We start from the raw sequence: 144179 nt of genomic DNA, 5'->3' as shown, positions 1-144179 counted from the left end.
GGTGGGCCATAGCCCCTCCCTCTCATTTGTCCACCCCTCCCTCTGTAGTTATTTGAGTACCCGTTTCCCATTTGCATATAACCTCCCCCCGCGTGCGCTGTGTATGGTGGGGGTGGAGGCATCTGTTGTGTCATTATCTGTGCTTGCTGCATTGGCAATACCTGTTGTTGTGTTGTGTCTTGTGTCACTGTGGCCTGCATGAGTGTGGGCGCTGTTATCAGTGTTCCTTCCATGGCGTATTTAGATAACTTCTTTTGGACCAATTTCGCTTCCTCTGTCTTTCTATCTTCCTCTTTTTGTTTCATCTTTTCCTGCCACATCCTGCAGTGGTGCACTATTGTCAGTTGTATTTCTGGCCATGCTTTTGCTTCCATCCCCACTAGCTTCTTCAACTGCCTTTGTACTTGCTCCGGGAGCCCTTGTATTAGTATGTGGTAGAAAATTGCTAGTGTTTTGTCCCACGGTTCCTGCGGTTCCAAGCGCCACTTCTCCTGAATCTCCTGGATGTAATCAACAGGATCTTCATTTCACACAACTTGAGTGAGGTTATGGCTCCTGTGTCTGATGTGTCTGGGTATTTGTGACTCTTCACTGCTATCAATGTTACAGTAGTTTATTCTATCCCCTCCTACGTTCTTCCTTCCCCTCCTGTTACCCTCTTGCCCCATCATGGGTGTGTTTGCTCACGCTTCCTGCCTGCGTCCTGGGAGGTCCCTAAGTCTGCCGACATATGGGGTGTGTACAGGGGTTGGTGTTAGTGGGCGTGGTCTTTGTACAGGTGTTCGTCTTAGTGGGCGTGGTGTTTTTCTGTTTGCTTCTCTTATCTTTGTTTCTCCTGTGTTTGGTTCTCCCCGTGTCTCGCACGCCCTTGCATGGTGACTCGCAGTTAGTACGCGTTATGTATCATTTGTCTAAACTCTCCCTATTGCCATCACTTCCACTGTCGCACAAACCTTCCTCTTCCTCGCTGCAAAATCCATCAGGAAATGTCAATCCCCACTCTGTGCGTTTCCCCCCCACTGTCACTGTCCTTAAATCTATTAAGTCCACATCTGTGCACTCACCTCCTTTAACCACAGGCCCCTGTGTTGATGTTGTTGCCACCTCCTTGTCCTGGTACTTTTTTTGCTCCATGTTCCACTCTCCTACCTCCTCTTTCGTCTTTCTTCTTTTCCACTACTTCGCCACCTATTTCCGCTCGTTTCCTGTGGAGTTCTTCCAATACTTCTGCGCTCACCTTTGCTAGTATCCTTTCCTTGTCTTCTTTTCTCCCCCATATTCCCCCCTTCCCTCTTTAGTATGCTTTCTATAACCTTCCCTTCTTCATATTTACGGGTGCTTTCTGATATTATCTTCTTTTTCCCTATCATTTTCTCCCCTCTCCTCCTCCTTCCTTTTCATCTCCTTCTGTTCTGCGCGTGCCACTCTTTCTGCTATTGCCCTAATGCGCTCTTCTTCCTTCTTCCTTTCTTCTGCCTGATCCTTCATTCTCGCCATCTCTTCCTTATGTGCCTCCTTTTCCTCCTGTCTTGCCCGTGTTTCCTTCTCGAACTGCCTAATCAGTGCACTTCATACGTTCCTCAATTCTGCCAACCTTTCCATCAACAACTCTTCCTCTTCTTGTGAGTCGCCCTTCCCTCCCTTTACTTACCTCATGCCCTGTTTGTGTGTGATCCATCTCTTCCTTATTTATCTTTCTCACTGCGTCCTCCTCTTCCTCTGTTAGCGTCCCGCAGAGCTTCAGAAGCACCTGTGCTGCTATCCACTCATTTGGCCCTATCTTTGCAAAATTTCCCAGGGCCTTCCTTTCACCCCCCGGTCCTGCCGGCGTTGTGGTTGAATCTACCGTACCCGTCGCCCCCACCCTCTTTTGAGAATCATCTGTGGGTGCGTATTGTGGAGGGCTGTATGCGGGGTTGGAGTACCCCTCAGCAGCCGTTAGTTGCTGTCGGGCGGCTTCTCTAAGTTCTGTTATTGGATACAACCCCTCTTCCTCCTTCTTCACTACCTTAGCCCTGAGCATGTCCTCTGCCCCTTCTTTTTTAACTTTTGCCTCTGCTACCGCAAATGATCCTTCTGCCTCCTCCTCACTTTCTTCACTGCTGGGTGTGTTTTTGATTGCCCTACCCCCACCCTCTCCTTTCACCTTCTCTTCTTTTACCTCCTTTTCCTCCCTTATCCCCTTCTCCTCCTTTACCCCCTGTACCACAAATATTCCCGGGCCTCCTGGTGTACCAACCTGGAACATCTTCCAGGGATCAAAAACCTCTAAATGGTTTGCTAACTTTTTCCCTTTGTGTGTGTTGTGTAGGTATGTCAGCAAGTAGTGTTGGGTAAACGTGTCGAAGCTGCCGTTGGGCGGCCACAGTACCCTTATTTTGTTGTCTGTTCCTTGTGTCCATTCAATGCTGTACTTTATTATTTTCTCCTTGTGTGGTGACAATGGTGTGCAGATGTGCTGGAGTGGTGTAGTTAAAGCGCTCCCCATGTATCTCCACCCTGCTCCCGGCCCTATCCATAGTATGTGGCCATGTTACAATTTTACTTCTCAACGTCAACCCTTTATCTGGCCCCGTAAGCTGGGGACTTTTGACTGTCTGCTGAAAGGAAGAGCAATTTTAATTTTACAGTACTTTGCTTTGGTTGTTCTTTCTTCCCGATGCTACAACTATGGGCCCCTTTGGTCGTGGCGCACAAAGCCCCCTGCGGCTATGTGCCCTGTGCGGCATTCTTTTGGGCTGCCCCACCTTCCTGTGCTGCCTGTACTTGGCACACCTTCAACTTAGTTCCTCCTACTCTCCGTCTTCACTGTCTGCTCAGCCTCCTTCTTTTTCTGGTGCAACCCCTTTGTCGAGTGTGGCCGGCGTTCTACATGCACGGCCACCACCCCCTTTGGCTCCTCCCCATTTGAGTGCGGCCGGGGTTCTCTGTGCGCTGCCGCCTCTCCCCCTTGCCCCTACCCTCTCGTACCTCCTGCCCCCGACCACCCCTGGATAAACGCGATTTGGTCATTGGGTCCTATACAAGCCCTATGGGTGACGTCACCAAACTCTACAAGATACTACAAGTACGTACAATTTTAGAACCTTATGAACGCGTGCTATCCTTTTACACTTTTATTCCCTGTTAACCCCACAGCTGTCTTCCCACTACGTCTGGAGTGGAGTAATCAACAATTTACTTAGTATAATCGGACTGTGCATGCTGCGTCGCCTCGCGTGTGACACGCCCCCTCCCCAGGGGAGCTTAATCAGCCAATTATCTTAAGCACTTGGGAAACAATCTAGCTACCTCCTGCGGGAAAACATCATCTACCTAACGAGCTTCAATACTGAATTAGTAGGGATCCTCATCTACTCATTGATCTACAACGTCAATTCATAGGGAAACCACACCTCCCTTATACAAGTGTCCGCGTTCTAGACCAATCTGCACCCTCTAACAGTCACACGTGGGTGCTCGAAGCCCCACCCAATCCACTTCTTGATGATGTAGAGTACGACCCTTGTGTCTGTCCCGCTACACCTCACACCTCTATCGCAGCTCATCAGTCGAAATCAATATCCACACACTGTGACAACCACCCGCCACCCTCTTTACAATTCCTCCCCCCCTCCCGCACAACATTACGTTGCTGGTTGGGTATGCCATACTCACCAAGTCCTCATGAGCTGGGGCTGCTCGACCGCGGGCACCCCTCCAAAGCGGCTCGCCACCTCCCCTCGTCTGGACCACATCTGGACACTTGCCAACCGCAGGCGGGATACTTCTCAAGTCGGCTCCCGACGGCCAATGTCCGGATTGCTCTGTCCGGTCTTCTCGCAGTTCCGCGATGGTCCTGTAGTCCTCAAAAAGGGGGCAACGGCAGAGGGGGCTGCGCTGCCGGGTTGCATCTTTGCAAGAGGCCTGGTAGTTGCCCTTAGGTTAGGTAGATCCAAAACGGATCTCAGCAGTGCCTCCAACTTGTTGTTGTGATTTCTTGCGGGCCTCTGGGGCTGGGGAGGCCCCAAATCCTCCCACATCCCAAAAGGAGTATGAGGCACACACAAGAGCAAAGTAATTACTGCTGATTATTATAGTAACGGCAGGGATAGTTCTCAGCTCGTATGCATCCGGTGAGACTCTCAGTGTTAGTGGGGCTCGCAGGCCCTTTTTACCGTAGTATGACGCGCTACTTGCGTCACCTGGGAAAATTGTCACAAACCTAACGCCACTTCGGGTTGGCTCCCCGAGTGGTAGGGTTAGTATGGTTACCTATAGGAGAAAGGATAATTGGATAAGGACAGGTCAGGTGGTACACTTGGGTTGTCCCTAAAGGTTGCTACCCAGAAATTGTTACAAGGGGACACTTGGTGATTGGCTAACTAAAAATGGCGTCAGTGATGAGCCCCTCGAATGCTGATTGGTTCCCTCATGAGCCCCAAGCCTGGGACCATCGCCGTTCCCAGCTCGTGATGTACCTGGGGCTGGCAACAATGTGCAACTATGTGTTAGAGATGCACAATGGACAGGTCTGGCTAGTGGCTAATGTGCATGCCTTTCCCATCACTGTAGATGTCCACTTGTCGCTTCGTTGTTGCAGCCTGTGTCCCAGACGTGGGACTCCAGCGACTTTCTGTCTCGTAAGCTTGGCATCTTGTCAGTTCGGCTTGGTCATATGTGGAGAGACCGTGGCTGGAGCAGAATTATGAGCATTTGATTTGTATTTCGGCTCTGAGGAGTGCTTGGCGGTGGCAGGTGTAACCTTGGCGCTGGGAGCGCGGCATGTGGGTCGCAACATCGCGGCCTTAGCTGTGGACTCTCATGGGGGTTCGTTCTGCGTGGTCAGCGCTTTGCTTTTTCGTTCTGGGAGGATTTTCGTCTGAGAGGCTCCTGCCTGGGGACTTTTGCATCGCGGCCTACTTTGGGCCTAGCTTCTGGGTGGCGGTACACAATCCATAATAAGCGGTCATGAGGGCGACAGAGTGTCACAAGCGTCAGTAAATACATAGGGTGGCGTCTTCATAGGGATAGGTAGTGAGAAAGCATCTGCAAGCATGTATACACAAGCTCTTCAGGCGTCTTGCATTTCTGCGGTGCTGTAGGAGGCCTATGTGAAAAATAACAACAATGTGTGTCTGTGGGTGTGTCAGTATGCTGTGTCAGAGCACTGAGTATGTTCTTCGTGTGGGTTGGTGTGTGACTGACCAGTGTGCATGGTGGCACATGTGTTCTTGTCTGTTGGCTATGTTGTCATGCCATCTCTAAAGATGATGGTGTTTGTGGCTGTTGTCTAATCGAGTTGATCCATGAGGCTGACGTCAGCTTTACGAGGACGTGGTAGGGGGCAGGCTCCCCGGGTGTGTGGGCCATGGACGCAGGGAATCTGGGCATCTGGTGAGGAGGTGAATTGGAAGAACTCCTCTCTCTGGGGTGCTTGGGTCTTGATGTCCTGGGCCATGGTCTAGATGAGACTGGGGGGGAGGATATTTTCCCATTTTCCCACTTCATCTTATATTGAAAATGCTTTCTTGCTGCACACTCAGTCATCAGGAATTGACATTTTCTAAGTGTCCTTGTTTTTAAAGTATGTATTTTCATGGTTACTTTATTTTTGTCTATTACAGGTTGTATTGTCTTTTTGATATATTTTATTCTTTGAAGAAATGGCAGGCCTGGATACGAGCCGATCCAAAGTATTATGGCTCAACTATTGCTCTTTCTCACTCAACCCACAGGACCATTCTTTGAAGAACTCGGGCAGCTACTTGATTCTCTCTCCCGGTCACATCGTCTCACCCCCTTAGGTGACTTTAACCTTCCTTATCCTAACACTCTGCAGAAATTTGACCTTCAATCTTTTCTTAATAAACACGCAAACCACTCTATTGATTACCTATTCGGGCAACTCTCTTGACCTCCTCTCACAGCAACTAACACCACTGTCACGTCATCTCTTTCGGATCACTCCATTGTATCTACCACCATTTTATTATCTCTCTCTAACATAATCTGTCCTCTCTCTCCTCCACCCCATCTCCTCTCCCACACCTGCTCCCCTGTCTGCATTGGCCCCCGCCTAGCCACCCCCCTCACTCTCCTCCCTCCTGCCCATAACACCAGATAAGGTCTCTAAAGTGGTCAGCTCTATGAAGGCCTCCTCCAAACTGGTGCTCCCTTGCTTCTCCAGAAACTGTAAGGACATCATCTCCTCTCTCGCCCCTGCTCTTGCTGACTTCTGTAACCACTCCTTCACCTCTGGCTCTTTCCCTCAATCTCTCAAGCACTCCCTTCTGCACCCTCTCTTTAAAAAGCTGTGTGCTGACCACTCCTGCCTGGCTAATTATCACCCTATCTCCACTACCACTTACCTGGGCAAACTCTTGAAAAAGATGGTCCTCCCCCAACTGACCCTCCACACTGATTTTGTTGGTTACCTTCATGACTATCAATCTGGATACCTTGCATCCAGAGGCACGGAAACTGCTCTCCTGAACACCATGCTCGCAAATCTCGGCTCCAACTCTCCTGCTGTTCTCCTTCTCCTCGACTTCTCCTCTGCCTTTGACATGGTCAACCATTCCATCCTCATAAAATTTCTTCATGACACCCTCAGCATCACTGACCGGTGCTGGATTGGCTGACCTCTTTCCTCACTATCCGCCCGTCTCAGCTGCAATTGGGCCCTTTCTCCTCCACCAACATCCTCTCTACCTGCGGCGTCCCCCAGGGCTCTATCCTATCACCATGGCTCTTCAATATCTATCTCGCTGCTCTTTCTCACCTGATCCCATCCTTCTCTCCTCATTTCCACTCCTCCTAGCTCCTCATTTCCAAGGCTATGCCGACGATACACAGCTTTCCATCAAACCTCCTTCTACCTCCCTCACTTCCTCCTCTGTCATCCCTGGCTGTCAGTCCGCCATTTAGGCATGGTATGCAGTGAATGATCTCTGTCTCAATGCCAGTAAGACACAGATCCACCTCATCATGACATCTGTGCCCTCTTTGCCTCCTAACCTCTGGCCACCCTCTTTGGGCCCTCTACCCTATCATCTTGTGAGGCCAAAAACCTTAACGTCATCTTTGACTCTGCTCTCTCCTTCACCCCTCACATCATGGACCTTAACAAAAGTCCCACTTCTAGCTCCACCTCCTCAGAGGTATTCTTCCTTTTCTCACCTTCCCCCAGAATGTCACCAGAGCCCAGGTCCTCTCCAGGATGGACTACTGCAACAGCCTCTTTCTCAATATCCTTCTCTCTCCTCCCTTTGCCCCGTCCATCTAATCCAGAATAGGGCTGCAAGATATATCTTTGGCCTCATGCCGAGGGGCTGTTTCTCTCCTGCCCTAAAATCTCTCCACTAGCTCCCAGTGGCAGCAAGGATCAAATTCAAGACCCTCTTCATCATCTACAAGCCCTTCTGGTCTATCTCCAACTTTCCCTTCCTAAATACTCCCCTGCTAGAGCCCTATTCTCCTCTAATCCCATTTCTCTGACTGTCAAATGCTTCTCCAAGCAGAGAGTGTCGGGTAGGTCTCTCTCCTCGGCTGGTGCCTCCCTGTGGAGCGGCCTCCCTGCCCCTCTCACACTGGAGCCGAACCACTGTAAGCTCCGGAAACTGTTCAAAACTCTGCTCTTCTCTACCTCTTTCCCGTCCCTGCTAATCACGCCACTGCTGCCGTGATCCATGGCCTGATCCTCATGAACCTCACAGGATCTCAGGCCCTTCCTCCCAGTCAATACCACCACCCCTCCCCCACTGCACTGCCCTACGTTCCCCTGCCTGTTGGCTCCATATACCACCACTGAGTGCCTGTACAAGCACTTAGCCTGAGGCACTCCTCCTAGCTCCCTTTAGCACTTCCCACCTGGGCCCTCCTCCTGCACTTGTCTACTCCTCTGCTCCCCCTTTCCATCTCCTTCCCCTGCACTTCTCTTCAATGCACTTACACGGCTGAATGCCACAAGGCCTAGTAGGACCACAATTGTAAATATATTACGGTTGTTTGTTTTGCCACTGTGATTATTTCCCCTGTTCCCTTCTCATTTATCCTTGTGGCGCTTTGAAACACAGTTCTGTTGTATAAAGCGCCTTACAAATGCTCAATAAAATAAAATTACCTTTCCTCCCCATCTACCACTTTGTTACCAAGAGAACATTTAAACCCTCTTCTATTCCTACACTCCTCTATGATCTTCAACTTCTCTCCAGATCCTTCCTCCAATGACACTTCTTTCTCCACCTTCCAGTCCTTACTTCATGACTCCTTCTCTTCTTAATTCCCACTGCTAACTTTCACCCCTAAATCCAAGTGTCCTCAACCTTGGGTCTCCCATTCATGTGTGGTCCTTGCACTGTTTTGATACCTGCCCAGATGGGGGCCCTCCCACTCTCTAGAGGACCTGCAACTTTACCTCTCTGCTGTCTCTCAAGTCTTCTCTTGATAGTGGTAAAAGGGCGTTCTACCTTTCTATCTTTCTCTCAATGACACACACTCCAACCATCCTTGCCTTCTTCAAGTCAACCTAAAGTCACCCCTTACTCCTCTTAAACCCACAACTATTAACTCTACTCTTCCAGCTTATGTACTGCCTGAATATTTGGCTTCCAAAATCTCAACAATCAGGACATCTCTCCTCACCCTTCTCTTACTCTCTCCTACTACTTGGTTCACTCTACCTACTCTAACATCATTCACTGCCTCTATCTCACACTTCCGTTAGACCAACACTGAGGAGGTCCTTGCACTGCTGATGAAGACTAATCCCTCCTGAGCCCCTTCAGATCCTCTTGCGCATCAGCTTGTCAGACCTATTGGACCTTTGGTGACCTCTCACCTCACTAATCTCTTCCACCTGTCCTTCAACTCTTCCTGCTTTCCCCTCTACGTTCAAAATGGCCATGGTCATCTCTCTCCTGAAAAATAAAGGTGCTGATCCAAACCTGCCAACTTTCAACTAATGTTACCTTTTCCTAACTACTAAGGTGTGGTACAAAGTTGTATTTGATTGCCTTACTAGCTTCTTGAAATGCACAAACCTCTTGACCCCCTCCAAACTGGTTTCTGCTCTGGGTACTCTACTGAAACTGCTCTCATGAATTTCTCTGCTAAACCTTCCTACCTATCCACTTTGCTAATCCTCCTGGACTTATCTGCTGTCTGTGATACCGTTGATCACCCTGATCGCCTCAATACTCTCTCTCTGCTTTGGATTCATTACAAAGAACTTGCCTGGATCGAGTCCTTTCTGGCACCTTGTCAATTCCCTGTTTCCTTGAACAACAACACCTCTCAACTCACTCATCCTGTTGATGTTCCTCATAGAAGGCTTTGTCTTGGGAATCCACCTGTTAACACTGTACACTTCTGATCTCTTGGGTACTTATCTCCTCCTTTAGGTTCTTGTACCAACTCTTCACAGACACCAAAATCCTTGTCCTCCTTTCCTGAACTCTCCACTGACTTAGCTACCAAAATCTCTGGCGGTCTCTTTGCTATCAAATACTGGATGGCCTCACACTCTCTTATGTTGAACTCCTCCCAAACAGCACTGCTTTTCTTTCCTGCCAAATCCTCTCTTTCTTCTCCGCCCCGGCTTATACAGTTCCAACGTGAAATGCTTCCCTACTCCTAGAAACCTTGGTGTCCTCTACAACCATTCACACACTTTCTCTAATTTCATCTCTAAAACTGCAACAGAGGCTCGTCTCAACCTCCTAAAATCAAGAACCTACTTCCCTTCAAACTGCCAAACATCCCCTCACCAAACATGTCTTCTCTAAACTGGACTACTGTGCCAGAATCCTCTTTGGTCTTCCAAACTATGCATTCTGTCCCCTTGCCAAGATTATTAACTTGGCTACCAGGACTCTCTTTGAACTCTTTCACTTTACTCCTACTTCCTCCTATCGCCAGCAAGCTGACAGGCTAACTATGCGAAACAGGCCAAAATTAAAATAATGTCTCCTAATAGTGCATAAATCCATCCACAGTAGGGCACTGCCGTATCTATCCTCTTATCAACCCCCACAAACCCTCTTGCAGCCTTTGTTCTGCCTCCTCAACCACCCTTGTGGCACCTCACCCATCCTGTGCTTCCTCTCGCTTCCTCTCTTTGACTCTTCTTGCTCTGATTACTTGGAACTCTCTCCCCTCTGCAATTCGAAACACGGACCAAATTGATGTATTCAAAAGCAAATTAAAAGCCCATCTTCTTGACTCAGTACTTACACCTGCTGTAACGCTCACCTGATTCCCGCAGAGGCGCCGGTCTTGACTGGGTGAATGCCGTGTCTTCAAAGGTGATGTGTAACACACGGTTGGTTCCTCGGGCTGGACCTCTGTGCACTGTGTGTCTGATTCGGAGAGTAAGATGTCTGCAGATAGAAAATATGGGATTTATGAACTGGGGTTATTGGGTGCCTCTCTCCTCTTCCCTTTCTCTTCTCCTGTAGGACCCCAAAGGTTAACTATCTCACCTTAGGTAGGTGAACGCCGAGCTCTCCATCTGCCTCGGGGGCAGGGTGCCGTAACCAGTTTCTTCACTGGATAAGGGTGCAGGCCTCTTGACCTCAGAGGACTGCTGTCCGTCGTTTACTGCACGAACGGTAGGTTCTGGGCACTTCAAATGTCTTAAAAGTCTTTAAGTGCGTAAGGCGTGGCTGCTGTGGAGCGGTGCTGAGGAGCACGTGAGTATGACTTTTGACTTATGTAAAGTTCTTTTGTAATGATACCTCTTGTTTTGCAGGGTTCCGGCGATGGCGGATGGCGGGCTGAAGAGAGTTGAGGATCGAACGCGCGTGAGGAATAGAAGCGCTTGGAAGCACGTAAGTGAGCGCTTGTTGCCTGCTTCTCGATGCACACTAACTGTCTCTTTTACCTTGCAGGTACAAGTTCGGAGCTTTAGAGAAGCTGAAGGTTGCTGGGATACCCGCTGATTTCGGCGTGGGAAGGAGTGATGGCACGTGAGTAGTAAAGTTGCCCAATGTCTCTAAACGCACCTTCTTTTGTCTTTCAGATGCGGGATGCAGCGTTGAAGGCCTCCGGAGCGTGCGAAGAGCCGGTAAGCTTTTGTCTTTCAGATGCCGGAATACAGCGCAAGGCGTTGGTGACAGCCGCTGGACCGGGTAAGAGATGCGCTGCCACTGAAGACCGTAGTGCTAACCTGTTCTTTCTTTGTCTTTATAGGTGCTGCTGAAGACTGGATTCCAGGATGGTAAGCCTTTGTTCCCTTAGGCACAGGATCAGAAGACACGGTGAGCGTTCTGCTGCAGAGAATGCAGAATAACGCAAAGCAAGATTCATCCATCGGTGTGGTTTAAATAGCCTCCTGTAGTGCTTAGGTGTCTCCTTCCACGGCCTCGCCTAGGTAAGAAAAGAGTTCCTGCTTTCCAGAAGAGTTTCAGTGTTCTGAACCTAGGGAGTGGCTCCTGCCCCACCCAACAGGAAAAGTAGTCCCAAACAGAAGAGGATCAGGGGCTCAACTGGCAGGTAAGTAAGCAGCAAGGTCTGCTGCAGGTAAGTCCACCCAAGCATTATGAGCCCGGCGCTTCCAGCGCTGGGACTGGGCATATTTATGAGCCTGGTGCCACTGGCGCCAGGCAGGGTCCAAAAGGTCCCCATTGGGACTGGCCGGCACCCGGAACCAGGGTTATGGGTCTGCTTCCAAGGGAGTTGGGTAAGTCCTGACCCTTTGGAAGCAGAGATCATGACAGCACCCTCCCTCAAGGCCCCTCCCAAGCCGGACTTCTCCGGGGGTTTGGGCTTGTTAGGAAATGTTCGATGAAATCTTTTCATTAGACGAGGCGCGTGGACATATTCTGCAGGTTCCCAGGACCTTTCTTGGGGGCCGTAACCTTTCCAGGCAATCAGGTAAAATAGTTTAGATTTGGAGATCTTAGAATCCAGGATACTTTTGACTTCAAACTCGAGTTCTCCATCAACTAGGATAGGTTTTGGAGATTTAGTTAGTCGGGTTTTAGGTTGCACGGGTTTTAGTAGAGAGACGTGGAAGACCGGGTGTATCTTCATGTGAGGGGGCAAGACCAACTTGACCGCTACCGGATTTACTATGGTAGTGATTGAATAGGGACCAAGGTATCTTGGGTTGAATGTGCGTGGTCCTTTTAGAGGTAGATGTTTGGTGGATAACCAGACTTGATCTCCTACTTGATATTGGGGGGCTTCCTTCCGATGTTGGTCTGCTCCTTTCTTGTATTGTTCTTTAGCCCTTTGAAGGTGAGAAACGGCTTCCTTAAAGGCTTGGGTGATTGTAGAATGCAGGTGGTCTACTGCTGGTGTTCCAAGATCTTGGAGTGGATCCAAATCCGAGGTTCGAGGGTGACTACCGTATAAAAGAAAGAACGGGGTCTTCCCGGTTCCCGAGTGGACAGAGTTATTGTAGGCATATTTGGCTATCCAAAGGATATCTTTCCAAGTTTTTTCAGTTTGTTGCAGCATGCAGCGTAAATACTGTTCCAGAGTTTGATTGGTCCTCTCGGTTTGTCCGTCGGTTTGGGGGTGGTGGCTGGTCGAAAGTCTCACATCAATTTGAGCCGACCGACAGCAACTTCGCCAAAAATGAGAAATAAATTGACTTCCTCGATCCGAAATTAGAACCGAAGGAAAACCGTGCAGTCGGACGATGTTTTCGAGAAATTCTCGGGCCAGAGTTGCTGCTGATGGTAAGCCTTTGAGTGGAATGAAGTGCGCCATCTTGGAGAATAGGTCCACGATTACTAAGATCGTATTGTATCCGGAGCATGGAGGTAGATCGGTGATGAAGTCCATAGAAAGCGTATGCCAAGGGCGAGGTGGGATGTCAATAGGGCGTAAGAGGCCGGCTGGTTTTTCCTTTTGACTCTTGTTTTGGGCGCATACTCCACAGGACATTATAAAGTCTCTGATATCTTTTTTCCAAGACGGCCACCAGAAGTAGCGCTTGATCTTTTCCGAGGTTTTGGCCATACCGGGATGTCCTTCCATTAAAGAATCGTGATAACAGGAGATTACCTTTTTCTGTAAATCTGTGCTGGGCAGGTATAACCGTCCTTGGAAATACAATAGATTGTCCTTCACCGTAAAGTCCTTTCCCTGCAGATGCCAATTCTGTATGTCTGCTGGAGTTACCAGTTGCCTGGCTTTATCCTTAACTTCTTCAATGGATTGTGTGGCGATTACACCCAGAATTCTTTGTTCGGGAATGCTAGGTACAGGTTTAGGATTGATCAAGTGTTCTTCCACTCCCATCCGAGAAAGGGCGTCAGCTTTACCGTTTTTCGTACCAGGTCGGTAGGTAATTATGAAGTCAAACTCGGCAAAGAATAGTGCCCAACGGAGTTGCCTAGAGGATTGAGCTTTCGCGGTTTTCAAATATTGCAGGTTACGGTGATCTGTTATCACAGTAACAGTGTGTCGGGCCCCCAGAAGATAATGCCGCCAAGCCTTAAAGGCGGACTTGATAGCCAGAAGTTCCTTATCAGTAATAGTGTAATTGATTTCAGGAGGCGAGAATTTGCGGGACCAAAATGCCACGGGATGCAACTGATTGGTTACTGGGTCCTTTTGTGATAAAACTGCTCCCATGGCAAGACTCGAAGCATCAGTTTCAACAATGTAGGGGAGTTCTGGGCGAGGATGTTTTAAGATCGGTGCAGAGATAAATTTAGTCTTCAAATTCTGGAAAGCTTGTTCCGCCTCGGTAGACCATTCAAAACATTTGTTTTTCTTTAACAGGGCGGTGATGGGCTGGACTATTCGAGAGAATTCGGGGATAAACCTGCGGTAAAAGTTAGCGAAGCCTAACATGCTTTGAACACCTTTTACGGAGGATGGCGAAGGCCACTTGAGAATTGCATCGACCTTCTTTGAATCCATACGCACTCCGCTAGGTGATAATATGAATCCAAAGAATTCAACTTCAGTCACGTTGAAAACACATTTTTCCAACTTAGCGAAAAGTTTGGGTTGACGCAACCTCTCGAGGACCATTTTCACGTGTTTCCGATGTTCAGTTTCCGATGAAGAATAAACGAGGATGTCGTCAATATAGACAACGACACACACATCTATGAGCTCTCTGAGGACGTCGTTCATAAAATATTGAAAGGCGGCCGGGGCATTGCAAAGTCCGAAGGGCATGACCTGATATTCAAATAGCCCATACTTGGTGCGGAAGGCCGTCTTCCATTCATCGCCCTCTTTTACTCGTACCAAGTGGTAGGCTCCTCTAAGATCCAGCTTTGTATATATGCATGCTTTTCTGACTTGGTCCAGGAGTTCAGGGATCAAAGGTAACGGATATCTATTCTTAACGGTGATCTGGTTCAGGGCGCGATAATCTATACAAGTTCTAAGGTCCCCTTCTTTTTTTGGAACGAAGAACAAAGCTGAGGAAGCAGGGGACTTGGAAGGACGGATAAACCCATTCGCTAGGTATTGATCCAGGTATTGTCGGAGGTGAAGATTCTCAGGCTCGGTGAGGGCATAAATTCTACTACAAGGAGGGGTAGATCCAGGTATCAGGTCTATCTGACAGTCATAAGACCTATGAGGAGGTAGAGAGTTAGCTTGATCCTTCCGGAAGACATCTTGGAATTCTAGGTATTCGGGAGGTAACTGGGGAGCCTCCGAAGAAATTGCTGCCAGTGCAACATCAGGTCGAGGGTAACAAATGGAGACACATTCTGGAAACTGAACCGTTCTTGCTCGCCAATCGATCTGAGGATTGTGCTTCTCTAACCAAGGAATTCCTAGAATAATCTGGAACTGAGGGGCCTTGATCACATCGAACACGATCTTCTCATAGTGTCCATCTTGACTTACTAATGTGACTTCTTGGGTGGTATGCGTTACTGGTCCGGAAGCTATCTCCGTACCATCCACCGTAGTAATGACGTCCTTTACAGCCTTTGGACAAAGAGTCAGATTCATCCTCAATACCATTTCATGATCCACATAATTGCCGATGGCACCGCTGTCGACGTAAGCTTCAATCGCATGTAATCGATCCGGACGTTCAGGGCTAATGAGGACCATAGGTATCACGAAATGCGAGGTCACGGAACTGGTTTTAACGCTCGGCAAGAGGACCTCTATTCTTGTCGGGCGAGGTCGTTTCCCTGCTCAGAGTTTGTGACCCTGGTAACTGCAGCTCCTACTGCCTTCTTGGCTGGTTTCACCAGACAGTCTCGAAGAAAGTGCCCCGAGTTTCCGCAATAGAGGCATAATTGCAGCTGTTTTCTCCTTTCCCGCTCCTTTTGGGTTAGTGGTCCTTTCAGGCCCCCTATTTGCATGGGTTCCCCGGAGTCTGCTCCTTTGGTAGGAGTTGGTGGTTTGGAAAACACTCGAGCATCAAACTTGGAACGATCGGCCTTCCTGTTCTGTAGTCTGTGGTCTATTTGAACGACTAAGTCAATATAGTCCGAGCAGTCTTGCGGGGGATTCACTACTTGGGCTAACACATCTTTGAGCTCTCCACGTAGACCTCTATAAAACAGCGTAATCCTTTTGTCCTCAGGCCATTGGGTTTCCACTATCAGTCTGTTGAAAGACGTAATATAAGCCAAAAGGTCGTAATGAAAGGAGCTCATTGTCCAAGGCCTGCCCCAGTGAATGTCTTGCGAACAGTTTTTCCATGCTGAGCTGAAAAGCTTGAAAATCATGGAGAACCGGATCATCCTGATTAACTAGAGGGATCGACCAATCTGCTGCACTGCCACTGAGGTACGAAAGCACGAAAGCTACCTTAGCTTGATCTGTTGGGAAGGCTGCTGGCCGGCATAAGAAGTGCAAGCGGCACTGATTAATGAATACTGCAAACCTCTTTGGGTCACCAGAAAATCGTTCGGGCGGAGCCAGAGGCACATTCCTGGGTAGGTTGATCTGCACTGGGTTCGTAGAGGATGTTGAAGGATGATTTGCCCCTGATGCGGGCAACTGAGTTTGTCCGGCTTGTGACTGTAGCAATTGTCTAGCGAGATCATCTGTTCGCTCCTTGGAAATAATCAGTTCCCTTCTTAGAGCATTCGTTTCCTGGCGGGCTGCATGCACTTCTGCTCTTAGTTCCCCAACTAACTGGGCTAGCTGGTCGGTATCCGAGGTTTCCATAGCGCCTGGGTGGGAGTTTTGCGGTGGGCTTTGCGTTCTGTAACGCTCACCTGATTCCCGCAGAGGCGCCGGTCTTGACTGGGTGAATGCCGTGTCTTCAAAGGTGATGTGTAACACACGATTGGTTCCTCGGGCTGGACCTCTGTGCACTGTGTGTCTGACTCGGAGAGTAAGATGTCTGCAGATAGAAAATATGGGATTAATGAACTGGGGTTATTGGGTGCCTCTCTCCTCCTTTCTCTTCTCCTGTAGGACCCCAAAGGTTAACTATCTCACCTTAGGTAGGTGAACGCCGAGCTCTCCATCTGCCTCGGGGGCAGGGTGCCGTAACCAGTTTCTTCACTGGATAAGGGTGCAGGCCTCTTGACCTCAGAGGACTGCTGTCCGTCGTTTACTGCACGAACGGTAGGTTCTGGGCACTTCAAATGTCTTAAAAGTCTTTAAGTGCGTAAGGCGTGGCTGCTGTGGAGCGGTGCTGAGGAGCACGTGAGTATGACTTTTGACTTATGTAAAGTTCTTTTGTAATGATACCTCTTGTTTTGCAGGGTTCCGGCGATGGCGGATGGCGGGCTGAAGAGAGTTGAGGATCGAACCCGCGTGAGGAATAGAAGCGCTTGGAAGCACGTAAGTGAGCGCTTGTTGCATGCTTCTCGATGCGCACTAACTGTCTCTTTTACCTTGCAGGTACAAGTTCGGAGCTTTAGAGAAGCTGAAGGTTGCTGGGATACCCGCTGATTTCGGCGTGGGAAGGAGTGATGGCACGTGAGTAGTAAAGTTGCCCAATGTCTCTAAACGCACCTTCTTTTGTCTTTCAGATGCGGGATGCAGCGTTGAAGGCCTCCGGAGCGTGCGAAGAGCCGGTAAGCTTTTGTCTTTCAGATGCCGGAATGCAGCGCGAGGCGTTGGTGACAGCCGCTGGACCAGGTAAGAGATGCGCTTCCACTGAAGACCGTAGTGCTAACCTGTTCTTTCTTTGTCTTTATAGGTGCTGCTGAAGACTGGATTCCAGGATGGTAAGCCTTTGTTCCCTTAGGCACAGGATCAGAAGACACGGTGAGCGTTCTGCTGCAGAGAATGCAGAATAACGCAAAGCAAGATTCATCCATCAGGTGTGGTTTAAATAGCCTCCTGTAGTGCTTAGGTGTCTCCTTCCACGGCCTCGCCTAGGTAAGAAAAGAGTTCCTGCTTTCCAGAAGAGTTTCAGTGTTCTGAACCTAGGGAGTGGCTCCTGCCCCACCCAACAGGAAAAGTAGTCCCAAACAGAAGAGGATCAGGGGCTCAACTGGCAGGTAAGTAAGCAGCAAGGTCTGCTGCAGGTAAGTCCACCCAAGCATTATGAGCCCGGCGCTTACAGCGCTGGGACTGGGCATATTTATGAGCCTGGTGCCACTGGCGCCAGGACAGGGTCCAAAAGGTCCCAATTGGGACTGGCCGGCACCCGGAACCGGGGTTATGGGTCTGCTTCCAAGGGAGTTGGGTAAGTCCTGACCCTTTGGAAGCAGAGATCATGACACCTGCCCCCACAGCTAACCAGACTTGTCCCGCTCTTTTCCCCACCACATTAGCACTTAATAGTTTGAGGTCACAGCTCATACTTAGCAGGCTAGACTGCCTACCCACTAACACTGACTTGTTCTAAGTTTGTTCACTGCATTGTTCCTGGTATCTGCTCAATATACCCCTTATCAAACCCGGTCATCATGCCACTCAAACTCTCCCCATTATAAGAAGCTCACTGCCTCCCGTTTATCTGCTATATTACTTTTTGTACGCACCTTTGTGGCCACAAGAGCTTGTTTCCTTGTATGTATATATGCATGCATATAAATAAAATAAAAAATAAAAAACTAGTGCATGCACATACCAGACCAAGGCATAAGCCCACAATGGCCAACAACCATGCACTTGGAATAAAACACTGAATAATACAAGGGATATAGTTCAGTATAAGAGGCATACACAAGTGCGGCTTAAGAGATCATGCCATGAGCAGCAACATGTAAGGGATAACAACCACAAGGGTCCTGAATTAATTAGGACCTCATCAACAAAATACAATCCATAGTTTAAAAAAATGCATTAAAAAGAAAAAAGAAAAGCTTTACTTGGAACAATAAAAAGGAAATGAAACATTTCCCCTAAACACTCCTTACATAGAGTAAAATAGCTACAATAAATGACGGTTATTTTCTAGCAGCCTCCAATCCCATGCCAATATTCTAAGACTCCAACCCAACACTGTCAATTACAGCTGTATGATGTCTTCTTTCGTCCACACACTACTCAGAAAGGGGCATGCAGAAAGGACAATCGTTGGGTAATCCAGTGACATTGCTACACTTGCCATCTCTAACCCATTTCTCGCTAAAGAGGAGTTTGACCCGCACCTCATACACCCAACTGTAGAAGAAACAAGTGTACATTTCCTTCCAACATTTCCAGCCCACAATGGAAACAAGGCTCTGATGCTCATAGACACCACCAATCCCAACCCTAAATTATGTGTATAGTCACCTCACCCAAATGATATTTTATTGCCCAGATAAAGCCCTTGACCTTGCAGCATCTTGTACCCCAAACACTCAGATAACATCTGAACCCTACTCCCAGCAGCATTAGCTGCATCGGGTCCAGCTATTAGGAGGGCTTAGTTATTAAGCCTGGCCTGATCCTAGCTTCTCCCAGCCCAAGGTTTGCAAGGAGACCATTGAACCAATGGAGTTACTCTGACTTATTCCATCAGTTCATTATGGCCCCTTGGTAAAGTGCAGCCTTTGAGTTTGTCCAAACCCTCCCCCACCCAGAGCAACACCGTTGCCGGTCAGAGTAGATTCAGTGACAAATCTGAGAATGTCGTCCCTTCTCCCCTAGTGGGTGACCTTTCCCCTGGGGCCAGGGTGGTGCGTCCACATTACACTAGTCCCCCTGGGGGTGGGGCACCAAGGGCGGATCACACGGGGAAGGAATTCCTGTATGGGATTGGGGACAACCATCACCAGAGAATGCGTTATGACCCTGCTTCAATACACTTAACCCTTCTCTAACCCTAAATCCTCCTTCGCCCTCTCGAAATAGAGTTAATCGGCCTCATTATAACTTTTGCAGTGCAGGAAAAGTGCCGGTCATTCCATGACCGGCACTTTTCCTGCACTGTAAAACTATAAATTTGCCGGTGGGAGTCCCTGATTTACCTCCAGCCAAGAGTCCTATGGGAATGGGGATTTACCGTCCTTTCCGCCACCTGTAATATCCCGGAAATTCCAGTTTATCAGGCGGCGGAAATGGTAGGTCAGTTTGCCAGTATCCTGCCAGAATTACCGGCGGGATCCCAGCAAATTTATGAGGCCCAATGTATTTTATTGCCAATTCATTCAATCTAACATACATAATAAGACTGAAAGACCAGAAAGGACAAAGGATTAAACCTAAGGTTTTGAGACTGATACTGTGAAGAAGATCACCAAGAGTCCAATGATTTCTCTAGAGAAGCAAAATGAGCGGTCTTGCTTCTCAAAACAAGTGATTGGCCGAAAGCAGTACAACTATCCAATGCAGGATTTTGAAAGCAGCTTCGTTGAAATGCGGAAAGGAGAGAGCAGTCCTCTGAGGAGGAACAGTTGAAGCTGTGCAGAGAAACAGCAGACACTAACCGCAAGTGTAGCTGTACCAAGAGGAAAGGGAGAACCCAATCATAGTCCGCCAGGAGAGGACTACTTGGGTTGCTGCTGAGTGAATCCTCTAGGCACCACAGGCTCTGGCGAAGTGCGGAAGAAAGACAATGCGCAGCCAAGAAGCATTGGAAGACTGCAGAATTGCTGCAGACCCTGCTGGAAGCCAGAATGCTACCGGAGCCTCGCAAAGGGACGCAGCTGCTCGGGAACCGCTGATACCTGCGAGAAGGAAGAATTCATATACGCAGGGTGCCCAGTAGGTGCTGGAGGTCTGGAGAAGCAACTGGGTGAATATAAATTCAGAAGTAGAGGGTCTGAGACCATGAAGGAGTTTTATACTTGGTAGGAGAGTGAACCAAACAGATACAATACAGCATTGCGAGTCTGGGACCCGCACCCAAATAAGAGAGAGAAAAAGTGGATCTGCGACCCTGACTGAGTTGTTTACTTGGCAGGAGAGTGAACTAAACAAATACAATGCAGCAGTACGAGTCTGGACCCGCACCCAAATAAGAGATCGAGAATAAGGGGATCTGGGACCTTGACTGAGTTGTTTACTTGGCGGGAGAGTGAACCAAACAGATACAATGCAGCAGTGCGAGCCTGGGACCAACACACAAATAAAAGGTCAAGAATAAGAGTGTCTGGGACCCTGAATGCAAACGAAGCAAAGCAGGAAGAGTTGTATTTTTTCGCAGGAGATTGAACCAAGTGGATACAACACACCAGTGAGAGTTTGGGACAGGTACCCACATGAGGAAAAGAGGGTCTCGGACCCTGTGAAAGAGCGAGAAACAGACCATGCAAAATCCTGGCTTGGCAGGAGAGTCAACCAAGCCGTGTAAAAAAAAAACTGCGAGTCTGGGACTCACAACCACATGAGAGATTGTGAACAAGAGTTTAAGGAACCCTGGATCTGACCAAAGGAATCCAACTTGTGACAGTGAACTTTGCCAAGTTGCTACGAAAAAGGGGCACGAACAAAAGATTCATTACCTATTATATAAGAGAAAAGGGGCTAAAGCGCCTTATAGGGATCACCAAATGATAGGAGGAAGTCTAGGGGAAAGGAGCCCAACCCTAGCATTGGAAGCCTGTATTTTGGAACATTGTTTTGCATCACTTTTTATTACCAGAGAGACTTTTCTGTTGGTTGAAAACACTTTACTTTGGGAAGAGATCATCCTTGCACAGTTACTTTAGATTGTTCGTGTTAGGGGCAGAGGTAGGTTTTGAAACACGACATTTCAGTTTCGGATTCCTGACAATTTCACAAGTTTTCTTTGAGGTAGGGAATCCCCTCCTAGCTTTAGAGATAGAGAGGCAGTTTTCCAACCCTTTCTTAATAAATAAAGGTTTATACCCAAAAACATGCCACCATTTTGTCCGAGCCTTACTGCCCTTAGAATTCCCTGTGGTAGATAAACCGATCTCTAGCTGTAGCAGAGCTTGTGGCGTAGCTCGCCTCACTCCCAACGTGCTTCTTGAACTTCCTTTGGTAGGTCCGGAGCGGAATTAATTGCCCAAAAAACAGCTGCATGTACTAACGCAGCAAATGCCTTTATGGTATGGTATGATATGATATGGCATTGGTAACGCGCCTATACACAGGTGTTTCAAGGCGCGACGAGGCAGGGAGGGGGATCAAAGGGAAGACAGACAGCGATCCTATTAGGCCAGGTGTCATTCAGATTGCCGTTATAGGTGTCATTATAGACATGGTGGGCTCCATGTCACCAGACCCCCATTTTGCTGAGCCACATCCTTTATTCTATGCTCCAGCAATTTTAGTTGTGTATGCGATTGGCTTTGGAGCTTTCAGCCGTGCCTGGGTTCCCACATACCTTGTTGTTTCCCTTGTCACGTGGCAGTAGGAAAGAACATTTAGAAAAGGTGCGGTGGCCATTTTGCATCGCATCAAATCTTCAGATAAGATCAGAGACCTCACTGTATGATCTTATTTCCTTGTGCATAGGAGCGATGTGTCAAAGTAAGCAATAGCAATACCAGTGGGTACATTGACATCTACAATCGCTAGTTAATGAAGTATAGCCAGCTTATTCTGCAAAAGAATATGTCTCTTGATTTAATGTACTTTTTTTAAAAAAAGAAATCTTGTAAAGATAGAATACTCGTATGTGTAAATTTAACAAAGCAATGATGTTAGGGGTTAACACCTTGGGTTTGTGGGGCTATCCGTAACAAGTCGTACTGAAAGGATCGCATTATTTATTATTTATTTATTTTATTTATGTTCTTGATTATAAAAAGCACTAAAACAGACAAGCTAAAAGGCTCAATAGCAGAATGTGTGTGTGGTGGATCGTGAGATTTATAGAGCTGAGAGGAAATGGGAACCTTGGAATATTCATTCCTGCTCTACCGCACATTAAAATGTGGATCCCACCTGGACGCAGCCGAATCATTATTTTGCCATCCATTTTCTGTTCGAGCATGAAATGTCTCTTGAGGACGGACAAGAGTACTCCAGGAGAATCTCATGCGAATCTTCTTGGGATCAGATTAAAAGAAAACACAATCACTCAGGCCGGTCGCGGGGAAGGGTGGTGCTTGAATGACGTGCTGGTTGCAGCGGTGGGCTATAAATCCACAGGGCTTAAAAGGCGCACATCTGGAATTCTGATGCTGTGATGTCCGACGGAAGAGTGGCAAAACAGATGCTGGTCAGCAGCATTATGCAGCTGGATTCCTCGCTTGCCAATGTATACTAAAACGCTTGCGGCATAAGATGGACACGTGGGCTATTCTGTTCGGCGGCTACTGTGCATGTCAGGGAGCTCAAGTGACGTCAGTGGTGAGGATTCGACCTCCAAACCCAACTGTGTATCTGTTCTCTGGTTGTCAATAGAGCACAGCGAAGTCTTCTAAGGGTACACTTTAGCCAAGCCTTTTTTTCAAAGCAAGAACCTGGCCAATCGTGCAGCAGAGCTCTGTAAAACAGAAGAAATAATATAGAAGAAAAACACACATTTGTTTTCGAAAACACTGTAAAACAATTTAATGGTGAATACAAACCTTGAAGCTCCCGTTTATTAAAATCTTTATATTCAATTGTAAAATCGGTGTGTCACAAACGAATACTTCCAAAAGCACATACATTATGACCTAGTAAAGACATCCTAGCATTTTACAAGTTTCTGCAGGACATGGTTTCTATAAATCTGTAACCATAATATAATTCATAAAAACATCTTCATATTTCCTTCCCACAGTATCGTTAGTATACATGGTGCTCCTTTTTGGGTGCCGTGTAATTACATTTACACTTTTGTGTAAACAGGTAGTTGCACGTCAGTCTGGCTCTCAGTGGCTGTGGTACAGGACGATCGTCCGTGGCAGGACAGTAGCCTTTTCTCTGCTCTCTAAGAAGAAAGAAAGACAGTCCCAATGCAGCATGCCTCAGGACACAGGGGGGGCAGGTCTGCAGGCACTTACAGGTACCGGCACCACAGCGGGGCGACACAGGGAACGCAAATGCTCGCAGCATGGCGCACTCTCATAAATTGTGCCCCAGAGGAGTTAGGACAATGACGGGAGAGAGCCCAGGACCACAAGTGTCAATTCCCAAAGTCTTGAGTTTCAACTCTGGACGGCAGCGCTCCCATACGATAACCCAGGTTCGAGCTGGTCAGTTCACTGGATGGCCCAGGAACACTTCCGAAGAGGCGCTTTGTGAGGGTAAGCAGGAGGTGCCGAGAGTAGTTGCTCCCACTACTCCAAAGGGTTGAAGAGCCCTTCTCCGTGGGCGTAGCGAATCCCCAGTCAGAGCTAACTCCTGAGGTGGAGGAGGTTGTGGAGGTGTGTGTTGACTCCTTGGACCAGATTTTACCGGGGAGGACTCCCGGCAGGGGGACTTGAGGGACTCCTAGACAGAGCAGGGCCTAAGGTGTGGGCGGCAGTCTCTGTTGAATTTCCGATACCAGCGTTTCCAGCGTGGTCAGAATGTCCAAAGACATGTCCCTGGGCTGAGGCGTGGAAGGAAGGGGAGGTGGAGGCTCTGGACTGATGCACCTCTTCTGGTGAGGTGGTGGACTGGGCTTGCCTCGTGGCGACCCACCTCCAGACAAATGTCTCTGACCCAATTCGTGGTCCGAATAATAGTCTACGGGCCAATTGTCATTGCCCTCTTCAGAACTCATATAAATCTATACCCATCTACCGAGGTAGCCCGCAGTTCTGTACCCTTCTTAGGAGCTTTACCCTTTCCCTTCTCTGGGGAGGAGCGTACAGTGGAGCTGCACATTCCAGGGGTCTTCACCAGAGCTGCGGCAACAGCTTCACATCGTGGCGGTAGGGACCCTTGAGGGGCGACCGTCACCATTACTGTGGACACCACCTTCATGGCCAGCCGCCCCTTTGATGAAGTACTAGTGGTAATCGACGATGTCGTCGACGAGGTGGTAGCAGGAGCCTTCAATGACATGGTCATGACCGATGATGACGTTGATTTGGCCGATTGAGCTGCCGATGCTGATGCTCAGGAGGACCGCAAAGAGCTGCCTTTGGATCTCTCCTTCATTGCCTTGTCCGCCGATAGTAAGCAGAGTTTTGCAGGCATAAAGGTCTATCTCTTAGAGGGAGCATCCCTCACTGGTAGGATCGCCGTTGGTGACGGTGACCTTGCCCTTCCCAAGCTGGGACCCGTGGCGAACCCAGTCGGGTCAACGATGTGCAGCTTGCCTTCCTTAGGTCCCCCCAAGGGTGGAGCATCCTCAAAGCATCTCAACCTCTTTTCTGAAGGAGTTTGCTCTTGGGACCGGCCGATCCTGAGAAAAGTCTAACTATGTTCCGAAGCCGAGTCAGAGGTCTTGCCCGATTAGAGCCACGCTGCCAGCCTGCTGTAGTGATCCTTCTTTGTCGAAAATCCATGGCAGACCTCGCACTCCTCATCGTGGTCCAGATGCAAGGATTATAGACATTTATGCTGCCGATCTTCGATGTGCACATTCCTCAATCCACATATCGCGCAGAGTTTGAAGAGGCATCTCTTCTCCTCGTTTATAGGGGAAAGGTGCAAACTAGGCCCAAGCCTGGTCCTTATCCTAACTTGATGAAAGATCCATGATTTAGTGTGATCTTCACTGACAGTGGGCCCCCGCTGCCGGTAGTCGACTTCCAGTCAAACAAAGATACAAAAATTTGCTGAAAACTTGAAATATGATAAAATAGCTCAGAGAGTACTAAGAGGACTCCCAACACTGAAGCGTGCAGTAACGATCTGAAGATGGCCACCATATGTGGAGCTTAGTGAGAGAACGGTCATTGGATGGGGGCAGTATGACCCAGAGGACAGTGATTGGTTTAGATGAGAAATACAGTTTCCAAGCTAAAGTTAAACCGCTTTTTTCTTTTTACGGAGGAAACCCAGCCAAATGACAGGGAACATTCACGAGCATGTGAATCCATGCCAGACCCCATGCTGGAGAACAAATGTTAAAGATCAAACAGAAGAGGGCTGAGACCTGGGGGACACCACAAGTGACTAAGTTGGGGCAAAGCGGAAGGGAGGGAAGGAAACAGACTGATGCCTGGATGAGAGAAAATCTTGGAACCAGCCCAGGACAGATCCTGAAATGCCAATCTCCTGGAGCCTAAGCAGAAGAATGTCATGGTCTATTGAATCAAAGGCAGCCGACAGGTTCAATAATATCAGACCTGCAATGCCGCCCTGATCTCAAATTGTTGGGAGTGCAAAATATGATGGTCATCTAGGTACGATCTTAGAAGTTTCCAGAAGTTTCATAAACGTTGGGAGCAAAGAGATCAGACGATAGTTTGAGGCTAGAGAAGCATACAAATTAGGGTTCTTTAAAAGTGGCAGTTCTATGGCATGCTTTAATGTTGTCGGAAGTTGACCATAAAGCAGTGAGGAATTAACGGCCTCCACCAAAATATCCTTCAAGGACATTGACATATTTTTCAATCTTGACAGCGGTATGTCAACTGCAGGAGATGCTGATTTAAGAAGTAAGAGGGCCACAACCACTTCTGAATAGTCAACATGGCTAAAAGAAACAAAGGATGAGGTTTTAACATTTACCTCTCTCTGTGAGGCATTGGAGGCTGGAGAACAAGAGTGATCAGAAGCTAAAACGTCTACTCTAATCTTCAATATTTATTCAGGGGAAAAATTGGACAGTGGGTCACACCGATATTGTGAGGCTGGTATCACAGTCATCACTCTGGGTGTCAGTAGATCTGCAATTTGGAAAAGTGGTAAGAGGCTTGCACATTTTTAAATGAAAATTTGAGGAAAGCTAATTGCTTACCCGACACTTGCGCCCTACGAGCAGAGGCAAGTGGGATGCAAAGTTTTTGGGTAAGCCAAATGGCCAATGGCCAAGCAACTTTGCAAGACCATTTTTCAGGGGCAAGGTATTAGACTGCTTCAGAGCAGGCAGAAGCAGTGTTAAAGGAGGAGAAAGGGGCAAAAGACCCTCTGCAAACAAATAGTATTTCGAAGTTATATGATGTGCTATTCTATTTATAACAATGGCATTGTAGTCGCATGTTTTTTTAAAAAAAGGGACTATGTTTTAAACTCTTTTGGAGTAATTATATGAATCTGCTGTATTCTAGATTATGCATGCACTTATTTGCACGTACCTATATGGTGGAGCGTAGGAAAAGTTTACATGCGCACAATATTTCTCTAGCAATATGTGCGTAATTTACAGTATGCATGCACAACTAATTAATGCTTGCACATGCATGTGTAGATTGCGGCAGTGCTCATCTTAAAATCAGGAACATCAGGTAAGTGTACAAACAAACGTGGTGTGTTGCATTTGCTTCCTTTTTTCTATTATATAGTGTTATGTTCGTAATTTACATAAAAATGCGGTCATGTGCAGCAGCGAACATGCACTTCATGTTTGTATAGTATGATTATTGTTGTCCTGTGCGTACAGGGATTAGTTTAGTGTCATTACAGTATATAGGAGCTCTGGTAAGCCAGAAGAAGGACTCGTACCAGAGGACATGGTAAGTCTTTATTTACATTTTTCTTTTTTTAAATGCCTCGCTAACCCTATTGGTAGAGGGAAATTCCCTGCCTAACAAACTAAACTAAGGTGCTTGGTGTCAGTCCATAAGAAAATAGCCCTCTGTCCAAAACTATCAGCTAACTGCCCCTACCACTTATGAAATCGAAACAAAATAGCTGGAGTACCCTGTACTTTTGGGCTTCTTGAATAAGTCTCTCCAGGTATTCCAGTGACCTTACCCGGGATCGGGATATAATCGTCTAATAGTTTTAACAAACAGTTCTTGTCAATCACTGCATGGTTACCAATGTTCTCTACGGTGTCCAGTCAACTGGTCGACAACAAACTGGTCGACTGCAATTTGGTCGACACCATTTGGTCGAATGCCAAATGGTCGAATTTTTTTTTTTTTATATATATATATATATATGTGTTTTGTGGGTTTTCGTGTGGGGAAAAAAAATAAAAAAGAAAAAAAAGGGGGTTGGGGGCGGGACCCCCCAAAAAAAACCAAAAAATGGGTAAAAAAAAAAATTCGACCATTTGGCATTCGACCAAATGGTGTCGACCAAATTGTCTGTCGACCAAATGTTTTCGACCATTTGACTGGTAACCGTTCTCTACAACACAAACATTCTTAAGTTCCTGGAGAAACAAAATGTCTAAGAGTTTTTAGGTGAATGGGTATTTCCCTGATCCCTCTTCTCCATGTATCTGAGCTTTTTATCACATTCAGAAACTGTGTGCTTCTATGCTTCCCATTTACATGTTTCTCATTTCCTTCCTGAGGATATCTTGGTTTGGTTGACTTTGTGGTTTGAATAGGCTTTCTTTTCTCCCACTTGCCTTCTCTACTTTCCAGGTCTCTAGTGCCTGGGCAACCTGCATACCTGGTATCATGAAGAGTCTTCCCCAGGTAATGCCCATGGCTTTTCGCTCGCCTTCTATGGATGCACGCGGTTTTTGCTCTTGGCTTTTCTGGATGCTCACGCTTGCCTCTGCTTTTACGCTGGGAATGAAGTCGATTTGTTCAGTTCCGCAGTTCAGCGTGGTATTCAAATCTGCTCCATGAGTGAAGGAGTCACTCTGCTCTCTTTTCCTGATCTTGGCTGCCATTCAGGGGCTACTGGCCTACCACATTTGTGGTATGGTCGCACCTCCAGGTAAGTGTTGGTGTGCTTTGCCGTTCCTTTGCTGATCTGGCTCCACTCTGGGTCTGCACAGCGGCGTCTTAACCTGATGTGCGCTTCCTCCTGCACCATCACTGGCTCTGCAGTTCAGGACAGCTCCACCCCTCGGCATCACTACGTCAGAGTGTTGCCTCTGAACGTGTTCTCTTCTTCACTCCGGTTTCACTAGCTCTAAATTCTCATAGCTAAAACGAAAGTGGGAAGATCATATGTCATGGGATATTAAACGCATAGAAAGTTCCACATTCTTTGAAGTAAAAGACGTAGTAGTTTCATCCACATCAGCTACTCCCATGCAGATATCTCCCAGTGATGTCCCGCTTTCCCAAACCCCTAGGCATGGTTTTGCTTAGCGGGCTCACCTCCATAGCCTCAAACCATGTGGCTCCCCCTAGGTAAGAAGGGATGAAGGTTTCAGATTTGTCACAAAGCACAATGTTTGTATAGCAAATTGGGGATACTTCACATTTTACATGCGTGTAAGTAGTGTTATATACCTAATTTACATGACGCATGTGCTTGTAATTATTGGTTTGCGCAAGGGTGTGGGTATTAACAGGTGCTCAAGCTAAAGAAGTTGTTGCAGTTTATGTAAAATGGACCAGATGTTATAAAAGAGGTTGCATGTATACATTTATGTAGTTGTGTGTTCGAATACATTGCATTTCACTTGTGCATATGTATAGTGTTGTGTAAATAATTTACATGATGCATGCCCATGTAAAGCAAATCATGTGTACCTTATATTTTGCATGCATGTACATATAGAGTTATGTAATCAATTTACATTAAGCAAGAAATTGTAATTGTTTTGCACATGTATATGGGGATTAATAAGTGTTCAAGTTAAATACGTTTTTAGTTGCAGTTTATGTAAAATGGAATAGGTAAGTGTTATAAAAGTGGATGTATAAACACATACATTTATGTACTTGTGTGTGAAATACGTGAAAAGGTATTATATTAGTTTTTTTTAGGACAGTGCCAACATACCGGATGTAATCTTGTTACCCTCTGAAGGAAATCATTGAATATACAGGAACGGAACAGAATTATGTCACCAAATAACAAATGATTTAGGATTACTTGAAAAAAAAGTGTGATGCATGGTACTGCTAATTATCTGAAATTTAATTGTGCTAGAATAAATGAAAATAGCGCAGTATATATATACATTTTCTGATTCCACATGGCCTACATTGTATATTTCACCACAACATAAAAGGTCAAAATGCTGCCATTTTCAGAGTTGATGGAGTACACTTAACAAATTAGGGCAATCGTTTATTTTTAGGAAATATTATTTAAGTAATGCATTGCAGCGATGGGCAGGGACTTTACTTGTGTGCTGTAAAGTGAGCTGCTTTACTTTTATGTGTTGTACACAGCACCTTCACCAATGTTTTTATCATAAAGTTTTATGTATTTCGTTGCTTTAGTGTATATCGTAATGTGTGCGCATTGGCAGCGTGTATGTTGCATGTGTATCAAAATGTTGCCTGCATTTTGTTGCTTTACCATGTGTGTTGGTTTGATACATGGCGTTTATTGTATGTTGTAATGGGGTGTACTTCTGTTGAGTTTTTAAAAATGTTGGCTGCATTTTGTTGTTTTACTGTGTATGCAGTTTTGGTTTATGACATGTGTTCTTGTACTATGTATGCAGTTAGGGTATAGGTTATTATGGCTGCATTTTGTTGCTTCACTGTTGTACTGCGTATGCAATTGGGGTGTGAGGGTCTGGTGTTTGTGTGGTTTGTGAAATGTTGTGTTCTTGTACTGTGAATGCAGTTATGGTGTATGTGTATGGTTTGTATCTTTGGCATCCGTTGTTTGTATATTTTAATTCCAAAAATGTTATTGCTGTTGTGCATGCTCCATATATAGATGATTTTTTTTTTTTTTTTTTTTTATAACGCGCCTAGAATGGTGGAATCAGTTCTGTCTCGGAGGAAACATACTTTTCATACTAGCCACAACGAAACTTATGGAAGAAACTGTACTAAAGCTCTCTCGGGACAACCAGACCTGGTCAGAGAAGGGCACCTTGCCCTAAAACAATCAAACAATCAAACATAGGATGAAACTGTCTTGGCAAAAATGTGCTTCTTCTATACGTGAAGGGTTTGATACAAACCAATCAATTAATAAAAAATAAATAACACGCAATAGCCCACAGGCATCAGGGCGCCCATTTACAACGAGACATTTCAGAAGTGAAGTGATAAAAATACATAAGGGATCAGAGAAGCGCCTTTATTTAAATAATAAAGTTTTCAGGTGTTTCCTGAAAACCAGAGGTTTTTCTTCCATGCGCAGGCCTACTGGAAGGGCGTTTCATATGTGAGCAACTTGAAAGGGGGGAGACCTGCCCTTGCCACTTCTTGTTTTAACGCAAGGGACAGAGAGCAGTTGAGCCGTGCCGGATCGTAAGGATTTGCTGGGTTTGTGTCAAGTCAACGTTTGTTTTAGGTATTGAGGGGCATTACCATAAAAACATTCACAAGTCAAAGAGAAAGTTTTCAATTGTATCTTTTTTTCCACTGGTTACCAGTGGCGTTCTTTCCGGAACTTGGTAATAACGTCCCTTTCTTGAAATTTTGCATAGGACTCAGTAGTTCTAGGGGCCCCATTTCTACATCAAGTACATTTTGACAGGTGGAAACGCCCCATGCTTCTGGCCTTAGTCCTGCCGTTTTTGATATGGTTTTGATATAATTTAATATAAAATTGATGTCAAAGATATCGATTTTATATCAAATGTATTTCTGCATATAAAGTGTTTTAGTAGATTGATATGAAAAAAGAAATAAAGTGATATAAACTTTATATTAAGATATAATTTGAACATAAAATGTCTATAAAAATGTGTCTGGGAGTGTCCGTATGCAGACTGTGAGGTTTTGTTGTGGTAACACAGCAATGACACGGGAGTGATTTTTTTAAAAGAATGATATCATTCTAAGCACAGTAGCTGATGTCATAATTTTATAACACTTTTTATATAGATTTAATATAAAAAGGAGATCTCGTTTTTTAAGGTACGCCATCATAATTTTAAAATGTGAACAATAGAATTGAGCTGTAAATAGGTTTGGGGGGGTTTTGGTATTTTAAGGTGAATACAATCTAAATAAAAATGCCCCCCTAAGGATCCCAGATCCTGAATTTCAGACAATTGACAACATCCTTAGGGACCTTCTCTGGGGCGGCAGACATCCAAGAATCGCCCTGGTCACACTGCAGCGATCAATCTGGGGGGGCGGAATTGGACTACCGCATGTCAAATCATGTTATTGGGTGTCCCAGATGGCGGGTATTAACGATACACTACACGGCGACCGAGATCTGCTCAACATACGGGAAGAAATCATGGGGCTGTAAGGCACGACCCCACATTTTTTGCAGACCCCCAACACCCTAATCAAACCCCTCCCATGTCCAGCAGATGCCCCACAATGCTCCCCACAAGAATGTAATGTTCTCCTGGAACATATTGTCACGAAGGTCACACCCACACTTGATCAAGCAATCACAGCATTCACATCCTCAGAGTTATCTAGCTTCAAGAGGAAATGGGAAGGGGATGTGGGGCCCATTGACCCAGAAGACTGAACAATGGCTATGATGCAACCAAGTGAAATCGTAATTTCCCCCAAGCTCCAATTGATACAGCTTAATATTTTTCACAGAATATACTATCCTAGAGTTGTGCTGTTTGGCTGGAATAGAGCAACCAGCCTTAACTGCCAACGTTGCGGACACGGAGAAGGCACATTCATTCTCATCTTAAGGGATTGTCCCCAGATTCATAACTTCTGGCAGTCATGCTGCAGCTAGCTATCAGAAGCACCAAGCATGGAGGTACCTATGGACCTTAAATTACTATTGTTGGGTATCTAGGGGGCTGTGAGCGTTGGACGACATGAGAAACTCTTCCTGTCCACTACAATAGGCCTGATCAAACTTAACATCACCCAAAAATGGGGGGCTGCGGAACGCCCCAGCTCTGCACAATAGATCTCCGATGTGAATAGGTGTGCGTCCATGGAACTCTGTATTTATACTACACGGGGATGCCCGGCAAAAGCCGCTAAGATCTGGCATGAATGGGAAGAGGGGAAAAGATGAACTACAACTAATCTAATCAAGTAATTAATTATGTAATTTCAAAATCCTGAGAATATTGGGGATAAACGTTCAGCACTGCTTCCTAATAATAATAATCAACTACATAACCAAATGATGACAAACTAATGGAATGTTATTGACCGTTTGTATGACGTGTTTTAAAAAGAAAAGTAATAAAATATAGTTTAAAAAAAGAGTGGGGATCTAATGCTGCACAATGTTTGTTGACTTCAAAATACAGTCCTGGGCAGTTATAAACAAAATGGCAGAGCAATGGTTGGTTTCACAGCACCTAGACATACATTGAAACAAATAGATCCGGACAGCACTTGCTGCAGTTAAATGAAGAAATGGCCATGGGCCTGGAAAAAATTGCATCTGTCCTTTAAAACACATGGCAGGTTTGTCATTTTAAACACAATGGGGCTCATTCCAAGTATGCCGGTCCGGAAAGAACGGTGCTGGTAAGCTTACCAGCACCGTTCTTTCCGGACCGGCATACTATGAGTCAGCATGCCGGAGCCGCTGTGTCGGACAGGGCAGGCCCTTCCGGACACAGTGGCCACGGTAGGCAGACCGTCACGGCAGCACAGCACCGCTAATAACATGCCGGTGCTTCCGTGGTCCCATTCCCATGGGAATGGGGACTTATAATTTACCGGCGCCTGACTTTCCGGAATGCCGGGGTTGTAATACCCCGGTTTTTCTGGCAAGTCTCGCACCAGTAAATATTTACGGGTCTGGCGGCAACCTGCCTGCAGTACCGGCATGGATACCACCAGACTCGTAATGAGCCGCAATGGGCCTCGTTATGAGTGTGCCAGTCTGGAAACAACGGTGCCGGTAAACCTACCAGCACCGTTCTTTCTGGTCCGGCACACTACGACTCTGCCTGCAGAGTTTCACAGAAGCAACGGCACCATTGTTAATTGTGCCGGTGCTTCCGTGGACCCCATTCCCATTGAGTCTTATGGTACTCCATGGGAATGGTGACTTACAAAATTACCGGCGCCTGACATCCTGGCTGCCGGGGTCGGAATACCCCTGTGTTACCGGGAAGTCAGGCACTGGTAATTAATTACGAGTCCGGCAGCAACCTGCCAGTTTTACCGGCATGGTTACCAGCAGCCCCGTAATGAGGCCCAATGTGTCTTTGTTTTAAATGAATACTCACACACATGTGGCCGGAATGGTTACACATAACAGCTGAGACAGTGTTTTTATCTATGACGCTACCATCAGCTGTGAATGGGAAGAAATTTGGTGCGTCACTTAGCCGGTCAGCTGAGTTTTCTGTTTCAGTCATAGGGTGATGCAATGTTGAAACTCTGACTTTGCAAAAAGCACATGGGGTCTTGGGTGTGTGCACATGATGTGTTATCTATAAGCAACAGAGTGTTATGTTGAGCATATTTCTGGCTTGTAACGATGCATATAGTTATATGTTTTCTGGATGATGAGGGCTGGGTTAAAGTTTTTGCAAAATTTGTCATATGGAGACCTCTGACAAGAGGCGGTGTGGGTCTAATGAAGGTCTTTAAAAGCAGACTTTGGACGGCAGCCAAAATATCGCTGTGGGATCTGGGGAGAAGCCTGAGACCTGCTTCTGCTCCCCTGCGCTGAGGAGTGAAAGCCCTATAGGAGATGCCCCCCTTTTTCACAAAGAAAGAAAAAATAAGGTAAGATGTAATTACATTCACATTTGAAATTCATGGCATAATGGTTTCAGCAATTTTATGAGGATGTTTATATTTGAGAGCCTATTTTGATGTAGGAAAAAGGAGAGAGATATAAAATTGTTAGCCAGTGTTACACGTGTGAATATGTAAGAAATGCATTTGTGCAGGCCTGCATCTCTATATGTGTTAGCTGCAGGGTGCTTTTTTTAATGATTTGATTAAAAAATGTAGAGCTCTGCAGTTTTGCATGCTGGCTAGTATAATGTGTAGAGATATTGATTGATTGATTGCTTATTCATTATGCGCTTATACACAAGTGTTTCAAAGCGCAACCATGCATGGGAGGGGAAGCCATAGGGAAGACAAGACAGACGATCTTAATAGGCATGGTACATTCAGATAATGCGAACAGAGCAGGAAGTGCAAGGGGGAGTAAAAGGGACCAAGTGCGCCCAGTCCGGTCAGAAACATGGGTTAAGTGCAGGGAGATACCACTCTCATGGGAAGTAACCCAGTGCAATAGAGTGCTGTGGCAAGTACAAGGCCCAGGCCCAGGGGCAAGTGCAGGAGACTGGCGTGGAAAGCTTGGGACTTGTGAGGCTCTGAAGGTACCCAAGACAGCCAGAAGTAGAGGAGAGAGCGCGAGAAAGCAGAAAGAGGTGATTAGCAGGGGGGAGGGCAGAGTGAAGGAGGAGGCGAAGAGGAAAGTCTTGAGTAGTTTCCGTAACTTAAGGAGATCAGGCTCAAGACGGAGAGAGGCAGGGAGGCTATTCCAGAGGGAGGCACCTGCAGTGGGTAAAGATCTCTCCTAAGTCTCTGCTTAGAGAAGCGGCTCACCCGCAGAGAGTTGGAGGACGAGCGGAGGGCTCGGGAAGGAGAGTATTTAGGAAGAGAGCGTTGCAGATATATGATAGGTTATTTATAACACGCTTAATACCCAGAGGTTTCTAAGCGCGGAACTGGGGATCGAACCTGTGTCGTCTTGCCTCAAAGGCATGCTACCGCTGAGCTATCCTCCCGAGACAAGAATGGACCCAGGCCCCAGAGAGCCTTGTGGACAATGCAAACGGTCTGGTAACTGTTTATGGCGCAGCTACTTATTCAGTCAGCATATAATTATTAAAGCATGTCAATATTTTTTTAAAAGAGCCCCTGACGTATGTGTGGGCTAATAAATAAGAATTAAGTGAATAAACACAATACAACTTTATACAGTATTTACAGGTCACCGATCCCCCAACAGGAAAGAGAAAAGAAAAGGATAGACAGGAGCTGGGGGACGGAGGAGACAAGGAAGCGAGGAAAAGTGACCGGAGAACCAAAGGAGAAGAAAAGCGGGAGAGAAGAAAGAGAGAAAGAAGAAAAAAGAAAAGAAAAAAAGGGGGTCCCGGATTTCACACATAAAGGTCATTGAAGACATTCCAAATTCCAAGGTACTTGTCTGTTTTTTCAGTCTCTGATAGCTTGTCTTCTCTCTACATGAAAGGCATCAATTGTCACCCTAGTAACACTCTCGCAACACTTCAGAATCAGTCTTTTTGCTATTAGAAGTGCTCTGTAAAACCAGAAACGTTGGGCAACGGATAGTTGAATATCTACAGGGAACAATCCAAGAACACATGACCAAGGGGAGCGAGGGAGTGAAAGGTCGAGTATAAGTTCCATGCGCTGTAAGACCTCTCAAAAACGTGCAACCTTGACACAAGAACAGAACATGTGTAAAAAAAAATCCCCAACCTCTGTTTTACAATGCCAGCATGTGTCCGCTTGGATAAGCTTCATTTGCAAAGGTGACCAGTATATGCCATAAACTATTCTTTGTTGAGTAAACCTCAAATTTAGATCAACTTTATACCTGGATGGTCCAGCACAGATTCTACACCAGTCCCTATCTCCCATTTCAGAACCCAGTTCTAGAGAGCACAAAGTATTGCCTCGCTCTGAAGGAGCACTACTATTTGCTTGCGTTAGTGAGTTGTATATAGTGGAGGCCGAGCGTGAAGAGCTCTTGGAAAGATGCATTAGCTGTGGGATATCATGTAGTGAGGCGTTTAAAGGCGCTCATACGTTCGCAAATACCTCACAGAGGACATGATAACGGCCAATCTCAGAAGCGCCAAGCTTATATTTGAATCTAAGAAAATCAAATGAAAGCCTTGAAGTACCATCATGCACTTGCCCTAGTCGCCAGCAGTCTGCCAGGAAGGCCATGAAAGAGTACGATTGTTAGAGTGCAACGCCGGATTCTACCAGATAGAGGAATTGAAACACAGCAACAATTTGACTCCAGAGTCTACGCAGCACTTTTTCCAGTCTTTGAACATATGTCTGATAAATGGGCTAGATCTATCAGGTGCTATTCTCTTTTCCATATTGAGTAAGCAGTCCAAAGGGACTGGCTGAACCACACTCTTCTCTATGCATACCCAATTCGAGCAGATAATAGCATCCTCCCTCAACCAAAAGTGTAAGTTACATAAGGCAAATGCTCTATGATAAGATATAATAACAGGGAAGCCAGAGCGGCCCCAGCGTACCGGCTTTACAAGTATGTCCACTGGGATTCTAGCCTTTTCCCCCTGCCCCTACAGGACGTTACGAAGAACTTTGTTTATATCTTGAATCAGGTCCCCTGTCAAAGGCAATGGCAACGTACTAAATACATAAAATAACTTCGGAAGAAGGGTCATCTTAATTACGTTTATTTTCCCTTTTAACTTGGATATGTTACCCTTAATATTTATGATTTCTTTAATTACAATTGCCAACGGCTCCATAAAGAGAGCAAATAGATGTGGGGACACAGGGCATCCCTGTCTGGTTCCCAGACTGATTTGGAAACTGCCCGATAAGCACCCATTCACTGCAACCCTGGCTTCTGCATCTTTATAGAGGGCAGCAAATAGTTTCAGGAAACGAGGGCCACAGTTCACTTTAATTAGCACTTGACGCAGATACTCCCAACTAACTCTATCTAATGCTTTCTCCACGTCAATACTAATGGCAGCATAGGGTTCTAAGTTCAAGAGTCATTTTTCAGGAATATAATATCTGAAAGTTCCCTCAAGTTGTCATAACCTACCCATGATGATTCCTGTTTGGTTTTGGTGGATTATTTTCGGGAGCAGGGGGTTGATCCTTATCGCAAAAATCTTAGCCAGGAGCTTGATGTCAGCGTTCAGGAGAGAAATTGTTCTATAATTACCCAAAAATTGTTTTGTTTTTACCCAGTTTGGGGATCACAGATATATCACAGCTCGCATAGAGTCGGCTAACTGTTCAGATGTGATGATCTCTTTAAAAAGCTCTACCAATAATGGTGCAAGTGAAGAGCAAAATGTTGCATGAAATTCAATTGGGAAACCGGCAGGTCCTGGGCACTTTCCAATCATCAAAAGGTTTATACCATCTGTCATTACCTGTACTGCAATCTCCCTGTCTAAAAAGAACATATCATTGCTTAATTTTGGAATCAAAGTCGGATCTAAGAGTCTTAAGATCTCATTGATTCTTGTTCATCCCTCATTGCAGTATAAGTACGCATAAAACTTCCTAAATTCTTCACAAATATCTTCATTTCTCCTCATGGATATGGATATGGATAATACTTCCCTACCACACTCTCTTCCTCTTAGTCTGTTAGCGAGCAGAGCGCCAGCTTACCCCCTTATCCCAAAAAGCTTGTCCAGTATAATATACGTCTTTTTCAACGTTTGCATGAATTATACCATCTAATGCACGCTTGGCTTGCAACTTAGCGGATATAGACGCATCTGTGGGCGCTGCACTATGATCTTCTGTTTTACGCTTATAAGTAGATTCTGCTTGCACATACTCAGTCTATGCCCCCTTTTTCTTGTACGAGGCATAACTGATTATCTTGCCATGTAGATGTGCCTTCAGCGCATCCCAAACTATACGTAAATACAGAAATGTATTTCAACAACTGGGTAATCGCACAGCTGCTAGGCTCTCTGGCTGTGGATTGTAGTGCACAGCAACAGCTGTCCATGGTTTGTACGGATAGTGCTGTGGGTGATTCAGCAGATCCTGAATGTTTTAACGACCCAAGGATGGAGTCCAATGTTTATGTTGCATCAGCAAGGTCTGATGGATTTCTGGAGGGTATAACGCCACAGAGTTCTTTTGTAGATTCATCACTGGGCCCGGTTGGCTCTGGAGTCTTGGCAACGTCCGCTGGAATGTCTGGAGGCCTAATGAGTGATAAAAAAAAGTCTTTAAGTCCCGGGAGGACTATTATGGTTTTTGTGCTATCCCCGCATTGAATCGTGAGTATCTTGGAAATGGGCTGACAAATATTTCTCTAACAGGGGGTCTGATCAGGTAAGCTGCCCCTCTGAGTTCTACCAGCTCTTGAAGCCTTTAAAAATGTCGGCAGCCCTTGGGAAAAATGGAGGTGCTCTGGTTTTAAACCCTGATTAAGGAATTATTCCCCCATCGATGGGGCGCTCAAGGGCTCTGGCGGATATCACAGGGCTTTTGAATGCCCAAATAGCTCCTGCCATTACGGGAGTGGGAGTTCCTTATATCAACACCATCATTAAACCTCTCTCTCACAGGCACAAACTAGACAACCACAGGGGCATGGTACTAAACACCCACTAAAGAAAAATGGCTCCAGGGGGGCAATCAGTACAAACAGGTCTGCACAATCAAGGGCTGGCAAAAGCGAAATGATTGTGATTAATGACAACGAAACCAATGCATCAAGATATGCTTTGGAGAATGTATGTGTTGATAGTTTTAAAGATGTGAATAATATTGTCAGCTTGGGCAATGCTACAATTTTAAATTACCTAACGAATGCATCAATAAACCCTGTCGACAACTCATCTACGCATCCTTCATCTTTGGAGCAGGGCACATGCCATTGCAGGTGGACAGCCAGGCGGTGGTGAATGAGTTTAGTGTGGGTTATGTTCAACCGGGTGGTGCAGCTGTTATTCATTGTGATACATTACTTGAGCTGGAAGCGCTAATAATAACTATGCAGATGAATAGGTCACAATTCACTAACAACCCAACACATCCAGAGTTTTCATACACTATGGGCCTCATTACGACCCTGGCAGTAGGGGGTTAACGGGGCCGGTAGAGATGCCGGCCCCTATAATCCCTACCTCCTCATTACAAGGTCTTCTCGCGGGACCCGCTAAGGACGCCTGGTAAAACAAGGCGTCCTTAGCGGGTCCCGCGAGCAGATCAGGATGCTAACAATGGGCCCGTCATTAACGGGCCCGTTGTTAGCCTCATCCTCATTCCCATTGAGCCCTATGGGGGCTGAAATGGGAATGGGGATGTACCGGGTCAGGGTTCCCTGAATGGGGAAATACCGGGCCCTCCAAGGTCAGAATGGCCCGGTAATTCCCCATTCAGGGAACCCGGGCCCGGTACCTAGAATGGGGGTAGCCATGCCGCAAAAAGCAGCATGGTTACCTCCAGGGTCGTAATGAGGCCCCATGTCTACTAGCAACCATTCACTCCTTGAGGCGATTCTCAAGAATACTGCCATTGATAATAGCTCTGATGAAACAGGCACATGTATCAATAGTGTTGAGAGTCAAGATGCTGATTCCCCCCCCTATTATTGTTGCGGTTGCTATCCATGAGGCGGCTGGGTACAAGGATGGGGAGGTATACAATGCGGTTGTTAGTAATACTATTCCTGTTGCTATTCGAGAGGCGGTTGTAGATAACAAAGGGGTGGCCTACATTGATAATGCTTCTAATACTACTTAGGATGATGTTAAAGAGGAGGCTGGGAAAAGTGATGGGGAGATGAACAATGCTGATATTATTAATATTACAAATGAACAGGCAGTAAGTGTTCACCCACGGGTCCAAGTTCCTGCTGAGTTTGCATCAACATTGCACAGTAACAGCGATACAGCTGTTGAAACACCTCCTAATAACCCCATCCTAATTCTGGATAGTGATACAGACACTCAAAACGGAAGAGGTCATAATGTGTGGTCAGGGAACAGTGTTAACATCATTAACACTTCAAATGACCTTGGCTCTAGTGTTATTATCGTAGACAATGCCGAGGGTGCATACAGGTATACAAGTGTTATTGTGTTTTGGTTTTCAGGAAACCTTCCGCAAAATGCAAAACATACAGTTAATAAGAATTTTAAAAAAACAATCTTGGTTTGTTCAAAGGAATAAAAGTTAACATATATGTCAAACACAAACTTCCTTTTCGTAGTCCATAAAGAAAATAAGAAAGAAAAGATAATTGCAGTTTACAATTAAAATCGATTCCATTCAGAAAGCGAACACCTGCAATAATCAAAGAGCTATTAGTTCCCCACATCAGTCTACACCAAATCAGTTATTTGGATAACTTGGATGAAAAGATCTCCTGTTCCTTGACAGAAGCAGTCTGTCTGATTGCACTCAGTGCTTCACAATCTAATATCCAGTGTTTCAGAGTTTCGGTGACCTAGTGAAATTTACAGAAACAGCAATTTAAGGGAAGCCCCATACCATGAGTAGGCTTTGACTATTTAGACAGAGCCTCAATGGTCAACCTCCAATCGTTCAGAAATAGTTTGAATGTTACCTTTTCTGGATTCTGAGTTCCATGTCTGATGAGCCAATTTCTTCCAGTAGTTCCCTCATACAAGTCCTAAACTTGTTCACGGAAGGAACTATCCCCTTTGCAGCCCTAGATTGAAAATCTACAAATAGTGAATTTGCCGGACGTCTCAAAAACTTGAAATATATCAAGAGTTGTTTCCATTGACATTGAGCATGGAGAGAAATTAGTTTAAGTTCATGCCGAATTACTGCATTTGTGAACTAATGATGCTAGGTCCAATACGTTCTTCCACATCAGTCCTTGCAGGCAAACAAGATGCCATGTCAAGCCTGGAATAACAGGACCAGTTCTACCTTGCCCAGGTAGTATTTGACAGCTGGTAAAATTGAAAAGCCACACTCGCTCCTAAATATGTGTTGTATATGGGACCTCAAGGGATACAAGTTGGCCTTTAGTGATTCTTTCCACATCTTGACTCAGGATACATAGGTCGAGTTATACCCCAGGTAGTGGATAGAGTCCACCATCTCCACCTGGCAGGTGCCCAATACCCAGCACTTCACTGAAAGACTTTCTGCCATTTGAAAAAACAACCACCTTGGACTTACTCACCATTCACCACTAGATTGTTAGACAGTGCATACTCATAACAAATATTGAGTTTACGTTGGAGGCCTTGAGCTGTTCTGTCAAAGATGACAATGTCATCAGCAAAAGCCAACCAATGAATGTCAAGATGGCCAAACCTAACAGGAATCAAACCCTGGGCACGCCAAATCTCCTCAATATAGCTAAGATTTGCATTGAAAAGTGTTGGAGCCAGGGTACAGCCCTTCATGAACCCCACCTTCACTTTTATATGACCAGTGACAGCACCATCCTGCTTAAGCAGACTCAAAGTGTTGAGTCACGATGGAGCGAGGCAATCAGCTGAACAATTTTCAAAGGAACCATGTATTGGCATTTTGCGATAGATGTTTGGTCAGTGTAGCATTGAGGAATGTACCAATTTCTTGATGAAAGCCCACCTCAAAGCATGAAAAAGTAGCATTTTGAGTCAGGGATATGTTAAGATCCCTTAAAAGGAGAATGGAAAGCACTTTACTGGTGGAGTCGGTAAGAGCAATGGACCTATAATTCCCAGGGTCCATGACATTTCCTTTTTTGAGTATTGGAATAACAATAGACTCATTCTAAGATAAAGGAGCCTTGCTGGTAGCATATATCTCGTCAAAGTAGGAGTTAAGAAAACCAGCCCAGAATTTTGGGTCCTGTATTTTTTTTTTTTGTTTGTTAAAGGTGGTGGACCATCAGGACCAGGGGCTTGAAGTTTATTTATGGCCCATCATATATCCACCATTGCCCAAGGTCAGGGCTCACCACAAATAAGTTTTTCAAAGACACTAGGATAGCCAACAGCCGTAAGGAGAAGGGTACCAAATTTGTTAACATAGTACGAGACCCATATGCTTTCTTGTATGGATTCCACAGTGGAGTCAGATACAGAATCCTGAATTTTATTTATGCAGGCCCAAAATGGTCTATTAACAGAATTAAGAAGTGTCTTCATCATGAACTAGTTATCTTGCTGAGAGATCATATTTAAGTACTTTGACAAGGTTCCTATATCTGGTGACCTCCTTAGTCCTACATCTGTGATATTCATAGTCAGATAGTCCCAAGCCCCCTCAGTTGCTTTATTGCCCATCTCCTGTGTCTCTTGGACGCCCTCATTCTGGAATTAAAATGATTATGAGGGACCAACGGTGGGGGATTTCTGCCAATGGAGGCCACAATTAGGCCCTCAACAATACATTTGTTCAGAGGACTCTCACCAGTAGTCCATAGCGAGTCATAACCCACAAAACTGTCATCCCTTGTTTTGCAGACCTGGATCAAGTAACCTGTGAGCAGTCCATAGGTCCTCTTATCCCATCTACAGGAGAGACCGTTAGTAGTAGGTTTAGCAGGAATCAATAAGGGCAAACTGACACACCTGCAGATGTCAAAATGGAAACATTTATGATTAAGTGGTCACTGCTCCCAGGATCCAGCAAACACATAGAGGTACACCTAGACTTTAAGGAAGAAGACACAAAGTTCTAGACCCACAAGGTACTAGAACCCCTGTGACAAGTATAAACAGGGGTGCCAGGTGAAAACAAGCCTCAATAAGCAAGAGATCACATGAGGTCATGAAAGAATCCCATTCTATGCCCTGCCTAAGGTTGATGGAGCAATAACGAGGTGTGATAGATTTCCCATTTTGAAGCTGACCTTCAACACAATAGGCATTGTAATCACCCCCCAAAATCATAGCATGCTGTAGTCCATTTTCCAACCAGCGGTCGAATAGACTAGTGGGTAGCTTCTGAAAATCCTGGATAATCTTTTTAGTCAGATTCCAGTAGACTGTGATCAACAATACATTTCCTGTGCCACCCAAGAAACAAAAATGGACTGCCAAAATGCCTTCCGACACATACCATAATGTAGAGGAGGATGAGATATTAACATCAATGGCAATAGCCATACCCCCACTGGGATGCCCCGCGTCACTGGTTGTAGCTGAACAAGAGAAAGGGGAATAACCATCCATCTCAAAGCTCCCCATACACATGCTTTCTTTAAAAAAATATGTTTTGACAGTTCAGTTACCATACACCAGTCCCACTTTAAATTAGTAACACCACAAACAATCCAGGATAACAGCCTAAGATTGCGTATGCTATGACTGTGAACATCTAGCACCCAAAGCTACAAAGGTTTTCATAGCAGCCTTGATTCAAGACCAATCTTGATTTTCCTGGGGTCTTTTATCTGTGCCTAATTCAGTCTGCATTGTAGCCAAAACTCGTGAAGTGACACTATCGGAAATAAATGCAGATTGCTGGAGAGGGATCAGGTATTTTTTAAAGATTTCGTCATTTGCTAATTGATATGATTGGTTATTTATAACATGCTTAATACCCAGAGGTTTCTAAATACGGACCCGGCTATCCTCCCAAGAGGCAAATATCATAGCATAGAGTGTGGAATATGACTCTCTGTTCCCATACTAGATTAGAGACTATATTGGAAAAGAATTTGGAGACCATCCGGTTGCTGCCATTGGTAGACAGAGAAATGGAGTCCATATCCTCAGAAAGAAGTGATCTTAGTCAGGGAATTTTGGTAAATACATCTAAAACACTTGTCCTGTTCAATGTTTGCTTCGGTCGCCCTTCCACCCAATAAACCTAAGAGAAGCAGAATCAACTTGATTGGTGAGTGACTCATACAAGTGTTTTTCAAAAGAACAAAAAGGGAGAAGACACCAGCAGATTGGGAAAAAGTCATAAAAATTAGATAGGGAAGCCACCTTTAAAACAAAATTATAAGAAATTGCTTAGCATTGTCAAAAGTTTAAAGCCGTACCGCAAAAAGAAAAAGATTATACAATCTATGGTTCGAAGCACTTTTGAAAATGTGGAAGAGGCTTTTTTGACAGCAATAAAATATTTCAGGGGTGATACTAACACCTTAGCGGTGGAGGAGGCTTGTGAATTAGCCATGGGGTTGCAGTCAGATATGACAGTAGCTGAGTTGTTCAACAAAACAATCAGTTACAGAGGGGCCTTTGCTGCATCTTATGAAACATTCACAGATGTGCAGCCCGCTACAGCGCTAGACATTGTTTCAGCTATTGAACACACAGTGTTACGCTCACCTGGTATCCACGGGGCGCCACACGATACTGGATGGAGGTCTAAGCGCTATCCCGGACCCCTCTCTGCTTGGTTATGTGCCAGACGTTGGGTAGCGCCTATAACAGGAGAATGGAGAGTTAAGATACTGGTCATGTGATGGGTGGACTCCCACCTCCCCTCTGGTCCAAATCCCCTCCCTTGGGGTTATTGCTCACCCTAGGTTTTTGTGCGTTGAACTCTCCGTCCTGCGTCTCTGTGCAGGGGCGTGTGGTTGGTGCAGGCGTTCCATGGACCTAGTTGCTTCACTGGTCCGTGTGCCCTTATGTCAGGTCCAGACTGGCTGATTACTCCGACTCTGCTTGCTGTCTTCCAGGTGAGTTATAATGTCTTTTCCGTCTTTATTCTGTCTCTTTCATTCCCTCCGTTTTATCTGTCTTCTTGGCTTCTTGCTCCACTACGCTGTTCCCTAACAAGGTCTTTTTTTTTCACAGGGATGGTTGCGATCTCGGAGTTGCCGCGCCGATGGCAAAGACCACAGTGAGTTATTGATGCACGGAGCGCTGCGCTGTTTATTGGTTTTAATTGCTAACCTGTGTTCTCTTTCCTTCTTTGTACAGGTTGCGGTGATTTTCCGGAATGATGAGCGATCGAAGCGCTGCTTGCCCAGGTAAGTGCTTTGTTAATGCTGACCTTGTTCCTTCTCCCTTGCAGGTTGCAGCCAGGACTCGCTGCTTGCCCAAGTAAGAATTGTTATTAATGCTGTACTTGTTTCTTTACCTTTGAAGGTTGCGGCGAATTCCGGAGATGGGCAAGGTAAGCGAAGCACAGGATGGATTCAAGGCCGGTTACTTCACAAGTAAGTGTTCTTGCTCACTAATGCTGTTCTTGTTCTTCCAGGCTATTAATGGAATCCAAATCTAGGGATTCGGGATGGGGCCGAAGGAGAAGCAGATTACCAGGAGCTGGACACGGTGAGCGTTACGCTGCAGGAGGGCAGAATAACGCAAAGCATGTTCTGCTGTTTGGGTGCGGTTTAAATAGCCCAGTTAAAGGAGTTCCAGGCCATGTAGTTCCAGGCCTAACCACACCCAAAACACTAGACCACATGGCTTGGTTCTAAAGAACCGAGCTGGGTAATAGTCCTCCATGTTGGATTAAGGTCCAAAACTGGTATTGCTTTATTCCTGATAATGAGTCTGGCGCCAAAGGCACCAGGACTGACTCCATGTATGTTTATGATGGAGTTTTAAGGCCCTTGGGGCCAGTGTGAAGGGCTTTAGCCCCACTGCTGCCAGGGGCTGTTATACCTGAGGGGGTCAGGGGCATGGATCGTGACACACAGCGCACTAGCCATCGTGGCATGTTCAGTGCACTTTCTAGCCAATATCCCACAAACATTTGCGTGGCCTAGTATATCCAGATCTCTGTGAACACCCGATCCTGAACTAACCCAAATACCAGACAAGCACAAAAAGCTATGACTATCAAATAATGACTCCCTGCAAACCATCCCTACTACAAAACAAAAAACACTCAAGAACACGCCCACACAGCCCCCTGCTCCGGGAGACCGAGTAAAATCAAAAACACAGATACTGCCAGAGCCATTGTTACAGAAGAGCAAATTATTCAAAGCGGAGGTGGATATTTGTTTCGACGGAGCTCTAAAAACAGAAGACAAACATTAAAATGGGCAGGTTCGAGCTCAGAGGTGCCGTCTATTTAAAATCTTAAAAAAGCCCGATTAGTTATACTTAGATGCGATCGGCCTAGCACACCACAGGCACCAAGCCCCCCAGATAGCCAATTCACCAGTTTATTTGGAAAGGGTGCACACTTATCAAAGAAGTAATAAAACATTCTAGGCCATAGAGCATTATTAGGAGTTTAGACTTGTGAACTTGAACCACTTGCACTCCCTGGGCCATAGGCTAACAGTCATAACGGATCCTGTGGAAAAACTGGTCCGTCATGTATTGGAAACTGTTGGGCCTGATGATTTTGTTCAAATAAGAAAGGTGCTGAGGGTTTAAACAGACCATTGTTTGCAAGGCAATTACCTTGTAATACTTTCTACGTTTTGTAGTTTTTGGAGAATTTGTGGACGCTTCAGCAGAGTAAGAATGAGATTTTGTGTTTTGAACCACTAAACATTGTGGCGCTAGTGTCCAGGCCACACTCCTATGGTGCTTACAGCTCCTTTGAGCAAAATTCTGCACAGCCACATCATAAAATCCAAAGGCAGATGATTGTTAAGGAACAAGTTACTTACCTGTAACTGTTGTTCTCCAGCATGGGTCCGGCATGGATTCACATGCTCATGAATATTCCCCGTCATCAGGCTGGGAATCCTCGGTAAAGAAAAAATCAGTTTCAGTTTCGTTTCTGAACTGTCTTTCTCCTAATAACCAATCACTGGTCTCTGGGTCATACTGCCCCCAGCCAATGACTGCCCTCTACCTAAGCCCCTCCTCTGCAGCCATCTTCAGATTTGATAGCACGTAAAGTGACAGTAGGACCAAGAGAAGAGCCGCAGAGGGGTAGGAGGGAGGGTTTGCATGTGAATCCATGCCAGACCCATGCTGGAGAACAACAGTTACAGGTAAGTAACTTGTTCCTTCTCCAGCATGGGGTCTGGCATGTATTCACATGCTCATGAATACAAGAATACATAGCGTACACACATGCACAACCACGGGAGGTGGCAAGGCTCAACATTAAGCAATTACATCAACTCAACATTAAGCATCTCTTACCCCTTCACCAGGCCCACCTTCAGGCGAACAGGTTGCACAGCACTGCTTCGCCGACTCTGGACTCCTCCCTGGAATCCCGGTCGACGCAGTAGAATCTCGTGAAGGTGTGCGTCGACCTCCACGTAGCAGCCCTGCAGATGTCCAGCAGGGGCACACCAGATAGGAACGCTGTGGTAGCAGTGATCACTCTGGTCGAATGGGCTCTCAGACGGCCGGGCAATAGTTGGTTTGCCAACCGGTGACAGTGCATGACGCAGCCAGAGAGCCATCTAGAAATGGAAGCCTTCGAAAGGGCCTTCCCTTGGTTCACAAGTCCAAAGTTCACAAACAGCTGTGATGTCTTCCGAAAACTCTTCGTGCGGTCCACGTAGAACTTCAGCGCTCTAGCTACATCCAGCGAGTGCAAAGTCCTCTCGGCCGGCAACGAAGACGAAGGGAAGAAAACAAGCTCCGGGCCGGTGCCTTCACCAGCGGGAACGATTGGAACAGTCCCTTCATGAACTCCTTCACCAGGCAATGGGACCACAGGGATGAGCGCCCCGGAGTTCTGATGTAGCGGGAGATAGCCGCCAGATGGATCTTGATGGAGGCATGGGCCAGTCCCGCCTTGGCCAGCGATAGCAAGTACGGCAGCACTTGAGGGGCCGTAATCCGCAGAGGGTTAATCTTCTGTGCCCGGCACCAGACAGAAAACCTCTTCCATTTCTGTCCATAGCACTTGAGAGTTGAGGACGCCCTGGCCTTTGCAAGCACCTCCTTGCAGTCCGCCGGGATATCGTACCCTCCAAACTCTAGTGCTACAGGAGCCAGGCCTGCAAGTTCAGCGACCCCGGGTCGTGGTGAAGGATTGCGCCTCCTTCTCTGGCGAGGAGATCCGCGTCCGTCGGCCGTTTGACTGGGGGGGGGACGCTGACATGTCCAGAAGGTCCGGGAACCAGGATCATCCTGCACCGGGAACATCTGAGTTGATGAGTCGCAGCAGCAACGGCAACGGTGGGAACGCATACAGGAACAGGCTGTCCCAGGGGAATGAGAAGGCATCGCCCATGCTCCCCGGCTGGGGAAACCTGCTGGCAAACCTCCAGCACTTGGTGTTCCTCGCCGTCGCAAATAGGTCGATCTGGGGATTGCCCTATTGTTGGAATAGCAGGTTCACGTGATCCTGACGCAAGTCCCACTCGTGGCACGAGCGCAACTCCCTGCAGAGTGAGTCGGCGATGGTGTTCTTTATTCCTTCCAGATGGAAGGGTACCAGAAACATCCCTTGGGCGACGGCCCAGTGCCACAGATCCTGGGCTTCCTTGGATAGGGTCGGGGATCTGGTGCCTCCCTGCTTCCGGATGTAGAACATCGTGGTGGTGTTGTCGGTGAAATTCCTTACCACCTTGCCCTTGAGGGACAAGAGGAAAGACCTGAGGGCCCAGAACACCGCTCAGAGCTCCAGGACATTGATGTGTAGTAACCTCTCCTCCGGGAGCCAAAGGCCTCTTGTGTGGAGATCTCCGGTGTGCACTCCCCACCCCTCCAGGGAGGCATCCGTCATCACCGTCTCCTGATGTACCGGGGTCTGGAAGTCCATACCCGCCGGCAGATGCGTGCGGGTGCTCCACCAACGGATCACTTGGCAGAAGGTCTCGTTGAGCGGGATCCTGTCTTCGAAGCTGCCCACTGCCTGCATCCAAAGGGCATCTAGGAACTCTTGCAGTGGACGCATCCACAGCCTGCACAACCGCACGAGGTAGATGCAAAAGGACATCATGCCGAGAAGGGACTTGATGGACCTCACCCTGGCCACGTCCATGGTCAACAGCTGTTGTACCTTGCCCAGAATGGCATTCGTCCTTTCCTCCGATGGAAAGGCCAATCGCGCCACTGTGTCAAGCCTGGCTCCCAGGAACAGGGCGACTTGAGACGGTACCAAGTGGGATTTCGCAAAGTTGACCGAAAATCCCAGATCCATGAGCAGCTGGACGGTCTTCGCTGTGTGCCCGACGGCGAGTTGTCTTGTCTTTGCTCGGATGAGCCAGTCGTCCAGGTAAGGGTAGACATGGATCCCCTGCAGGTGCAGCCGCACCGCCACTGGTCCTAGGCACTTGGTGAATACCCTGGGCGACTTCAATCCGAAGGGAAGGGCCTTGAACTGGTAGTGTCGCCCTTGGACTATGAATCTGAGGAACTTTCGATGTCCTTTTAGAATGGGGATGTGAAAGTAGGCATCCTCCAAGTTCAGCGACGATAGGAAGTCGCCTTCCTCCAGCTGTCACAGCACGTGCTGGAGGGTGACCATCTGGAACTTCTGGGACTTGATGTACTTGTTTAAACGACGAAGGTCCGGGATGGGTCGCCAGCCGCCGGTCTTCTTTCAGTATCGTGAGTACACTCCAGAGCCCCGGAGCCTCTTTGGGACGAGCTTGACGGCTCGGCTCCTTTCTTCAGCATCGCCCCTACCTTCCAGCAGCAGTTGAAGAATGTGGTTTTCCTTCCTGGGCACGAGTGGAATGCGGGGGCACTTCTTTAGAAACTCGATGGTGTGCCCGCGGGCCGGGGCATCCAGCACCCATCGGTCAGTGGAGATGGACTCCCACATGCTGATGAACTTCGTCAGCCGGCCTCCCACTGGGGTGCTCAGGTGGGAGCCCGACGCTACGGCCGGTTCAGTCCTGCTTGGCAGCGGCCTTGCCGTCTTGGCCTCCTTGGCGACGACGATGAGATCCTCCTGACTTGCCGCGTCCTCTATAGGCCTCCTGTGACAAGGAGCGGGCTGCCTGGTGGTATGTCGAGGAGCCGCCACCGAATCCTTTAGAGGCACCTTGCTTGCCTCCGGAGTTCCGAAAGGGTGGCCGTCATTGCTGCAACACTTCCAAGGCCCGAGCCGTCTCTGTGTCGGCCTGATGGCCTGCAGTGACTCGTCCACTGTCTTAACAAAGAGGTTGTTCCCGTGGAAAGGCCTGTCCAGAACTCTGGTCTGCACATTGTGGCGGAAATCGGTTGCCTTGAGCCAACCACGCTGGCAAAGGCAAACACTGTTGCCCATCTGGTGAAAACCGGTGTCAGCAATGTCCGTGGCTACCGTTATGGTGTGTTCCGACACCACCTCGCCTTCCTGTAGGATCTCCAGGGCCTCAGCCCTCTTGTCGTCCGGGAGGAAGTCCAGCAGGGGAGCGATCTTAAACCACAGCTCCCTGTCGTAGCGGGCCACAATCGCGAGGGCGTTGGCCGCTTTAATCGTCGCCACCGCCGACGAGATGACCCGCTGTCCCATGGCATCCAGTTTCTTCCCCTCGCTGTCCGGGGGGGAGGTCGAAGTTGAAGCTGTCGCCTCTGCCGCTTTCTTCTTCGCCGCCGCGGAGACGACCGAATCCTGGGTCGGCTGCGCCCTAAAGCACATGTGGGCGGAATCCAGGACCCAGTACTTCTTCTCGTACCGGTCTCTCTTGGCAGGAGTCCTGGACGGGTTCTTCAGGAGCCACAGCCCCTCATCCCAGATGTCATCAAGTAATGGAACCGAGAGGACCGTCTTCCTCTAGGCCTCACGCCGTTGATAGAGGAAACCTTCCTTCTTCTGTTCCTCAGGGCAGAGCTGGAAGAGCTTGGATGCCCTGCCAATCATGGCATGGAAGGAGGCAATTTCGTCGGGCGCGGAGGCCCGAGAAGGTGGTGATGGAAGGCCCATCCCGTCATCATCCGTCCCCGTCATGGCCGTCTCTGTTCCTGTGTCATCCCTCGGATCAGGGGAAGGAGATGTGGGCTGCAAAGGCTGAAAGGGTGGGGGGAGATGAATTCTCCTCCGCTTGCTTGGAGGGCTTCCCGACGATCTGGGTTCCGCTTGATCGTCCATTGGGGGTAAGGGCAACCTTGTCCTTATCTCTGTACACAAGGCCTGGATCGCCATCCAGATTGCTCCCGAGTTGTCCTGTGGCCCAGGTACCGGCTTCGACGGACGTGACGGTTGGGAGTGGACACCTCCAAGGGCTCCTCATCGGCACCACCGTCGCTTTCTACGTCCGCCTCGTCGGGATCCCTCCCGTGGGACCGGACCTCCTCCAACTTCTTGTCCAGGATCTTCGCGACTCCAGCCAGCTCCTCCTGAGAGGCTGTATCTGTGTCCGTGATGGCCACTGGGCCCCCCCTCTTTTTCCACCGGGGTTTTCACAGGGGTCTTATCGATGGGTTGAAAAGAGGATTCCCTCAGCGGTGGCAGGGAAACTCTGGGCCCAAGGTCGCCTCCACTGGGGTAGCCTCCACAGGCTTCGCCAGGGCCGCCACGACTCCCTCGATAGAGGCTTTAGTTGGGTGAATCAGGGCCTTCACGACTTTGGACGCGCTTCAGGCCTTCACCTTGGGGGGAGGGTCACCGCCTCACTCCCCCTCGGCTGTCTCCGTCGGGATCAAGCTTACCCGGGTTCTCTGATTTCCACTTCCCCAGAGCGTTGGCTCGTGGTTGATGGCGTCGGTGAAAGTGCGCCCTGCCTGGCAACTGAGGAGCCCGACCGATCAGCATTCCCGGTGCCCGCAGACTCGCTGTGCTTTGCCTTTTGTTGGGCGCCCGTCGCCAGAGCGCCCTCAAAGCTCTTAGAAGACCGCTCGGACATCTTCTTCTCACCTACCGCTGGGCTCTTCCCTTCCAGCCAGTTGGTGAGGCAGATACGCCGATCCTTCATAGTCAGTTCCGACATGTTCTTGCAAAACGCACAGTCCTTCTCCACGTGCATTTTGTCTTTGTGAAGGCAGTAGAGGCATCTGGAAGACATTCTGCAATCTGCATCCAGGGCAGCTCCTGAACAGCTTGGATCTGGGTGTTGTGTTTCCTTTGTCCTGGGCCATGTCCATGCGGGGAAGGCCTCAAAGATCTTCCGGAATCCACCAAGAAGTGAAACTCGATGAAAACTTCGCCCTTGAGGGGCGTAGAAAATTCCGAAACGGGTCCCCGTTGATCGGAAGTAGTAACGGTGGAGCTTGAGGCTCGATTGACCGAAAAAATGAGATTAAACTCTTTGAAAAATCACAAAACGCAGTAAATAAAACGCAGTAAAAAACGCAGTAAAAGCTTGAGAGCTATAGCACGAGGACTCCCAACACTTGAACGTGTGGTAAAAATCTGAAGATGGCTGCCAGAGGAGGGGCTTAGGTAGAGGACAGTCATTGGCTGGGGGCAGGATGACCCAGAGACCAATGATTGGTTATTAGGAGAAAGACAGTTCAGATACAAAACTGAAACTGATTTTTTCTTTACCGAGGATTCCCAGCCTGACGACGGGGAATGTTCATAAGCATGTGAATCCATGCCAGACCCCATGCTGGAGAAAGTTTGATTACAGGCCCTTAAATATCTGCCTGGCGTCTAGTCTCATAGGTTTAATCGAACCATGGAGCATAACAGGCGCTGATATACGTGCGAAAGCTCTGCAAGTACACGCAGTTTCTCTTTGAGGACTATTTTGGTAGACCCAAGATACATTACTTTAACTATGGGGTGTGGCGCTATTTCCAGCTAACGCCTAAAACAGCCAGAAACACTTTGTATGTTTTAAATCACTGCAACCATTTCTATGGTATAATCAAATTAAAAGGTTTCCAGGGGGCTAAACATCTCTGTCAGCACTGCACCACATTTCCAAAAACAAACAGACGCAGTTGTCAATATCACTGTCGACTGTGTTTAAGAGAGGCGTGTCAAACACATGAGGAAAAAACATAAAAATGTCCTCACTGTTACACATTCGCAAGGTCTCAGAGTTATCTAGACACGCATATTCAGAAAGCGGCATTGTGGGCAGACATGTGTGATCCATGCATTGACTGCACAACGTGGCAAAAATGAGTCTCACAACTATACCGGAATTATCTGTACTCTGTAGGGTGTGAAACGTTTTGGTTGTCAACCCGGTTAAACACTTGTGTTACATAACATCAGGTTGACCTCAAAATAAAACCGAGAACTATGTAGAATGACATGGAAGCTTGCCAAGAGAATGTAACCCACCAACCGAATATATCTATGCCAGACATCTAACAGGAGACAGTCGTTGTCTACCTTTGTAAGCACTTTTGTAACAAGCACATTTATGGGCCACCACCTTTCTAGCACATAAATCTAAAGCCTATGATGGATACTTTATGTTGCTCCAGTTGGTTTGGGAAAAATCTATCAATAAGGGGGCTAAACTGATGGCCATCTTTGTGGTACCTCTACAAATACGCTTTATTAATTCCTTGAGCTTTTTATCCATGAAACTCAGCAAGTTTCCAAAAGCTTTTAATTTTCCCGGTTCAAAGGGTTTCTTTCCCCATCTTTTCAACACATCTGCTAACCAAAACTACATAGGCAGATGCCAACCTCAGACCAGTATGGCATTCAGCACATGAGGCCTAGCGAGAAAGATCAGCTCATGACATGGTATAAGGCAAATGAGCATAGTGTGTTTAACTTTCGCCAAGAGTTAAAGGCCTATTGTCAAGATGTCAACATTTTAAAACAAGCTTGTAATTTGTTCAGGGATGGAATCCTTCAGATGACTCGTCGTGAAACACCTGTAAAGGGTGGAATACAGCATGCCCTAAATGGCGGTGGTGAAAAATGCTACAGACAATACTGTTTGGACGGCTTTGCAGTAGTTCAGGGAATGGAAACAGCATATGAATTTAACAGATGATTTTTATCACATGCTCATGAATATTCCCCGTCATCAGGCAGAAAGTCCTCGGTAAAAGAAAAAACAGTTTCACTTACAAACTGTATTTCTCCTTTAAACCAATCGCTGTCGTCTGAGTCATACTACCTCCATCCAATGAAAGCCCTCTCCCTAAGCCCCTCCTCTGGCAGCCATCTTCAGATTTGGTAGCACATAAGCACATAAAGTGGCAGTATGACTAAGAAGAGCCACAGAGGGGTCAGAGAGAGGGTTCGCATGTGAATCCATGCCAGACCCATGCTGGAGAACAATAGTTAAAGGTAAGTAATTGTTCCTTCTCCAGCATGGGGTCTGGCATGGATTTGCATGCTCATGAATAACAAATACACAGCAGTACAACATTACGCAACCAGGAGGCAAGGCTTAACAGAAGCAATTAACTCTTATCTCCGGCCCAGACTCACCTCAAGCAAACAGGTTGCATAGCACTGCTTGGCCGACTCTGGACTCCTCCTTGGAATCCCTGTCGACGCAGTTTTCTGTATACTGGGGAGCTCTGAGCCTACCCTGAAATGTCCTGTCATTTGATTAACTAGGCTTACTTGATTTAGGGTCGATTTTGAACAAGTGATCCTTAATGCAGGGGTTCCCTGCTCATTAAGGAATTGGGTATGCTTGTTGTGTTGATCTTCTCTCATACAGTCAGTTCTCAGATTTTGGCGAGTACTACTCTCAAGTCGTTGTAAGGATGGTCTTTTTTGGTTACACATGCGCATAATCTCTATCTGGAGTTTGATGATTGACGCTAAATTCCTGAGACAGTATAAAACCAAGTTGATACAATTCATCTCTTGCCAACGATAAAGTATTCATAATTACTCCTGATTGGATCCATGTCCTCACCAAGCTCAAATGTGCATCTTGCACATATTCGACTTGTGTTATATAATGTACCTAGAGATCTTCAAGCAAATGTATACCACTAAATATATTTAGGATGCTTAATTATTTAGGGTGTAGTGCGGAAATGTTAAGGTCTACATTGGAGCATTAATGAATGACAATATTTTTGTAAGTTGATTAGGTTTTTTGGTTTATCCGTAGACTGCTTTGGGGTTTGATGATCTAGTTCATTCAACTCTGAATCAAATTGCTGGATTCATATCTTTTTATCTTCACACAGAGTATTAGTAAATATCATGCTCGAAAAAACACTATATGGATTGTGCAGTGCTACAGTTTGTTTCAGGATCTTTTCCAATTGCATTTTTCCGTTGTTCTAATGTTAGAAATTTGGCTGTATTTTGCCAATCTTTGAGCGTTTTTCATTCAGGTTTATTCTGGCTTTTTTGATTATCCACATTATTTTCACTGGGCCTATCTGGTTTTACAGATTAAGGGGAGTTGGACACAAGGTCTCCTTGATTCAACTGTTCTGCAGCTTGTATGAGGATATCTAATGGCTTCCTATCTTCATCAGTTTCCTGTAGCTCATTCAGCATCAGTTTTGATCTTCGATTTTCATTATTTATTGTTAGTTCACTAGTTTTTTTTTTTTTTTCATGCTCCTTGTATTTGAATAAAATCTCTGTTTCTCTGGAGTTGTTAATTATTTAATACATTTTCAGGATCCTATTTTCATTAATTTTGGGCGGGCTTTCTGATTCTTAGATTTTAATTCTAATTTAGCTGCTGACCCCTTCACTTTGGCTCTTTGAAATATCTTAGACAACGTTTTTGTGGGTTGCGGAACAAGTGTAGGCACTGGTGTATTTTGTTCTTTTGTTCTATTCGTCAGTCGGTCAGCTGCAATAGTATATCTCCTTTTCACTATTGGGTGTGAAGTTTATTATAGAACATTTTCTGCGCCCGGCTACCCCTGGGTTTTGGAGCGCATTATCAAATAATAAACTAATTGGGCCTCTGGAGGAACAAACGTTTTAAGGTTACTTATGCATTGTTCAATTATTAACGACAAGTCAAATTTCTTTTTTTCAGTACATGTTTCAGCGAGTTCAGTAGACATTCTTGTCATAATGTCAGACTGCACATTAATCTTGTTATCCAGGGTCTCATATAATTTCGCAAATGACAGAAGGGCGGTGTTCATTGCCCCAAGGGTAAGATCTAGGGAAACTCCAGTTCTTTTCTCAAAATTGCAGGTCTTTGTGGTGTCGGATTGACATATGAGGCTGAACATGAGGAAGTGTCTAAAGATGAACTATACATAATAGGTGATTCCGATAAATTTAAAGGCTGCAGCAGGTGAGTGACGTCACTCAAATTTGGAAATTGGGTGTCAGGGACTTCAAAAGCGATTTGTTTCAGATATGTGCTATCATTGGTATAAACATTGTTGGGTAATTCCAAAACCTTTCTGTTTAAAATCGTTATCTGAAGTGGGGCTTGGTGCATCCCTAACAACTTTAGCAGGGGTGTTTTCCAAGTACAGTTGGGCCTTTTCATGGATTTGGACTATAGTCATGGAACCTTTGATCGATGTCGGGCCCGTGGTACTTGGAGCAGTTGAGGTTTTAGCACATTCGCCGGCTCCAGTTCTTGAGGTATAGTTTCATGGGCAGTTATCATCTGTGTATCTGAAATATGGTTAAAATCTATAAGGGGTGTATTGTTGTCCAAAACTTAGAGTGCTCCTGATTTACAGTGATTTGGTTATATGGAGTCAAAGCTATAGGTTCTTCTTTTCTTGTTTTTTTGGTGGTGCAAATATTTCTAATATCTACTGTTAGGGATTTAGCACACCTCTTTTCTGTGAGGTTTTAGACAGACATTTTATGTAAACCTTTTCCATTTCCTCTGTGAGTGTAGCCGGTGTGATCAGCAATTGAAAAGTTTTGTATTTAATCATCATTGCCGATTTTAAAGTATAGGAATAGCTCATGTGCCTTTCCCCCTTGCTTAGTGTTGCATAGTAAACTGGGAGCGTTAGAGCTACTAACTGTTTGAATATTTGAGTTGGATTCTAAGGGATCTTACATCTCACAGACGATACCCTGCTTAACAGCTCGTAACACGTGGTCTCAGGAAAAACTTTTTTCTATTTTTAAGCAATGCTATCGCAATGTTTCTTGGAGAATTAGACACTAGCATAAATGAACAGGTCACATCATCACATATACATTTATATCAACACACAATATCTAGTATATGTAATATCACAAAAAACCAGTAGCAGTAACGTGGAAATTGTCAAAATGTTGCACACTGGCATCCACAGAGTGTGAATAAATGTTTTGGGGATTGGGACAATGATGAGGGCTTAAAAGTAGAACAGGTGGTTAATGCAATATGTGGTCTAAAGGTTAAGAAAGCTAGAGCTAAGGTGAAAGTTAATGGGTGTGATGTCAAAATGCTGGTCGACAGTGGGGCTGACTACACCCTAATCAGCCGACACTCATGAGAGAACAAGCTATCTTGTTGTGTGTTGAAAGCGGCCAAGGTTAAGGCTCACACTTATGGAGAGAAACCCATTATCATTGGGGAGTTGTGTGCCAATTTGACATTCAAAGGGATGAATACTGTAAATTGGGTGTTTGTTAACGATATTGGTGGAAATTTGTCATGGAGCCGTCGGGCTGCTCTGGGAAATAAGCTTGATCCCAATGTATCTGAGCAGATGTACACTAACACAAGGAATGAAGTATCAGAGATTCAAGAGTTGGATGAGAGTGAGGTGCCGAAGTGGACCAGGGCGCATTTGAGGACAAGGTAGAAATGTCTCAAAAGACTTCATTCATAAAAACAAACTAAAGAGGGACACAATTCCCTCAGCTTCTAAATTACATTAATTGGCCAAGAGATAGAAGATGAACTGGAGGATGTTTAAAAAAAAAAAACTTTTAGTACTGGCATGTTGACAAGACGGGAAGATCTTATTTTACTTAAAACAATACATTGTCAGGCATTTCATAGGAATATGGTATGCCAACCAACACAACATTGGGGATGTATTAGGGGGGAAAGGAGGAGGGAGGGGGGAGACAGGGAAATAGGTGGAGCTTGATAAGTCCCTTTAGCGAGGAGTTACAGCCCTCATGTCTCTTGTCTTGTCTTCCTCCGACAATAAGTATGATCTGAGGGGAGGCCATATGCCTTTGAGCCTCGAGGTGACGTAGGTTCACTGGACCCCTCTGACGTAGGTTTCTTCACATTCTTGTGTGCTGATCAGGTCTCGCATCCAGCACTGGTGTGTTGGGGGGTCTTTTGCTTTCCATTTTCTGAGGAAGTTCCGTTTGGCTACTGCACCCCTCCACTACGAACAGTCCACGGGTCTTGGTCGATGCCTTCCCTATGTCTCCCAGTGGGTACTTCAACGGGGTGGCAGTAATGTTTGTGTTTAAGATCAAGTCAATGTCTTTGCCACTTCGTTCCATTAGTGTTTAATTGGGGGACATTCCCAATACATGTGCAATGGTGTGGCCTCAAGTGGGCCGCATTTAGGGCATGTCTGTGGCTTGGAGGGGTCGTACTTGGAGATTTGTTTGGAGGTGTGTGTAGATGATTCAGGATTTTGAATTGGATGAGTCTAAAGTTTGCGCAGAGGGAGATGGTTTTGGTGTATCTGCAGTAGTTTGTCCATTGTTGTTCTTCAATCTGAATATTTAGGTCTTTCTCCCATTTAGTTTTTATATCATTCTTGGATGGTGTGTTGGCCTGTGTTATCCTGTATAGCATGGAAACGCTGGCCATGAATCCTTCTTCAGTGAGGATTTCCGTAAGGAATTTGTGGGTAAGGGGGGCTTCTGGAAAGGTCGGCCATTTTTTGTTTGCAGGCGGCTTTTAATCGCTGGTAATGCAGGGTTGTGGACAGGCCTTTCCCTGTCCTGTTTTGGATTTCAGACAGCTTGAGGAAACGACCCTCTGGGAAGAGGTCTCCAACTTTGGCTTGTTTTTCAGGGTCCCAGGATGATTGTATAGTGCAATCCATTGTAGGCTCCAGCCCTGGGTAGTGCCATAGGGGTGAGTGTGGCCAGTATGGAATTTTGCATCCTACTCTTCCGAGGATCTGTGCCCACGCTCGGACTGTCGATTCCATTGGGTCGGCGAGTGTTTTTTCTCTAGGTACCTTAGCAAACATCATACTGCAGAGTTCAATGGGAGATGTAGTGAATTTTTCTGTGTGAGTGTGTGCACATTTTTCTACAGTATTGGACCAGTACTTTGCAAAGTGTGCCTGTGCCGAGTAATAGTATAGTTGAAAATCTGGGGCTGCCAGGCCGCCAGTGTCGTAAATTTCACATAGTTTGGACCAACTCATTTTGGGACTCCGTCCTGCCCAGACAAAATGTGTGGCGAGTTTTTGTAGAGTGTCGAAGAACTTTCTGCCCGGCTAGATCGGGATTCCATTGAAAATGTATAGTAGTTTTGGTACTACCAACATTTTCAATAGGGCTATGCAACCATAGAGGGACAGCGGCAGCCTGTTTCCATGCATTGAGTTTGGTTTCCAATTGCGCGAGATAGGGGGGCATAGTTATTGGAAAACAAGGTTTGTATGTCCGGTGTTATTATGATGTCCAGGTATCTTGCAGTGGTGGGAGACCAACGCAGACCCTCCATGGCTACGGTGTGGGTAGTGGAGACGGTCAATGGGATTATTTCGGACTTGGCTTGGTTGACTTTGTATCTGGAATGTTTGGTGAATTCAGCTATATCTCACAACACGGGGCGAGATGGGTGTCTGGATTCCTGATTGTATAGCATCGTATCGTCCGCGTAGAGGGAGATGAACTGTGGGGATCCCATAACTGGAGAGGATGTTGAAGGAGGGGGTGATTGGGCACACAGATGCTTCAGAGTAGGTCAGCCCAATAGTAGTGGTAAGGAAGAACAACAGATCCATTAGGTTGTGTTTTGACCTTTGAGAAGTCCATAAGAATGTGGTTACTGAGAGGTTTCTACTTCCTAAAATCTATGAACTAATTGCGGATTTGGCTGACTTTAAAATCCACTCTCTTCTCGATTTGAGATCTGCTTATCATCAAATGTGCATGCATCCTGAATACTATGATATACTTACATCCATCACCCATGTTGGTTTGTTTAGATGTTTAAGGATGCTGTTTGCGTTTTTCTTGGTGGCCAGTGTGTTCCACAGGATGATGCACAATGTGCTTGGTGATTTGGCTGTGGTGAAGTTCTACCAGGACGATATCCTTGTGGGGGCAGGGACAGAGTTGATAACAATCCCAAGTTAAGAGCTGTTTTGGAAAAGCTAGGTGATGTGGGTCTTACCTTGACACTTGAAAAATGCAGGTGTCGTAGGGATTCTGTGCCGTATATAGGATATAACTAGTCGGCGCAAGGAGTGCGGCCAAACATTAGCACTGTCAAAGCCATTACCAAAAGGGCTCCACCCAAGAGTAAGGCAGAAGTGGATACATTTTTAGGTTTAATGGAGTATTACTCGATATTTGTGAAGGGTCTGGAAGACAAGACCACAGCTCTAAGGAAACTTATCAAAAAAGGGGTAAGGTTTGAATCTCCTTCCTGTGACAGTGAATTTGTGCTGGTCAAGAAGGGATCCAGTTCTTCAGGGTTTCAGGGAAGGTATGAGGATTGTTGTTTATACTGATGTGTCTGAGTTTGGACCAGGTGCCATACTGACACAGGTGTATGGGGGAGCTGAACACATTGTTGTGTTTGCCTCACGGAAACTCAGGGAAGTTGAATCTTGCTACTCCATTATTGATCAAGAGGGTTTCGCAGTTGTTTGGGTCATTATTAAGTTTTGGGTGTATTTTTCTATGGGAGACCCTTTCTGATTCACACTGATCACAAGCCTTTGGTGTCTATCTTTAATTAGAAGGGTCTGGACAGGGTCTCGAGGTGCATCTCAAAATTGATCACCAAACTACAAGGTTTGGCCTGCATGGTAGACCATGTTCAAGTCAAGGACAATGTGTTAGCAATGTTCTATCTAGGAATCATGTTGTTGAAAATTATGATTTTAACATGCCAGGATAGTATATCATCAAAGACATCTTCTCTGTTGAAGAAAGTGGTTGGCAGAGTGTCAGGAAGATGTCGTGTATCATGAAGTCCAGTGTCTCATACAGGGCAGGTGAAAGAATGATGAATGGGCTTCATGCAAGGATGTAAGGGAATTCAGGAAAATGAAGGATGAATTGTCATTGGAAGGTGAGTTGATGTGTAGGTGACAGATTGCTGGTCTGGAACTTCATGAGAGAAACTGTTGACTTGGGTCACAGTAGTCATACAGGTATTTTTAGGACTAAATCCTTGCAACCATTGCCTATATGTATGTATGAATAGGTTCCTATAATGATTTGTTTCCGTGAGAACATTCTTTAATACATTAAGTAGTTCATAATAGTTCTCCCAATAGCCCCTAACATCTTGTTTCCAACATTATAAACTCAAATAAAATGTGTTTATTAATATTAATTTAATATGTGATGTCATCAGTGATGTCATTAATGACATTTGTGATGTCAACTTTCATGTCATGGGTGTTAGTCTTAGCAGTGCACGGTGGTGGCGCACGTTATAGTTGCTTAGCATACCATAACTAACGAATTTCTGGGGGTTTTCAGTTTTACTTGTAACCATTAACGCTTTTTCATTGAATTTCATAGGTTAATAGTGCAACTTAACCATAGCGCCCCTTTAACAAAGATTTTTCAGTGAATTTCATAGGTTTTTATTAGTGCAACTTAACCATAACGTCCCTTTAACAATGCTTTTTCAGTGAATTTCATGGGTTTTTACCAGCGCACGCTAATTTCCTACAATTTACTAATACTGGGGGAAGCATGGCTTGAGCAGGAGAAAGAAGGGAGTGCAATGGAGTTGTATTATCAAGTGATGCTGAATAGCAGATCTAAAGGCATCCTTGAGGACACAACTTGACGTTGGATTATTGCACCAGGATTTGCGTAGCTTGGCAGAGTGCACTATCACGTTGGAGACATGGCTGAAGGAGAATGCAGGCACACTCCGGGACACACAAGTGGATGTTAATGTTCTGCAGCATAAGGTCAGCCTTCTCAAGAACAGAGTGGAAGAGGCAGAGGAAAGGGCCTGGAGAAATAATATCCGCATAGTAGGCCTGCCTGAGGGAGGAGGAGGCGCCGACCCGACGACGTACATAGAAAACATGCTGCTCCAGGAGATTGGGCCAGGGAACCTCACACAAGGTTTTACAATAGAGAGAGTGCACAGGGGGCTAACTAGAAGACCGCCCCCCGGGGGCACCCCCGAGACCGATTATTGCTAAGGCCCTGAACTATAAAGATCGGAAAAAAATACTGGCTTATTCCCGGCAAGGGGGAGAACTGAAGAGAGCCTCTGCAGAACTGGTTGTCTACCCCGATTATACATTTCAAGTGCAGAAAAACAGGGCGCAATTTTCAGCAGCTAAAGCTAGACTTCGTACGGCCGGACTGAAATACATATTGACCTACCCAGCACGACTTAAGGTCATATACAAAGTAAAACTTGGTTTTTTGATCTCCCAGAGGAAGTGCAAGCATGGATGGGCAGAGAGAGGATAGGCCCCTGCGAAAGGGGAGGAGACGGCAACCGAGGAAGGTACAAAGGATGTCCCACTCAACTGGAGGCGAGTGTGAACTAAGGTACTTTAGATGGAGGCACAACTTATTGCTTCCAGAGAACTGCAATTGAATTCCCATACTAAGACCAAAAGGCTCTATAAGGGGGCAATTTCCCTGTAAACTAGGTCCTAGACACTTGTAACTGGTTTTGCTTTATATGTGGTGGGCTTATTAGTAGTCGATGCTGTACAACAAGGATGAGGAAACTGAGTCCACGGCTCTGCCTGCCACACCCTCAAAGTTCCATTCTTTGAGGGCACTTGTTATTGTGCCCATCCATTTTGCACCAGCCCCAGGCAGGACTGGCAGGGGCGAATGCAGGTAGCGGATATGTCACGACCTTAACCCCACCAAGGGCTCACGGGGCCCTAAGGACCTTATTCGGATCCCCTCGGATGCCTTGGAGCCAGTCCTGGCGCTGTTGGCATAGGAGACGATTGCTGGGACAGGGTTTCTATGAACTGAGGACAAGCATGACCGTCCCCATGCGGAATACTGGAGAACTGCATTCTGCGGTCTAGCCTTCAGCGTGGGGCCCGCCCCAAAGACACCTGGGATACTGCCTTGCTATTTAAACCGCACCCGATCAAGGGCACGCGCTTTGCGTTATTCTGCCTAGCAGCATGACGCTCATCTTATCCTGCCCTCACCTGCTCTGCAGCATCCATCTGTGTCAAACTCTTCCAAGGCAAGAACCATCCCCATCCTTACCTGTTCTGCAGATTCCATCGGCTTCAAACTCTTCCAAGGCAGAGCCATCGCCATCCTTACCTGCTTAGCAGCACTCGTCTGGTTCAATATCATCCGAGGCAAGATTCATCGCCATCCTACCAACTCCACTGGTCGCCCGGAAGGCGAACATCTTCAAGACATCTTCATCTCGTTGGACTCTTGGGAAACATCTTCCCCCAGGTCCGCACGACCTACAGAACAAAACCAAAATCACAGGTTAGCCACTTGCTAGGACACTTCCAGCGCCGCTTGGTGTTCTTCTTACCTGTCCTAACCGGACTTCGACTTCCACCGCAGCGCTTGCCACCTGCAACAAGAAGCGAAAAAGACAATATTGCAAATTCAACTAAGGACTTGCTTGCATCTAAAGACATTGCTTTCGCCAGAAAGACTTACCTGAAAGAAGGATTTGCAGCCGGTCTGAACTCCGGCCCTCGTCAGTGAAGAAACTCGGCGGAACGGTGCCACCTTTCGACGCGCCCCTGCCCAGCGCGGCAGGACAGAGAGCGCACCTTTATAGAGAACCAGGACAGGCGAAGGGTTCCCGAGAGCATTCCAGCTATTCGAGAGGCGCCCCCGAGGACCAACAAGGTGAGCGTTACACAATATGCCTGAGCAAGAGTACCATAGCTGGGCAGTTGTTTTTAGTTGGGGAAGTTCAATGAGAGAAAGGGTTTCCTGCATGTATGTTGAATGAGGTAAGCAGTTGAATGGGGTAAGTAGCACAGTATTCCGGGAAGGAGCACTACATGAGAGGCAAGGGATGCCAACTGCAATGGCAGAGACGGATGGCAGATCAGAGGGGGATGGACACAAATGGCAGGGACTATAAATGTACTTACCTGGAATGTCAGGGGAGTGAATGATTACATAAAGAGAAACAGAGTGTTCTCATATCTTAAGAGATGTAAAGTGGATATTGCTTTACTACAGGAGACACACCTCAAATCGGAAAAACAAGTAATATTAGTGAGTAAATGGAAAGGGCAGGTATTCGGATCCCCGTATTCCACCTATGCTCGGCGGTCATAATATGGCTAGCGCCCTCTGTACCCTTCAAGGTTACCCATACTAAACGGACAACGCGGGCAGCATGGTACTAGTACAAGGCCTTTTAGAACAAGCAGACACTTGCCTGGTTAACAGTATGCCCCCAATCACAGTGCCGCCAAGCTTTTTCAGACCCTATACCCACGACTAGGCTCTTATCGGGACAGCAATATGATATGGGTGGGGGGACTTTAATTGCACTTTAAACACAATCCTGGATAAGTCACATACCAAATGCACCAAACTGGCTCCACCTGCCAGAACCCTGCTCCTGGATTCCTTCAATTTGGAAGACGCCTGGAGAGTTCTGCATCCAGACGCAAGATATTCACACTTCTCATCTCCACACGCAGTACATACAAGAATAGATATTTTTTTTTTGTGGGTAAAGAACTGGTACATGAGGTCACGAATGCACAGTATAAAGGTAGGGTTTTATCGGACCGCCCCCCATGCAGCCTACAGTGGCAATATGTTCCCCCAGGACCCCAATATCTACATGGAGACTCCTTAGTGAATCACTGAGATCTCCCATTTAGCGATTGCATTGTAGAATGCATTACTGAATATGTCTCGCACAATCTGGGAAGTGTACCTAGTGCAGATACTTTCTGGGAGGCATTGTTAGTGGAGTCACATAGCAGGTTCCAGCAGTGTCCAAGCAAATATCAATAGCAATGACTGAGGATACTAGAGCAGTCTAGGGTGCAACATCCAGACAGTAAAGAGAAGGCTAGGGATCTAAAACAGAAGTGCATGGTTTGTTGGGAGAGGCTGTGTAAATACAGCTGTGCTAGATACATGGAGAGGCAGCACAAAGAAGGCGATAAGTCTGGCCGATTGCTAGCATGGTTATATAAGAGAGAAGTGCATCAAGACCCCATACACTCGATAAATAAGGGACAAGGGAGCTCATGCTATACACAAATCGGGATTAATGAGGCATTTTGTGAATATTATTAACAACTGTACCGAAAGGGTCCCCCAGTGTCAACCACCCACTGGGAGGAGGTGTTAGATGAGATTGAGCTACCAAGATTGTCCCGGAAGGAAAGAGACAGCCTGGAAGGGCCTATAACCCTAGAGGAGATACAAAATACAACCGGGGGTTTGCCGACGGGGAATACACCAGGTTTTGATGGACTACCCAGTGAATTCTATAAATAATATGCACAAGTATTGGCCACCCATTTGCTTCGTACCTTCCATGATTCATATGAGGCAGGGGTTCTCCCACTGAGCCTGAGGGTGTCTGTTGCGATACCTCTCCTCAAGCCCCACAAACGCCTGACAGAATGTAGTTCCTACAGGGCCCTATCAATACGTAATCAGGATAACAAGATACTGACGTCAATACTAGCAGCTTGGATGAAAATTGTGATACATAAACTAGTGCAGCCGGATCAGACGGGCTATGTCCCAGGCCGAAGCATGGCCTGGAACCTGAGGAGACAACATCTGAGGAGATATATAGGACAGCATCCTGGGAAACTCCATGCACCATAGCCACATTGGATGTGGTGAAGGCGTTTGATTCGGTGAGGTGGGACTGGCTGTATGCAACCTTGCGTAGATTTGGACAGACGTATGTTAAAGAGGTCCAACTAGTATACAACAGGCCGATAGCTAGTGTTAAAACGGGCAAATACATTTCAGAGGCACGGGCATTGGAGAGGGGTACGAGACAAGGATGCCCTCTATCGCCACTGTTTTATGTCCTGGCTATGGAGTGAATAGCCCAGTGCCTCAGGGCGAAATACAGGGAAGCAGGAGTTGAAATAGATGGGGTCAGACATTTCATATCCCTATATGCTGATGACACATTATCATATAGTCCGAATCCGAGGGATAACCTATAGCTGCTGTTGGAGGCCATGGCATTTTTTGCAGAGTTGTCAGTGATTACAATTAATACAGATGAATCAGCATTATTCCCGCTAGCGGGACTGAGTAAAATAGAGCACGGGCGTTGCTGGTGCTTGACCTGCAGTGGAAAGTGTGCATGTTTAGATATCTGGGGGTTAACATGTACCATGACCCAGCTGACGAACACACATACAACACACTACATGCCCTGGAAAGTATCAAGAGCTCCATGAAGTTCTGGAATAAATTGCCTCTTTCAATGATGGTAAGGGCGGCTTTGCTAAAAATGGTGGTATTGTCCAGACTGGTACATTTTTTTTTGTGAACGTCCTGTTGCAAGTATCTAGGCCCTTTTTTAAGACCTCGAGGGTATCAGCAGAAGCATTCTGTGGCAAAATGGGAGGAGTAGAATAGCGTGGTAATCACTATATAAGCCGCATGCTGAGGGTGGTATCACGGTCCCGCACTTTGAACTCTATTACATCACCAGGCAACTGCAATTCGTAGTAGATTGGCTTAGCGAAGACCCTACCCCCGACCCATCTATGTTACAACCTACTGGACTGTGTCATAACTTAAAGGCGATATTGTGGTTCAAGAAACCTTGCAGGGGCCGATGGTCACACCTGGTGTCCCAAGGGGTGAAAATCTCGGACAGAGCCCTGGCATTGATGGGGCTGGCAGACCCAATATCAGCACAGATCCCTCTGGTTTCGGTAATGTCGGTGTCATCCCAGGCTAGAATTGGAATATGCACGCATTGGGAAGCCTACGGGGTGGCCACCATAGGGGAAATATTACAAGATACTGCTTTTGTACCATTCTTAGAGTCTGCAAGGCAGATGGGCATGCACACAGGCCAATATATGCTACATAGTACTATTAAGAGAGAGGTTTACGTAGTTGGCCTTCATATAGCCACATTGGATTATGGGTTTAGCTAACGGTGGACATACTATATCATGAATATATGATCTCCTACTGACTAATGGGCCAGCCTCTCCACTGTTGATAAAGGGTAAATGGCAAGCGGATTCAGGGGAAAACTTCACGGAAGCGCAATGGGTACGAATAGCAGGATACCACAAGGTGGTGTCACGAAATGCGAGATTACGATTAATACAACTACTAGTGACGCATAGCGTGTATATGACCCCTCAGCGGATATCGAGGTTTCCAGGGGCAGCAGCACGGGAATGCCCCAGGTGTAATGCGATGGATGCAGGAATGCTTCATATGTTTTGGGCATGCACGGGTGGCAAACAGACTTCAAAAAGAAGGAGTGGAATTCGATGCAATCTCCCCGGGTTCATGTTTGTTGAGCTGCTTCTTACGCCCCCAAAGACCGGAAACATGTTACTAGACTAAAAGACCCAAAGTATATTCTAGCCAAACGTAGAATTGCTATGACATGGAAATGACATGGAAATCGTTCAAAGGTCATGGCGTGGAGGAGTGGTGGAAGGGGAACGGCGGAAACTGTGGCATGGAAGGGGGCAATACAGCGGGACTATGTAGAAGCCCTGGGGGAATTAGGGAATGGGAGGTGTTATTGCATTCTCTGTTCAGACACGGAAGAAACAGATGCATTGACCTTAGAAATAGCCCACAGGGCTCCTGACTGTCAGAAAGTAGGGCATCTATAGTATCAGGGTGACGCAGGCAAGATGGGGGGGGGGAGTTGGTGGGTTCATGACGTGGGATAATGGGTTGACTGCCGATACTGCATTGTTAAAGTTGTGTGACATTTTGTTTGTGTTTTTGAAAATCAAAACACATTTTAAAAAAAAACGAAAAAAAAAAACATTACATCCAATTTTTTCTGTCCATTTAATAAGTTTTTACAAGTGAAAATGTTTCATGGTGTTACATCATTGTATATAAAGTTATAAATAATTCCCCTTTTCATATACATGAAAGAACTATAAACATCCTTTAAGAAACATTTTTTTCAACACATACTTATGTCTGTCGTTATCAGCAGCGCATGTTGGATATGCAAATCATTGTTCAATTGCCTATGGCATAAGGCTCAACCATGACCCCAGCATTCACACTGCCAAAAATCACAGGGGTTATCTTACAATGTTGTATCCTTCAACTGACAAAGACATATACATAAATCAACAAAAGATATATGTACTACATCCAAAAAATAAATATTTATAGGAAATCTGTACTTCAAACACTACAACTATGTTTTAATGTAGTGCACAATATAATGGAATGCACCAAGCACAAAGCTTCACTCTACACCTCAGCACCCCAGTACAACCCTGCTAACAGACTGACAAAAACCTGGCAGTTATTTCAGAAAAAGCTCTTACAAAATAGTAAGTACACTGTATTTCATTCTCTATCATTACCATTTGTTATGTATACATAACTTATAAGAAATAGCACTATTGTTTTGTGTTAGCAGAAATGGCAAGCACACTGGAATGGTTAGAGGAATATTTCACCAAAAACGAAATGACTGAAGAAAACAGCTCTAATGGTATACAACACATTTTTTAAAACAAAAAAGTAATGTGATTTGTTCAAATGTCACTATAATAGGCTTTTCTTTTTAACAGTACATAGTGGCGATGAGGAAACCGGTCCCAATTCCATTTGAGAGAACCTAAAGATTTAAACAGAGCCCCGAACTCCAAATGTACATAATCAACTAATCAAGTTATCATCAAAAATTGACAAACTGAATAGTAATTTCATGCAGTTGCTCATATTTGGAAAATGTTTGCTATCAGTGCCCTACTTGTACCTGTTCACCTTGTCCCAACCAATCGTTCCCATAAAATTCCCTGAATGTAAATGAAAGACGCTATGACACCTCACTCCCTTCCTGCCCCTCATGAGCATTGTATAGAAAAACCCAATTCTCCTATTTATGTTTCCCATCCCGATTCCCCATCACTTTGTTAATTGAATGTATTTTTTATTTTTTTTTATTTTGTTATAGCTGAATAGAATCAACTTTTCAAAATTACATGATAATTCCATAAAAAGATCCCAATACATGGTTAGCATACACTTAAGGACATATAGTAAAAAAAAAGCTGAACAACAACAGATACCACAGTTTGCAAAATGATACAATTACTTCAGCACAAGTTACCTTATTAAAAACAATCAAACAAAAGATAGAAAACCACATCAACTCATGTGCATTCAACCAATTATTAGTATGACTGTTCATAGAAAAAGTTCACAAGGTAATATATGTTCTAGAAAGTGCACCAGTGCCTTTATAACCGGAAATCTGGTACTGTTGATTAAAGCATTCCATATCTCCAAATCGTCCCGTTGCATGTGCACATTTAACAGATTCGTAAAGTGTTTTGCCCGTATGTCTTCCAAAGCGTGGCATGCAACTATCACGTGTTGTAAAGTCCCTTTGACACTGTGATGATTACAAAACCGACAAAAGTTTAATTCAGGAAGAATAGACTTCCGTCTCACCAACACTTCTCTCGTAGGCCACAAGTTCATTCTCAAACGCAAGAACTTGGACCGAATTTTCGCAGAGGGACATTTTAGTAGATAACTTGGCACTTGACCCAAGCATTTAAAACCAAAGATTTTAGAATTAAAATCTTTGTATTGTCTGCAGCGTTCGTAGTTCTGAATCCACTCCCATTGATAATATTTTGTTTTAGCACGAATTGGGTTCTCCATCAGCAGCTGTAATGATATATCAGCTTCAGACATAGCATTTAATACAAAGCCACGCCATTGACTAGGAAAGGCCAAACCGGAGGAGGTCAAGTAGCCAGCAATCGTACTCATTATATTGTTCTCACCACCACCAAGAATGCATTTCCGAAAGAAAGAACACAGTCTCCATTTGACCCTGCTAGATAATGGATTGAGCCCTAGTTCAAAACGCAGCATAGGCAAAGGTAAGCAGTTTGGCAAATTTAAAACCCTTCTCCAAAATGTGGCCTCAAGTTTATCCCAAGTTTGGTCATTAGAATACAGCTTGGATTCTACACCATATAACAAGATGGGGATGACTTTTTGCTCATAATACATAAACAAATGCCTCAGTGTAAATTTCCCGTACTTACAGACGAGTATTTTCGCCTGTGACAGCAGCGTTGACAGTTTTGACTGTAACACAGTCAAGTGTCTATTGTCGATGATGGTATTTTGCATGTATAGACCCAGATATTTGTATTCTGACACAATTTCTATTGGTTGTTGTTGTAAATACCACACTATGTTTGAGCTCTTAGCTTTCCCTCCTGACTTGCAGACTAGAATCTGAGATTTTTCCAAGTTGACTAGAAGTTGGTTCTCCTTAGAATAGTTAGACAATGCAGACAGCAAGTTCTGGAGACCTCTAGGAGTTTGCGATATTAAAACAAGGTCATCCGCATAAAGCAACCATGGTATGCGCTGACCACCAAGTTCAGGAGCATCCGATAAACTATGCACGAAATAACTCCCCATATCCAATATGAACAGATTGAATAATATCGATGCTAAACTGCACCCCTGTTTGAGTCCCAGAAACGTTGAAAAGGAAGAGGATAGAAGACCTTCAAAAGAGAGCCTAACACGCATGGACGTGTCCGTGTGTAGTTGAATGATAATTGACAAAAGAGAAGAAGGGCAACCAAAAACTTTTAACTTATAAAATAATAAGTTTCTGTTAATGGAATCAAAAGCTGAGCGAAAATCAATGAACGCAAAATATAAAGGTTGCTTCCTGAGTGCATATTTCGACTTCAACATGTTTAATGTGATCATGTTAGGAAGTGTGCCAAGTCCGCTTACAAAACCTGATTGGAAGGGATCTCTCTTAAGGCATTTTTTTGTCCAGTTTTTCAGCTCGCGCAAAATCAGCTGAGAAAAGATCTTACCCGGGACATCCAAAAGAGAAATCGGTCTGTAACTTGTTGGGTTGGCCCGTTCACCTTTCTTATAAATCGGGACGACAATAGATTGCTTCCACGACAGGGGAATTCTCTGTGAGGTATTGACATGATCAAATACGAGACAAAGGATATCCGCCCAGATGTCCGGAAACCGTTTAAGGTGAGCATTGGATAAGCCATCCGGGCCTGGGGCTCTGGAATTGTTGGCTCGCTTGATAAAATACATGATGTCTTCTCTGTCAAAATGTATATAGAAAGGAGGGAGGGTATCAAATGAGATTTTAGAGGAGTGCACCGGAGGTTCAGCAAATAGTTTTGCATAGTGCTGTATCCACCTTGCTTCAGACACATCATTTGACTGAACCGCCACCTGATGCCCTGCAGTCACTTGATTTATGATGTTCCATGACTGAGCAGTATTCTTTGAAGCCAAGGTTTTTAATATGCTAATTCCATCAGTTTGGTAAAGCTTTGCCCTCCTTCCTCTTGCCCAATTTCTATATTTAGTTTTGATGCGGGACAGAACAGTTTGTCGCATATGCAAGGGGAGCTTAAGGGCTACTCTCCTCTCAGAACGTACCCTAGCTTTCTCAAGTCTAATTTGGTGATCAAATATGTGCAGATGGGGGGTTTTTTTCACTTTCTGTTTGATAGACCCCGGTTGGAAAATCTGCATTAGGTCATAATATGGTGTAACTGGAAGAGAGTTTTGGGATGCTTCATCATTAAGTTGAGCATAGTAATGTGTCCTAAAGGCTCCCAACGAAGACTCGGTCCATATTAATCTATTTCTAGCCGGATTTACAGTATGCGAGCCCATAAGACAGAAAGGTTTTAGTTGGTTAATGCTAACATTTACAGACAGAAGCATACATAGCATATTATGGTCGCTCGTGTCTGAATCAATTATTTTGAATGCTGTTACCTTATTAAACATCTGTGCATTAACATACATAAAGTCAATGATGCCCTCACTGTTAGCACGATGCCAAGTAGATCTTGGTGGCATGTCTTGCGGGAAGGCACCATTTAACATGAACAAATTTCAAAATTTGACTAAAATTGACCACTTACTCAAGCGATTTTTTTCCAATTTACCTGAAGGGCCTAGGCAATGCAGATTTAAATCACCAGCAAGAATAATAAAATGAGACAAGCCCTCGAGCATCACAATATCAATAGCCTTAACCACAGAATCCAAGAAACACTCATCAGAAATGCGCGACGGGTTCCAGTATACATTGATAGCGGCACCCACAAAGCCCTTGCCACCGATCTTTGTCATCTGTAGGAAGGCGTTTGGAGAAAACCAAGGTTCAATTTTCAGACCCGCGGTCTGTTTCACCCCCATCAATAAGCCAGAAGTAGGACGTCCCCAAAGACCCTTCTCAGCTGGTATCAGAGTGACATCATAATTGTTCCATGTGGGAACACTAGTAAACCATGACTCTTGTATCATGATTACGTCGTGCTCTAATAGCTGTACACTCCCATTATTTAGCAGATGTCTATTCCCTCTCGAATTCCAGCTTACAAATGACAGACAAGATTCTGTAATTTCAGTATGCTAACGTTGATTGATTTTGAACTCACAAGTGCATGCAGGATGAGACAGCGCTTGATTTTTGTTTGGTGTTTGTTTTAAGTTAGCCAATTGTTGTAGATGTACAGGAGAGTCTAATAAATCAGATTTAAGTTGAAGAGAGAAACCCAGATCCAACAATTGTGATTTGACAGACCAAAGTGTATTTACTACAATCCTTGAATTAATCCAAAGAGTTGACGCAGTCCAATTAGAGTTGTTAACAAATTCGACGAGCTCGATGTCAACCGTCCCAATATCATCGAGCTCAGGAATCTCACTAAATATAGCTAGCACCGATGCACGATTCAAGTTATATTGCTTGACAGGTAGAGGCAAATTAAGGTATCAACCTGAGGCTGCGGGTTCAAAATTGGTTGGACTGGTGGACAGACTTTATCTTGGGTCGTGGGAGGAGTCTCAAGGAATTTAATTAACGAAGACTGAATCAACCTTTCGATGTCACTAGCAGACAAGGGCTCAGGTACCGGGGTGTTTTGTGCGTTAACGGCTGATGCCTGAGGCACAACTTGTACTGTGCTCACTTTAATAGGAGCTTGTGAACTTGCTGTTTGAGGGGATTGTATCAACGTCGTAACAGGTTTATGAACAAGAGCCGTTTCACAAGGTGCGAAAGTTAGACTTTTAAGAGCAGGTTTGGCTACCATATAGTCATCGATTGCTTGCCTTAATTCTTTAAGCCGTACATCCCTGACCCCAGTTCCTGACAAAGTAGCAGGTGTAAGAGTAAAATCACTGGGTGTCCGATTTTTGGAGTTATTTTTAGACACGTCAGTAGCCACACGTATCAGCTCATTTAGGGGACTATGATCTACAACCGGGGGAACTACCACCGGATTTGATCTCGCTTTCTTTGACTGTGCCTGAAGAGCATATTTCTTTGATATTACCTTAGCGGCAGCCAAAGTGGTTGCAGCTGGTATAGACAGGTTCTTCACAAAAGATTTAATTTGTGAAGCACATTTAGTCACAGATTTGATGTTTTTTTGTCTTTTTTGGTTGAGAAACAGCTTTATTCAGCCCTGTTTTCACTTGATCAGCTAAACTTGTGTTAACATCAAACAATGGGTATGGTGTTTTTTTTTGCTGTTTAGCTAAAGTTTGGATTATGGGAATAGAAGGGTCAACTATAGGTGCTGGAAAGCTTGGTATGGGTTGATATGTTTGTTGAAAATTACATGACACTTGAGCCGAGGTTTGAGACATTACAGACTTCTTTTTTTTAGAGATGAAGTCAGCATGCCCTAAACCAATCAATTTGTTAGAATGTACAAGTTGTTCAGCTAATAGCTGATTTAGTTGATCTGAGTGTGCATCGGCTTTTGTGACTAAAACTTCAAACAGCTTTGCTAACGCTATGATAGCCGTATTCAAAGAGGTAAGCGCAAATCCTATGTTTACACTCTGTGATTCTGGCCATCCAAGCTCTGGCATATTGTGTGAGGGTACTTTCCGTGGAGTTGGAGCTAAAAAGGATAGGTTCGCTACAGAATTTGACACACTGATGTTCCTACACAAGATGGGGGATTTGGAAAGATTTTCAGGTGGAGTGTGATTTAGTAAACCAGAGGCATTTATGTCAAGATCAATTACTGGCACCTCGCCCTCATCCGAAATGAATGTCTTAAAGTTTGATGCATCACTTATAGATATAACAGGACTATAAGCTATCTTATCACACGGCACACTGGCACCAGTCAGTACGTTATTAAGCAAAATGCTATCTGTAAGCGAGACATTTTCTTTGGCAAGCTTTACTATAGGTTCAGTTGAAGAGACAGCTTTTGCAACATCTCCCGTCAAAACATCCTCCATTACACTATTCTTATTTTGTTGTCCATGTGGAGAGTCCTTTTTTATAGCTGCAATAAATTCAACCAAACAGTCGTTTGCTTTCAAAGTGTTATCCCTGTTATTAGAATCACAGGGAATCTCATATGTGGATTTAGAACAAAAAGATCGAATGTCCATCCCATCGGATAACACAGCTTTACTTTTGGACATCGCTTTTTGAGTCCTCACACGAGGAGTTGAACTCAATCTCGTTTTGCTCAGAGTTTCCGCAGCCACGTTTGGCACAGCATGAATGCTATTCGTAAAAAGAGCAGCAGTAGCAGGAGGCATTCCTGTTTTTAAAAAGTTGAAGCCTCGTTTATTTTTACAATGCACAAGCAATCAGGAACAGATATAATAGCCACAAGTGGCTTCTATGCGATGTAGAGCACGGACAACTAGGTACTCACCACACTCTTGCACTACCGACCGAAGCAGAGAAGCGTGATGGTTTTATCTTTGTCCATTCACCCTTCAACCGCCCAACAGCCTAACAGAAGTGCAGCGCCCTTTTTGCTGCCGGGCTTATCGCCGCGAGGGTAACTCACGGCTCCTGAAATGGTCCTGTGAAGTCACGTGATCCGTCACGTGCTGCGGGCTGGCTCCGCCTCCTCCAGGAAGCGGCAAAGAATGCAAATTTCTCCAGCAAGAGCTATATATAGCTCGCAATGCTGTGCAGGCAGTAGAACGTTTTAGGAAACAAAACGAAGCTTTTTCCAGCAGCAGTCACCCTGCTCGAGCAACTCACGGCTCCTGAAATGGTCCTGTGAAGTCACGTGATCCGTCACGTGCTGCGGGCTGGCTCCGCCTCCTCCAGGAAGCGGCAAAGAATGCAAATTTCTCCAGCAAGAGCTATATATAGCTCGCAATGCTGTGCAGGTAGTAGAACGTTTTAGGAAATAAAACAAAGCTTTTTCCAGCAGCAGTCAGTTAATTGAATGTATGTTTTTTTCAATAAATGTGTGTATAGTCTTACGGGCAGACTGGCAGTTTTTCATTTTTTTTTTTTAAGCCCAATTATTGGTCCACGGACTACATGACAGTCCGGGATGTCTGTACCCGAAATGGAGGTGCCACCGGACACCAGCGAGGTCCGGACATGGCAGTTTTCTCATGACGCACTTTCAATTAATCCGGTGACCCCGTGCCTGTCCTGCGGACACTGGCATGCATTTGCACCTCATCTCACTGTGCCCCCGGGCACAGCACCTTTCCGGACATTTTCACTACTGCATGGCACAGTTTTAATTAGTTCGGGGACTCCGCCCCTGTCCTGCGACTAATGGCACGCATGCCCACATCGTCTGCAGCCCAATAGGTGTCTGCAAGACAGCAGTCCCCCAAAAAACCTGTTTTTAGTGTGAAAACCACTTTTTTTTACTATACGAAAACCAAAAAATATATATATTTAAAAAAATTAATTCGACCCTTTGGATTTTGGTCCTATTGCCTCCACCCTATTACATTCAATCTTTTTGGTGTCAAACCTTTGACCAGACACTTTTTATTTTCCCTTTGTTTCCATGAATTGGTTTTTGTACCTACTGAAAAATGCTTTGTATATTACAAGAATTGCTCAAAGCATTCTGAATGTTTTGCAGAAAAATCTGATTACCCAAATCAGTAAAATGTACTCCATCTCTGCAGAAAATGTTAGCAATGTCAAATTTAATATTTTCATTATGGAAAGACGTGCCAACATCTCCCAAAAATGCACACACAGCCTTATTGACATAGCGCCTAGCTTTCTACATTTATGGATCGAATGAACTCGAGCGCATCCATATCTGTCTCTGGGCAATGCGAGAAAAAATCATTCTTGAATTGGGAAACATTTCCTTCAACTTTCTGAATGTCTCCTTCATTGCAAACTGCAATGAAATTCCAGTCACATACCCTAAACTGTTCCCTCCAAAATGTACAATGATAATGTCCAGATGTTTTAGTGTGACCATATTTACACAAAATTCGAGCAAGTCCACTCACTTCACGCCGCACACTACATAGCATTCAACATGAAAAACATCAAATCCAAGATTTTCAGCCACTCCACAGTGCTCAGCATACACCTTCAGCCAAGGATTACAAGTCAAAATCCATACACTCTGCCTCCTGAAAGACATAGCCATAGCCATCTGTAGTCCTCTCAGTAAACAAAGCTTCTCCTACCCTCTCTCCTTATATAACACACCCAGGAAACCTGATTGGCGAATCCCCTTGGCTGCACAGTCCCATTTCCATGGCAGGAGTCCTCAAAAGACCTGGATGTGGCACATGCTGTCCACGGACTACCGCAGTGTCCATGGACAGAACACCTAAATTAAGGGTAGTGGGGAGGTTTACACTTACTTTACAGAATATAATGGTGGCTCTTAAAAGAACCGTTTTTTGGTCTTTTTCCATTTTTTTCAGGGGGCTTTTTAGGTTTTTATTTCCTACAACTACTTAGAAATCTTTTCACATGCAATGTACATCCTTTTTACATAAACCCTCTGAGTATATTTTGAATGTTTAGGCGAAACATCTGATTTCTAAAATCAGTGAAAGCCATGCCATAACTCCAAAAATAGTTTGCATCATAATGTTCTCATTTTTAAAAGATGCCATCCCAACACCATTAAAAAATGCACATACACCTTTATTTACAAGGTGCCTTCCCTTCTTGTTGGGCATAAAACACACTGGTGCATCTCCATACTGCCCTAGGATGTATTTGTGAAAAGATAATCTTCCCACGTGGAAATAGTTCCATTAATCTGTGCAACACATCTTTCAAAGCAATCGGCAAAGATATTGCAGTAACGTAGCCCAAACTATTTCCTCCACAATGTACCACAATCAAATCACCTCCTTCCAACAAGGGAGAGCCATGAGAGATTTTTCAGATCAAGCCAGCGCGCACCGTAGTGCCATCCAATGTTGAGTCCCACAGGGCTCGTGTAGATCCCCTATTCTATAGAACATTTTCACCAGGCCACTCATCCACATCCTTGACTCATTAGGCATTACATATACAAACTATGCCGATGACACACAGGTCCTCCTAGCACTATTGGGGGGCTATGAGTCTGACTCTAAAACCTTAAACTATGTCTACTCCACTATCCAAACTTGGATGGCAGAGAACTGGCTCTGTCTAAATGGAGAAAAAACTGAACTACTCCTAATTGGTTCATTCAAAACTCTAAAGAAACTCGACAGCCAATACAAGGTCTTCACCATTGACAACACACAAAACACAGTCTCCCAGGCCATTAAAAACCTTGGCGTCTACCTAGATTCAAACCTCTCTATGACGAAACAAGTTAATGTCATTACCTCTTCTACAGCCTACCATTCTAAACTACTTAATGCAGCCGAACCCTTCTGGACCAAGCAAAACTGCCTGACCACTGCCAGAGCGATAATGGGCCCGACTCGACTACTGCAATGCCCTCCTTGTTCGCACCTACACAAAGAACATTGAAATACTTCAAACTGTCCAAAATAAAGCTCTCCGGGCTGCCATCAGCATTCCTAGAAGGGATCACACTTCTGCCGCCAGGAAACAAGCTCACTGGCAGCCCATTAAAGAGCACGTCATCTTCAAAACACTGGCCCTCACTCACAAATATATTCACCACGCAGTACCTCAATACCTATCACAAAGAATTACCAGACCACCCTCAGGGAGACCAACCAGAACCCCATGCACCAACCTACTCTCAGTGCCCAAGGTCACAAGCGCACTGGCTGGAGGCTTCAGTTTCCCATTTATTGCCGTGGCCCAGCGGAACTCCCTGCCATCCGGCCTCATAGGAATATCATCCCACATAGCCTGCCACAAAGCAACCAAAACACTGCTGTTCATTTGACCCCGCCAGAATCTACTCTTTAGGACACCAAATGTTTAGGAATATCCAGCCTGAAACACTGCCACTCTTCTTGTAACTAAGTCATTATCAGTACAACCTATGTAATGCTAACTAATTTGCTATGCCGTATGTAACTAGTAAACAAAGTATGTAACATGTAACCAATTTACTCTCTTGTAACAGCGCCTCGATGCCCGTGGGCTGCTAGTGCGCTTTATGAATACAAATAAATAAATCTGAACATTGAAAATGACACATACTTTTGCAAAATGATAGTAAACCCATCCAGTTTTGCCCAAGCACAGTATACCAATAAACCTCCATTCCGGCCATTCCAATGTTATCTATGCCACACATTTCTTTGTAACTTTTCAAATTAAGCATCCATGAATCCCCCACCATCCACACAGTAGCCAGATCCATCTTCCCTACACACAGCAATCTAAAGTACTGCTACCCTCTCTTCCTGTAACCCAGAACACCTCCTTGGCTAATCCCCACACAGTCCCCTTTCCATGCCAGGCATCCTTAAAAGAGCCAGATGTGGCACGTCCCGGGTCTGTGAGCTAATGCAGTGTCCACGGACCCCATAACACAGAGCAGCCCTTCTTCCCTTTCCACTTTGTAGCACTCCCTCTTTGGCTGCCTACAAGCAGTCACACACCCATCCACCAATCACATCAAAAACTCTACATCCAACGCTCTCATCTCAGTTCAACACTTCAATGTACTGTTAAACTCTAGGAGTACATGTCTCCTGTTACTCACAAGCACCTGCATCCAAAACTACTGTACAAATCTCCAAGATTTCCATTTGCAGATTCAACCATATCTGCATCGATCAAGACAAAGTACAGGTATGCTTATATTTTTTAAATCATTATTGCCAACCCTTTTACAAATGCATTTAAATAGAGTTCCTGCCACTTACCCTGCATTAAACTTGTCAATCATTCTCTTTTGTCCCACCTCCTGGCATCATGTGGCAGCTACTTACAATGCTTTGTGTTTACAAAGTTTTCTTTTAATGAGCATCTTCATAACAGTTTAAAAATGCATATTTTCAAAATAGTGCATATGCCTCCAACTAAACATTGTATTGATACTCCCACACTGCATTCTCTTAAAAACGTATTGTCTAGTTTGAATAAAAAAAGTGGGATGTGGGAGAACACTTAAAAAGGTGCTTTGTACAACAAAAAACTGTACAAGTCGAAGAATGTGTGACCATAGCGCTCCTGAAGCAGTAGGTGAAGAAGAACAAGTTAATTACCCATAGTACCGTTCTTTTGACTGGATGTTCCTCCCACGTATTCCTTTTCTTTGATATTTCCAATATCCAGCTTGCTGCTTTGGAAATTCTTTTTTCAGTAGAGGGCGCTGTGCGTCGACTGGTCGAGTCAATGTCGTTCGGAGGCTTCCTGTCATGATGCCCGCTCCCGGGGAGCCGGTTCAAGCCCTGCGTCCCCGAAAGCGGACATCCAGTCCCCAAGGAAGGACCCAGCAACCCCATATAGGGGCCCTTTGGACAGAGTCCTGGCGCCTATGGCGCCAGGCTCATAAAAGACATCAGCCATAGGCGCCAGGGTCATTATGGATGTGCTTGGGTGCACTTACCTGATGCAGACCATGCTGCAGGATCCCGGCCTCCTTGAGGCCTGAATGGAACTACTTTACCTGTGAGACTAATTTACCATCCGGGCGTGGTCGGGGAAGGATACATACCTGATTGGAGGAAGGATACATACCTGGAACTTCTTCCAAGGCTATTTAAACCCCACCCGAACAGCCACACGTGCTTCGCGTTGTTCTGCATCTAGCAGCTGGACGCTCACTGTGTCTGCTTCTGCATCCTGACTTCTGCCACGCCTGCCAACATCCTGGATCACCTGCAAAGGAAGAGAAGAAGAGAACAGAAGAAGGAAAAGTCCTTACCTGCTAAAACCGCATCCCAGAGACATCTCGCCGACAATCCTGAAAAGGAAGACTTTTATTTAAAAGCTCATCGCGTCGATCGCTGCAGCGCCGCATTCCACTCACCTTTACTGGGTGCCTCCATGTTCAGCAGCGATCATCCGGATTCGCAGTCATGACCCAGCGCCTAGGGAGAAAAAGACCAGAACAAAAGGTGAGAGAGAGAAGGGAATAAGGAAAGCTAAATCTCCATGTTAAGACTTACCTGTTGATTCATTCCCTCTTCATTTCGGGTCCGCGCCGCATCCTGGCATTTCCGGACCCCGGCCCCTAAGGGGAAAAAGAGACATCAGCGTTAATGAGCGAATGAAAAGACATTACCAAAAAACGCTCATTAAAGACTTACCTGATTTCTACAAGGATTTCACCTCTCATCTCGGGTCGGCGCCTGTTCCCCGGCATTCCGTACCCCGGCCCCTATGGGGAAAAAGACACTAGCATTAATACATTAATGCATGGACACAAGGGGAACCTCTTATCAAAAAACTTACCTGGAAGCCAAGCAAGTTTGGTTCTCACCAATCAGAAAATCCAGTGAAGTAACTGGATACCAACGCGCCCCTGCATCAGAAGCAGGATGGAGAGCTCGTCCTTTCAGACCCTAAGGTGAGACGCTACGAGGAATCACAGAAGGGTTTCGAGGAGGGGGAGAGGGGAAAGTGGGAGGCTGATTGCATTACCCCACAGACAGTTAATCCCCTATATTCGCCTACAGAAGGATACGTCTTTGAGCCAGACAAGCCAGATTCGGGGGCCCGGTCCAGTCCGTCTTCCGAACCCTGCGCATCACCTTAGAAGAGGTCACAGCAGCGCGAACCAGGCCAACGCCTCCGTGGGAGTCAGGTGAGCGTTACAAAACGCGAAGCCTTCCTACAAATTCCCACCCAGGCGCTATGGAAAGTTCTGAGACTGATCAGTTGGCCCAATTACTGGGGGAATTACGGGCCGAAGTACATGCCGCTCGTCAAGAGACTAATGCCCTCAGGAGGGAATTAATAATATCAAAGGAAAGAACTGATGACCTGGCCAGACAGCTTTTGCAAGGTCAAGCTGGGCAAACTCCTCTACCCGGTTCCGGAGGGAACCCCGCTCCTGTGGTTTCCAGTAACCCTGTGCAGATTAATCTACCTGGAAACATGCCGCTGGCCCCACCCGAACGCTTTGCTGGGGACCCCAAACGATTTGCCGTATTCATGAATCAGTGTCGTTTGCACTTCCTATGCAGACCTGGGGCCTTCCCTAATGATCAGACCAAGGTAGCCTTTGTATTGTCATATCTCAGCGGCAGCGCTGCCGATTGGTCAGTTCCACTGGTTACTCAAGATGACCCGATTCTCTGTTATTTTCAAAGGTTTCAAGCAAGCATGGAAAGGTTATTTGCTCGACACTCTCAGGGGCAGGCTCTGGATGACGAACTTCTATCCCTGCGACAGGGCAATCAGGACCTTCTATCCTATATTGCAACCTTTAATAGACTAATTGTGGAAACAGGATGGCCAGAGGATAAAAGAGTCACGTTGTTTTATCGAGGCCTACGCGCAGAACTTAAAGATGTCTTGGCCCAAGTTGTAAATCCGCCCCAAGAATGCACAGAGTATATGGACTTAGTGGTCCAATTGGATCACAGACTTCAAAACAGAAAAGCAGATCGGTCCAGGTTTGAGACCCGGGTGTTGGTCAAGACCCATGCTAATCCCAAGGGAGTTGATGTCTCTGAGCCTATGCAAATTGGAGGGGTTAAAGGACCCTTAACTCAAAAGGAACGTGAAAGGAGGCGGCAGTTAAAATTATGTCTTTATTGTGGGAATTCTGGACACTTTCTACGAGATTGCCCGGCAAAACCGCCCCGAAAGGCGGTAGGAGCCGCTAATAAAAACCATGGAGACTCTGTTTCGGGAAACGACTCCGCCCGACAAGTGTAGGGGTCCGCTTGCCGAGCTTGAAAACTCACTCTCAGACCTCGCATTTCATTGTGCCAATGGTTCTCGTAGATCCAGAACAGCCTAAGCGGTTGCATGCAATAAAGGCATTCATCGATAGTGGGGCTATTGGAAACTATGTGGATCGTGAATTGGTCTCTAGGATTAACCTCCCTCTCCGTCCTAAAACCAGCAAAGATGTCATCACCACAGTTGATGGAACTGAAATTGCCTCTGGACCGGTAACACATTCCACTACTGAGGTAACTCTTATTGGTCCCGACGGCCATCGGGAGGGTGTTGTGTTTGATGTAATCAAGGCTCCACAGTTTCAGGTTTTTCTTGGAATCCCTTGGTTAGAGACACATAATCCTCGAATTGATTGGCGAGCTAAGAGAATTACCTTCCTGGATTGTACACAAACCTGCTACCCAGAAAACCTGAAGATTAATCTAGCATCTGTAACCTCTGCCTCCATGCAACTACCCCCGGAATACCAAGACTTTCAGGACGTCTTCCAAAAGGAACAGGCCAACACGTTACCTCCTCACAGATCGTACGATTGCCAAATCGATCTGGTGCCCGGTGCACAACCCCCTTGTAGCAGGATTTGTGCCCTTACCGAACCTGAGAATCTGCATTTGAGACAATATTTGGATCAATACCTAGCTAATGGTTTTATTCGCCCGTCAAAGTCCCCAGCATCCTCGGCTTTGTTCTTCGTGCGCAAAAAAGAAGGCGACCTTAGAACTTGTATCGATTACCGCGCATTGAACCAGATAACGGTTAAAAACCGTTATCCTCTGCCTCTGATCCCTGAACTCCTTGACCAGGTGAAGGACGCTTGCATATACACCAAGTTAGATCTCTGGGGGGCTTATCATCTGGTACGAGTTAAAGAAGGCGATGAATGGAAAACTGCCTTCCGTACTAAATACGGATTATTCGAGTACCAGGTGATGCCTTTCGGATTGTGTAACGCGCCGGCTGCCTTCCAATACTTCATGAATGATGTCCTTCGGGAACTCATCAATGTTTGTGTTGTCGTATATATCGATGACATTCTGGTGTACTCCTCTTCGGAATCTGATCACAGAAAACACGTCAGGGCAGTACTTAAAAAACTGCGGCAACACAAACTATTTGCTAAATTGGAGAAATGTGTTTTCCATACCACAGAAGTCGAGTTTCTAGGTTTCATCCTGACACCCAAAGGAGTCCGAATGGACTCAAGAAAAGTGGATGCCATCCTCAAATGGCCATCACCTAGCTCTGTAAAAGGGGTTCTAAGCATGCTCGGCTTTGCCAATTTCTATCGCAGGTTTATCCCGGAATTTTCACGCGTGGTACAACCCATTACTGCACTCTTGAAGAAAAATAAATGTTTTGAATAGTCTGAAGAAGCCGAGCAGGCCCTCCAGGATTTAAAAGCTAAGTTTACCTCCGCACCTATATTGAAACACCCGTGTCCAGATCTCCCTTATGTCGTCGAGACTGACGCATCCAGCCTAGCCATGGGAGCTGTCCTGTCCCAAAGAGATCCCGAAACCAACCAACTGCATCCCGCAGCATTTTGGTCCAGAATATTCTCGGCACCCGAGGTTACTTATGCAATCACGGACAAAGAACTGTTAGCCATTAAGTCCGCTTTTAAAGCCTGGCGGCATTATCTGCTTGGCGCTCGACATACCATCACAGTGATCACTGATCACCGGAATTTACAGTATTTGAAAACCGCCAAGGCTCAGTCATCACGGCAGCTCCGATGGGATTTGTTTTTCGCTCAATTGGATTTCGTGATTACCTATCGACCTGGCTGCAAGAATGGCAAAGCAGACGCCTTATCCCGAATTGGAATGGGAGAATCTGATACAAACTCAGAACCAGTACCAATAATTCCCGAACAGAGGATTCTAGGCATGGCTTCGTTACAGACGCTTGAAGACCTTCAAGCCAGAGTGAAACAACTCCTGGTCCCTACAACCTTACAGTATTGGATACAAAGGGGATCAGACTTTACCATAGATAATGGTCTACCTTATTTTCAAGGACGCTTATTCCTGCCACATAAGGAATTACACAAACTAGTTATTTCCGGTTATCATGATGCATTAATAGAGGGACACCCCGGTATTGCCAAGACAGAGGAAAAGGTGAAACGACAATTTTGGTGGCCCTCTTGGCGAAAAGATGTTAAATCTTTTGTGATGTCCTGTGGTGTTTGCGCCCAAAATAAAAGTCAAAAGAAAAGACCAGCCGGTCTCCTTCAACCTCTAGACATACCGCCAGCACCCTGGCACACCCTATCAATGGATTTTATTACAGACCTGCCTCCTTGTTCGGGGTACAATACTATTCTGGTAATTGTGGATTTGTTTTCCAAAATGGCCCACTTTATTCCTTTGAAAGGTTTACCTTCAGCTTCTGTCCTAGCCAAAGAATTCCTCAAAAATATTGTTCGGCTACATGGATTCCCATCTATACTAATCTCTGACCGGGGAAGCCAATTAATTTCCCACTTCTGGCGCAAATGTTGTCAAATGGCGCAGATCGACGTAAGATTATCGACCAGTCACCACCCTCAGACCGATGGTCAGACCGAGAGGACAAATCAGACCCTTGAGCAATACTTACGGTGTATGTTACAGCAATCTGAAAGCAACTGGAAAGACATTATTTGGATAGCCGAATACGCATATAATAATTCGGTACACTCTGGAACTGGCCACAGTCCTTTTTATACTTTGTTTGGGCATCACCCTCGAACCTCAAACCTTGACTCACCTCAGAACCTCGGAATTCCTGCAGTAGAACATCTGCATTCTACAATTACCCAAGCCTTCAAAGAGGCAACTACGCATTTACAACAAGCCAAGAGAAAATACAAGGAGAATGCTGATCTACATCGGAGTGAAGCACCTCCGTATCAGATTGGGGCTCAAGTGTGGTTAGCTACCAGACATTTACCACTCAAAGGGCCTCGAACTTTTAACCCAAAATATCTGGGACCTTATTCTATTACGGCAATAATTAACCCAGTGGCTGTTAAACTTGATTTACCAGCCAGTATGCAAATTCACCCTGTTTTTCATGTGTCACTTCTGAAACCAGTGGTACCCGGAACCCGACTACTCAAACCTCCAGAACCTATTCTAATAGATGGGGAGCCCGAATTCGAAGTGAAGAACATTTTAGACTCAAAAATGTTTAGGTCAAAACTGTTCTACCTAATTGATTGGAAGGGGTACGGACCTCAGGAGAGGTCGTGGGAACCCAGCGACCATGTGCATGCACCTTGATTACTCAGGCAATTCCACCGACTCTTCCCAGACAAACCAAAACCCCCGGAGGGAACAACCTTGGGAGGGGGATTGGGGGGGAGTGCTGTCATGATGCCCGCTCCCGGGGAGCCGGTTCAAGCCCTGCGTCCCCGAAAGCAGACATCCAGTCCCCAAGGAAGGACCCAGCAACCCCATATAGGGGTCCTTTGGACAGTGTCCTGGCGCCTATGGCGCCAGGCTCATAAAAGACATCAGTCCTGGCCCATAGGCGCCAGGCCCATTGTGGATGTGCTTAGGTGCCCTTACCTGATGCAGACCATGCTGAAGGATCCCGACCTCCTTGAGGCCTGAAAGGAACTACTTTACCTGTGGGACTAATTTACCATCCGGGCGTGGTCAGGGAAGGATACATACTTGGAACTTCTTCCATGGCTATTTAAACCCCACCCGAACAGCCACACGTGCTTTGCGTTGTTCTGCATCTAGCAGCTGGACGCTCACCGTGTCTGCTCCTGCATCCTGACTTCTGCCACGCCTGCCAGCATCCTGGATCACCTGCAAAGGAAGAGAAGAAGAACAGAAGAAGGAAAAGTCCTTACCTGCTAAAACCGCATCCCAGAGACATCTCGCCGACAATCCTGAAAAGGAAGACTTTTATTTAAAAGCTCATCGCGTCGAACGCGGCAGCGCCGCATTCCACTCACCTTTTCTGGGCGCCTCCATGTTCAGCAGCGATCATCCGGATTCGCAGTCACGCCCCAGCGCCTAGGGAGAAAAAGACCAGAACAAAAGGTGAGAGAGAGAAGGGAATAAGGAAAGCTAAATCTCCATGTTAAGACTTACTTGTTGATTCATTCCCTCTTCATTTCGGGTCCACGCCGCATCCTGGCATTTCCGGACCCCGGCCCCTAAGCGGAAATAGAGACATCAGCGTTAATGAGTGAATGAAAAGACATTACCAAAAAACGCTCATTAAAGACTTACCTGATTTCTACAAGCATTTCACCTCTCATCTCGGGTCGGTGCCTGTTCCCCGGCATTCCGTACCCCGGCCCCTATGGGGAAAAAGACACTAGCATTAGTACATTAATGCATGGACACAAGGGGAACCTCTTATCAAAAAACTTACCTGGAAGCCAAGCAAGTTTGGTTCTCACCAATCAGAAAATCCAGTGAAGTAACTGGATACCAACGCGCCCCTGCATCAGAAGCAGGATGGAGAGCTCGTCCTTCCAGACCCTAAGGTGAGACGCTACGAGGAATCACAGAAGGGTTTCGAGGAGGGTGAGAGGGGAAAATGGGAGGCTGATTGCATTACCCCGCAGACAGTTAATCCCCTATTTTCGCCTACAGAAGGATACGTCTTTGAGCCAGACAAGCCAGATTTGGGGGCCCGGTCCAGTCCGTCTTCCGAACCCTGCGCATCACCTTAGAAGAGGTCACAGCAGCGCAAACCAGGCCAGCGCCTCCGTGGGAGTCAGGTGAGCGTTACACTTCCGTCCCAACGTCGCCGTCATCACTGGTATAAGTAGCGCTCGCAGCACCCGTTGCTCAGTTCCGTTTTGAAAAGCATTGTGTTGAGTGGATGGTTACCACCCTTGAGAGAGCGCCAACTGTAACCACAAGGGAAGTTTTACTGCGGGGTAGGATGGGAGGGCGATGAGGAATACTTGGGAGGACCATTGAGTCAAAAGAATGTTACTATGGATAAGTAACTTATTCTTCGAATGGATTGTGTCCTCCCAAGTATTACTTATCTTTGATACACTCCCAAAGCAGTTACATTATTTGGAGGAGGGAGTAAAATTGAAGTCATCAAGAATGCACTGAGTGCAGAACTGCCTTTCCAAAAACAAACTCTTGGGTAGTAGAGGAATCCAGACTGTAGTATTTTGTAAAGGTGTGTGTGGCAGCTGCACAAATATCTTTTATGGGAACTCCCCTCTGCAAAACAGACAAAGTTGTGATATCCCTGGTGGAGAGCCCTTAAATGTTCTGGGGGATCCTTACCGGCTAGTATGTAACATTCTGAAATTGTTAAAATAATCCATCGAGAGATGGTTTGTTTGGTGATGGCCAGGCCCAATTTATGACCTGTGTAGCCCACAAACAAGTGATCATTCTGTCTCAGTTTCGCCAACCTGGTAATATAGAAGCTCAATGCACGCTTAGGGTCAAGTCTGTGAAGCCTTTCTTCCTCTTTCCCTGGGTGTGGCTGAAGATGAAAGGATGGTAAGGTTATTTTCCTGAGTGATGTGAAATTCAGAAACCACCTTAGGGAGAAAGTTAAGCTTCACTTTCAATACCACTCTGTCTTTATGAAAAACAGTATGAGGAGGCTTGCAGGATAAAGTCTGTAGCTCATTCAGCCTTCCGGAAGATGTTATAGCCACTAAGAAAACTGTTTTCAAGGTGAGCAGTCGAAATGGACAAGAATGAAGAGGCTCAAAATGAGCACCCATTAGATAGCGTAAAACCAAATTGAGATCCCATAGTTGGACTTGAAAAGGAGTTGGAGGATATTGAATTACCAAGGAATCTTAAAATAGACTTCCTCTACAGTGCACTTGAAGATGGATAGCGCTGCCAGATATCCTCAGATTGTTCCAATCTGGAGCCCCAGATTTGCCAAGTGTACAAGAAAAGATAACACCATCAGTGTTATCTTTGCATGTGAAAGGGTCAACATGAGAAAGGGTCAACATTCTTATCTCTACACCAGCTGCAGAATGTATTCCAACGGCAGCGGTATAAAGATTTGGTTGCTGGCCTTCTGGCCGAAAGCAAAGCCTCCATTACATCATCCGGTAGGTTCCAATCTTTGTATCTCAGCCTTTCAGAAACCATGTGTGAAGGCTGAGAGTCCTGATATCCGGATGGAGAACCCAACCCTTTTTCTTTTTTTTTAATCTTCTTGGTTTGTGTGTTTGTTTCTTTCTTTCTCTCTTACTCTCTCTAGAGAGCGAGAGAGAGAGCGAGAGAAAGGTCCTCTCTTTGTGGAAGACAAATCGGAGGGCAGATGGACATGTCCAGAAGGTCCAGGTACCATGTTCTCCTGCCCAGTCAAGGGTAATTAGGATCATGGTTTTCCTGAACGTCCTCAACATCCTGATTACATGAGGAATGATTGAGACTGGAGGAAACGCGTAAAGAAGTGGAAATTCCCAGTCCATCACGAATGCGTCTCCTAGAGCTCCCCTTGGGGGGAATTCCCTTGTGCAGTATCGGTCGCACTTCCTGTTGGCACTGGTCGTGAGACATTTTAAACAAAGAAACGCATGCAGGATAGCAACAAAACTAAAGAACAGCAATAAGACCTACCTGAACAATATCAAAAGGGCCGGCGTCAGTGAAGTAACTTGACCGCACTCGCCCATGAAAGACAATGCGCCCCTGCAAAGAAGGCAGGACGGAGAGCACGCCTTATTCTACCACAAGTTGAGGAGAGGGCGCCAGAGGGACTGAAATCATACGGGGGTGGAGGGAGGATACTTACCCCAGTCGGTCAGGCTTGAACACGGTCCGCCTGTATTTTCAGGCAGAATCTTCCCCGCAGACCACATCAGGGCAAAGCTGAGAGGCATACCAATGAGTAACCCGGCTGGGTGGCGTCCCTGTGGATACCAGGTGAGCGTAACACGGATCCAGAACTATCAAAGAGTTGTTATCCGGTGGATGACTGACGTTTTTGCAGGAAAGGTAGGCAGTAACCTTGGGCAACTGCTTCCAGTGCTCAAGCATCTGAAGTAATAGCCTGCCAGGGCGTGCAGTAGAGTGTCCAGTGTGCCGTATAAACTCGCTACACAACCTTTTCCAATAATGTGGATTTGTCCTGGGATGTTGGCAGGAGCGAACATTTTGGAGTGACAAGAACTTTTAAACTACATCACCCAACAGCAAGGCAGCAAAACGCGAAGCGAGGTAAGGACTGGAGTCTTTTCTCACTCTCCATAATCTGAGCCGGAACGCTCCACCTCCTGCTAACGCCCACTGGCAGACATAAACCGACTTTCAAGCGAAGCATAGCGGAGTGCAGTAGAGTGTCCGGTGTCAGGTGTCGAAGGAGAAAGGGAAAGCTCCTCTGCTCTGGACTTCACGAGCGATAAGTTTTGCGTAACAAAATGTTGGGTTAATTACTGTACCACCGGGAGAACAGCTGGACGAAGTGCAGGCAACTCATTCAAAACCCTCCACCCCCAACTTGCCGGGAAATCTGGCCACAAACTATAATAGGGGGGAGCAGAGGCGTTGCCCCGGGTCTTTTGGTTGTAGCCCCGGATAGAAGCTAGCCCCGAGTCCTGATAGCCCGGACATTAGTGTAGCCCCGAATCTTTTCCAGACCTAGCAACACCCCTGGGGGGGGGGAGGAGTACATTTCAGGGGAAGAAAAAGGTACTTTGGGATTCTATCCCAGATGAATATATGCGACCCAACAACAATGGCCCGACGTGTCCACTCATAATTGACGTAAACATCTTAAATTCTACAGCCCAATATATGGACACTTTGATTATGCAACCCCAACAGAAACAATACAAACTTAAAATTGAGGCGACATTACTTGACGTTCAAGAAGAGAAAATCACACAGAAGGATGTAATAGAGATGATAACCCTGCTCAAAGAGCCGGTTCAGTTATCTAATACGACCCCGTCTGAGTACATAAAGGAAACCGATGATAGTTAATTGAATGAACATCATCTGGCGGAGACAAGAATTGTCAATAATACATCTCTCAAGCATAAAACAGTACCGTTAAGTATTGAGCTACTACCTCACAAAGCGATTATTAAAGAAGGTCCAAACAATATGGCTGATACCCACTTGCAACTGACGGAAGCCATACCGAAGAAAACTGCGGTCAGTGCAGCGAGTCCGACAGAAAGATAGAACTGGTCAAGTAACATCTACGCTGTTATTCCCACAATGGAAACAACAACCCAATAACAGTACAAGGACGGGCCTGAAACCTAGTAATCAACAATACATAAGATACATTGGACGGGAGAAAAACATATGGAAACACCAGAAACTATCAGTAACAGACGAACGAGAAGTATTCAAAACATTCTTTGGACATACACCTACAGTAACTTCAGCCAACGGTTGTGGTCAGGCTCTCAGAACAATCGAGAAAAAAGACTGCAGCCTGCAGAAATTCCAGATGCAATCATCTTAGAAAAATCTTTAATGATGGAACAAAACATTGAGGGTATGGAAAGAGCTCCACAAACAACGCAGGAGGGAATTAAAAATCAAACGACACAGACCAATCTTTTAGAAGAAAAACAGGAATTAAATGCACCAGTTCAAGTACCACTGGCAATAACAAAGTCCCCGCAAAATAATAATGACACTTTAACGATGGGGAACGACAAATTATTTTAGAAGGATAACTTCCTCATGGTGTCAACAATGGCTGCAATTTTAGCCCCTTTTAAAAGATCATACTACCCTCCTTGCAATGGTCCACTATAAGACAATTTATATTGAGGGTTTTATCCCAAAGTTTCCATACCATATTGGAACCGATTATAAAGGAAAAGAGAGAGAGATGGAAAAGCTTGAGAAGGGAGTCAGCAGGAGGATCTGCTATTCCTGTGTCTCCTAATCAGATGCAACAGACAGACTGCCAGATAATGACAAAGTGAGGAGCACACATCTGAGAAAATCGTTGAAGCAATAAAAGGGACAAGATAAAATAACTCTGAAGCATCACAGTTAGTCATGGAAATAGCAAACCATATTACAAAACCGATAACTGGCCTGGGGATAGGGGAGTCTGTAGCAGGTATCGACACAGATATGGAAACACAATAGGAGCAACCGAATCCAGGAGAGAGTCCTAGTAGTTTACCCAATGACTCCGCCGAAGCTCAAGAGGGCAATCAGACACAACAGAAAGCTAAACAAGTGGCTTCTAGATGCCTTCCTAGCAAAAGGAAAAAACGCACTAAACTGGCCACTATAGAGCAAGATCTGCCTGAAGAAGGAGACTTAACAACAAAGGAGACCCAAACCCCAAAAATATGTGAAATTTTTATGAAAAAAGTGCAAGCAGATTTAAATAAAACAACAAAGGCGGCTAAGGATAGGATAGGATACCAGGGATGGCAGAATGGAAACTAAGACCATCTCGGGTTTCTCAGATGGTAAAAAACCAAAAAACCAAGCCTCACAGAGAACACGAAAATCCAATAAAAGTAGAGCGTTCATTAAAAATCTGTCAATTCCTAAAGAAAGCAATTGCTTAAAATTTGAATATGCTCTGAAACGTGGATCTCACATCAACATCCCAAATATATCAAGTTCTGACTCTGATGAATTATCTTCGAAGGACATCTCGGACATTGACCTAATGGACTTGTCAATATATCCGATATCAACAGGGCAGTTCAGAAAGTGGCGTAGAACGTGTGAGACCTGCTAAGAACGAAAAAGAACAGCTGGATGAGGAGGAGTTAGAGACAGAAGAGGCTGATATACCTGGAAAAAGAGATCATAAACCGGCAACTTCAAAACATAATGGAAAACCGATTAAGCCCTTGATTAAAAAAAAAAGAAAAATCGAATACCAGGGGCAATATCAAAATAAAAGAAACCATTGAAAATGAAGGTCACGAGAAGAAGTCGAGAAATGGTGCTCATAAATAAAATGCAATCCCAGCACAGGATTTGGGGGTTAAGGAGAATATGCCAGGACAAAACGGTTATAGAAAAAGATCTTCAAACCCAATCAAGGAAATCTCAATTCCAAGAAGCCTATGAGACCCACAAGCAAGCAATGAACTAACCTCAGGTGTCACAGCCATCGGATGAAGAGCAGACAAGATGGAAATGGCTGGCTAAATTAGCAGTTGAAAAAATGAAAAACCAATAACGCCTAAAGGCACCTGAAAGCAAAGAATGGGCAATCATAACCTGGAACACCAGGGGCTTCAACCACTTTTTATCCAAAAATGAATTTGAAAATGAAGAACTTGCAGTTCTCTGCCTACAAGAAACATGGCTGAGAGATACCCCGATGATGGAAGGCTACAGTGTCTTTTTAAACCAAGCAGTGAAAGGCCCTACTTACAGCTATTAAGGGTTACTTAAAATAGACAGTGTTGAACGCAACAAATACATCACAATACATTCAGATGTTGGTGGTAAAACTACCTAAAGCAGAGGCTGCAAGTCAGGACCAAATCCTAATTTTACTAAACATATATTGGCCCCCGGGAAGGCATAGTTATAACATTCTCCAACCAGTTATTCTGATGCTAATTGATGACCAAAGAGACAAATGGAATGATCCTTTTATAATAATTGTAGGTGATCTAAATTGCACCTGCTTAGACAAAAATACCAAGGCAATTGAAGACATAACAATATCAACAAAATCTAAACAAAAATGTGGCCTAGCATGGAGCCCATCAATCCAATCACGAGACTGCACTATCCTAAATGGCACCATGACTGGAGACATATGAGCTAAGCCAACCTGGCACAGCAAAAAAATCGGAGTCAGTAATAGACTATGTTACAGTTTCATCTGGCATGTCTAGTTTTATTCACATATTGGTGTTAAGTTAACATGCTCTGATCTGACCTATAGAACCAAGCATCAATATTATGGCCATGATCTGTTAATTAACCCAGGAAGAAACAGGTTAAAAATCCAACCCGAAAAGATTCCTACCCTGACTGAAACATTAACGACTACGATAAAGTTGAAGCAGCAAATTCCCTTGCAGACCATCAACTATGTTCCATTATTGAAAATATTCCAGACTATTCCAAAACCTGGAGGTACCAAACCAACCATGACGCATCGCCATGCTTACAACAGGGAAGTCATGCTAAAGAAAAGAACGTTAAGGAAAATGATCAACTGAACAAAAGTAAACTGACGAGTAAAGCAGTTGAGATCCGCAAGATCAAACAAAAATACTGTAACTAGTTACTGATTCATAAGCAAACAATGTTAAACTGTGACTCCCAACATATGCTAACGACTATCTGTAAAAGGAATTTGACGGATACCTGGGCTCTGTTAAAAGAAAAGGAAACTCTGCAAGATGCACTAACAGCTAACAGCTAACCCTATTCCGGAATCCCAATGGTGTAGGTATTATAAAGAATTACAATCTAGATTCCAGTAAGCCAAAAAAAGAAGTCAAGATCATACTGCCTTGGACATTGACATAGCTGCTCTGGAAATTATTAGAAAATTAAAGAACTCGAGAGTGCCGTGACCGGGTGGGCTGACCAACAAGGCCATATAAAGTGACCCTGAGGAATGGGCAAAATTCCTACATCAGCTATATAATGTTTTAACATCAGGTAGAGTCCCTTCAACATGGAAGGAAAGTGTGATTGTACCAATTTTCAAAAAAGGTCTTGGAACCAACCCGGAGAATTATAGGCCCATAGACTTACTGGACCGGCCAGGAAAGATCTTTGCTTCCATATTGCTAAAAGCACTAGTAAAATGGGCAGAATCATCTGGGCATAGCGATCAATGGCAGTCAGGTTTTGTTAAGGGGAGGGGAACTCCTTTGAATATTTTCATGCTGAGCTTACTTAAAGCAAAAACATTAAGACACAATGGAGTGAACTTTTACGTGGCCGTTATCGATTTATCAAAGGCCTTTGATACTATCAAAAGACCAGCCCTTTGGGGAAAAACGAACAAAGAGGACAAAGACCGTCACGAGAATACATCGATCAAAATAAGATTAAATAAGGAAGGCCTGCTATCAGAGCGGATACTTACCAATATGGGTTTAAAACAGGGGTGCCCGCTGGCACCAGAATTATAAATTCTTTTTACATCGGACATCGAAAATGCTTTTCTGCAAGCAAGAATCTTTCCACCAAAAACAGCGGGTTCTTCGGTGGGACTGATCGATCATACTCCCATAGGCCTCCAGCACCAACTGGCAGTTATGTCGATACTAACAACATGACCATTAATCCGGATAAATCAAGAATAATGATATTTGGCAAATCGAGTAAGGGCAAAAAAAAAAGGAAAAACAAAGAATGGACCCTAAATAACAAAACAATCATAGAAGTCCCTGCATTAGCTTACCCTGGTGTGTGTGTTAACAATGACAAAGAACTATGGACTAAGAAGTAAGGTAAAGAATCTGGCAGGCCAAGCAAAAATATTGTCAACACGATTATGGAGATTCTCCCTAAAGCTGTTGGTGGCGTTTTACAGAGCTAAAGTTGTCCCAATCCTAACTTATAGGGCAGAAACTTCTTTCCTTCTATCTGCTAAAATATGGCCGTTACTAGAAGGAATATTCTGGAGGACAACGCTTCGACTCCCTAAAACCTATCCGATTCAAATTATTTGTAGGGAACTGGCTTTAACCTCTCTGAAAGCTATTTCGGAGTGGAAAACCATCTAATGTTTTAGAAAATGTCGAGAAGTTTCGACTGGTGGCTTTAAGGTTTTGAAAAAAGCCATAGACTATCAAAATGAACCTCTACTAACGGAATGGGCCACTATCTGTCAAGCCATTTTAGGAAATTTAAATGAATCAGAAGAATCTTTAATCACAAACCCCGATCAAGTGAAAAAAAAGATGTTCGAATATGACTGGATCCAAACACAAGAAGATCTATACAAGTATTGTGGCTACGAAGAGTTTTGGTCCGTACCCTGCAAATTAAACAGATTGCCAAGGTATCTGTCAATTTTTCCGAATTGGTTCCTACGAACACCCTACTTGAGATGCCGCCTCAATCTTTGGCCCTGCAGAGATAACAACTATAGAGTAAGATGCAAGGAAGAACCAAAGAATTGTGGGCTTTGTCAAGACAAGCAGGAGATAATCTCTGGAACCTCTACTGTCCGCGGCTTAGTAATAAAAGAGATCTTTATTTGGGTGAACTTTGGAAAAATGAACACCTCCGAGAACTTGACACCTGGTGGAGAAACATCCTCGAATAGGAAAAAATATCATCTAATGTAGCAGTAGCAAAATTCTTACTGTTGATTTTTGATAAAGTTGTTAATAAAAAGGGAAATAAACCTGAAGAAATAACAACTGCATAGACTAAAAAGTCAGACTATATGACCAACATAGACTTAAGCGATATGGTTTGAACAAGAAGAACTGCTTACAGTACTAACAAGGACGAGCCTTGTTTTTTACTTTCTTTTTCTTTCTTTCGTTTGTCTGAGGATTTGAAATGTAATAGCCAAAGGTTTGTGTAAACCAAAGTGCTAATAAATATATATATATATATATATATATATATATAGCCTGCCATTCTGTCAGATGATGTGACAACCTACCTCCTACTGCAGTTTTGTTATGGAAGACCTCAGAAGCGGGCTGACGCAGTGGCTGAAGTTAAGGTAGCCCCTGCTGTTGCGGTCTTAGTACCTCTACCACGTCCACCGCAGGCGAATTGATTTGGCCTCTTTGAGCTGGCTGTCCTCTGCCTTTTCCAAATGCAAAATAATAGCGAAAGGAACTACCCCTCCAGGGCGCACATGTGGGGTGGTTTGGAGTTTGCCGCATTGCAGCTCCAAGGGATTCAGCCGCTGCCTTGTAAGTTTGCAGCTTCTCCAAACTTTCATCAGCTTTGTACCCAAATAGATGTGTGCCATCAAAGGGCATGTTGAGAAGTCTGGATTGAACGTCTGGGGCAAATGCTAACTTCCGCAACCACGTAAATATGCGTATTACCGTACGAGCCGCCATGGCTCTGCTGATGCTGTCAACAGTCGAGACCAGTCTGGAGGGATTCGCACATAGCGTCCTTTCCATCCTTGGTAATGTTAATTAAAAAAAAAACGTTGCGTTCCTCCCCTTTGGGGATGTGGTCAGCCTTCGATGAAATACAGTCCCAAAGGGTGTGGGTACACCTCACCAGCGTTCATGCAGCATTAGCAGATTTTAATGCCATACTACCGCCTGAGAAAACTTTCTTGGCCATGGCCATCTTGTAGGATAGGCATTTTGTTTGCCAGACGCGGGAGCAGCCTGATCAACGAGGCTTTCATGTGCTGGATGCTTCAACGGGTATAGAGGGTCAGAGGCTGAAGCTCTGTATTTGGCTGTTAGCCTTTTATTCACCGCTGGGATAACCTCGGGTGTTTCCCAGTTAGAAGTTAGAAGTTACCTTCTTTTGAAGAGCCTTATGAAAAGGGACAATAGGGCCTTCCTGTGGTCCTTTATCTAGAATGTCTGTTAAATCATCCTGTTTGAAAACAGGTGTGGGTCTGGACCCTCCCATGTATTTGGTTACCCTAGACATGAGCTGTCTATAGTTGCTTTCAGCAATATCCCCTGGATCTGCTTTACCAAACTAAGCCTCGGGGGGAAATGTCAATGCCAGTGAGTCCTGCAGATTCTTTATTCTAGATTGTTCAGATATGAGTTCTTCTGGAACAGCAGGTAATAATAATAATAATAATAATAATATCCAATATTCCAGACCAAATGGTCTCTCCTCATCAGCTGAGTCCTCTGCCTCCTCATAGATGGAAGAAAGTTTTGAAGTAGTCTGAACGAGGTTGTGGTGTGGTGTGTAAATCTTCTCAAAGGGAGGAGAAGAAGAATAAGGCGCTATAGCCGCCATGATGGAAGCCGACAGTGTTGAAATCATCGATGAGGGTGTCGGCGGCTTCGACAAAACTATCAACGGCTTCGATTTTTCCGTTAACATTGATGTCTTCGACACGAATGTCGAGGTCTTCGACGAATGCATTGTCATGTACGGCATCAAAGCGGTCGATACTCAAGGTATCGATGAACCCTCCTTCGATTTTGGTGCGGATGGCATCGACGACACAGCCTTCGACTTTGTTAAATGGTTGTCTTTAGGCGTCGAAGATGTCGATTTTTTGTGTGTCACAGAGGCCTTCTCTCGACACGAGGGATTAGATCACTCTCGAGGAGTTTCCAACGCCAAGGTCGAGGACTCACGGCTTCTGTGCTTCCCAGATGTTTTCTGGGGTATCGCCTCTAGGTGCTTTCGAGGGGGGGCAAGGCCCAGTGTGGGTGTTAACATACTCATTCTGAATTCCTCCCATTGATCCGGTGTACTATGTTTCGTGGGACAGACAACCCTTTAGGGTTAACTAAACGAAGAAGTATATGGCGATCTATGGCGCCTCTTTTTGCCATGCCTCAATGACGTGGAATGATGGGATCCACTTCCAGAACAGGAATGTTAAGGCTTTTATGACAAGGAGACGAAGGCCTTGCACATCAGATGACTTACGTTTAGACGGGGTAACAGATTTTTGAGGCCTACCTCTCTCTAACCTTCCTCTGCGCTCCCTCAAGGCCTTGGCCGTCAGCGACATGCATTTGTCGCACTTCGAGCACAGATCCTCTGCCCCTAGAAACCAGAGGCACACCCTGTGTGGGTCCGTCATGGACATTATTGCCCTGCAGTCTCTGCATTTTTTAAAACTGAACCGGGGAGTAGACGGAGCAGAGGATGCCATTTCGTCAAAAATTCAAAGATACTCTCAAGAAAACAAAGAAATTCAAAGATCACTCGGAACCAAGCGCTACGTTACTGAAGCTGTGAAGCGCAGAAAAACTGAACTGAACGAGCGCTGCGAGAGCTACTTATACCAGTGATGACGTCAACGTCAAGACGGAAGTCTCTGAGCGACATCGACTCGACCAGTCATCGACGCAACATCGCCCTCTACTGAATTTTTGTTTTCCGAAGCAGCACCTGGATATTGGAAATATCAAAGATAAGGAAGACATGGGCGGACACAATCCATTCAAAGAAGGCTATTGGCAATGGCTCCCTATTGTTTTCAAACAACATTTTACCCAGTTGTCTCCATGACGTTAACCTGTCCACCTTTTTACTGATGATGGGCTATTATCCCAACTAGATAATTCCTCTATTTTGGCACTCCAGGAAACATGGATGGATGAAACTGTTCAATTTGATGGTAGAGTCACAGCATGTCAACTAGCGACTCATGTGCTGAGAGGCCGACCTAAAGGTGGCCTTTTGGTTTCAGTAAGGCAACTGTGGTCTATGGTCTCCCTAAATGGATCTATGTCAATGGTAAAGGCGGTTAAGATTTCACATAAGCAGATATCATTAATATTAATTAACCTTTACGATCCCCCCAATCTTATAGCCACGAAAGTAAATGTGCGAACGATACAAAGTTTGTTAAAATGTTATTCAAACTCTTTGCCATGAGAGATTTCAATGCTCAAATTGGTGAAATTGCTGAATTGCCTAGTAATCAGTGCACTATGACTTCTTCAGCCCCGGTAATACAGTTGAAGACTAATTGTCAGGGCAAGCTGTGGGCACATATGTTGGAAGAATACGGGTTTACCCGTTTAAATGGATACTGTCCTGGAAACGCACAAGTGGCATGTACACGTATTGTACACATATTGGTGGCCGCAGTGCAACAACTGTTGATTATGTATTTGCTAAGGTTCAGGGATTATCCTTGATTAGTGATATGGCGATTGTCTCGTGCATTGAGAGTGATCATCTCTCATTATGTATACTGGTTAAACCCTTGAATCCAAATACTGAAACTAGTAGGTATGAACTGAATGGATATATATATACTTGAATGAGAGTGAAACTCGAATTCACTACAATTCAACCAATGTAGATACGGGTGATCTGGCTGTTAAAACATTACCCATATTTATATTTGAATGTGCTGGTAGAGGTGACACTGACGCCTAAGGTGTAATTCCAGCTTTCACTCTGTTGATGGAAAATATAAGTTGGAATATCAATACAAAAAGAGCCTACAAAAGTGTACTTGAAAGTACAAGTAAGATGCTCAATAAGCGCTACATTGGTGAAAGCGAGATTGCTGAGCAAAAAAAAAACAGTCCCGCTCAAAAATTGCTGATCTCATCTATCCATCTCTGGGTAACAAGAGTTTGTGTGAAATTAATCAGTATATTAAACAGCTAAAACAGTCATATAGTAATCTGTTGACAATTCACAAACAGAAAAGAGAAAGGTGGAGGGAGATTGCTGACCTAGCTCTTGCAAACAACAACACTGCAATATGGGGAGTGGTAAGGGGTGCCAAAAAAGAGAGATCTGCCTATCAATTATGCACCAGAAACCGTGTGCGTGTAACATATTGCACTAACATTGGGTGCCACGGTCCAGGGAGTTGATACAGTGAATTTACCTATAAATAGCTGGGAATGTAGGGCTGGTATACTGGAGACAGAAAATACATTCCCCACTCAACAGTGATCTTTACATATCGTGTGATGCTGAAAAACCCTATTTATACCAATAGTCTTGAAAAAATAGACCTAGTACTTATTTGTTTTTTTATAATATCAAAAATAGTTTATTTTCTTTTATAAAACTAACTCTAAAACAGTGTTTTCAGTAAAAAGGACCCCACTACACAACATACAGTGGATACATTTACAATACAAATTACTAGTTTCACTCACATCCATTCCTGTAACATGACAATACAATACATCAACATATAAAATTTATATAATGATTTAAACATTTCCAATCACTGAGTGTTATTAACTCAGAATAAACAGTCCCGACATGTTTCAGTTCCTCTTGGCACCAAATGCATGAACCTTCTTCAGGGGAAGACACTTTTAATTTTTTCTCCACCATGTAATCCAGGGCCCCAAAAGTACTCTTCAAACCGTACTCCTCACAAGTAGGATTGCTGCAGTGTAGGTGTGCCTCAGTGCACCCAAATTGCCCTCCGACCTCTTTCAATAAGTCTGATCCTGTTCTATAAATGGTTCTTTGGTAACCATGAACCTGATTCCAGCTATTACGCCATGCCACTACTCCTGCCTGGTTGAAGAGATTGTTTACATATTCTTCGTCGCTGTTAAATTGTCCACAAAATTGTAACCTTAATTGAGGACGGAAACTTCACCCAATGCAGTTCCGACAACCAGAGATCGATTCCAGTAAGGGCGGCGGTGGAATGTCGGGACTGTTTATTCTAAGTTAATAACACTCAGTGATTGGAAATGTTTAAATCATTATATAAATTTTATATGTTGATGTATTGTATTGTCATGTTACAGGAATGGATGTGAGTGAAACTAGTAATTTGTATTGTAAATGTATCCACTGTATGTTGTGTTGTGGGGTCCTTTTTACTGAAAACACTGTTTTAGAGTTAGTTTTATAAAAGAAAATAAACTATTTTTGATATTATAAAAAAACAAATAAGTACTAGGTCTATTTTTTCAAGACTATTGGTATAAATAGGGTTTTTCAGCATCACACGATATGTAAAGATCACTGTTGAGTGGGGAATGTATTTTCTGTCTCCTTTATATGATGATTATGTTGGTTATCCCCTAACCGTGTGAGAGAGGGAATGTTAAAACAAGGGGAACGGTAGACCTTTGTATAGATAGGGCTGGTATACTGGACATCATAACTATCATTGAGAGCTTGAACAACTCACGGGCAACAGGCCCGGATGGTGTGTTCAATGTCTTGCTTAAAAAATCCCCCGAGTTGTCGACATATGCATTGTACAACCTATTTGTGTATATTGTAACGAGTGGTTTAATACCAGAAACCTGGAGGTTGAGGCACAATTTTACCAGTGTTCAAAAGTTTGGAACGAGCTGGCCAATTATCGAATACTGCCCATGCTCGATACTCCTGCAAAGAAAATATTCACCAGAGTGATACTGGTTGAACTCAACGCCTGGATTTTTGCAAATAACATATTAGCACCTAATCAGACAGTATTCAGGACCAAATCAGGCACAGAGCACAATTTACTGATGTTATTATCTGCTATTTAATACGCGTGGCAAAGAAGAGAGTCAAGGGCGTATTGCGCCTATATAGATTTCTCTGCTTCCTTTTACTCAGTTATTCGAGCAAGGCTATGGGAAAAGCTGTTGGGCTTGAATATACCGTTTGGGCTCTTAAAAATGTTGATTCTGCTACACACCGAATCATCAGAGAGGGTACGTTTGGATGGCAGGAGAAAGTTATCTGTAATAATACCAACCACACGTGGGGTGAAGCAAGGATGCATTTTTGCGGCTACGCTATTTAACCTTTATTTAGTGTATTTGAATGGTGCCTTTGAAACTCTGCATACCTGTCCCTGTTAAGGTTGGATCTGGAAAATTAAGTTGGTTGGCATACGCAGATGATGTGTTGTTGCTGGGCCATACACCAATGGGTCTCCAAGCTTTGATAGATGCACTTGGCGTATACGCCAACAAGAATGGTTTAACAGTGAATATTGCCAAGAGTGAAATAATGGTATTCTCTGGAAAGCAAAGATTGCACACAAAGAAGCTGGACACTTGGGACAACCTAGTTTGAATGTGTAAGATACTACAAATATCTTGAGGTTTATGTGGATGACAATCTTAACTGGAGGCAACATTGTCTGGAATCAAAGGAAAAGTGTATGAAGGCTGTACATGCCATTAGTGGTTATTGGAAAAAAATGTGGATTTTCTGTGCATACGATATTACTACTCTACACAGCTAAAATCTCTTCAATTTTGTATTAAGATATTGAAGTGTGGGGATAGAGTTGGGCATGTTTTGCGGCTAAAATATTACGGAAACTGCTGCGAATGCCCCAAAACTAACCAGTTGAATACTTGAATTTAGAATTCGACTTGAAAGGGATAGAAGCTGAATTTGAGCGGAGAGTGGTGATGTGTTATGAAAAATTGCGTGTGCTGTAGAATCAAACCATTATGGTAAGCTACCTTCAAGCAATCTTGGGCATAGAGCATTGCAACAAAATGGGCACATTAGGTAAAATCTTGATGCTTCACTCTAAGTGGTCAACAGGTTATGTAAATTGATCAATACCATGCACTGCAGTCGGTTTAAAAGATGGTTGGAATTGGAAATTACAAACTTTAGTTATGAACAAAATCTAATCCAACTGTCAACCAAGAGTCATAGTGGTCATTTTATTTCATATAGAGCGGTACGTAATACCAAGCCTGCGTACATTATGGCATACCCTAGTGCCCAGATTGTGAGGCAATACCTATTGTTAAAGTTCAATATATGTGACGCACTGGAGGTAAAGAGCTCAAGGTTGGGTCTTGCCCGCGCTGATCGGAAGTGTTGCCAATGTGTTGAAAAACAGCTTGAATCATCAGAACATTTGTTAGTGCAATTTGATAGTCTATCATTAATTAGAAATATATATATATATATATTTTTTTTTAAATCATATAACAACCAATATGATCTAGAGTCCCAAACCTCATTTTGGCCAATTTTTATGGATGGTAAAGACCTATCTTTTATGTTTTATATGGTACACTTCTACTGGAAATTTAATGTGATTTTAAGTATTTTATCTGAAAGTATACTTTACCTATATGTTACTATGATGTCATTAGCTGATCCATATGTTATTCATGATGGCCAGTGTGGATATAGTGATTGATTTAACTGTGGTTTGCTGTTTTTATTTTGGTTTTATGTCATCATTATACATTGTATGCTGTATATAGAAAACCATAAGGCTATGAGTACATTACATAAATACATATTTGCAATTCCAGCAGCACTTTCTGGGACTTTTTTGTGAAAGAAAAGTAAGTCACATTTAAAACATTTCTACAGCATGTTTAAATGACAAGTGCTGTGTGCAAATTCAATATATTGTCAGTACATGCATACTTGCCAATATGACCCAATATAATCTACAAAGTGTTATTTTTGTCTTTAATTCTGTCACTTTTAATACCACTTCTCCCACTAAGAAAGTTACACTAGAACTCCCAAAATGCAAAGTCAAAACGAAAACTGCATGTAAGTTACTAAAGAATGGCATATACATGGAATTAAAAATGTCAAAATGCAATGCATTAAACATATTTATTTCAGCACCATTTCAAGTAAAACTAATAAATGCATGTATACATTTACACAATTTTTTTAAAAATAAATGTAAGCAAATGGAAAACATTTATGCAACATTTTGAAATAACACTCAGTGTGTGCATTTGTATTAACCTGGAGGCACATACATACTTGCTAACATTACCCTTTCTAATCTGTACATGCTTATTGGCTCCTACAATTTTTTCTGCATTCTCGGACTTGTAGTGCACCTTTTCTAATGGAAACAGTGCAACCACAACTCCCACAATACAAACAAAAGAACCATCATTTCATAAGCAACTACACATTGGAATGCATAACATTGGCAAGTATGCTTGTACTGACAAAGTAATAAACTTTCACACAAGTGCCACTTAAAGTGTTCTACAAATATTCTATTCAAAAAGCTATGCACGGTGCTGCTATAAAGCCACAAAACAACCTTTTTACTTTATGTACAGCCTCCCAAAAAGGAGAGCTTTTTTAAAATGCTCAGCATTTTCCATTCTATAAAAACGTCACCCTTTCTTGCTGCGGCCCTGTTAGGCATACTTGTCATGGGACCACAGGCCCTGTTAGCAACGGTGCCAGTGCTCCCGTGTCCCCATTCCCATGGAGTATTCCACGGGAATAGAGACTAACATTTTCCGGCACCTGACTTTCCGGGCCAACAGGACTTCTGTACAGGTGGCGCCGGGAAGCTAGGTGATGAAAAATAATTACAAATTTAGTGGTAACCCGCCTGCTGCACCAGCAGGGTTACCGCCATACTAGTAATGAGGCCCATTGTTAATAACTCTTCTTCTCAACAACTCCTCCTACATCCACAAATAATGCCTTCTTGTACTAAAATTACTTCACCATTACCAGATATACTCACTCATTTTCTTCTTTCGCAATTGCAGGAAACAACAACCTCCAGGAAGACAACAACCTGAAGAAAACTACTCTTCACATCCTACAAAATAAGTGCATTACTGTAGTATTATTCTGTTACTCGTACAGTATAGTCTAGCCGCATAGTAGCCTACAAAATTCCTTTCAAAGCAACATTTATTTCACTCTTACTCATTACACTTCAACATGTACACTCTTTCTATTCTCACCTGTTATGACAGGTTGTTCAGGTTTATACTTAAAAAAGGATACACTGTTAAGTTGATAGTCTTCAGTTGCTTTATTCAGGTACGTAAATTCATCAGATGTAATCAGGCTCATCAGGAGATTAGGAAGTACAAGACAGGAACCCACTGGCTCCCACCACCCAGGCTCACATATCTCAACTGCCTGGTGTGGAACCCATTCATGCCCAAACATTCCAAGCTCACAGCAAATATTCCACATGTGACATCACTCCATACATAACTTATCCAGGCAGGATGACAGGAAGAAAGGCCAATCACAGCATCCCCTAAACACCATCATTATAACACCCACTATTATCCTGAAAACATCGTAATGTCCTTACTTATTCATTCAAACTACCACTCTCTTATGCACTAACCCAAGCCCTTCACACATCTACACACAGCTACTCTTATAACCTTCCCAACCACATCTATCAACCCATTACACAATCACACAGCCCTCTATTTATCTCTGCCATCATATTCACACACTCATTCACAATACATTGATATATAATCCACAGCTTTCAAACCCATACATTCCTTTTTTTTCCTCCAACAGACAGAACAGAATGATTACTAAAAACAACTCTGTAGAAAAAAAGGAAAAAATAGAGCAGATAAAAATAAAAGCAAGTCATATACTCATCCACTTCTATCAGAATGTACAGCAAATATTCAAACAAAACTGCTAATACAATAAATCAACAAAACTAAACCAGCAACCACTAAAAAAAAACTGGGGGCCCTCTTCCAAAAATTACAAATTAAAAAAAATGCATAAACAAAAAGAAAACTGCTAATGACTCTGCTACTATATCTAACAATGTTAGCCTAGCCACAGTAAAGCATTCCAAAAAATTAATTTTACAAAAAATGTTCCATAGAGTACGCCACAATCTTATGAACAGCTGAAAAGTCACACTCTACCCTTAAAAATTACTGCAGAAGACTAATCCTCAGAGCTCTAATTGACAGCGCAATTCTGCTGAAAAGAGTATATTAATTTTGCACAGAATGAAAACACTAACAAAATTAATTAGTAAATTACAAAAAGTACTTCTAAACATGCTCAATATCAACATAGTTCCCTTTTCAAACGTCTGTGAAGGTGAATGGATTCACACAAGGAGCAAAGAATTGTATATCAATGAAAAGGCTTACACACAACAACAAAAAAACAATTGCCATACATAGTAATGGCTGAGGGTATGAAATGGCAGACAATACCATTATGGCACAAAAAACCCTTATCAAAAAACGTCCCCAACAAACTTTCAACCAACTGTTCCTTTCACCCAACCAATCTACAAATGGCCTTGCAGCTCAATGTGTAACGTAAGCCAACCATCCTTCAAATCTTTGACAATTCCTCAATCAATATGCAAAAGTAAAAAACAAAATTAGAATAAAAACTTTACAAAACCATGGACTCCTGTCCAGGACCCAAATACATTGGACTGCGAGGACATTCATTAGCCTGCATTTCGGGAACTGCTTGTAAAAGCACCTTCCACCAAATAAAAATGTTAGGAACACACCATTGCACTACGCAGAATCTTCTGCAGAGACTGTACTATGCAAAAGCCCTGCTTTACAACTGCAACATTTTAATAACATTCTCCTACATGGAACAGCCAAAGAACACCTTCAACAAATAGAACACATCCAAACTAAATATTTTGGAAGTGAAGATGAATTGGAAAATTCAGTACCTATGGAAAACATTAATGAAAACGTTAAAACACCAACCTTCTGAGAAACACATACAAAAAAGAAAAAGTTTAAAAGAACATCTGCTAAAATCCCAAACCAGGTATGTCTGTTGTCGCAGAACTTTTTTTTAATACAAAGAGCTCACAAATTGTAGATATGACTTACAAAGCAGAGGACAAGGACAATGAGTGATCCCAATGGTTCCAATTAGCTTTATAGCTTACTACAGAAAAGAAATATAAAATAAGTGATCCCTCAATACTTTGCACATACTGCAATACAAAGCTTGATCATAACCAAATGCCATCACGTGCCATCACTAATAACTTGGAAATAGTTCCCCTTCCAAAAGCTCCCCAATAACAATTTGTATGAGACCATTATAATCCAAAACGCATCCATTTCAAGCTATAATACGCCTTCAACCCAAAACAGACAAATTGCCTCCTCCTGAATTATAAAAAGGCATTTGTGGCAAAGTAGTATATTTGCCACTAGATCTTAGCGAAAATGTAGAAACTCTAGGAGTGCAATGGCCAATAAATCAATCTTTGATTATCCTAGTTAATGGTGTATCAACAAAAGGCAAAATAATTTGGCAACAACTGGTCGACTTAAACAAAGTTAAAAAAGTCCTACAATATCTAAAATAAAACCATGAATACTACAAAGATATAAACTTAGAAGATAAATTATAAGTGACTCACCGCACTCTTAGTCCATAGTTCCCTTTCCTCCACACTGTATATGCGCCCCTTCCAAGAGACGAGAGACGGAACCTTTTTCACCAGAAAAAACCTTCTTTCACTTTAAATTTAGAGGCGTGCGCTGGGGCGCGGCCCAAAGAGCAGCCACTGCCCTAACTCGGCCCTCCAGCACCACACCTCAGTCCCCATTGATGCATCGACAATAGATTTAACATTGCCTAATGACACCAGTATTATTAGAGGGGAGGTTGGTGGGACGTATGGAGGAAAGGGGACTATGGACTAAGAGTACGTTAGTCACTGCGGTGAGTAACTTATAATTACTCTTACGTCCCGTCCCCTTTCTTCCATACTGTATGGGCGATTACAACTGATTGTAGCCCCAGGGTGGAGAGGAGACACTCCTTAAGCAAATAGATTCCTGACATCCGCCTGTCCGAAAGCCGCATCAGAACTAGAGCCGGTGTCCAAACAGTAATGCTTGCAGAAAGCCGAGGGAGAGGCCCAAGTGGCCGCCCTGCTTAGAACTTGCCAGGGGGCATGGTGCTTTAATGCGATGACCGTTGCCTTGGCCCCGACTGCGTGGGCATGTATGTTGCCCGGAAGTGGCTTGTGCTGGCCCTCGTACGCTTCTTTGATGGCAGAGACCATCCAGCGGGATATGGAGGCCTTAGAGGCCTGATAACCTGGTCTTGAGCCTCCAAAAGTGACAAACAGGGAGTCCGACTTGTGGAAGCCCTTGGTCTTGTCCAAGTAGAATTTCAGGGCATGCCCGACATCCAGGCAGTGCAGCACTCTTTGTGCTTCGTCCTTAGGATCAAGAAAAATCGTAGGAAGGACTATTTCCTAGTTAAGGTGGAAAGCAGACGGAACCTTGGGCAGAAAACCCAGGTGCGTCCGCATGACTACCTTGTCCTTGTGAAAAGTGGTATATGGCTCAGAGGCGACCAGCGCCTGGATCTTGCTGACTCTACGAGCCGAGGTAAGGCCGATTAGTAAGGGCCGTCTTGATGGTGACCATCCTGATGTCCACGGACACCACTGGTTCTAATGGTTTGTGTGCCAGTGCGCCCAAGACTATGTTGAGGTCCCACACCGCGTGCGGTCTCTTGGCATGTGGGTAGAGCCTTGCGAGACCCGTCAGATGCTTTTTGATGATCGGGTTGGAGGAGGAAAAAATGCCCTCCTCTGAGTTCCTGTAAGCCCCAATGGCTGCCAGGTATGTGCGGCTGGTATCCACATGTACGCCTGAATGAGCGAGGTGCACCGAAAAGGAGAGCATGTTGTCCAAAGTGCAAGCCAAGGGGCCAATTCCCTTGGTGACTGCCAAGTGGCAGAATCTGGTCCATTTGCTTTTGTACTGGGCCCTGGTAGCTTAGCTCCTGGCGCCCTGTATGATCTCCAGATTGGCCTGTGAGAGGCTAAGGTGCCGAAGCGTTACCTGCTCAGGTACCACGCTGTGAGGACTAATTTCCCAGGCACAGGATGGATGATTCTGCACCCCCTGCTGCGCCAGATGATGTGCTGGGCTGATTTTAAGGTGTATCGGGGGCACTTCCGAGAGGCTGAGTAGCTCCGAAAACCGTGGCCTGGCCGGCCACCATGGAGCTATCAGAATGTTGAGTTGGCGAGAGTCCTTGATCTTTCAAATTACCCTGTGGATCAGAGGAGTGTGCAGAAAGGCGTAGGCTTTCATGCCGGTCCACTGGAGGTAAAATGCATCACCCAGAGAGCCAGGGCCCTGACATTGCCAGGATGCAAACTGGGGACACTTCTTGTTGTGCCAGGTGGCAAAGAGATCCACGTGGGGGTGACCCCACCTGTTGAAGATCTCCTGAATAACGAGGTTGTTTAGCTGCCACTCGCAATTGTCTGCTCCCAGCCTGCTGAGCCTGTCCGCTTCCAGGTTGGATTCGCCCAGAAGGTGGACTGTCCTGAGGTAAATGTCCTTTGCCAGGGCCCACTCCCACATGTTGTCCACCAGTCTGCACAGAAGGGGATCTGGTGCCTCCCTGCTTGTTGACATAGTGCATGCTGGTCGAGTTGTCTGTCTGGATGAGGACAACCTTGCCCTCGAGAAGTGGTAGGAATGCTCTGAGCGCTAGCCAGATGGCGTTCAGCTCCAGCCAATTGATGTAGTATTCCTGCTCCTCTCGAGTCCAGGTGCTGTGGACCGAGAGATCGTCCAGGGTGGCTCCCCAGCTCTCGAGCGAGGAGTGTGTGGTGATGGTGGCCTGCAGAGAGGGCGACCGAAAGGGCTTGCCCATCCGTAGGTTGCAGTCCATGGACCACTAAGTTAGGTCCGGGTGGAGCGATGGAGGAACGTTGATCATCTGGATTGAGAGCCCCTCTCCTGATTCCATGAGGCCGCAAAGTGCAGCTGAATCCTTCTCATCCTTAGTCACGTGTGAGATGTTGGTACGATCATGCCGAGGTCACTTCTCTGCTGAGGAAGTGGGCGGTGGCCCTCTTGGTGGCCCGAGTTCTTGCCCTCCGACAGGGAAACCAAGGACCCTGGGAGCCGAGTTAAGGCCAAACGGAAGCACTTTGTATTGGAAATGGTAGCCCATGATCCTGAACCATAGGAAAGAACGATGGGGCTGCCAAATCGGGAGTGGTAAGTACGCGTCCTTCAGTTCCAGGGAGCACTTCCAGTCTCCCTTGTACAATGTCTGCGCTATAAAAGCTGGTGTAACCATCTTGAATTTTTGCAGGGGTAAGGAGAGGTTGAGGGTGGAAAGGTCCAGCACAACTCTCAGGCCCGCCGGTTTGTTTTTCTGAATGGCGAAAATCCTGGAGTCTCGGGAGGATAGCTCAGCGGCAATGTGCTAGCCTTGGAAGCAAGATGACACAGAGCAACACAGGTACAATCCCTGGGTCCGCGCTTAGAAACCTCTGGGCATTAAGTGCGTTATAAATAACCTATCATATCATAAGGAAGAACTGAGTAGAAGCCAAAGTCTCGCTGGGAGGCTGGAACTTCCTCCACTGCCTGGCTCTCTACGAGTGCCCAGATCACTGCCAAAAGAGTTGCTGTCCCAACCTGTGAGAGTGGTGGGGAGGAGGGAGCAGAGACTGAGATGGGTAGGTGGTACCCCGTGGATACTACGGAGAGGAACCAGGGGTCTGCGAAATTCTGTCACCAGAAATGTGCATGGAGAGAAACCCTGATCGAAGACATGTGGACCTGAAGGGGCGTGTCATGCCTTCTTTCCCTCCGAGGCAGAGGCTGAGGAGGGGGACTGGAAAAAGCACTTACTCCCCTCCCTTTTTGTTGTTTGCGCCAGTTCTGTGACAGCGAGCGGTCCGGCTGCCTGGATCTGCGTTCCTGGAAGCCCCGGAACCCTCCATATTTACAACCCTTCTCTGAGAGCTGCTGAGATTGGGTGTAAGATTTGGGCGTGGTCTTTGTAAGAATGGACAAGGACTTTGCTGTTTCTGAGCTGTACTTCTTTTTGTCCAGCTCTTCATCCGTAGAGGAGTGGAAGAGGTCCCCCCTCAAAAGGTAGATCTAGAATGCGCTCTTGGACATCCGGGTTGAATTTCGTCGGCCCGAGCCAGGCTGTGCCTGTGTCATGGCGCTTGCTGCGCTGGGCCCGGCCTCTTCCAAGACTCTTGGCGGTGGATGTTGAGGCCTACCTTGCACCTCAGGATGGGACCTGGTAGGCGGATTGCCCTTGCTGTGTCGCCGTTAGTGCTGTGTATAGGAGCCCCCTCAGACATCTGTCCGTGGCTCCTCAGGCAGAAACTCGGCAATAGAACATTGCGGACCCTCAGCGTAGTCACCAGTAGGATCTCGTGACCCATCGGCCTGGTGGCCGGTAGCTGAAGCAGCCTCAGTAGCTGCACTGGTACTAGAACCTGACCGGTCCATTCCGCTCGGGCGCTTCCTGGGAGAGCAGTGCCCCTACTTTGGGCCTGGACTTGTGCTTGATGAATTCCTTTAAGTCCTCTCGAGGCGACCGTCCGAAGAGCTCGCTCCACCGAGCTAGCCTGTTCTTCAGAGCGAGTGATGTCAGATCGTGGCACGCGGTACAGAGCTCCCAAGCTGTGGTTGGAGGCAGAGAGCGTGGGGGTCGGACGCAGGGAAGAGCCCCTCATAGGCTGGACACCTGCTGGAGCCCGCTGGCGTCGACATGTGCCGGGGAGGAGCGTGACGCCAGAGGACAGAGGGCTCTGATTAAAGAAAAGACAAAAGCACTTCTCCAGGGAAGAACGTGTGGAATTACTAGGCCGGAAGCCTAACCCAGGAGCACTGGTGAAAGTAGTCCGTTCCCGTCGATGCGGAAAAAAGGACTGAGGAGTGGCGCCGGAGGGCGGAGTCAGGGGAGCTTACCTAATTTAAAGGGGAAGATGATTTTTCTGGTGAAAATCGTTCTGTCTCCCGTCCATACTGAAGACTCGGCAATTCAAGTGAGACTAAATAGGTCGAGCGATCTCTCCGAAATAATTCAGAATAGAATGGTCTCAGACAAGGGTGTCTATTTTCCCCCACTCTTTTCAATCTTTACACCACTGATGCTGATCTCCCGCTCACAAATTTTTCTTTGGTCTCTCAGCAAATTGAGGGCATTAAAATATGTTGGAATGCCAATGCGGATGACCTGCTTTTGGTCGATAGTACCCCAGTGGGTTTACAGCGAAAACTTAGGGCCTTTTCTAAATACGCACAAGAAAATGAACAGGTGATAAATGAAAAGAAGTCTGTCATTACCAGGAAGAGAACTATAAAATTTAAATGGCGAATAAATACATGTTTGCCAATAAAAGTAAGTTCCCTCTGTTATCTGGGGTTCCCCATATTTGGGAGCATCTCGATATACTCTTATTGGAATTTCTGCCTGGAGAAAACAGATAAGCTCATCCTCCTAATGAGGAAGATCTCAGGTAAATTTTGTAAATTCTCTATCACTCCTCTGATTAGGTTTCATAACCTGAAAATAGTTCCAAAACTGATATATGGCGTGGAAATCTTACCGTTTGAAATATATCGTTTGGTATAGAAAACGGAATCGAAGATCTGGCGAAAAATCATTTTTTATCTGCCCCAATGTGTTCCGATACCTGCAATCCGCTACGAATTAGGCCTTCTCATTAAACATGAGTAAAATGGAAAAAAATGGCATTATATCAGAATTTAATGATATCTAAAAATAATTCCCTTTATACTCTATTGGGCGGTAGATTAAGAAGGGGATCCAGTGATTCGGTATGGATGCTAAATTTACAAAAAGACTGTGTAAATCTCCTCAATACCATAGATGTTTCCCATGAAATGCTATTCACTAATCCAATGGAAGTGAAAAAACGGCTGCAGTGGTCATACTGGGCCATCACCACGGAAAAAGTGGCCTCCTCAAAGATCTATAAACATCTGGTCACTGAGGGGAAAAAGGTAAGCACTTCGGAATCCTATTTAACCAAATTCCCTGATCCTGTAAAGAGAGCAATCTACTTCCGCTTCCGCTTCAATGTGCTCCTTACTGGGGAAATTCTCGAGATTAGATCTGCCATGAGCCTAAAAATTCCCTGTCGCTTTTGTCGTTGTGCTGACACGACCGAATCACTTGAACATCTTCTTTTAAATTGTTCAATAATAGCGCAACAGAGGTTACACGTGTTTGGAAACATTTTTCATGACCCCTCTAGGGTCCACACTGAATTAATATGGTGGTACATGTTACATGGAAAGTCAAACACAATAAAGCTAGCAGTGGTCATCTTCCTAGTAGAAGTGTGTGGTTTGGCTACCCTAGAAAGAACAAATTACTAATCTAAAATTTACGCTAGAATTTTAATTATTCACTAAAGGACAAACAAGGCCTTTCTTTTTCTTTTTGATGTTCGACTGTTATTTACGAAGTCTGAAAGATGGAAATGTCGTGTGATCCTCTCTTTTATTTCGTCTCCGTTTTTATGGTCTGTAATATGAACTGTATAATATGATTAATGAGTTTAACATTTGGAATAATGTTGTAAATGTATTCGCTTTTTTTCTTTGTAATATTGTGAAAAATTTTATTTTACAATTTTGTAAAGGTTTAACTTTGTTTAAACCAGATACAAATAAAAAAAATAAAAAAAAATATCGAAGGATGCCTATGGACGTAGGAGTACGAAAAGCAACCACATTTGCATATTAGCTCCACAGACAAACTGGAAGTGCACGGCATGAAACTCCCTAAGTGTCATCAAGCAAAAGCATGTCTAAATAGCTTTAAAAAAATATCTACAACACAGCTGGATTGGAGAAAATGTTAACGTGTCTAAACTGCAGAATCATTCTTAAACGTAACCTTGACGTAGAGCAAGGTTTAGTCAATGGAGCAATTGGTACAGTTGTCTTCCAGACGTATCCACATGACAACAACATTCAGTTTGTCAACATCCACTTTGACAAACTTTCAGAAGTTAAAAATAGGACGGTCAACAGCACGATTCCTTCTTTTCAAAGACATGTATGTACTCGGAGAACAATCCTCTCTGTCTCTTGAATATGCAGTCACTATTCATAAATCACAAGGTCTAACCCTAGATCAGACATTGATTGACATTGACTGACATTGGCAGCACAGTCTTTAAAGAGCACTTTCATATCTACGTACAGTCGAAGGACTATTCCTAGTCAATTTTGATGCAAACAAAGTCAAGGCTGACATTCCTTGCATCCTAGATTACAACAGACTATGTGCAATCTACACACCACATCTAGATATGTACCCTGTTCCTCAAAAAGGTAAAGTTTTAAAAAGAAAATGAATGCAAACAGAACTTATAAGAGATCTCCCAACAATACCACTAAAGAAACAAAAAACAGCTGCAGTACAACCACAAAACTATCTAGTGCAACCAAAACTGCACTTCCATCAGCAGATAGAAAGAGAAATATTTCTTCTAGAAAAACAAGTTGAGGTCCAGCAAATGACACAGACATAACTCTCTGGTCTATTTAAATTTTCCAAAACAACCGGTGTAAATTGCTATGCAATTGTAGCAATCAATCTTCTGTTCCAATTGCCACCAATTGTTCAAAACATTTACTTGAACGGCTCAGACCAATTGTGTTTGGAAATGCTCATCCTTCATACAAATGCTACAAATAATCCTTACACTTACAGTGTCTCAGGAATGAGGCAAGAGTTGGACTACTGTACAGGAATAGTAAAAATCATAAAAACACAGGAAGATACACAAGAATGTCTAATGTACTTACTGCAAGCACCAGAACCCAAAAACATACCTATAAAAGAAATCCTCCAAATTTCATACCTGTGGAAACAAACATGCACTCTCTGCAACCATGTTTCACAAGAGCACATCCCTAATGAACGATGTGTATGAATCTATACCAAATTGTGAATCCATTCCATTAGCTGTTGTAAAATGCACTTTTTGCAATTCAGACAATCGAACCACCATGCACATAAACTCAACCAATATCTGATACTAATGCTTTTACAGTACAACACAAATGGTACCAAAAACAACTGCATGCTTACTAGCTTGACACACGGACAAGTATCTCTTGGGAAGAAAACCTTCACAACCATATGCATAATCTACAACACTGGTGCCACAACCACTGCAGGTCACTATACTGCATACATTTAAAAAAGAAGTGGTTGATTTGAATGCAACAACACTTGCATTTCTCTAAAACGGAGATTACCAGCAAATCTAACAAATGCCCACTTAATATTCCTTAAATCTAAATTTAGCCACTGACCTGTAAAACTATCCACAGTATACGCCAACTGGTATCTAACTACATCTATACTACTATAATGCTGCATTTAAAATGCAAAACAGTTTCAATATGGCAACAGGTATCTAACTACTTCGGAAATACCCTTCATTGCAAATACACCATCACGATTCTTCTTACTCCAACACTGCTTGTAACAAATACACTTATCTGTGCACCTTAAACATTCCCTTAAGTACTGCACACTTCAAACAAACATACTGTCAAAATTAAACTCCCATAAAAGTAGTTGTTTAAAAAATAAAATCCTGTATGGATTTTTTTTCACAATGACCCAATGATTATGCAAACAGAAATGGCAACTGTGCAGACCACACAGTAATGTTGCTCCAAACATAGTACATGAATATGTGAGATTGAATGCAATGAAACATTTTAAACTAGTCTACATAACATATTATACTATGCAAAGATTTCTCATTAATAACAATGTACAACAAACTCAACCTACACCCTCAATGGTACAGCAATAATAAGTATTTTCACTTCAATTGTATTATGTCACCATGTTACAAATACGGTATACTGCCTCTACACCCTCTATAATTACTATACACATATTATAATGGTTGTGGCCAGTGGCCAGATTCTTGGGTGTATGGCCATGCACCCAAGGCCCGTAGGCCATGTACCCAAGAATCTGACCACAACCACCACAGCATAATTAAACCATACAATACATATTGGAATAACAACTTGCCCGGAACCTCGCCCCTCCCAATTCAAATGACATCTGCAGACATCGAAATGGACTGCAAACCCTATTTTTCACCTATGAAAACATCCCCATATCATCTTTATTTCACTCGTCTACCCCTACCAAGGCCCCCGGCCACCACCAAATAACCCAAAATGTGTTTCCCAAGTTGCCCGCTCATGTCGCTACCCTCGGACTACTGCACCACCTGCATGCTCTTTTCCCACCCATTCAAATAGCCGCATATTATCTTCGGGACCAAGCCATCGCTCCTGACCCAAATTTGGTGAAATTACGTCCAGCGGTTTGGGCTGTAGACATGAGCAAAACCATTTTTACATTGTGTCTATGGAAAAAAATGAAATGTTGGGACCCCCCCTATAACTTTGCCCCTCCCTTGACGAACCCTCACCAAACTTTGCGGAATCAATCTGACTGGGCCATGTACATTCTCTGCAAAGTTTGGTAAGGATTCGTCCAGAGGGGGAGGCGAAGTTAAAAGCCACCCAAAAAGTTTTCTTCTTATGGGTTGAGCAACCTAACCATAACTACAGGGTCTCCACTGCAGGCAATGAAACGCGTAAACTCCATCTACTATGCGCCACACACAATGTGCGTGGTTTTATTTTCTGCCATGAAAATGTGCGATAATTTTGGATTCTAAATAAAGTGGAATACGTTCTACATGGTTTCCTGACTTATTCTTTTTGGACTGAGGAGTGCTCCTCCAACGACTGCCAAGTTAACAGCCGAATATATATATATATATATATATATATATATATATATATATATATATATACACACTGTACTCTTGAAATGCTCAATCCATACACAGAAAGAAAGCAGTAAAAAGACCCTAGGCTCACGTCTTTAAAGTGCAGGGTCTTTCCCCTAGTATAAAAACATTCAGCATAGAGATTGGACAGCTATTGTCTCAGGAGGATAGTTCAGGGTCAACGCGCTCGACTTGGAAGCAAGACGACACAGAGCAACAGGCTTGATCCCCGGGTCCGCGCTTAGAAACCTCTGGGTATTAAGCACTTCATAAATAACCTATCATATCATATAGCCCATGAACCAATATCAAAGCCATGCGTACCATCCCAAAACGGTGGACAGAATTGGCCGAGGTCTGAAACACTTGGGCATGAAGTGTTAACTGGTGGTCTTTTGTGGTTTAAGGTTATTCTGTGCAGTAGTTTTGTAAAATATTTGACAGAGAAGGGGGTGCTACCGCAGCCACCTTTTGTTTTTGCTTGATGCGAGAGATAGCCACGGATATGTTGAACAGCTAGGCCAAGCAACATGAACTTTTCCAAAGAGTCATTGTCCTTCAGGCCGAAGAGATTCTCCCCATCAAAAGCAGGTAGGATTGCCGCCTAAAAACCATAGCCGATGCCATTGACCGTATAACACAGCCTAACATGTCCAGGCCACCTCCTATCTGTCATCCACCAACTTCAGGGAACCCTCCCGCATCTCCCCTTTAGTGATGTCCTGGGCCGCCTGCTCCACTGCCTTCCATAATCCAAAAGAGCATTTTGCAAAAAGCCACATTTGAAGTCGCCTTCAATGCCATTCTCCCGCAGGAAATTTATTTCTTTGCTAGGGTATCTACTTTCTTGCCCTCCCTATCAGTTGGCACATTCAAACTGGAAGTAGCTGCCTTGGAGAACACTGTGGCTTCTTGCACAACCAAGTGTGCGGTGAGAGGAGAGGAAAGAGATCTCCCCTTGCCGGCCTCTATTTATTTGTAAGGTCCGAATTGACTGGAGAAATGGTGCAAGGACGTTACCATAAGGTGGCCATGCTGTCAGCGATAGCCAGATTGAAAGTAACCCTGGACAGGCAGAGCTGGAATATTGAACCCCAAGCTATCCACTAGCCTGTCACCAAGAGCCTTAAATGTGCATTTGTATAGGCATAGGGGTGGATTGAATCACTACAAGTTAACTGCGACCCCAGCCTTGTGGAACTACATCCACTGGAGTGGACACTCCTCAGGAACACCCATGGGCACTGCTGGGTTGCCCCACTGTTTTGATCCTTTCTGGCCACGCTCTAACTCTGACACATACTGCTGCAGTGGCTACTTGGTTAGTGCAAGGCACACATTTATAGCCTGGTGTGTGCACCCTACAGACTGCTGGGAACTGCCGCTTGGACTGCTAAGGCCCTATACACTTTGTGACACACACTTGCCTCACCATTCCCTTGTGTTTGCATGTACATCTAAATTTCTGTGCTGTTACATCTAATGGCGTGAACCTGAAGACCTAGTTCTGAAATGGTGGCAACATTGGTTGGGAACCTCTGGCATTATAATTCAACAGGCTTAGTGGAGACAGATTCTGCGCTGCTGTTCCTTACCTACCTTCATCCATAGACACTTTCACTTTGCAGTCTCTTGTTACATTCCGCAGTTTGCTCTTGGCAGAACAAACATGGCCATGTTTTCTTATAGTATCATTACTGGGATTATGCACAAGGCAAAAATGAGTATCTTCTTATATGGGAATACTAGGGTATAATGGTGCAGTCAGCATGAAAATATATGGGCACAACCCGTGTGAAAATGTTTTATGCTGCCACAAATTGAGGGTAAAGGCATCTTACAAATGTGTTTCGAGAAATGCTCCTGTGCACTGTTGGTGACTTGCATCTATTGGATTTTTTTATGAGTTACCCTACAAAAAACAATTTATCATAAAGTGTGCTCTAAAATGCACCATTTTAACCCATTATTTAAAATAAATTATCGGGGGGAGAACCCGCCCAAACCACCCTTGATTGGTTCGGGCTCCCCAGCTACTCTCGGTTACTATGGCATATGAAATATTTACGCCCCCCTAGTTAAAAAATTCAGCAGCCGCCACTGCCGAAATGTCACCTACAAAACATAAGGGCAAACCATTGATCATGTACTCCTTCGCTGACCAAAATAAACAGAGAAGTCACCCAAACTGAAGAGGGTGTACAAACTGGGCCACTCGCTCCTGCACAGAACCCCCAAAAAGACCAGGTTCTTGCTGCCCTGAGATCATCACTTGAGACCAGAATTGACGAGGTCAAGGTTGATGTCCAGCTCCTTCAGCGGGATGTCGTGCAACTGGCAGAGAGGGTCACAATTGCTGAACTAGGGTTGAAGCAGACCGCCGACACCACCAAAGATCTTGTGGCACGACTCAAAGAACTGGAAATGAAGAATGCCGCATTGGAATCACGCTCAGAAGACACTGAGGGTTAGTCTTGCAGGAACAATATTCGCATGCTGGACTTTCCGGAGGAGGTCTGGCACCAGACCCTACCATGTACATCATGAACATGTTGCTGCAAGATACTGGACCTGGCAACCTATCACAGGGCTTCGCTGTTGAACGTGCTCACCTCTCACTCCAAAAATGACCTGCGACTGCTCACCTCTCACTCCAAAAAAGACCTCTGCCTGGATCATACCAAAGGCCGGTCATAGCCAGGTTCCTGAATTTCCGTGACAGAGAAGTAATCCTGAAATATTCTAGAGAAGGTGGTGAGATACAGAGGGGTCACTCCAAGACTGCTATATAACTGGATTACACGCCTATGGTCCCGAGAGACAGGAACTACTTTGTCCCAATAAAGGCACGACTCTGACAACCGGGTTTCAAATATATGCTTATTTATTCTGCTAGGCCGGAAATCTCTGCAACAGCAAATCGTACTTCCTTGACAGTCCTGTGGTGGCCACCATGTGTTGAAACACAACAATCTGGCTAATAAGAATGGCACTATGTATGCTCAATCCCAACAGCTCCTATTACACTCTGTAAACCGGATGCCCAAGTATCCCTTTGCTGTTACAGTAGAGTCAAGGGCCATAATGTACGTATGTCGAACCTGGATACGGCAACATTTGTGGGCCCCTCACACTGTCGCTATAATTATAACTTAAGCTGCTTCAAATGTTTACCCTTCGTTCAGTTGGAGCAAAGCCCATTCACCCACTGCTGGTCTTATTTGCCTGCTCTAAGTTGACACTGGGTGCTGGCCTGTTGATGTTTCCCCTACCTGGTACTCAATGGCCGACCCTGGCCTTGAAATTACAGGCATGCCTGAGAAATATGTCTCTGCAGGGCAGTGTTGTATAGTTTTGTTACTATCGTTATTCCTTTTTTATTTACTCCGTGCATTATGGCTCTTCAGGTGTTGTCACTGGAAAGGTGGGACGGGGATGGGAGCGAGCTTCGGTGGTTGGCTTGCATTCATGCAGTGTATATGGTTAGCCGGGACACTGGCGACCCCAATGATGTTGGTGACTTTGTTCTACGAGATCGTAACAACGACCTGGGGTGAAGGCGGTGACATTTTGCAGGCAAAGTTTCCCATGTTGTGTGTCCATGGCTCCTGTTAAAATACTAACTTGGAATGTACACAGGCTGTGATCTTATCTTCGCAGGAACAGAGTGAAATCCTACTTGAAACGTAAAAGAATATCCATAGCATTGATTCAAGAGACCTACCTACTGATAGACGAACAAAAGGCGATATTGAGTCGCTGGGGCGGGAAGGAATACGGGTCCAAGTTTGCCAGGGGAGTGTGTATATGGATAGAGGGTTTGTTGACAGGGCGGTATATAATGTTGCAGGGCTTTCTTGAGCACAGAGAAATTTGAATTGTGAATGCTTTCCGGACCATAATATCCCATCACATGGACGTGCCTTAAGTAGCTATATTGTGTCGAGACGCGAGGGCTTCTTCCTGTGGGGCGGAGATTTTAACTGGGTCAGGGATGCTGCACTTGATAGATAGTCCCTGCGGGCGCCCATCCCCTGGCACTACTGCATAAAGACCAGCACTAAATGACCTAGAGTTAGTGGACGTTTGGAGTTAATTGCACGCAGGCACTAGAGGCAATTCCTAATATTCATCTCCTAATAAACTACATACCAGAATTGTTTATCTTTTTTCCTGGGTTGGGAAAGGTGGCTGAACTATGTAGTGCGGAATACATGGGCCACTCGATATCTGACCACTCCCCTTTGGTGATCGAATGGAACGCCACTTGTCCTGGCCCCCCTTTCTGTCTTACCATATGCCGGTAGGAACCTTGACTGATTCCGTCTTTAAGAAGACGCTTCAGGAACCCCCGGACTGATTTTTTAGAACGAAATGTTGGGAGTATGACAGAATGGGGCACGGTTTGGGAAACCATGAAGGAGGTGACATGGGGTGAGGTGATAGCAGGTGCATACCCTGGAAACTACGGGAAGACCTAGAAGTTATGGAAGATGACATTCTGACGCAAGAGGCCTGCCACACAGACCTGTGTTCCGCAGAGTTGGAACTAGCTGAGACTTGGACCTGGACCCAGTGCCTGGAGGCATGGGATAGGCTCTCCAAATTGGACTACACCAGACAAACTGCCCATTCACATAAGAAGTGGTATAAACCTGGGAGATTATTAGCGTGGCTCTGCAAGCGAGAACACCCCAGACCCCTGAGCACATTACGCTATAATGAATGTGGGGCCCCATGGAGATCCCAACTTGCAATCAACGACATCTTCACTACATACTACACCCAATTATACAGTCAAAATAGACAGGTGCCCCAGAGTGATACCACTGAGTCATTCTTGCTAATTTCGCTCCCAAAGCTCACAGTGGCACAACGAGTCCTCTTGGACTAGCCCATCACTGCAGAAGACGTCTGAAACACAATCGCATCTCACTCTCCCAGTAAAACGCTTGAGAGTGGACTCCCCCTGGAATTTTATAAGGCCTACAGCTCTACTTTAGCTCCTCAGCTGCTGAAGATTTTGAGGAGGTATACGATAAAGGCATACTCCCAGCCAGCATGAGGGAAATCATGGTTGTACTCATCCCTAAACCTGGCAAACAAATGGACAGGTGTGACTCATATTGCCCCTTGGCCATGTTAAACTATGACGTGAAAATACTCACAACAGTACTGGCGGTGCGTCTCCACAAGGTAATTGCCCCCTTGATACACATGGACCAAACTGGGTTTTTAATGGGATGCAGCACCGCCTTGAACCTTCGCAGGCTACAGCACATCATAGATCAGACGGATTCCCACATTGGGAGCTAAGCAGTAGTGTGCTTGGAAGTAATTAAAGCTTTTGATTCCATCTATTAGGAATGGCTGCTTGCTTCATTGCAGAGCTTTTGGATGGGGGAGAGCTTTATCTGCTGGGTGACGATGTTATATACCTCTCCAATGGCAAGGGTGAAATCTGGTAGGCAGATATCTAGAGCATGAGATTCACCGGGGATGTCCGTTGTCTCCCATGTTGTATATACTAGCTGTGGAGCCCCTGGCAGTATACTTGCGCCAGGAATACTTGGGTGCGGGCATCCTGATTGGGGGCTCCCGGCACTTAATATCACTATATGCTGACAACGTTTTACTCTACACCTGTGTGAACCATAGCATAGCCTACCCATGGTTCTAGACGTAATGGACAGCTTCGGAGAACTGTCTGGGATCGTCTTAAGCAGGCGGAAAACCTGCCTTTTCCCCTTGGCTGGTCTTCGTGAGGTGGGTGAGGCTTCCCTACCAGACTTGGGTCTCCCCTGGGAGGTGCACTCCTTTAAATACCTGAGAATCCACATCACATACACACCGGAGGACACGCATACATACAACACACCCTCAAGGTCTTGAAGGGCCTTAAGAGGTCCACGTGCTTTTGTTCCCAGTTACCAGTGTCACTCATGGGTAGAATTGCAATTGTGAAGATGATTGTTCACCCTAGATTCCTGTACTGTTTCACAGATGTTTACCATTATATTAAGGCCCAGCTCTTCACTTCGACTTCTTGATTTGCAGATTAGAGACTTTCTCTGGGTCCCGAACCGTCAAAGACTTTCCCTTAATGTGCTGTATCTACCCTGCAAGGAAGGCGGTGCACAACTACCTCGGCTGGAACTTTATTATCTGGCTGCTAAGCTTTGTCTCAAAATGGTTATCCGATGACCCTTCTTCTGAGTGAATACTGCTTCAACACTTGCTGACACCGGCCCGCCTTAATGAAATCCTACGGCTCCCGACCAGTTGCATGAAGCCTTACCACTAATTGTGCCCCTAGGCAGGAAAACTTGGGTCAGAGCACAAAAGCTACTTCAAATATGTTACCCCTACTCATTTAATGCTCCCATTTTGGCAGAGGTATGTAAAACCAGTGAAGAATTGACTGCAATCCGGCGCTTGAAGGTATGGGGCATCTCTCCATGGGGTAATTTGTATGAGGGCGGGATGTTCAGGGACCTAGATAACCTAACTCAACAGACATGGCTACCAAAGGGACAATTTCTGCGCTACATGAAAGTAAAGGGATCAGCGAGTTTTAGAAGGGAGGGGGGGACCTGCTGAGCCTAATCAGACAGAGTTCCTGGCCCTAATGTACATGCTTGAGGGCGGCTGGAGGCCTATAACCAGACTGTACAGTTGCTTACTAAGCGGGTCAACCACCCAAAACTGAAGGCTCAATGGGAATCAGATGTTGGTGCTACGATTACTGATCATGAGTGTGAACTTGCGCTTAATTTCCCTAAAAAATGTGTCCCGTGACGCCTGATTTAGGCTGCTCCAGATTAACATACTCCATTCCACGTACTTCACTCCCAGAAGAGTGGCCCAGTTTAACAAAAACAAGTGTTTCGCCCTACCCGTGGTGTAACTTAGAAGATGCACATTGGATTCACATGTTCTGGAAATGTTCCAATGTGCAAACCTTCTGGTACAGTGATGAACATACCTACAGAGTGTCAGGAATCACTAGATAAAGCTGGAGCCCATTGGAGTGCTTACTTGGAGAATACTCTAGGAGGGGGGAAAATTAGACACGTCACCAGGCTTATGGACTTAGCTTGCATACTCGCTAGACGCCGCATTGTTATGTCCTGGAAACAAAAGGGGGTGGGGTTACACAATACAAACTGTGGTATCATGAACTTGAGACTTGGTGTGACACAAAGACAAAGGCATGGGCTGGCTCACTACAAGGTCTGGACGAAACCCAAGCAGGAACCTACAAGTCTTGGAAAGCACTTTTTTTTACTATGTTCCAACCTCCACTAAATGCCATACTATTTTTAACATGTAAAATGTGAACCCCCTTCGTCCCCTCGTGAGCCCCCATTTGCTTTACTGACTTTGACTCCTTGGTTGCCCTTTACCATGTGCCCACGCCGCCACCTCGCCCTCACAATGCCGATCTCGCCATGGCACCTTGTATAAGAGCCTGGTTGTTAAGCCCGGAGAGTTACTCTTTTTGTTTGCTTTGTTCTGTTCGTTTAATTTTTGTTTTGGTATGCCGCACACCAGCCTGGTTACTAAGCGGTCTTTGCTTTATATGTGCATTGCACCTTGTATTTGCTGATTTGACCTACCAATGCTTTGTTATTGTTTGCAAAATAGCAATAAACAAATTTTAAAATAAAAATAGGGTGGTGACCACCAGCTATAATACACACACACTACAATGTATTTATTTATAAACAGTTCATTATTAAACTTTTACAAAATCAATAAAGTGTAAATTCAAATCAATATTAACTTCATATACAACACATACATGAAGAATAAAAGGCTTAATGCATAACATTCTTAATTCATCACATATTCTAAGAAGTGTTTAATATTGGTGATATTAATTATTACATTAGTCTAAATTTTAAAATGTATAAAATCTTTTAAACATTTAAAATGTTCTTGGTGGTTTTAAGTATTCACATTTATCCACATCAGTGTCAATATTTCTTTAACAATTTAGCTGGTAGTTATTCAAAATGTTTTGTAACCTGGCACCATACTTTATATAGGGCTATGTGTGTTGACACACATTCAGTATTTATACAGTAGGTCAAACAATCAGTGGTTTTTATAGACTCGTAGTCATGGGTCAGGTGGCCTAATAAGGTAAGATTGGTATGTCCTAACTTCGAGCATTCTGACAAAAGAGGTCTCACCGTTTCAATACATCCTGACCTTTTACAAACTCTACATAGTCTACCATCTTTGGGAATTTTCCATTGCGCACCACGGATGGATCTCACCCGAAGCGGGTTTGTGCGCATTAGAAACTTGTGACACTTGACTAATTGTGGAGTGTCTGCAGGTGTTCGTAATTATTGATCTAGTCCCTTTTTTTCACACAGTGAGTAAATGCCCCTTTCAATTTCAAAAAGTTTGAACAATGTCCAAAGTCGGGATTCCAATCTAATTTATGGATTACTAGTTTCAAGTACCCGTTATTTTTCTCTGAGGTATGCTCAAGACAATAGTTAGCACCTAACTTTGTAAGAAGGGGAGATACTGGAGAAGATTTAGATTTCACAAAAAGTCCTTCAAGTTTAAGTACCAACGATTTTAGGGACACTAGTCCTAGTTCTAACCTTAAGTACTTAATGGGGGGGCTGAAGAAGGAAGCCCAAAAACACATCGCCCAAAAAATCCCTCTAAAACCTGCAGCCACTGCTAATTTTGCATTTGAAGGCATCAAGCACGGATAATATTACTGGACAGAACCACTGTTTGTAGAGTTCAAGAATTCCTCCAAATGTAAACCCGGCATGATGGTATGCAAATCTACATACCATAAAAGAAATAGGTTTAGCTAAGCAGGATTTGCTTATTACAATTTCATGATACTTTTTTAATTGGACATTTCAATCCCCAGATTTTTATAGTTTTGGGTGTACTCAATATGCCCGAGGTCAGTAATAAGGGGTTGCAACTTTGCGTTACGAGTCGTAACGAGCATGGTTTTGGTTTTTATTAAATTGACAACCAATGACATTTAGCATAACTAGCATGGGCGTTTAACAGAGACTTCATGCCGGAGTATAAATGGTCGCATATGACCAAGTCATCAGCATAAAGCATTGCTGCGCCAGTACATTGACCTATCCAAGGAGGATACGTTGCACTAAAACAACAAAGCCGGGAGGTCTGCAATACATAGGTTAAAGAGGAGGGCCGCTAGATATCATCCCTGCTTCACCCCTCTACCTATTTGCCACTACGACTGTTTCAGTATCCCTACAATCCCCTTACCTGCCCTCGACACCCGTTGTCCGCACTTACCCATGCACTTGCCGCACGTTACTCATTATCTTATAACATTGCACTGCACTGTCCCAGCCCCCCTCCCAGGCACTTGCGCGATCTGAATGACACCTGGCCTATTAGGATCGCTTGTCCGTCCTCCTTTTGTTCCCCCTCCCTTGCCTCGTCGCGCCTTGAAACACTTGTGTATAGGCGCGTTACAAATGCCATATCATATAACACGGCAAAAGAGCAGTCTCACCTAGACGAATCTGTGCAATAGTGTCTGTGTGCAAGGCTACAAGAATTTGTAGCAGCCACTCGTCACAGCAGAGTGCCTGCATTTTCCTCCAAAGAAGCTCACGACTGACTTGGTCAAAAGCTGCCCTGAAGTCAATATGAGTAATGTAAACAGATGGGTTGTTCTTAGATTTAGCTCGCTCCATGACTGAAACCAGCAATCAAGATATTATGAGTGGTACGCAAGCCTTGGCGAAAACCTGTCTGGAATGTATGCAAAATGTGATGTTCAGTGACCCATGCTTGTAAATGCTTTAACACAAATCCAGCAAAAACTTTTCCAGTGGAGCCAAGCAATGAAGCAAGCGATAGTTTTCAGGAGATAATCGATTACTAATTTTGAACACAGGCACGTAGGTTGCTTTTTTTCCAGGATTTAGGAATGCATATTTCTTGGCACACCTTCATAAACATGTTGCTTAATACATTGGCCCATACTTCGTAATCACCTTTGAACACTGCCACTGAGAGCCCGGTAGGCCCAGGTGCTCGAGTTTTTTTTTAAATTTAGTTAGGTGGCCTATCATCTCAGGGATATCGAAGGCCAATTTACACATTTGGATTGGGAGACTGATTCTGTTGTATCATGATTCTTCATTTTTTGTTCAATAAAGGACACCCATACACTCTCCGAAATGGCATTAATAATTAATTGATCAGCAGATGGTCTGGCGAGGTTTAGTACACCCCACAACTGTTTAGTGTTATTACTATGCAATGCTTCGATCATCTGTTGCCAATTCACATTAGTACCAATAAGTTTCGTATGTTTCAACCAGTTGTGGTACAAAGTTTTCAGCCTACGTGATTCGGTGTGAACTTCATGTTTTGTGGCGCCACCTCTTTTTAGTGTACGAATCTGCATGCGCAAACTGCGTTTTCCGTTTTTGGATTTCAATATCAAAGGTGCGCGCATGATTCATTTCAGCCAAAATCAACGGGTGTCTCCTTGGTTTTCAGCACTCATAGGCGAACCCCTTAAGCCAATCTTCAATCTCATCCCCTGTGTGCAAACCCAGAATGGAGTCCTGCGTATGTATTGGAAGTGCCATCTCCTTGCACGCCTTTTGGATATTTCTCTCGAGTGCCGCTCTGGTTCAGCGTCAATCCCCAAGATGCACAGATCCTAGGGTCAGGCTTAGGTGGCATGATCGCTAGATGGATTCCAGGAAACAGTTACATTTTTAACAGTATTGATCAATAGAGGATTACCGCATAAGTCATCTATATTAGCTATTTTTGACCCAGAACTCCAGGTAATGCGCGCAGGGATATCGTCAGGTGTGCACAAGTGTAACCATGTCCCATTGCTTTAGAAAGCAAAGCCATTGTTTACCTTTTGCATTTACAGATTTTTGTACCATCACGTTCCTTGCTACAATAGTAGAATACTCCTCCTCAATAGTGTATTCCCCACATCTCGCATTTAGATCTCCACCCAAAATTATCAGATCTGTCTCAGCGTTCTCGTACCAATTGGTAATAATGGAATCAATTGATTCAAATACACGAGCGGTATTAGCATCACCAGGTGGATTGTTACACATTAATAATGAGTATATGTTGATTACTAATACCGTTCTTAAATGACATTTCTACTGGCAGCACATGTTCCTCATAATCAGCGTTCAAAATCACAATGGATGGCATTTCTGGTCTTACACCCCTATAATGAGACCTTTCACACCTCTCTTTGCCAGTGACCCGTGGATTACATACACCTCAATATAAATATACTGCGTTAACCACGTTCCCTGAAGCATTAGTACAGAATATTTTACTAAATTGTTAAGTGAAGATTCACTTCTGGGGTACTTCGATTCCGGGCAACAACTTTTATAGCCATTGCACCCATTGTTGCTATCGTATTCATCAGTGAGTTGTTTGCGTGGTCAGGCGTAGGTATTGTTATCACTTTTAATGATTTTTTACAATGATTGCAAGAGGAAGTAGTAGCTTCAGGCATCCGGGTTGATCTAGTTCGTAACCCAAGAATGGTAGGGATTCAGCTTGGTTTCTATTCAGTCTCACTGTCATAGGTAGTACACAATGGACAGACGCCATCCCACCAGCCCCCTCGTTCTGGTGCAATAAAATCAAAATTGCACAAGGTCAATATACATAAGGAGGGTATGTCTGCACACATTTTAAGTAAAGTTGCACTATTAATATGCATTTTAATCCCCGACTCAGCTCGGTGCTCGATAGTCAGAATTCAGGCATTTAATTTCGCAGGAATGTTCTCAGGACCGACGCTACTCAGTGGTGGTGGATGATGACCAGTCTCCACCGTGGATTCTCATAGTTCATTAGAGCAATAGACAGATCGATGGAAGCAGCCACTGATTCATTAGAAATACATTTAGTATCGTTGGAGCCGTTTAAAGTAACTTCGTTCTCTTGTAGGAGCCAGCTAGTTAGAGTCCCTGGGTTTTGTAGTCGATGTTTCCGTCTTCATGTAGCCTTTTTCTTTGCTTTTCTTGTCCGCCGTTTCTGATTTATTACAGCTGCTATGGTGGAGTTCATAGGTTCAGCAAGGTCTTCCTAAGGTGGTGTAGCAGCTATGTCCAGTTCAGTGTGTCTTACCACCTTTTTCTTTCATTTCTTATGTCGCCGTATCTGTTTATGTGTAGGATATCTACGGGGTGATTCAAGCTGTTCGGCTAACTGACACTCTACTACTATCACCTCTTGGGATTGATTTATAATGGCAGCAGTGATCTTCAAAATATAGGGCCTCATTCCGAGTTTGGAGGTAACTATGGCGCTATTTGCGCCATGGCTGCCTCCAAAACAGGTTCCGACTCCGACCTGGTTCAATGGGGACTTACCAGTCTAGTCCGACCTTTGCGGGACCGGTAAGTCCCCATTGAAAAAGGCAATCCCCATTTCCATATGAGCCCTCATAGGGCTCAATGGGATGGTGAGGGCGCTAATAACGGTACCGCAATTTTGCGGTACCCTTATTTGCTCCCTGGTCCCTTTGCAGCTCCCGCTAAGGCCGCCTGGTAAAACCAGGCACCCATAGCGGGACCCGTTAAGGGACCTCGGAATAGGGTGCAAAGGGATTACCGGCACCGGTGTCCTTACCGGTGCCCGGTATCCCTTTGCGCCAGGGTCAGAATGAGGCCCATAGTCTTTTGAAGAATGACACATTCCGCGTTCTCTCTCCTGGTTCTCCATTTGTGGAGATCATGGGTCCCTTTACAGCTGTGATGACTCGGGGTTCTGGGTCATAGCGTGCGTCTGTTTTCCTCCGCTGTTTTTGTCGTACTAGTACTGTCTGTCCTACTTCTAGCTGGGACTCTTTAGAGTTCCTTTTCTTGTCGGCCCATTCTTTGGCTTTTCTTTTCAGCATCTCGTTCCCTTATGGCTGTGTCTTCTTCCGGTGTATAGTCCTCCCATTGAGGGATGCGTGTTCGGGTCTGTATCTAACCATTAGTTCTGCTGGGGTCTTCCCTGTCGCATCATGTGCTCCTAAGCATGCCACAGATAGTGTGCGAATGTGGTACTTGAACGGCTAGGGCTTTCTGCCTGGTTAGCTTTATAGTGGCCATGAACCGTTCCACCATTCCGTTTTGACAATGTTGGGGATGCCCCATTCGCTGAAAAGTTCATCTATGATGGGCGCTGTGTCGTAGAACGATGTTGATGGCGTCTGTTTAATGAATGGAAATCTTGAGTACTCATCGATGGTTACAAGCAAGTAGCCTCCTTCTACCAGGGGCCCGTAGAAATCCATTGCAACCCTTTGCCCGGTCTCTCTGGAAGTGTTGTTGGTTGCATTGGGCTTGGATCTGATTTCTTCGCTGCTAGTTGGCAGGGTCTGCAGTGTGCCAGTATGTCTTCCACTATGACGTCCATGTAGGGGAACCATGTGTGGTTTCTTAAGATCTTTTTTGTGTTTTCAATCCCTCTGTGGCCCTCATGTGCTATTGTTACTAGTGTTTTGCGTAGGTCCTTTGGGGCTACTTGTCGATTTCTTCGCAGCAGTATGTCTTGATCGGTGGCCACTAGTTCAGAGTGTATCTTGGCTAAGCCCCTTAAGTCTTTCTTGTCCGTCCCCTCCCCTCTGTTTACTCTTTCGTGCCCTTCCTTCCATTTGTTCATGCAGGTGAGATGTGTGGTGATCTTGATGGTGGGGTCGGCTTTGCTCCTGGCTGCGAAGACTGCTGTCGAGATAGTTGGCGGCATGGCGTTGGAGGACAGGTATGCGATGTATTCTTCCGCCTCGTGAACCAGGGAGTTGTCGTTCCCTGCCAATGGGTGTCTTGAGAAGTAGTCAGCCGGGTTGGCTTCTCCTCCTGGTTTGTGAACAATATTGTAATCGTATTCTTGGTGTCTTATCCCCCATCGTTCTAACCGGGGGGGCATTTTCGTTTTGGGGTTCCCAAATAGAGAGAGTAGAACCTGGTGGTCTGTGACCAGAGTAAATCTCCGGCCAATTATGAAGTGGTGGAATTTTTCACAGGCCCACACGGCTGCAAGGCTTTCTCGGTCTGCTTGCGAGTAGGCCTTCTCAGTGGGTCCCAATCAAAGGGGTTCTTTTTGAGGAGGGCTCGGAGAGGGTCAGTGATTGTGGTGTAGTTTTTGAGTTAATGTGCACAATATCCTGCCATCCCTAGGAACGATCATAGTTCCGCTGTTGTTGTGGGGGCTTGAAGATCGGGGATGGCTTTTATCTTGTCCGGGTCAGCCTTTATGCTTTTGTCAGAGAATATGTGCCCAAAAAATCTGAGGCTGGTTTTATTAATGTCGCATTTGGGGCAGTTTATTGTTAAGCCAGCTTCTTGAAGGATCTTGCATACTGCCACGAGTGCCCTGTCATGTTGTTCTTGACACTTCCCGAAGATAAGGATGTCATTGCTATAGTTTAGGGCGTTTACTTCAGATGATATTAAGCGTCTGATTGTCTCTTGGAAAATTTCTGCAGCTGAGGATATGCCGAAGTTGAGGCGCTTATACCTGAATAGTCCGTCAAGTGTTGCAAAGGTGGTGATCGGTCTGGAGGCCGGGTCTATGACGAGCTGGTGGTATCCCTGATTGAGGTGTAGTTTGGAAAAGTGTGTTGCTTGGTTCAGTCTGATGAGCATGTCCTCCAAACTCTGTCTGGGATGCCTCTCTCTTTGGATGGCAGGGTTTGGGATGTGCATATCGACGCATATGCTTAACCGTCCGTTGTCTTTGGGGACTATTACAATGGGGGATGCCCATGGTGTCGGTCCCTCCGCCTTTTCAGTGATGTGCTTCAGTAGGAGGAGATGTAGTTCTTTTGATACCTGGGCCTGGAGGTGAAATCCCACTTTGCGGGGGTGCGGTGGCACTGGTGTCACTTTGGGGTCAATATGTAATTTGATGACGGAGACCCTGAGCATCCCTACCCCTTCGAATAGTTTGGGGAATTGGGCTTAGAGGGCCTCTTTGGTTAGGGGCCGGCAGGTTATTGTCATCACATCACCTCTGCCTGATAGGTGTCCTTTTATCACTTCAGTTGGTTTGTATTGTAGGTCTATGAGTGCCAGGGCCCTGGCTGTCCTGTAGCTGAGGAGGCATTGTAGTATTGAGGGACTCCGGATGATGTGTATTGTGGTAGTTGTTGTGAGGTCTTAGTGTGTCAGGTCGCACTGGAATTGTCCTCTAGAAGTCAGGGGTAGTGCTGTTCCCCACTGGAAGATGTGGGTCTTCGATTGTCGCAGTGGGTAGAGGACTGCTATGGCATGGTATAGCTCCTCGTTCATGACATTCACAGTCGCTCCGGTGTCAGCAAAACATTTATTTCTGGTGTTCCCCATTTGAATTGTCTCCTTGGGGGCTGGTGTATCTTCGGCATTGACGCTGAGGAGCCTGACGTATTATCTGTCGTATCCATCTTGTACGTATTGGGTTGTTGAATCTCTGCTTGAAGAGATCTCGGTGGGGAGTTGTATGGATCATAGTCTGGTGGGAAGGGGTTTATAGAAGTTTCTTGTTCTTGAGGTGATGAGCGTTCTGTTGTGCAGGCCTTCTCAAGGGCGGTCACTTGCGTTTGGTCGTAGTGGTGGAAATCATATAGTTCGTGAGGCTTCCTGTCGGGTTCAATTTGTAATCCTTCTAATGCTCTCACAGTGTTTGGGCGTTGAGTGTCTGTGGGGTATGTCAATCCTCTCTCGACAGGTCGTTGGTCATGTTGTTCTCTTTGTAGTTCCGGGAGGCGACTGGCATTCTGTGGACGGTTCGGTCCCGTGTCAGGGAGTTGTTCCTTGCACATGGCTTCAAAGTGGGTTTCTTAGCCACATTGCATGCATCGTTGACCAATTGCCGTGCATGGTCCTCTGGGGGGGGTATTCAAATCCACAGCGATAGCATTGGCGGTCACTCTGGGGTGTTCCTGAGGGTTTGCCGATTTTGTGGGTTCTGGTATTGGGTGTATTGAGTCATGTCCGCGATGATGTCTCCTTTTTTGGGGTTTTCTATGGCTGCAGCTTGGATATCATTCTTTCTTATACTCTGGCCAGGTCTAGTATTTCGTTGAGCGATAGGGGTTTCTTCAGAACGTGTTTTCTGAACATTGACGAGATGCACCCTTCAATTATTCGCAGTCTGATGGCCTCATCATCATTGAAGTTGGCGAAGTCACACTTTATGATTTTTCTTTCGAGGCAGATGACGAATTCACCTATGGATTTGTGGGCCAGTTGGGCACATTGATTGAAAGTGTAGCTTTCATAATCTCTATTGGGTGTTATTACAATTTTCTCGTTGACGGCTTCTAGAAGGCGTGGATATGTGGTGCGGTCTTGCAGGGTGTTAGGCAGAAACCTGTGCAGTTCCCTTAGGGACCACTGCAAAATATTTAAGACTACAGGTGTTGGCAGTAAACCCACTTGGTAGTAGTCTGTACCACCCAGATTTACCTGGTAGCTGTGGCTGAGCAGTCAGACTTCCCTCAAGAAGAGTTAGGCAGTATGCAAAGTATACTCAATAGGCACTCAGATACAATAATACAAGCAAACACTGACCAGAGCTTTGGTATCAAAGTATATAGTTATTTATTTAAAAACACACAGTTGAAACGCACCAGCACTCTTATTGTAAAATGTATGGATCATAGTCTGGTGGGAAGGGGTTTATAGAAGTTTCTTGTTCTTGAGGTGATGGGCGTTCTGTTGTGCAGGCCTAAACACAGTTACTATTGTAATATATACACCCCTTCTTCCTTATCAGAAAAATCACAGTAAAACACCACTTATTTTCATACAGAGGTGAGCGCTTAACTAGATTGCACTCTAGTAAGTTTGTGAGAAAGGGGGGGGGAAGACAGAATGTGAAGAGGTACACCACTCTAGGATTTAGGAACACTGTTAGCAAGGCAGAGAGCAAAAAGTCACTGGTGAGCCAAAGTCCAAAGGCTGGGCCCACTCTTAGAGAGAGCAGAGCTCAAATGCTCCCAAATGCGCCCAAGATCACACAGTTACACTAGACAGTCGTGCACAGGGTTCAAAAAGAGTTTAGAGAGGCTTAGGAAAGTTTTAGCCAGGGTGTCCCAGTCTAACCCAGGTTCGAAAGCCGAGGGCTAAATCTACCCCGTACAGTCGGTAGCAAGGGAAGCCAGGCGGGACACGGTACCTTAAGTGGGAAGGATCCTCCAGCAGTGGCAGTTGTTCCTGGTAGTGGGTGCAGGTTGCGTCGTCGTCCAGGGGAAGAGAAGATCTCGACTTGGAGGAAAGATGAAGGTCGTTGCACTACCAGGGCAGAAACCAGCCGCAGAGTTTTCCGGTTAAAGGTGGTACCTTTGTCTCGCGGTCGTGGTAAAACGTGGTATCCCGGTTGCCGGGGTGCTTGGCACGGGCAAGACGGCCACGAGATACATCGGGAAAGCGAAAAGACGGTGAAACTGGTTATCCCCACCAGTCAAAGGAAGAAGACTCTCCGGCGGGAGACCTCCTCTGTCGTTGGGAAAAAGTGGTGAGACGGTCCAGCAGGGCTCCACCAGTAGTGGTGTCGTGGCAGGTCGGCTCAACTTCTCCCTCGTCAGATTCTTAGGTCCTGTGGCGACTTCTGAAGTTCCAGTCCCCAAAGCCCTGCTTTTATGCAGCAAACCTCCATTCACTCAGGGGCTCACCACTTGGGCCAATCAGGACGGAGTGCGACTTGAGTTGCCTAGGCAACTCAGTCCAGGGTGCCTAAATTCCCCTCCACCCCTCCTAAGTACCCCAGACAGAGTGGCACCACTTTGGAGGGCTTCTGTGGAGAAGCCCGCCAAAAAGTGGAACAAAGGGCTCGACTTGGGTTGGAGTCACAGAAGAGAACACAAACGCCATTTTAGAATCAAGTTTTGACAAAAAATACCAACCGGAGAATTAATATTAATTAAATAAACCAGCGGTATGTTCGAGGCTACCGTAAATAATTAAATAAAGATAGTAGCCTAAAACAATGGGAAATCCCATAGGAAAATATTCGCGGTTGAATATAAAAAGTAGTATCCACTGCCACCAGCCAAAACTCAATCAGGGGGGACGGAGACGTGCCCCCTCGACTAACAGACCCTGGGGCAATTGAATTGCCCCAGCCAGTACGTTCACAATATGATGGCTTGTACTGGTTCTGTTCAGAATTTAAGAATAGTAAAGTCAATGGTGACTTTACATGCCCTGGGAGACAGTAGTCAGTCCCAGGGTATGGAGTCTATACTGGGGGGTCACGAGGACACCCCTGTGTCACTGCACTGAGGGTGCTGCGTAACACACATCACAAAAACCCATGAAGCCCTATGGAGTAAAAGACCCCATAGCCCATTAAACAAATCTAGATTCAAAGAAACACACTCAAATCATGCCCAAGAGTGAGGGTAGAAGAGTCTCACTCTTGGCAGGAGAAAAAAATAAACCCCAAAAATCCAGAAAAGCTGCTGGGGGACTCACTAGGTTAGGAAATTCAGCCTAAACAGAGGATTCTCCCTAACACAGGGGAATTGTACGTATTGCTGATCTTGTTGGGAAGATCCTGAGTGCCAATGGCAACTATGAATTCCTCAAATTCTTCCACCCATTCTTCCCATCGCTGACCTTGGTCATGATGTGGGTTGAGGGTGAAAAGGCTTGGTCTTCTCATGAGGCTGGCATGCCAAGTGGGGCTAGTGTTGGCAGTTGGGTGAGGCCCTGCATCCACAGCCACTTGTGCTTGGTCGGTCATGGTTGCACCCTAGGTAGTGTGGCAGGGTATCTGATGGCCCTGTGGTCTTTTGGGGCTGTTAGCAGTATTCAAATGAGCGTTCCGTTGTTCACTAGTCCATGTGTGAGGTGCTTGTTTGTTCCTCAATGTTGTATCGGTGGCCTTGTGGGCTTTGGTGGTGGCAGGTTTAGTCCTGGGATACTTGTAACTTGAGAGGCTTGGCTTCCCTTTGGGGCTATGTGTCGGCCCTTGTCTTTTGTTTACCTTTTATTTTCCGGTGGTCTTGCGTATTTGTATCGTAGTGTGGCCGTTTTATGATACGTGCACTGGCGTATTAGCACGTGTCTCCCCTTTGTATTGAAGTATTGCTGGGTGGGCCGTGCAATCATGCGCACGTGTCCTTTTTATTTTATTATATTTTCTTCTGTAGACCTGCCGGGGAGGGCGCAGAGTCCTCACCTGCCCTTCCTTTCCTTTGCTGGCTATTGTAGTCCTCCGTCGCCGAGGTGCACTTCCTCTGCTGATAGTTGTCGAGTCTGCTGTTGCTGCATCTTCCTTGCTTTGGGGCAGCTGGCTTTGCGCTGTTCCGTTGGTGCTGGGCTCGCAGTCCGGTGGCGCTCCTCTCCTGCTGCTGGGCTCGCGGTCCGGTGGCACACCTCTCCTGCTGCTGGGCTCGCGGTCCGGCTGCGCTGCACTCCACTCCTCTCCTGCTGCTGGGCTCGCGGTCTGGCTGCGCTCCTCTCCTGCTGCTGGGCTTGCAGTCCGGCAGCGCTCCTCTCCTGCTGCTAGGCTTCTGCTCCGGCGGCGTAGAACTGCTGCTGCTGGGCTCGCGGTCCGGCGGTGTTCCTCAACTGCTGCTGGGCACCTGCTCCAGCAACGTTCTCCCACACTGCTGGGCCTGACGCTGTGGCGGCGGTCCACCTCTGCTGTGGTCGGATGACCGGGTCACCACCTTCACGGCGGCTGCTTTGTCATCCTGCTAGGCTAACATGCCTTCCCTGCTGCACGCCTGGGACGGCGGCTTCATCGCCAGTTGTTAGGCTCCTTCACACTCTCTGGCCATTCAGGCGTAGCGGAGGTTAATGATGACAGGAGCATTACGCATGTCAACTTATCTTGATTCTTCCATTCTCCAACTGCCTCGCTCTCCCCTGTGTCACTTCCCTTCCGCCCTCTTCCCGCTCTGGCGTGCTTCCCTCCTTAAAGGAGCCACGTCCCATCATTCAGTCACAACAGGTTCCTCAGCAGGAGACAGATGCTGTTCATTATTAGCGGCCTGAGCATTTTTACTGTGCTGCAGTAACTGTGTAGTTAAAGCCCCTTGTTTCTTAATGTATCCGACCACAAAGCTTCACCAGTATTTTAATGGCAAAGTTTAACATTCCCCACGCAGGGTCATCACTTAGATGTTTGTATCCGGGAGTTGATTTGAACCGCAGAGTGATCGTTATACTCAGCAGGCTGTTTTTACAGGTCATCATGGATAGTATTAACACCCACAGAGCGAGCAGTTAGAAACATTTTAGGCGAGGTGGATAATCTTGTACTTATGTTAACTTCAGCTGCATTGTCACTTATAGGTTTGTTTGCATCTTTTATGCTAGTCTCACTTTGTAGATATTCTACTCCAGAATTTGTGTGGAATAGCACAATTCGAGCAACCAGTTGTTGTCAATGTCATCAAAATCCTCACAAGTAATATTTAGGCGAGATTCTACTTGGGCCAATTTAATATCCTCCAACGAGTGATCAACCTCGACAGACTGAGACTAAAGTAAGTAGTAATTTGCCCAACCGTATTTGCTGCGCTAGCCACATCATCCAAAACTGGCGTGGCTTGTTTGGATACAGTCTCGCATCTACGGTCGTGATGCCCATCATTGTTCCCAGCTCTTTTATATCCATTAGGATTCACAAAAGGTTTGTTCTTTCTCAAGCTGTATGTGCGTTTATTTTGGGTCTTTCCCAGCATGATGCACAAGTTTTTGCACGATTCTTTTTACGGGAAGGAGGACGTGAAGTAGGAAGTAGCTGATGGGACTATAAAAAAATGGTATTCAGTAAGGGTTTACTGTGTAAACAATGTTATATGGACTCATAATTACTCAGCTTAACCGCTGCACCACCAGCACCCCAGCCTCCGTTCATGACACACCCTAGGCACGATAAACAGTACAAGTATGCTGATGGAATAAAAGTAAGTAATGTGCCTTACCGGAGTGATTGTGTAGAGGAATAGCCAAAAGCCCCTACTGAGAGCTCTGCCCTCATGTTGCCTAAATGTTGGGAACCAGAAATTGCTACATGTGCAGTACAAGTGAGGATGCCTGTACTGCAAAGAATTCTTGAAACAAGGTATCCATTGAGAAAACCCTATATGCATTCATGAATATGTGAGTCCCAGAAGAAGTGTGAAAATGAGCGAGAAAGAAGACTGGTGACATCATGTGAACAGCACTGACACACCCTAAAAAGATACACAATACAAAAGAACAGACATTCTATGAGATCTGAAGAGGAGGTATCAAAGATGGGTGAGCATTTCAGGCTCAGAATGAAGATGCTCCTGCAAAGAAAAGCTGGAGAAAATGCAAAGTCATTTTACACTTGTACAGATGCAGTAACGCAAGTAGACAAAGTTATCTTGAGGCTGCCTACGTAGTGAATAGATTCTGGTGATGCTCCAATGTATATACATAGGAACGTATAGAACCTGGATGTTCCACGATGCACTTTAACAAAGCTTGAACTGCGTGAATGGAAAGGGTTTCAGTGTGGCACATTTGGAAAATAGCTAATGGCGAAGGAGAATCCAAGAAAATCTGGTTGGCTCAGCACCAAGAGTCGAGGCCACTGTGAGCCTGGTTGTATGTCAAGTAGCTACATGAACGTGAGAAAGAAAAACTTCTGTTTGAGGTGGAATGAAAAAACACTGAAGGCGTCAAGAGTTCATCATTTAATAGTATTATATGCAGCAAAGAGCTCCAAAACATGGTCTTCAGTCACATGGTCAGAATTAAATAGACTTTGGGTTGAGCTACACTGAAACCAGAAGATAAAACCATGCCACACTCTTTTTATTCTCAGGCAAAGAGAGCTTCTGCAACACCAAGTTCAAAGCCTTAATTGAATGGCAGGCCGCAAGAGTGATGGTAGATGTCAGGCTAATTGGGTGGGAAGCTATGGTCAAGACCAGCCCACAGGCACCTGGGGTACCAGCCTGTGCGCTGCTAGCGTGTGGAATATTCCAGATGGGTACAAGTGTGCCAACCAATTGTAGAGGGCCATGTTACAGACCCCTATAGTTTGTGTAACCAATGGATCGTTGTGTATTTTGTGACGAAGATGATTTGCACTTGAGGAGGGTGTAGTTGTCCATCTGATGTTAGAGACCCAATCACAATGCCCATCAGTATGGAACGTATACTTAGATCTTCCTTGTAAGCCTATCACATCCCCAAGTAGGTTTTTGTAGTTCAACACATAGTGTGACGTCAATGATTACGAGTTTTGACTATAAAAGTTGTTTTTATGAAATTAATTGAGATTGTGCTTTGCAACGTCCGTTGATGTCGTAACTCTGTTTTACATAATTGCAAATAAAACAGTACCAGTACCTGAGTCAGTTTGATTATTGATGTATGAGTAAGTTCTGCATCCCTATCGATCCCCAAGTATTGCTCCCTCGTCTTAAAGGACCCATGTATATGGGTTCACGTGGTAGCAGAGGTAGGCTGGTTAAAGCTCTGTCGACTCAGTAGGCTTTTAAGGGTCTAGGAACGTCGGATGTCTTCTGCCATTTAGCTGGAGGAACACAATGCTTCCTGTGGATAGTGGCCAAAAATAAGTTCTTGCAAGAAACAACGAGATAGGTGGGATGGGTCCCTCTTTCACAGAATTTTCCTCCTGATTTCTACAGGCAGCTGAGCGGACCAAAGGCTACGGTGGCCGGTTGAGGAGGAGACAATCCTGAGGGTCAGGAGCTGAAAAGCGAATGGTGAGTAGATTGAGAACAGTGGCATAAAACTATGTATGCATATTAAGTGGGAAAAGTGATGAGAAGAAAGTAATGGAGGGTTGGTGGGGTATTTAGTAAATGACAAAGAGCATCAAGTAGATGTATATAAAGGACGAGGAGCGTCATAGAACAAGCCCATAAATCTTACATCAAATGGACGTCTAGAAGAAGTTATTTCAAAATCCAAGTGGATATACCTAGGCTACGTGCAAACAAGGTTCACGAAGGGGAATAACTTACACTCTGATCAGGTTAATTTTTGGAGTGAGAATAAGCAGCGAGGAGCACTGAGAAGAGATATACGTCGGGCCAGACAGTTTGTCTGTTTATATATTGTATGTATGAAGGAAATTATGTAATATCGAAGAGTGACAATTATTAGATTGTAGTAAAAGGCTGAGAGTAGATTATTTAGTTGATTAATGGTGTCGATTGAATAGGTAGATTGAAGTAAAGTGAGACAGAGGTTTGGAGCGGCAACGATTGGTGCACGCTCATATTATATTGTTTTTCTGAAAAGTATTTTCTGCATAAAATAACAGTAAGTATTGACAGTAGATTGTGACCTGTCATAATGGAGCAGAGTCCAGAGAGAACTCTAGAAAAAGATGTGCTCTCTAAAGTCCCACGGGATAAAGAAAAGTGAACGACCAAATGTGACCCTAGATACAGAGTGAGAAAATAAGAGATGGAAAAGAGAAAAAGACAAAGCTGACAAGATAGCACTTATACAGAACAAATGGATGGGTGATCAGATATTGCTCAAACTTAATGGGAAGAGAATCGAGGAAGTGCAATAAGGGGAAGATCAAGATCAGCAAGATAAAAAAAGACAGGGAACGAGAGAAACGATTTAAAGAAGAGGAGTATAAAAGAAAGAATAGACAAAGACAGGAACAGATGTATCAGGAAGAACAGCTAAGAATACAGGAGAGAGCAGAAGAGCAGAGAAAATATGACAATAGGAAGAAAGCAATCGAAGGAGATAGGCTAGAAAAGAGAAGAAGAGGAACAACAGAAATTGATAGATAAAAGAATGCAAAGACGCAGAGACGAAGAGGTGTGTAGGGCAAATGAGAGAAGAGATACAAAAAGACAAGAAGAAAGGGTTAGGGAGAAAGTAAAGGAACGTATAGAAGTGGCACACGAAAATCATCGCACTGAGATAGAGCTAATGGAACCGGGTCCAGCAGTATTAAGGGAGGACATACAGGAGTTACTCCCATCGCAAGAAGCGATGCCAGGATCCTCTAGAGTAAGTCTAGAGGAGAATTTTTAGATAGGAGGTATCGGAGACAGAATCGAGAAGGCTGATCAAGGGATGAGGACAAAAAGTGAAACGAGAAATAAAGGGAAAGACGACCAATCTGAAATAGAGCAGTCACAAGGCAAGGAGGGAGGCCTGTTTAGCCTTGAACTTGGAGCCCTGTCTTTGGACAGGCTGGCCCTAAAAAAAGACGAGAAGGATGACAGCCACAGTAGTTGGGGACAAGATATGTTCGACAAAGAAACCTTCTGTGTGGAGGGTGTTGGTGCATGCAGTCCAGAGGGGTGTTTTCAGACTGATTAAGTGAAGTGGTCGGATTTGGACCTGGCTAAAGAAAGGACGCCATAGCCTATGGTGTGGTCAGAGCGACCTAAAAGGTGACCTCTTAGTGGGGGGGGACTCGCCACACCATGTGAGCAGACTGCGGTCATTACCAGGAAGAAGGCGATCGGGAACCATTATGCCTACTATGAATAGGCAAATGATGGGAGACGTTTACGATTTTGGGATTTCACAATTTCCCTTGTTAGAAAAAGGAGGGGCCAGACTGCAGTATATCCCGTGGCCTCAGATGGATAAGGACAATTTAAGATGTAAATTACCCAGTTTAATGTCGGGCGGGGAAATGGAACTATGCATTGGAAAAAATTACAGGAGGAAACACGTTCGCTATAGGGGACATTAAGGGTTTTCTAGCAGCTATCCTTGGGGAAGGGACTGACTAGATTTGGACGAGAGCAGGATACTTGTGTCACAGCACAGAACACAGCGCATGATGGAGCGCTGTTTAATAATTGCAGTGCGGCAGTCTGGAAAGTGCTTAGAGTACAAATCTTGATATGTCAGATATGGGCGCAATTATGGCATGTAAGATGCAAGAAGGCGAAGATATGCTTGCTTACATTGAGAATTTTCCGGAACAGTGGTCTTTGGAAACGAGAGCCTTAGGGGAAATCAATACCTGTATTTTATCATATTGTGTGTCAGGGATTGCCAGATCAGAGACCGCTCAAAAAGCTTGTGGGTATGGAAGCAAAGTCATGGCTGGAAATACAGCTGACCATAGCACACCATTGCCGATTGTTGCAAGAGAAAAATCTAAAGAGAAGATGCCAGGAATATTGAGGAAGCCAAACTAGTACAGAAAAAGCTGCCAAAATATGCTATTGAAGGGGCAATGTTGACTAGCGGAGAGGGGCAAGGGTCACAGCAGGCATGTCGCAAGTGAATATCCAACTGCAGACGGATCAAGAAAGGAACAGATTTATGCTGAGAGGCAGGGGAGGCTTCCGCGGAAGGAGGCTTTCAGAATAATCAGGGAATCTTTCAGAATATCCAACGGCGGTTTGCAGAATGATAATCAAGGCATGTGGGGAGTGAAAATTAGAAACCCCCTTCCTGTGTGTTGGACATGTGGAATAACAGGGCACATTATGGGAGTCAAGGATATGTACAGGATGGACAATTCTCAAGAGGGGGGGACAGCTTATCCTCCAGCATATAGCCCACAAAGCAGGGACAGGTTCGCCCAAGATCAGACAGTATCAAGCAAAAGCGCCACAAACACAAGAGGCTACCATTGAATCCACCGCAATGGCAGTCTCAGCATGCACCTAAGAAGATACAGCAGAGTGCAAACACAGAACAGTTGTTGACTCCTAGAGTAGGGGGTGGCACTATTGAGGGTAGGAATCCTTTTACAGGCACAGGAATAAATATGTATACACAATAGGACAGCTCACAGGGGGACTTGATGTGTTCAGTACTATCGTGGACGCCAAATCCTCAAGAGGAACCAAGGGTCGACGTTACCATAGGGGGCAAATCTTTTTTTTTAAGTAGACACTGGGGCAACTCGCTCATGTATACGAGGGAACATTTTCGTTATAAGGAAATGCCATGCATGCTCAAGGGATATCTGCAGCCACAAGTAGAGTTCCTTTTACTGAAAAGTTGCCAGTTTCTCTAGGAGAATGTGGTATGTCTGTCCCATTGTTGTATTCAAGGCAGAGGCCAGTTAATATACTGGGCCAAGATTTAATGACAAAGCTAAATATGACGATTTCCTTCACTGATGAAGGCTTAGTGTGTTCAACGCCAGGAATACATTATTTAAATGTGGGTGAATTTATCATGGCATTTACAACATGGCAAATAGCTCTGCAAGGAACGCTGTTAGAGCCAGAACTTTTTCCCGATGGGGTATGCATTTCGTTAACGTGGTTACCTGGTTTAGTGGGCAAGATTATGAGAATACCCGATTCATTTTTGTTCAGGCCACAGATACCCAAGGACGAAGGGGGGGCGGAGGGGGACAGGTTTTTCTCTTGGAATTACAGGCCACCATAGTGCGAGGGGAGTTGGCCATGCTCGAAGGATTTGATGAGGGCAGCTATGGAAGATGATGATAGTGCGGCCTGTTAAAAGGGATGGGAGAAGTTAAAATTAAGTTGAAACCAGGAGCAAGGCAGTCTCTCATGTCTCGAGAGGCAGACAAGGGTATTTTCAAGACCATATCAGCTATGATGGAACAAGGTATTTTAGTGACGTCAGAGTCCCTGTGTCATACCGGTGTATCCGATTAAAAGAATTGAAGGGTAGGTCATGACGTTTAATTCAGGTTATATCGACTAACCAGATCGTAAAGGCAGGGTTTCGTCTAGTTCCGAATCATGCAACGATTTTGTGCAGCATTCCACCGGAAGCGCAATATTTTACAGTGATTGAGTTGAAAATGTGTTTTTCTCAATCCTGTTGCATAAAGATTCTCAATACCTTACGCCATTCACGCTTTGTCATACTAAGCTGAAAATTACACGTTTGCCCCAGCGGTATTGTGAGTCTCCATTGATTTTCAATAGGGACCTACAGATGGACCCAAGCAATATTGATTTGCCAAGTGTTGTGATGCAATACGTAGATATTTTGGTGTGAAGCACAATAGAAGAAGAGTACAGACGAGACTCGATTCAGCCAATGATTATTTTAGCAGACAAAGGATACAAGGTGGATAAAGAGAAATTGCAGCATTTTCAGAAAGAGGTGTTGTACATAGGACAGTTAATTTCGCATGAAGGAACATTGCACCTGAAAGAGCTGAGGCGATCTTAAAAACATCAAAACCGCACCCGATAAAGCAAATACAACGGTTTTTAGGACCATGTAATTATGCTAGAGCATGGGTATTTGATTATAGTTCATACACAACACCTTTATTGCAGTCTCTGAAAAAGGCACAGGTGAATAAGGCAAACATTGAATGGACTGAGGAAATGGAGTAAGGGTTTAATGAACTAAAAAAGGCAATTTGCCCAACTCCAGTTAGGAATTCCCAATTCTGAGGATTTGTTTTCATTCTCGCACACAAATGAGACAGTCATGACAGCAGTACTCACACAGAGAACTACATTGGGGTACAAACCGTTAGCATATTAGTGGGATTTTGGACCCAGTTATGAGTGGTCACTTCCCTTGCGAACAATTGCTGGCAGCAGCCGCCTTCGAGAAATCTGCAAGCATAGTGATGGTGTATTCCATTACGTTATTTGTTGAGCATGCTTTGTTTGCCGCTTTGGAAATACCTACGGGTACACTAACGTCTCAAAGAGCTTCTGCCTATGAGGTGGTTATATCGAATCCAGCAATCAAAATCGTCAGGTGTAAAATGGTGAATCCTCCCACGTTTTGTCATGATGCCTACCTCTAAGGAGCCAGGCCGGGCCCAGCAACCCCAGAGGCAGACATCTTTTTCCCCAGGGAAGTCTCAGCAGGCCAAAGTCGGGGCCCTTTGGACTCAGTCCTGGCGCCAGGCTCATAGCGGGCGCCAGGCTCATAGAAGAGGATATGTGTTTAAGTGCTTGGGTGCACACTTACCTGATGCAGACCTTGCTGCTTCATCCAGGCCCTCTTGAGGCCTGAATGGGACTACTTAACCTGTAGGACTACTTCACCACCCGGGTGTGGTCGGGGAAGGATACATACCTGATTGGTGGAAGGATACATAGCAGGAACTTCTTCCAAGGCTATTTAAACCCCACCCGAACAGCCACACATGCTTCGCGTTGTTCTGCACCTAGCAGCTGGAAGCACACCGTGTCAGCTCCTGCATCCTGACTTCAGCCACGCCTGCCAGCACCCTGGAACACCTGCAAGGGGAGAAAGGAAGAGAATAGGAGAAGAAAAGCCCTTACCTGCTAAATCTGCATCCCGGAGTCATTTCTCCAACGGCCCTGAAAAGGAAGACATCATTTTAAAGGCATTTCGTTTCGATCGCTGCAGCACTGCATTTTACTCACCTTTGCAAGGCGCTTCCATCTTCAGCAGCGATCTTCCGGATTCAGCTACGCCCCGGCGCCTAGAGGAAAAAAGACAAGAACAAAGGTGAGAGGGAGAAAAGGAATAAGGAAAGCTCAGTTTCCTTTTAAGTCTTACCTGTTGGATTATTCCCACTGCATTTCGGATCCTGCCGCTTCCTGGCATCTCCGGACCCTGGCCCCTATGGGGAAAAAA

Source organism: Ambystoma mexicanum, chromosome 6q, assembly GCF_040938575.1.
Source record: "Ambystoma mexicanum isolate Mex_15411 chromosome 6q, UKY_AmexF1_1, whole genome shotgun sequence".
NCBI classification, from domain to species: domain Eukaryota; kingdom Metazoa; phylum Chordata; class Amphibia; order Caudata; family Ambystomatidae; genus Ambystoma; species Ambystoma mexicanum.
The sequence above is the reverse complement of the archived record's forward strand: the minus strand, read 5'-3'. Positions refer to the sequence as shown.